Here is a 140,567-nt window from a genome sequence, read left to right as displayed (position 1 = left end):
TGTCCACTGGAGCCGTGTAGACACCCACGTCTACACCATCCGTTCTCGTTCACAGGAGAGGTGGAGACCCTGGGCTGGGTCCCGGAAGCCATCCCAGGCAGGATTTGATACTCAAACAAAAGTTGCCTTTGTGTGATTCAACATAAATAAAGCGAATTCACCAAGGGCAACCTCTGCTCAAGGATCAAACGTCGGCAGGGACAAGAACACCACCAGGACGCCTCTTCACCACCGGTGGCACCGCCTCCAGTGTCTGGCTGCGCATCTCCCCAGGCCGGCGCTGACACCAATTCCTGTCTCTCTCTCTGAGGCTGCCACGACATCCGAGGAGCCCCACGTGTGATGGGAACACGGTGTGTCGTCAGGGAGGGTATCAGGCACCGGGGATCGTCCCCTGAGCTGGCTTCGGCTGGGTGTGGGTGGCGGCTGGGGCCTTGAGAACACACATCATAAGTCAGGCCCATGCTTGGGGCAGCATCTGGTCACTTACCCTAGAGAGGCACAGACACTGAAGTCCTGTCCCAAAGCTGGCGTCTCCCCCGGGAAGTCCCCAAGCTGCGATTTAACACAGAGAGGGAGCAGCTGTCTAATGCTCTCCCTGTGTTGTGAGCATGGCAGGGTCCATGCAGCTCCCAGCCTGGGGTCCCTGACCTGCAGACCGGCCACTCCTCTGCGAGGGGGCGTGGATGGTACCCTCAGGCCAGCACGGGCTTGCGGCTGCCCTTCATTCACTCTTCCTTCCAGGAGGCCTCAAAGGGAGCATCTAATAAAGAAAATAGCCAACCAGCCATTACTCACACAGTCAGCATCACGTCTACTGTGCACTGTTCGGGACACAGCGGTGGGCAGGACAGACAAGCCTCTGCCCTGGGAGGTTGCACTCTGTGGGTAAGGACAGTAAATGAAGATCGATGATACAATAACGAGATAATAATAACAACCATCACCAGGGCCAATGCTTACTCAATGTCACTATGTGCCAGACACTGCCATCATTTAGCTCATATATAGCACTTTTTTTTTTTTTTCTGCTTTATCTCCCCAACGCCCCCCGCACATAGTTGTATATCTTAGTTGTGAGTCCTTCTAGTTGTGGCATGTGGGAAGCCGCCTCAACATGACCTGACGAGCAGTGCCATGTCCGTGCCCAGGATCCGAACCCTGGGCCGCCGCAGCGGAGCGTGTGAACTTAACCACTCGGCCATGGGGCCAGCCCCCATATATAGCACTTTTATACCTACCCTATGAATAGGCATTAACCCCATTTTACAGACAAATAAACTGAGGCACAGAGACGTGGCAGATTAAGTACCTTGCCCAAGGTCACACAGCTAGCAAACATAAAGTAATAACAAATGCTATTAATGATTCTTATCTTGCACCAGGAATAAACAGACCATGCCATGGAAACCTGTCTGCAAATATCATCGATTCTCACTGCCGAGGGAACCCCCAACCACCACCACCTCCCTGGAGGTCACCCCGAGGATCAGGACACCGAAGGGGTAGTAACACGTTGCATAAATAAAGTGTGTGCCTTCCACTCGGCCGGGCTGTTGGGGTGACGCAAAAGTCTCTTTCCTTAAAACATGCCTCATATCCAAGGTGATTTTATCCCCAAAAGACATGTACCAAATACACTCATTCACTAATGAGCCCTCAAGGAAGGGAGGGTATGACTAGAACACCACGGTCTCACCTAAAATGAGTGTCACCCCTGGGCATCCTGGGCCAGGTGACACGTGTCACACAGAAAGCACTTATGCGTAGATGACCCGTTTCCTTACCTGGGCCAGGCGCCGGCTGAAACTTCCCCTTGTGACGTTTTCCCAAGAAGAATTTAGTACTGAAAGGAGATTGGCCATGTAATACTCATCATAAATAAAATGAACACACCATGGACAACCTCCATTCGAGTACCTGGCTAGGGTGCTGGCTTCCGGCACATTCCAGACAGCAGGCCTAAGGACGGACGGGATACTGAGAGTGAGGATGCTGGCAACACACACTGTCAACAAAACACATGCTCTGTGGTCCAGGCGAGAGGTGCGGACCCCACTGTCCCTTCCTTGAAATCAGCACCCCTTCCAGGAAGCCGTTCAGGGAGGGACACGCTGCCACACGGAGGTGTGCAGAGCATCATGTGTTACGCGCAAAGAGTAAGCAACGTGGATGGCCTCTTGTCAATCACACAGTGACTCTACAATGAAACTACCGCCTCGCGGGGAAACTGGCGCTGAGGAGAAGAGCACCCCTAGAGGTGGACGACGACACACTGAGGTGAGTGAACACGGGTGACACACACATGGGAAATCGTGCACACGCGCAGCTTGACCATCCATTCAGGCGTGCGCACGCCAACTCTAGTTCCCAAAGTTGGCCTCGTCCCAGGGTGCTTTAAGGCCAGATTTGATACTTAAAAAAAGGTCAACCATGTATGATTCGTCGAAAAATAAAGCGAATGCATCATGGAAGACCTCTCTTCAAGCACCGCCGAGTAGCTCTGGTAGGAAAACCTGCACTGCCTCCCCTGAGTTGGCACCACCTCCAGGAAGGTTCCCGTGGATGGGGCACACAGAGGGCTGGGGCCGGGCACACAGCACCAGGAAAGCACCTGCTCTGTGCTCAGCCGGGGTCAACGGTCCCTCCGCTTACCCTGGAGAGGAGCTGACACCAAGTCCCCGCCCTGAAGTGGGATTTGGTACTGAAAAATAGGTGAACCGTGTATGATTCGTCACAGATAAAGCGAAGGCAACACGGATAACCTATCTCCAAGTACCGCGGATTGGCACCGACCAGGTGCCAGTGCCTCTTCTCCAAAGCTGGCCTCCTCCAGGAAGTCCCCTAAGGACAGAGTGAACACTGAGGGTTAGCAGACTGACTGAGAGAGGGTCATAAGTGAAACACACCCCCGTGTTCAACTGTCCCATCCTAGACCCTGAAGGGGCCCGGCATCGACACATTTGCCATGCTTGGTGGGGTATCTACGAAGCACTTTCGGGGTGGGGGTGAGGGGGTGGGGTTGAAGGTGGAGAGGTTAAGCGCATAAAAATTCACTATTTTGATCACATTAAGGAACATTTCCTCATGTCACATTAGCATCAAAGCTGACAGCAGAGATCCCCTCCTCACAGCGGCCTTGTGTCCAGGAAGCCCTCGAAAGTGGGAATTCATGGCGAAGTTGACGTTGCAACGTTGATCATAAAGAAAATTGGCAGCATGGAATGCAAACGTCGTTAGACCACAGCACGGCACTGACCTCAGAATTGTGGCCTCATCTGCAAAGGTGGGCACGACTTCCAAGAAGTCTCCCTAAGGGTAAAATGCACACTTAAGGTTAATAGAACAGCAGATACAGGATCAAAAATAAATCCTCCCTTGTTAAAAGTAAATTCACATACCTAGCAAACGGTGTTGACTCCACGTCCGTCCCAGAAGCTGGCACTGCAATGGCATCCTGCCAAGGTGGAAGGTGATACTAAGAGGGGGCATCTGGGTATGATTCATTCTAAAGAGCAAATGCAGAGTGCAAATGACAGTCGAGAGAGTTCTAGATAAAGATGGCAGATGGAGTCAGATCACAGATTTTTCCTCCTCTAGCCGATAAGGAAATAAACAAGTGACCATGTAACCCATGAAAAACTAACACAGAGTAGAAAAGCACTCATAGAAATCATAGAAGAAGACAGCCTTGAAATGAAGGAACAGCTAACCTTACTAATCAAGAAGGCTTAATATGATTCAGAAAAACTGAAAAAGAACCATAGCGACTGAGTCAGATCCTGGCGAAGAGCTAAGGGAGAGCCCTTCTCCTCCACAAACTCAGAGAAATGTTGGATAAAATGCAACCCCAGCCAAAAACAACTGGTAAATAAATGCACAGCTGGAAGGAATGGGAGGAAGGGACACCCTCAGCTGCCAGGGAAGAGAGACTTAATGCGTAACAACAAGATTGCAACCTGCCACCAAGAGACCGAAGTGGTGCTGTGCTGGCTGGAGGCTCGGAGAGCCTGGGGTCGTCACGTCCGAGCTGGAGATGTGATCTTGGACCCCAGAGAGGTGGGGACCTGGGACAGAAAAGGGAGCCAGAAGACTCTATACTGCCCCAGAGAAGTGACAGCAGAGTGGGCAGGAGGAGCTCTCCTCTGAGAAGCCAAAGCTCCAGGACAAAGCTGTGATGAGGATTTACACCAGCCGATGGGACGGGAATCCTGAAGCCAACGAACGCGTGGGAAAATCGGTCCCAGTCGGGGAGACCCCTGGGGGGCCAGGCAGACGCCCGTGCAGAAGCGTGCTGCTGCAGCTCTGGCACAGGGAACAAAACGCAACAGAAACCCTCCAATGCCCACTAACGGGAATCTCACAATGAAAAGTTACCAGACCCGTGAAGACAGGCACCGTCGTGAGTCGACAGACTCAACAAAGAGAAGGACTTGTACCCCAGGGCTGAGAGAAATGGTACAAGAAGCATCTTCAAAGTGACCAAAAAGATGAAAAAGAGCTAGAAATCATGGGGCTGACTAGAACAGTATCAAACAAAATAGGCCGATGAGTAAAGGTGGAAGAGCTGTGGTCAGACATTCTCAGAGAAGAAAGACCTCCTGGAGGAGAGGGCCGCCAAGTCTTCCAACAAGGTGCGTGAAAATCCCGTAGGTGATGCAGCCCAGCTAAGGAAGAGCTGTGAGGAAAGGCCCCATCAAAAAAGCCAGGGAAACGCTAACAGCAGACGACCGTGGAGCATTACCTACAAGGGTCTAAGGGAAAAAAAGAGGCTGAGGATTTTATACCTAGTTAAGCTGTCCCTTGGGTATAGAAGTGAGAGAGACATATTCTCAAACGTGCCAGGACTGAGGGCTAGCATCTATGAGCCCTTCTTAAAGAAATAATGAGAAATCCATTCTATTGAGAGATGCACTGAAATTAAAAACTCAGGAATCGAAAGGCTTTGTTGAAGGGAAAAAAACCAACTAGTGGTCAGTAATGAATCGATTTAAATATAGAACTATGATTAAACACCTGCAAAAACTGTGGTTATAGAACAAAATGCACATATTTATAATGGAAAAATTAAATTATATACCAAAAAAGAAAATCAGGAAGTAGGGAAAAAAGTAAGAAAGATTTTCTTATATTTCAGAACTAGGAGTGAAACTGAAACAGTTAAAATATATAATGATCCCAACCACTTAATGTTTTACACAATAATTTTTCTTGATTTTTATGGGGATCTTTTAGGAACTGATACTTCTTGTGGTAGAAGGAGAAACATTTATCAATTCTTCCAATTTTCATCAGCTCATTCTTTAGGTTAAATTCCAGTAAAATTTTAGTTAACACTTTTAATAAGGATCACGTACAGTGTGATCTCAGATTTGTAAAATATCTTTCTCTCTGCCTATCTACCTTCCTATTTGCATATATGCTCAGATAGGTATTTGAAATTTCTAAAACCCTGAGGGTTATTTCTGGGTGGACAGAGAATTGGGTAATTGTCTCTCTTTTTATTTACATTTTTCCATCTTGCTTGAATTTTTTATTATAAGTATATTGTTTTTATAAATACGGTGATAAAGGAAAATAATTATTCTTTTTGAAAAGAAAAACTAAATTAAAAATAGAGCTGCCCTCTGTCCTTGAATTTGGGGTGACCTCCAGGTCAACAGATATGGTGACTCACCCACTCGCTTGGCCCAGAAAAAACTGCTGAGTGTGATGCCCCTTCCCTGACTTTGCCGACATATCTAAGGGGTCCTCCCTCCAAGACAAATTTTAATACTGAAAGAGAAGGGAACTACCTACTGTTTTCCTTTAAAAAACAAAAAAACCTCAGAAGCATCACGGACACCGTTTCCCCAGTCACTTAAGCTCTTAAACCTAGTGCACATGCTTCTTCCCCAAAACCGGCAGCATCTTCCATGAACAGACCGAATGAGGGCAGGGACCACTAGCAGCACCTACCCGCTCGTTCCAGGGCCACCCACATGTTCCAGTACACTGTCCTGGGGCCAACGTGACTGTGGCTTCCTAGAAATCAGCATCAGCTCCCTCCAAGAAGATGCCTGGCGAGATGTGATACCGAAAAGAGATCGACCGTGTATTGGGCATCATTAAATAATGCGAACTCACCACGGACAACCTCCCTCCGAGTACCATGAGGAGGCGCTGCTCGCAGCATCCCTGCGTCCATGCAGCCTGGGCGGCTTGGGACTGGCCTCTGAGGGTGGACGGGACACCGAGCATGAGTGGACCAACTGGCTCAATCCCCATGCCAAACGTATGCTCTCTGGCCAACCCCTTGTACACCAACCCGGGATTAGTGGGGACAGGAAGGCCACTTCCTGTACTTGGCTGGCCATGCAAGCAACAGTCAACAATGCAAAGAAGTCAGCTGCGTGAGAGTCATTACAAAGGAAGCAAAGAGCTCTTGAAAGAACACAGTTTGCAAGAACAGGTTGCCACTGCCCCTTGGTAAAGCTGGGATCACCCTACAGGAGCTCCCTGGAGGATGTGGAGCTGCTGCGGGTCGGTAAACCAGGGTTCCCACAGGTCCTGCCTCCTGTTCTCTCCCATATCTGAGAGCTGACTAATAAAACATGCTTCCGGGTGCCCCTCCAAGGTTGGATTTGATGGTAAAAAAAGTCATCCATGTGCATTTCAATGTTAATTTTTTAAAAGTTAGGGCATTACAACAGCCTCTCTAGGTCGTCGTAAAGTTGGCGCTGCCCCAGAAAGTCGCCTTAGGGCCAGCTCAGACGCTGGGGTTAGTGTGTCAGTAACACGCATCCTCAGGAAAGCGCTTGCTAGGGGCTCAGCCATCCCGGCACCTACCTTGGAAACAGCACTGGCCCAGGAAGCCCCCCGAGGCAGAATTTGACACTAAAAGAGAGGAGAGCCGTGTATGACTCGCTTTGATGAATCGAATTCATCACGGCCAGCCTCTCTTCAAGTACCAAAAGCGAACACTGGCGAGAAATCCATTGCCTCTACTGCAAAGGCGGCTGCCCCTCGCAGGAGCCCTGTAAGGAAAGGGTGGGACAAGATTGGGTAGTGGGCCGAGTGACATACTACTACATCAATTGCATGCTCACCCGAGACGCACTTACCCTCAGAGGGTGGGTCCTGTTAGTCCTCCTGGGCAAGAGGGGGTGGCATTCTATAGCCGTCATGAAGTAGCCTTGGTGGTAGCCCTTCGGTTCCTATGATGGAGCAGCACTGACTGGAGAACCACGGCCACTTCCCAAAGCAGGCACCACCTCCACGGATCCTCCTGTGGAAAGACAGGATGCTGGGGTTTAGAGGACCAAGTGCCACACCTAGTACCTAAAGCACATGTTCTGTGAACAGTCACACACCCTGGAGAGGAGCTGGCCCGCTCGCTTCAGGTCCCTCATCGGAAGGCAACAGGCAACGTCAGGTCCCAGGAACGCTTCAAGGATGCTGTGACAGTGATAGTGATGAAGGGGGTACCAAGGATGACTCATCAATTTTTAAGTGAACACACCCTCCCAACCACGGCTGTCCAGTTCCACTGAGCAGTCGCCACCACAAGTCCATTGCCGCGGGCCCAAAGTTGGCAGGACCTCCTTGAAGTCTTCGGGGTGGGCGGGGTGGGTGCTGAGGGTTGGTGACTAGGTGGCCCACAGGGTGAACAGAGTGCTTGCCCCTCTGGTCAACCAGTCACACACCCTGGACAGTGCTGACACCAGCATCTCTTCTGGAAGTCGGCCTTGGGCTCAGGAAGCCTCTCTTCAAAGTCTTGTGAGGTGACGCTGGTGACAGAACCACGGCTGTTTTCCTCGAGTTGGCGTGGCCTAGGGAAGGCCTCCTACAGACGGATCGGATGCTCACGTTAGTGGACCCGCTGACTTACAGCTAGTCAAACACGGTGTCCCTGGCCAACCATCCATTCCTGTCTTCTCCACATGGTTGACGACACGGAGACATCTTCCCTCAAGCCGCCATCGTGTCCAGGAGGTCCTTAGAGGTAGCATTTGGTACTGAAAAAAGTGTTGTCCGTGAATGATTCGTCATAAGTAAAGCGAATCCACCACGAACAACTTCTCTTCAAGTACCACAGAAAAGCAGAGACAAGACAGACAAGGGTTCCCCGTCCACTTCTCCAAGGGGCGTGGCCTCCAGCCGCCGTCCTGCCGGCAGATGGAACACCGAGCGTTAGTGAGATGGTTGACGTGTGTCCTGAGAACACACCGGAGTCTGGGGGGTCGTCCACTCACCTGCCCTGGAGTGGGGCTGCCACAGTCCCCCTTCCCCGGATTTGACACTGCGTTCCTGAGTCCTCAGGGGCGGGGTTTAGAAATGAGAGAGGCCACTTGCGCTTCACAATGTGAACTCGGCACAGGTCAGGAGGTCTCCACGGGTGTGTGGACCCAAGGGTTTCTGAACGGGGACAGTGGACTTCTCAACAGAGCACACTCAGTTATCCATCAAGCGTGCTGAGGCACTAGCCAAGCTCCTTTCTGACTTGGGGGTGGTTCCAGTGAGAGCCCCAAGGCCACTGCTGGCTGCTCTGGCCCGGGGCCCGAGGCACCCTCAGGACCATCTGACGGAGGCTCACCAAGCTCTCCATGATGCAGGGAGACCCCCAACCCCCTCCTACCCGCTCCGCTCCACCACCCATCTCACCCTGATAACTGCCCAAGAAAGCAATTCCACAAAGGATGCCACCAAGTCAGTCGCCCACCTTCACCAAACAACCTCAGACCAGTCGGACCAGGTTCCACTTCCTGAATTCACCACTCCTGGTGAAGCCAATCCTCATACTCAGAGGCTCAACGTAAGAGCCCATCTCCCGCCTTCCCTCCACGTGCCCCCGCGCTTCCACGGCGCATGTGGAATGATGGCCCATCACAGCAGGCCATCACATTCTCCTCCACATGCTGCGCCTTCCACCTCCGGAGGGCTATTTGTCCTCCCATTTCCCACACCACAGGCTTGCAGTGGGTAGATGGCATCCCTGCTCCACATCTCTACTTCCAGACCATTTTTCCCCCCTTTTCCTTTCATTCACAGTGCATAAATGAGACCCATTGCCCACCAGCTGGATAATGGTCACCCAGGTCCTCCTTGATAGCTTCTGGGTCACCATCTTCTTCCCTTGACACCTCCCGATTTCCTTCTTGTATCGTTAACCACCACACGTTGATGCTATACCCAGCTCCCCAGCAGCGGCCTGGGGATTCCTCACTTCCAGTGACCTTTGCTTCCATCTCACCTGGTCCTCCAGCCCCAGGGTCACTGCCTCAGCTTGGATCCTGACAGTACTAGTCATGACACTTTCTCCCAAAGCTCCGGGCTACCACTGACTTACTCTAGAACCCTGACTCAGCCATGATCACCTTCAGAACCTCTGGCCCATCCCCTCCCCACCTTCTCACTCCTGACCCTTGCTGGGCTCACCCAATCCACCCAATCCGAAAGGCTCTACCCTTTAGGACATCCCATGTTCCCCATGTCCCCCACCTTGGTGGGGGCTCCTGTCCTAGCACCACCTTCCATTGACTCACCCCCATATCTACACAACAGCCTAGATGGGCTCTCTGTGGCCACCTCTGTTATCAGTGATCATTTCAACAGAGACCGAACACCCCTCCCTGCTCAGAACCCTCCCAGAGCTTCCATCTCACTCAGAATAAAAGCTGAACAGGCCCCAGCCTCTGAGCCTGCCTCTTTCACCTCAGATCCACTCCTCCATGGCTCAGTCCAGTCCCACTGGCCTTCTTGCTTTTTCTCAAAGACGCCAGAGGGCTTTTCATGTGCCATCTCCTAGTTCCAAAACACTCCCACCCCAGACCTCCATCTGACCCATCCCCTTACTCTGTTCCCACTTCCCCTCCCCAGAGAGACCTTTCCATACCCCTGTATTTAACATAACATCCACTTTTGCCTCTTGCTGCCACATTACCCTGCTGTCCTTTTCTCCATAAAACTCCACAGTGGGTAAAATTATGTTTCATAGTTTGTATTTTACTGTCCGTCTCCCCACGAGATCATAAAGTCCATGTGAACAAGGACTTCATCTTGTTCACTGCTCTACCCCCAGTTTAGAAGAAACAGCTAAGGTCTAGAATCAACTAGAATACAGTATACAGTCAATCCTTATTTGTGGAATGGCTGAATCATTCCTCGTTGATCGATCAATTCATGGACCACGTGGTTGTGCTAATAAGAGAATCTGATAAAGGAAAAAGAGAGCCCTCTTGAAAAAGCATTCACAGTCAAAGCAGATATCCCTTCCCCAAAGCATTTATAAAGATGGGCTGGGTCTTGTGGGAGAGTGGACCGAGAGAGACCCGTCAGAAACAAAGAGTAGACTCTGCTCAACGTGCTCAACGAACTCTCCGTGTGCCCTGGAATGACGCGATGCCAACACGTCTCCCCTGACGTTGGCACTGTTTCCAGAAAGCCTTCCTGGGCAAGATTTGACACTCAAAAAGAGTGATCCCTGGAGCAAATGCAATAAGAATGACCAGTTAGGTACCACACACTATCACTGCCGCGTCCTCACGTTGGCACGGCCTCCAGGGAGTCACCCTACAAAAGGATGGGGTTTCGTACGATGGAAACAGAAACAGGTGGCAGATGTTCTGTGTGAGTGGGATCCTCACTGGTCAACTTTCCATGATGGTTTGGTGCCGATACCAGCACCCCTTCTGGAATACCACAGCCCTCCTCGGCGGCCACCTTCCGCAGAGATTAGATTCTGCTCATGGTGCAACGAGTGACATGCATCTTAAAGGAAGCATGTGCACTGTGATCCACCATCCACATACGTACCTTGTGCAGGTACAAAAGCCAAGAGCTCTTCCCCAGAGGCGGAACGCTGTCCAGGCAGCCCTCCAAAGCAGTATTTGATACTGAAAAACTGGATGTCCCTGTATGATTCGTCATAAATACAGCGAACACAGCAGGGATAACCACTCTTCAAGTACCGAAGGCTAACGCTGATGAACGTGTCTTCACCAGAGTCGGCCTTGCCTCCAGCTAGTCCTCCTAAGGATGAATTGGGGACTGACGGTTAGGAGAGTTGGGTGGTGCACGGTGTAGACAAAGCCCATGCTCTCTGGCCAACCATGCATTCTTGTCTCCTGGGAAGGGGCTGAGGCCAACAGCTCTTCCCAGGAAGCTTTCCAGGCAAGATCAATACTTAAAAAAAACAAACCTTCCCTCATATGACTCAGCATAAATAGAGCCAACTCGGCTAGGAGAAGGTCTTTGCAAGGGCCAAGTACTACAGGGCTAAGGAAGCCACCTCCTCTTCTCCCGGAGTCTGTCCTGAGAAGTCTCTGGATAGGTAGGGACTGTGGATCAGTTGACATACATCATTGATAAAATGTATGTTCTCTGATCAACCATCCATTCCCCTATCATGGACAACACTCGGCTCTCGGGTTGGAGTCCTGTAGGAGCACATCTCCAGGTGCCGGTTTGTCCTGAAAAACAGCAGCTCTGATATGATTAACCACAAACACGGTGACACCCCCACAGTCAACCCCGACGCTGCTCATCCCCGGAGGTGGAGCATCCAAGGCCTCGATGCTACAGCTTGGGGGTCTAGTGGCTGAATGCTAACTAGGCACAGGCTCTGGGATAGACCATCCTTTCAAGTACTGGGGAGGTAAAGGCTGGAATTCCATCCCTGACGGATGTCATCCTGCAGTACTCCTCTCTTGTGGGACGTCCCCGGGGGCCAGGTAGGATAACGAGAGCTGAAAGACCATTTAATATACGCCATAAATACAGATGGAAACTCTCTTCAAGGGAGATGAGGTGGAGCTGAGCACTGAAATGGCCTGGCCCCCGGAAGTCCCCAAAAGAAGGATTGTGTTCTGAGGGCCTGTGGACCTCACATGCTGACCCTCCGCCCATGTAACTGTGTGACGGGGCTGACACAGAGCCCTCCCTGAAGGTAGGACACCTCCACACCATCTTCCATGGTACCAGAATGAGGTCAACTGTGGTATCTGTCACAGACGACGGAAGAGCGCCCTGATGGTCCCTTGTCAAACCTCATGTGCGGACACTGACAAGAACAACGCCATCCCGTCTCCAAAGCTTCTGCTGTTCCTGGGGCCTCTCCTGAGAGTGGTATAAATCTCTGGGTTAGTGGACGGGGTAAGACATTCATCAACAGAGTGCACACCCGGGGTCAACTCTGTACTCACATACCTCACGGGGAAGCAGAGAGTTTTCTTACTGTGAAGCTGGTGCCCCCACCAGGCGTCCATCCCGCATTGATTCCTTGAAAGGCCTCAACCATGCTGGTCATCACGAATCAATAAAGTCATCAAGATGGGGAAGAGCAGGGCATTGCAGCAGCTCCAGGATGTCGCCCTCAATGCAGACGACATCCTGAAGGTAGTGGGGCGCAGGTGACATCTCCACCAAATTTGGGATCTGGGCCAGCCTCCCTTCCCCAAAAGCATGGGTTCTATTCCTGCACTGAGCGCCACGTGCAGGAAGCCCCGTGAGACAGAGCTGAAGAGAGGAAGAGGCATCGGCTGCATGGTCTCCATCAAGAATGAGCGAAGGGAGTGCAGCTCAGGGCCAGTGTCTCCAAGTACCAGGCAGCGGGACGGTAAACCCCTCTGGCTACGCCGGCAGTGCCTCATGGAAATCTACCTGCAGAGGAGATGGACACTGGGATGGGTGACCTCGGAGAGAAACGGGGAGGTCGAGCAGAGGTCGGCTGGCCTTTCACACACCTGGGGAGCTGGTGGCCCTGCATCCAGCCAGTCAACCGGTTGGACTTGACCTTCCAAAGCAGACTGCCCTCAGAGGAGTCTTCGTGAAGGAAGTGACCTTCCCTCGAGTGTCCGGATGGAGCGGAAACCACATCTTTTCCCCCGCCCAGCCTCCAGGAAGCCGCCCTGCAAAGGACTGAGTTTAGAGGATCAGTGCCAGGGAGAGCTCGAGCCTTGGGGGTGGGCTCGGCGATCAGGCGCCCACCGACTTGCCCGGCAGTGCTGCGGACACAGAGGCCCCATCTCTGGAGCTGAGCTTGCATCACACCCTCACTCCAAGGCAAGTCAGCATTGAAAGCGGGGGCAACTTCATACAAACCACAAAAACACCGCAAAAGTTCACTGCAAAAACACTGCAAAGCGACCCGGGCTCTCCCCAGCGGCGCCGCCCTTCCAGGAAGCATGCCTCACGGAGCTCAGGACGCCCCGGGCTCACATCCCACACAAGGCACACGCTCTCACGTCTCTTGTGCGGGCGGCCCTCCGAGGCAGAGTCTGATATTCAAAAAGAGGTTAACCATGTATTATTCATGATGAATGAAGCGAACATAACACGGATAACCTCTCCTCAAATATCCTTGAACAGTTCTGAAACGAAAACCACGGCCTCTTCCCCACCGTGGGCTTTGCCTCTAGAAGATTCTTCTTAGGATGAGCTGAATCCCAAGGGTCAGGGAATCGGGTGTGCACATCCTGTAAAGAAAGAACACGTGCCGGCATCAGTCATCCATTCCCAGGCCTTGGTCCCAGGGACTAGACGTGGCCCTGACACCAAAGTCCGAACCCCGAACCACACTCAGAGCCAGGCTCAGAAAGACTTCCAAAGCAGGCTCAACCCTAAAAAAAAGACCTCCCTCCAAGGATGCCTGAGAGGTAGGATTTGACGACAAGAAGAAACCAGCAGATGGAAGTGCATCACAGAGAAGCAAAGCCATCACGGATAATACCTCTGCTGACAAAATGGAGCGTCGTGAATCCCCGAGACAGGGTCTCCACCGCAGGATGGCCTCGGTTCCAGGAACTCCTCCTTCAGACCGACTGGAAATGGAGGATTACAGAATTAGATGGCCCGAGGCATCAGTAATGCTGTTGAGCCAGCACCTGACGTATCTTGCACTGGGCGGACACTCGGGGCCTCTCCCTTAAGCGGGTCTTGTATCTGTGAAGCCCTTTGAAGCATGATTTGATTCTGAGGAAGAGCAACCTCATGACATTCATGCATCAAGTGAGCCATCACAGATAACCCTTGTTCACAAACCAAACAGCAGTGTATTGATTCTGGGAAGTGGTCTCATGATGGATGGCATACGGAAGGTGGGGATCTGGGGACACACATCACAGATAAAGCACATAATCTCCAGCCCTGAACTGTTCCGAGTGTTGTCCACTGACCAGTAGCGTTAGCATCACTTGGGAACTTGCTAAAAATGCAGAATCTTGGTCCCTGAATCAGAATCTGCCTTTTAACAAGATCCCTAGGTGATGAAAATCTTAGAAGCATTTTAAAGTTTGAGAAACACTGCTCTAGCCAACAACTCACACACACACACATACACACACACACACGCACGCACACCCCCAGAGGTGCCGTTGACCACAATGTCTGATTCCTAAAGTTTGTATTCCATGAGAATCTCTAAAATGATGTGGATCCAAGAGAAGGCATGTGGTCACGCCATGTCCATCAAAAATAAACTGAATATTCAATGCACTGCGCTCAGAAGCACCAAACAGGAGTAGCGGCAAGAAATGTACTATTTTCCTCAACGTTTGCATATCCTCCAGGAAGTCTTCCATGCTCAGAATGCATGCCAAAGCTCAGGGGACGCGGATCCAGATGCCCCGGTCCACCATCTAGCTGCCTAGACAGATGCTTGACATCAGCATCTCTTTAAGGAATTCCTCAAGGCTAAGAGTTAATCACAAGAAGAGAAAGACAGATGAAAATTACCAACATCTTCCAAATGGCCCCGAGCACCCAATTTCTATCTCCACCCCAAGGCTGGTATTAGTTCAAGGAAATCACCCCAATGGCTTGCATTCTGGGGTCACTGAATTAGTTATTAGAGATCTTCAATAAAGTCACGCTCTGCAGGGCGGGGAGGCACCAGTGTTCTCTTGCTGAAGTCGGCACGGCGCTGGAGAAAACTTGTGAAGCAAATTTGATACTAAAACAATGGTTGTCCGATATTAATCACCATGAATATGGAGACCATACTACAGACAGCCATTCTTTAAGCACCAAAGACCTGCGCCATCCAGAAGAGCTCAGCGTCTTCTCCAAAGTCACCGTCCCTTCCAGAAAGTTCTCAGGTGGTCCAGACAATGCAGGTTAGAGGGTCAGCTTCACATACTGAGAGTCAGGCACATGCTCAGGGGTCAGTCACATCCTCAGGCAGGACGAGGGGCACTGACACCAGCGACCCGTTGCCAAAATTGGCTTCACGTCCAGGAAGCGCCTCCAAGAAGCAGGACTTGATGAGCCATGAGTGCCGTGTCACCCGTAAAACACACCCATGACCAATGTGGGTGAGAGGCAATACCAAGGAGCCCACCAGCCCCTTGCCGAGCGAGGCCCTGTCTCCAGGGTCCTGAGGCTTGGAGCACAGGGCTCTCAGCACAAGCTGGACGCATGCTCTCTCATTCCTTTCCCGGCTGGAGCCCCGGGGAGAGGCTGACGCACACAACGCTTTTCCGAATTTGTCAGGGAGTCCAGGAGGTCCGCTGAAGCAGGATTTGATACTCAAAAAGAAATTGTCCTTGTATGATTCATCACAAATAAAGCGAACACAGCAAGGATAATTTCTCCTCAAGTATGAAACAGCGGCACGGACGGGAACACTGGCACCTCCAGGTCTTCCGCTCTAGGCTGGACGATGACTGAAACTCAGCAAACCCAGGCCCACACGCACGTGTGCACACACCACACACACACACGCATGAGGCATGCCCCAAGGATGACCTCTCTTCAAGCTCTAGGGAGGAGAGCTGCCCCAGAACCCGCTCCTGACTCTGCTCGGCGCCCACGCCCGAGAATCCTTCCGGGGTGGATGCGGGATGAGGTCAAGGATCCAAGGAGTGCCCCTCTTACATGGAGAAAACATTCTGGGTGGCCCTGCCGTCTCGGGCCTGCTGATCCCACTCCATTTGGCCTCGTTTTCCAAATGCCATCATGGAAGGGCTTAGCTGCTCCACATCCAGACCCCTCGGTCACCCCCATCCTAAATATGGTGTAAACTCTGGGCTCCATAATCCAGTCACATACCTGACGGAGGGTTTGACGTCCACATCTCGACATTGCTCCAAAACTTCAAGGAGAGATTTTAATAATAACACCAACACCAACAGTTTCATAGAACATAAGCGTCAAGGCTACGGCTGAGGAGGTGCCGAGCACCAGGCTCGCGTCTGAGCCCGGACAAGTCTTAACTCTTCCAGCCCCCAGCCGCCCTCCGCCTCCCACTGGACCCGTGAGACAGCAGGCACAGCACGACGAAATCCTTGCCCAAGGTCGCACGGTTAGTAAGCGTCAGAGGTGGGATCCAAACACAGGAAATCGAGCTCTACAGTCTGCGCTCTTGATACTGAAAAAGTGGATGACCCTGTACGATTCGACGTAATTAAAACGAACAGGACAGGGATAACCACTCTCCAAGTACCAAAGGTTAGCACGGAAAAGAAAGCCACCGCCTTGGGAGGACTTGGTATGTCTTCAAGGCGCAGACCTGGAGATGAATTAGATGCTGAGCGTTAGTGGACCAGGTCACAGGCCCCGGGCATCAACGTGCACATTCAAGTACAAAACACCACATGACGATAAAACCGCCCCACACCGATGTTGACCGGCCGGCTCGGGACCAGAGCACACACAGCGCATGCCTTCTGACCCCCCGACGCCAAACAGGCCCCAGCCTGCCCTAACGTCGTCTCTGCAAAATGGTGACCCAGAGCGATTTGCCACACACCAAATGGACACGCACCATCATGCACACACATACCGCATCCCTTGCTGAGTGTGGACGGGGTCCAAGGAGACTCCCAGACAAGGTTTGATACTCACAGAGAGCTTGCCCTTGTATATTCTATGTCAATAAACCGAATATACAAAGGGCAACCTCGCTTTAAGTACCAAACAAGAGCATTGGGCAGGTCCATGGCTATCACTCAGGGGGCTGGCCTCGTCTCCCGGGATTCATCCTGGGGAGTAGGATGGAGAGGCAGGATCAGCAGACCAGGGGACACACACCGCCTGCCAGGTGTGTGCTCACTGGTCAGCTCTCCATCCCTCAGAGGCCAAGGAGGGGCAGACCCCAGTGCCCCTTCACTGAAATTGGCATCATTTCCCAGAATCTCTCCAAATCAGGACTTGTTCCTGAAAAGGGGATCAACCCCATGACCTTTCAGTGTACGAGCTCGGCTCCTTGCTTTCTGTAGAACGATGCTGGGACAGAACCAGCACGGGCACCTTCTCCAGGAAGTTTTCCTGATAACGCACTGGGCACTGAGGGCAAGGGGACCTGGTGAATTTACACCACAGACAAAGCAAAGGCCCTGTGGTCACCAACCCATCATACCTCCCACAGAGGCAGGGAGATCAATGTTGTTCCCCAGCACCAGCCTCCTCCCCACCACGCTCCTGGAGGTTGACTTCATGCCCAGGAGGCCATACTAGGAAAAAGTTGATATGGAAAAGGAGTCAAACCCCACGTACCAGAGAGTAATGGAGAAAGCAGAGCCATGACCCATTCCCCATGGCGGCCTCCCCTGCTGAAGGGGTCCCCACGGAAGGAGCAGAAAGCCACGGGTGAGTGGGCGACCTGACTCATCCCCAAGTGAGAGGCTCACCTGTCTCAGACGGCATTCGTTCTCCTCCAGGGGCGCTGCTGTGATGCCCCCCATGGCAGCCAGGGGGTGAAAGCGGACAGTCACATGGCCCGAGAAATGTCTCCGTAAACAGATCAGAGCCCTCTTCCTCCGGCCGTCGTCCTAAGCGTGAACAGAATGCAGGAGGTCAGAGGACCAGAGGACAAACGTCAAGACAGAAGCACTTCCCCCGACCTTCTAACATCCACGTACCTGGCTGGTGGGGTGTGGCTCCCACAGCTCTTCCCCAGGGCCACGCAGCTCCTGCGGACAGTCTCCAGGCGGGCCTTGAACCACAAGTCACAAATAGAACTAGCGCTTACAGATTCATCTGAGGGACCACGAGCGGCAGAACATCCGCCTGAACGCTGAAGAGGAGGATTAACGAGCACATCTCAGCTTCTTCCCAAAGGCTGACGCCACCTCCAGGAAGTCCTCTGAGATGGACTCACCCGGTTGGTTGATCAGGCTTGAAACCATCATAAACAAAGTCGGTGCTTTGTGGTCCACCGTCACTCATGAGTTACCCTTGAAAGGGTCTGACAACACGTCGCTCTCCTAAGCCTGACGTTGTACTGGCAAGTCTTCTGGGTATGACTTGATGCTGACCGAGGGCAGGTCCACGCATGATTCATCTTTAAAAAACCAAATCACCGTTAAACTCAGGGCAGACAATAGAGAGCACAGACAAGGCCCGCCCCTGCCCACCCCCCCGCCCCCAGCACGGCATGGCCTCTAGGAGTCTCCCGAGGAGGACCCGGGGACCAGCATCAGAGCTGAAGCCCACATCTGGGCCTGGAAAGCCAGGACATACCTGAGAGGGGTTGACAACAGCACCTCTGTCCTGAAGCTGGAGCTGGGTGCGAGCCTTCCTGGTCAGAGTTTGATACGCAAATAAGAGTCTCCCCCTGTATATTCGTCATTAATGAAGTGAACATACAAAGGGTATCCTCTCTTCAAGTACCAAAGAGCAGGTCCGGGGAGGGCCACACCGTGTCCTCCCCAGAGGGGGCTCACCTGCTGCGGGGCCGAGACCAAGGAGGAGGGACCGGTGACAACCCTGCCCTGAAATGGGCTGTACTTCCTAGCACCTCTCCGAGACAGGATTGTCTCCCCAAGACAGGGCAATCCCGGATGACTTGACATAAGGCGGATGTCACATGGCTGACATTCCTTCAAGGCCTGCAAAATCGCTCCAGGGAGAGAACCACCGTCTCTGCCCAAGGCCACTGCCTCCAGGAAGTCCACCTGAGGACACATTAGCTGCTGGGGGTTGGAACGCACAATAGCATGCACCATTACAGACAAAAAGCAAAAAAGGAAAACCCAGCACCTCCATGATTGACCACCCATTCACAAACCGTGTAGCAGAGCTAAGACAAGCATCCTTCTCCTGAACTTATGTCCAGAAAGCCACTCAGGTTGTTCCTCAAAGGCACTGGTCTAGTGCAAGATTCACAAAGGAAAATGAAATCCCACGGGCCAACTCTCACTAATCAGACAGATAAGGATACCAGTCATCGCAGTCTTTCCATCACAATTGGCAGCGACGCCAGGAGAATGCCTATGGGCAAGGAGGGCACTGGGGCTTAATGGTCCCAGTGGCAAGTCCCATCAAAACATGGTACTCTGGGGCCACCCCGTTCCCTTACTCTGGACTGGCACCAACACCCACCATCCACCCCCTTCCCTTAAGGGGCCATTAAGCCTCAGAAGTAAGTGCAAAGATGGGCTGGGGATGGAGGGTGGGTAGACCAAATGACCCCCAATTTTTTTTTTTTTTTGAGGCAGATTAGCCCTGAGCTAACTACTGCCAATCCTCCTCTTTTTGCTGAGGAAGACTGGCCCTGAGCTAACATCCATCCCCATCTTCCTCTACTTTATACATGGGACGCCTGCCACAGCATGGCTTTTGCCAAGTGGTGCCATGTCCACACCCGGGATCCGAACCGGCGAACCCCGGGCCGCCGAGAAGCGGAACGTGTGAACTTAACGGCTACGCCACCGGGCAGGCCCCGAAATGACCCAAATTTAAATTAGACACCGACTTTGCTGTTGACCATCCTTTCAGACATCTAGGAGATGAACTGACCGTAAGGTCTCGTCTCAGAGCTTGCCATCATGTCTGGGAAGACTTGCCAGGGTAGCAGCTCATGGATGCTTCCTCGTTATATTAAGTAGGCCCCCCGAGGAAGGCACCCCTTTCTAAACAGGACAGCAGCTCTAGAAAGAAAACCACTGCATCATCTCCAAAGTCCTCATCTCTTCCAGAAAGTTCTCTGAAGGATGCATGGGATGAGGAGGGTGAGCGGATCAGGTCACAAACAGCAAGAAAGAGGCCCACATCCTGTGATCAACCAGGCATCTGCAAACTCTGGAGCAGTCCGAGCCCTCTGATGGGTCCCCGAAGTCAGCCTTGTTTCCAAGAAGCCTTTCCCAGGCAGGATTAGCTCCTCGGAGGGAGCCTGCCCTTGTAGATTCATTACAAATAACGCAAACACATGAAAGATAATCTCTTTTCAAGTAGCAAACGATATCAGTGGCGGGAAAGCCATTCTCATTGTGACAAAGTTGGCACCAGCTCCAGGAGCGAGCCTAAGATAAACAGATCGGATATGCAGGGTTAGCGGGGCAGGCAACGCACGCTGTGTGTGGAGTACACGCTGTGGGTGGAACACGCATCCATTCCTCCCGTATCCCCCGGAGGGGTAGCCCCACCAGTGCCCCTTCCTCCAATTGACAGCCTACTCAGGTATCCCCCTGAGGTTACTGCGGAAGAGGTGGATTCTGGAAAACGCATCATAAACATGGCAAACACACAGAGAACAAAATTCATTCAAGGTCAATGAAACAACATTGAGAGCATAGCCTCGTAACAGCACACTGCAGGCTGAGAGCTCTCACACAAAGCACAGAGCTCCGTCATGGTCCATTCCTGGGCCCGGGAGGGGCCGGTGCCATCTCTTCTTTGATGGTGACTTCACATCCCTGGAGGTTTCCAAGCAGCATTTGATACTGAAAACGTGGATTTTCCTCTATGATTAATCATAAATATTGTACTCATAGAAGGAGAATCTACCTTTTAAATACCAAAGAAGGGTTCTGTCCAGGAGAAGGAGATCCTGTGCTCGAGTCCTCAAAAACGAAAGTCACACTGGGCAGACAAGCTTCCATGGACAACTGGGACGACAGACCCACAGTATAATCTTCACCAAGTCGGCTCCTCAGCGAGCAATGGCTCCCAAACGGGCAGGATCCTCAGGCACACGTCCTTAATGAAGGCGTGACGTGCACTCCATGTCTTCTCACCTGCCCAGGCCGAGGGGGCCGGGAGCGGGCCAGCCCTGCAGTCTCTTCCAGAAATATCTCCAAAGCAGCATTTGATACTGAAAACATGGATTTTCCTCTATGATTATCTATGAATCACGTAAACATAGAAGGAATATCCACCTTTTAAATACCAAAGAAGGACTGAGTTCTGGAAAGGACAAATCTGTGCGTGGTTCATCAAAGACGGAAGTGACACAGCCACGCAAGCTGTGTTCAGTCCCACGGCGGAGCGGTGATGACAAACCACGGCCTCCGTGCCCCTCTGGCTCCCTAGAGAGAGGGGGCTTCGAAAGGTGATGGTCGGCAGGCACACGGCTCAAAAGCAGCACGAGTCCCGCCCTCCAGCATCTTCTCCCTTATCCTGGCGGGGCCCGGCCCTACCTCGCTCCCCTCACCACGGTTCCAGTCCCGAAAATATTCCCAAAGCAGTATTTGATACTGAAAATGTGGATTTTCCTCTATGATTAACCATCCAACACGTAATCATAGAAGGAAAATCTACCTTTTAAATACCAAAGAAGATTAATCCCGGAAAGCATGAACTTAGGCACTAATCCATCAAAAATGAGAGAACATCACACAGAAAAGACGGTTGAGCTGCCATGGAGAAACGGTGACAAGACACCCAGCCGCTTTCCCGAGCTGGCGGCTCGGCGAGAGCGTCTCCTGGAGCCGGGCGGGTGGTCCACAGATACGTGGCTCGGCTGTGGCTTGTGAGCCGGCCCGCCATCTTTCCACTTACCCTGGAGGGGCTTGGCCCTCCGGCTTCCCTGACGGTGCTTTCAGTCCGGGAATGACTCCAAGCAGCATTTGATACTGAAAACGTGGAATTTCCTCTATGTTTAACCATAAACAACATAAACATAGAAGGAATATCCACCTTTTAAATACCAAAGAAGGGTTTAGTCCTGGAAAGCATGAACCAAGCACAATCCATCAAAAATAAAGGTCATGCAGGACAGGCCCGTGGGGCAGGGCCCCCGGGGTTGGCAGCAGTGATGGTGAGCTCTGAGGAGGGCACCTGTCCCATTACCAGTGAGGACACAGGCTTGGGAGTCGCCTTCCTTTCATTCACTGCCCCTGGGGGGCCGGTGACTTTCCCCCCTCTTTCCTGAGGGGGATTTTTGTTTAGAAATGTTTTAAAAGCAACTTTAGATACTGAAAATGTGGATTTTCCTCTATGATTAACCATAAATACCATAAACATAGCAGGAACATCCACCTTTTGAATACCAAAAACTGAACATCCCTGGAAAGCACAGACCTGAACACAATTCATCAAGAATAAAAGCAACGTGGGGCGGTCAGGCACTTTCTAAGTTCCACGAAGGCGCTGTGACGTCAGACCCGGCCTCGTCACGTCTAGATGACGGACCTGACTAAAAGGCACACAATTTGGGTCTGCCCTGCCTTGGGTCACTCACCCAGCTGTGGGCGACCCTGAGGTCTCTTCCCCAGTGGGAATTTCATGGCCAGGAGGAGGTTCAAAGCAGGGTTTGATTCTGAAAAAGTGGACGTAGTTCAAAAATTCACCCTAAATAAAGCAAGCACAGTAGGGATGACCATCCTCAAGTTCCAAAAATATCACAGACAGAAAGAGAAAACCCTACAGAGTTCCTAAAGTCAGCATCAACTCCAGGAAGCCTTCTAAGGCACCCAACAACAAAGGTCAGAACAGTGTGTGCTGCATAGTCAAGCATCCTTTCACATACCTTAGAAGGAGGAGGACATCAAAGAACCTTCCGGAAAGTGAGACCTGTGTCCAGAAGATCCCAATAGGCAGGATTCGATGAGTCGATGCGATAGGCTGGTAGGGGTATATTAGAGATAAAGATTATAAACAATATCTCTTCAAATACAGCAGAGTGGCTGATTACTAGCCACCACCCTTCTCCCCCTAAAACTGCACAGCTTCCAGAAAACTCATTTTTCAGGTGGATCAGATGCAGAGACTTACTGAAATAGGTGCTGTGACTCCTTGGTAAAGCATGCCTCCAACAGCAAAAAATCATCCCAGACTCAGTCCCACTGTGCAAGGTTGCCGTCACCTCCAGGAAGTCCTCCTAAACACAGATTCAACACTGAAGACAAATGGGCCACGTGGCATTCCTTCTAAACCAAGCATACGTTCCTATTCCACAAAGGAGCACCAACACCAACACTGCTTTCCTAAAGTCGGAATTGGTTCAAAAAAGTTTTCTATTTGAAAGCCACTGCCTGTCACAAGGGTGGAGTCAGGCATTTCTCCGCAGGACAAGCGGAGATGGAGGGTATGTGCACAGGTAACATCCATCACCTACAAAGGGCCAGAGTCCCTCCTCTGCACTCGCAGCTGCTGAGGAAGCAATCCTGACGCCCTCCAAAGCCCCAAGCACAATTTGTCACAAATAAAGCAAACCCACATGGCCAAGCGTTCTCCACATCCTGGCGGGAGCAGGGCCACGCCCCCAGGCTGGCGTTCCCTCCGTGAAGCTCTGTCAAGAAGAAATGAGACACGGCCGGTTAGGGGGTCCGATGGTCTAAGTCACAAGTAAAGCCAACATCCTCTGTGGGCAACCTCCTTCTTGTACCCGGAGTGGGTTTTGCAAGCACGGCAACGCACAAGGGCATGGTCTCGAGGAATCACGCCTGGTCGGGTTATTTTTTTTTTTACTTGAAATGCAGGCAGCCAGGCAAGATCTGGGATAGACGTTGTGACCAGCGAAGGAATCCTGCTCAGGTCTCCTGGAAGAGCTGTGTCAACCCACCTGTTGTCTCTTCCAAGAAGTCAGCATCCTTCCCTGAGCGTCCTGCCAAGGCTAAGACGCTGGCTGGGGGCCGAGGGCAGGGAGCTGGCAAGTGTCTGCTCGCCGTGTGGCTTCATCCCCTTTCCTCTCTTGCTGCCTGCATTGCCTCCTGGAATGGCCTTCCCTGAGAGCACGTCTTGTATAAACCACTTGCCCACAAATCTTGAGGAGCCCCCTCCAAGTTTAAGAAAAAGGTACATGTTAACAGTTGAGGTACGGCCTCCAGAAAGAGACGTCGGAGACTGCCCTGGGCAGCTGGGGTGCTCCCGACAATCGTGGGGGCATTTGAAGACTGCATAAAGACCTCATAGCCTGATAGACACCTGGAAATGTTAACTTTCCCAAGCAAATTGATATTTTGTCTTTTTTTTAAAAAAAAGTTATTGGGCTGGCCCTGTGGCCGAGTGGTTAAATTCGCAAGCTCTGCTTCGGCGGCCCAGGGTTCAGATCCTCGGCGCAGACATGGCACCGCTCATCAGGCCACGTTGAGGCGGCATCCCACATGCCACAACTAGAAGGACCCACAACTAAAAAATATACAACTATGTACTGGGGGGATTTGGGGAGAAAAAAGCAGGAAAAAAAAAGTTATTAAAATAAGTCACATACTAAAACATCGGGACACCTGTGACATATTCATAAAAATTCCCATTATTATCTCATATTTGTTATTTCAATTTTTTTCAGCATATGTCTGTGCCTTATCCATTCTTTTAGAAGTAAGTTTTAGAAACCAAGGGACCAGACAGCATATATTTTGAGATTCTTTTAAAAATCTGAAAACTGTGTTGCACACGTTTTTGTTCACATTTCTTTGTCAATTTTTTAAAGAGAAAATGGGTGTTGTAGAACCTAATTTTTCACCTTTATAGATTTACCTTAGGAAACAGGATTATATGGTGATTCATTCAATAAATTCTCGGTCCTCAAAATGGAAAATAAAGAAAGAAAAACACTTGCCATCTGGTCGACCATCTGCTCCCACACCCTCAGAGGGGCCAACACTCACACCGACTCCCGAATCCAACACCGCGCAGCAAGTCCTTCGAGAAGGCATTTGATGATGAAAAGAGATCAACCGTGCAATATCTGCCACAAACAAAGCAAATACATCACGGACAACCTCCTTTCGAACATCTCAGACCAGCTTCTGTGACCCTGTTTCTCCGCCGGCTGCCAGCGTATCCTCCTGCAAAGGAAACGGATGGTGGGAGTTGAGGCAAGGAGAACGGACGCCAGCAGAGACGGAATGCTCCCTCGGGGCCTTCCTTGGACGTACCTGGGGCAGTGCAGCTAGCAGTGCCCTCCCTGACATGAGTGGCAGGAGTCGGAAGCCCTCCGAGATGGGGAAGGAGGCTCCATTCGCAAAGAGAACTGTACCTTTCATGTTCCTCGGGCATAAAACAAAGGCATCATGGGACAAATGTTCTTCACCTTCCACAGGGAATGCAGAACCGGAACTCCTCCAGGAGGCCCTCTGGGCTGAAGAGATTCTGAAGGTCCATGGGCCTGGAGGCATGTGACAGACACAGGATGCCCTCCACCTGCAGTTCAGAAACCCTGGGGAGGTGCTCCCACAGCTGTGCCTTCCCCGAGGTCGGCACCCCTCATCTGGAAGGGCGGTACTCGAACAAGTAGACCAGGTTAGCTGTGTCTGCCCCTCTTGGACGACCTTTGCTGACAGACCGCAGAGGAGCCTGACCTGAAGACAGCTGCTGCTTCTCCAAAGGTGTTTCTGCCTCCAGGAAGATCTCTGAGGGGAGGACAGGCCCTGGGGGATGGGTGGAGCAGGAGAGCCAACCATTACACAGGCATGTGCAGAGGCCAGCATGGCCCGAGAGCCACGAGTGGGACTGCCACCAGCATCTCGTCCCAGAAGTCGGTGCTGGACTGTTGTGACGGGATTTGATCTCAAATAGAAGTGCGCCTGTATTTTTCATCATAAATAAAGCGAAGAAACACAGATAACCTCTTTTTGAGTTCCAAAACGGAGCACCAAGAGTAAGCCCGGCTGGCCAAGCTCCAGGAACTCCTGCTAGGGAAGACAGACGCTGAGGGTTAGTGGGCCAGATGACCAGGACTGCCGCTTACACACTCTCTGGACCACAGCCTGCCACTTACCCCAGGGAGCTGCAGACGCCACCAAGAATCTCGGCTCAAACAGCCTTTTCTCCAGGTTGGATCTGATACTGAAAGAGGTTGACCAAGAATGATTCATCTTAAATCAAGCGCATTCACCTCTCCTCTGATGAGAACCATCCACAGAGCCGCACGGCCCCTTCTCTAGGGAGGTGGCCTGAGGATGGACTGAAGGCGGAGGCTAAGGGACCGGGACGGCAGCGTCTTTCATGAGCACACATTCTGCAGGCACGCCCATTCGCTGGTCCTCATTGGCAGCTGACGCCAGTGGCCCCTCTCTGTTGACGGCGTCGAGAAGCACATCCTTCATCCTTCTGAGGCAGAACCTGGAAAGAGGCGGGCTGGAAGGGGTCAGTCCCAGCGGAATGAGCGCTCTGGGAAAACCCGTCCCCCACGACCACGGGGACCGCTGCCTTCCACTGCAGTTGGTGGCCCCAATCAGGTCTACTATGGACGTGTGGATGACAGTCCTCCTGGGTGACAGGGCACCTTTAAAATACACGCACTGGCAACCCCCCGCGCCATCTCTGGAGAGCTCTGGCGGATGACCGACATTGGCTACTTGTTTGCTGTTATGGCTGCCGTTTAGTTGTATGGTTCTCTGGCTGCTCGCATCTGAACTCCTCTCAAATGTTGGGACAGAACCCAGAAACGTGCTTCCCGGGCCTCCCTTGCGGTGGGGAGCTGGCACGTGACCGAGGCCTCGCCAGCTGTGCCCGTTCTTAGAGGTGGACGCTGCCTGTGGTTGGACAGAGCATGGCCAGCCACCGAGCACCCCCAGACCCACCAACACACAGTCGAAGGGGGCAAATCCCCCACGTACATACCATGAGCGTAAGGACACCAAGGCCCTTCCCCAAAGTTCCAGTGGGGCCAGGGATCTCTTCAGGATGAGATTTGATACCGAAAAAGAAGTGCACCATGTTTGTTTCGTCACATATCAAGCGAAAATAACATGGGCAACTTCTTTTCAGGGACCAGAGACTAGCGCCGGCGGGCACGCGTCTGCATTCGCTCACCTCCCGCAGGCCACCTGGGTGTGACAGGACGCTGGGGGCCGGGGCGTGGTGGCGCGGCAGGGCAAACACCGTCCACGAAACGTGTGTTGAAAGCGACAGAGCCTCTGCTCCCCCTGCGGGAGGCACACGGCCGCTCCCTGCCCGCAGTGTGGCCCGGCTGGGAGGCCCCCGCGGGCGAGGCTGACGCTGGGCGTGGGGAGTGGTGGCGCCATCACAGAAAAAGAAAACCCGCCCCAGACGGCCGGCTGCTGCTGCAGAACCCCAGGAAGTCTTCACGGGCAGAATGCAACTCAGGGCACACAGGTTCCAGAATGTTCACTGTCAATGCCACAAATGTTCACAGAGAGCACCATTTCAGAGAAAACAGGATGGTCCTGGGCTCTCAAATAAAATCTTCTCTGAGAGTCAGCGGCTCCTGTAAGGCATCTCGAGAGATGGGGACCGAGGATGCAGAGTCAGTTCAGACCAGCCCCCAGGGCAGCATCAGCTCTCAGTGGACCCGTCCATCCGTGTGCTTTGCACGGTTCTGAGGCCAGTTCTCCCCGCCTTAAGGACACTCCTGGTTCCTTCGAGATGTGGTTTGGTTCTAACCGCCGGCACTTCAGCATGACTTGTGACAAATACAGCAAACCCGTCACAGAGAGCCTAAGAGCAGGGACAAGCAGATGCCTTCCTCAAAGTCAGCACCACTTCCGGAAACTCCTCCCAGGGAGAGAGGGACGCTGAGGCCGAACGGGTCAAGGGAGATGCTCAGGAGTCCACCATCCACCCTTCAGGTCTCCTGGAGAGGGGCCCATGCCGATGGCCCTTGCCTGGACACAAAACACGTGAATCACGTATTATTTGTCATTCATAAACACCAGGACAACACTTTTGAAGTACAAACACAGGAAGTCCACAAGAAAAAATCACTTTTCACCAAGAACTCATCTTAGACAGGATAGTAAGTGAACCATCATTGAAGAAAAACGCAGGTTTTCCATTCACTACAGTGGTGTGGTAGCATCTGTTTATATCCCAAGTACGATAAAACCCAACTCAAACTGGCTTAAACGATAAAGGGATTTACAGGCTTTATATAACTAACACGCTTAATGCAACTAAGAAGTGCAGATGCAGTGCAAGCTTCAGGCAGGGTTTGATCCAGGGGCTCAAACAATGTCACCCAGGTCCTGCTTCCTCTCTGACTCCCCAATATGCCCTTTATGGTACAGGCTTCTCTCTTTAGGTCTGCACAGCTCCCCCACGGCCAGTCCCAGGCACTTTTCTCTGGGTCTTTAAATGGTGGTGGGAGCTTCAAGGTTGATGTTATCATGTCACATGGCTGAAGGGGACATAGAGAGCTTACCCTGGCAGCTCTCACAGGAGAGGGAGAAACAGTTCATCTCCCAGAAGCCTCAAGCAAACAGCTACTTGCATGTCATGGGCTCAGTGGAGTTAGGGGCCCATCTTTGAACCAATCACAGCAGCAAAGGGGGAGGGATGAAACAACTCACTTAACCCTGGGCTGGGTGGGGGGGCTGTCTGTGTGTGTGAGAGAGAGGGGAGGTTTCAATACAACTCAAGCCACACGGTAGGAAGAGGGGAACTTTCATGAGAGAAGTCAAGGGGACCTGAGGAAGGGAGAAGACAGGATTGCGAAAATCTTAACGGAAGGCCACCATGAGCCCTCGTGCCTTCCCTGAAGTCGGCATCCGAACCAGGATGTCCTCGAGGCAGAAGTAGATACTGAAAAAGAAGTGCACCGCGAATGTTTCGTCACAAATAAAGCGAAAAAAACACGGGCAACTTCTCCTTAAGTACCGCATGTCAGACCCGGCGAGCACGGCTGCTTCTCCGCCCTGCGCGTCACTTCGGCAGACGTCCTGAGAACAAACGGGTCCCGTGGGAGGGCTGGGCAACACGCCTCCACGAAATGGGCCCCAGAAGGGATGTTTAACCTTCGTCAACAACACAGAAAGTGGCTCATGGACAGCACGGCCTCAGATGCAATGGAATGACCTGGGGCCTTGACAGTGTCACCACTGCTGGCTAGCCTTAGCTCGAGGAAGCGTCCGCACGGCGGACAGGAAATGGGGAGTTCCTGAGTTATGGCTGAATAATGAATGAAACCCGGTTCTCAGTGGCCCATGTGGACGCCTGACCTGCTGGCTCCATGACCCCCCTTCACCCACTGCCCACCATAACCCCTCATGCTCACGGGGGAAGTGTTACCTCCCACCCTTTGTCTTAGGGGCTGGCCATGCGACTTGCTTTGGCCCTGAGATACGGGCAGAAATGTGCCAGTTCCCGGTCTCAGGCCTTCAGAGCCGAGGGGTTTTCACTTACTGTCTTGTGGCCCTGCCGTTGCTGCGAGAACAGTGGGCCAGCCAGCCGAGGACGACGCCGAGGGACGGGGCGGCACATCTGCACCCCTGAGGCCTCTCTCCAGAAGCGGTCCTGGGTAAGGGCACGACACCTAGCATTAGAGGACGAGGAGATGCAGGCCAAACAGAACGTGTGGTCTCCCGCGAAACATTCACACCCGCACCTTCACTGATGACGACGCCAACCTCCCTTCTCTGAAGCTGCTGTCACATCCAGAATGCGTCTTAGGTAGGATGTGACGCCGAAAAACAACCCATCTCTGGATCCTCACAAGTCAGCCGAAGGGGGAAAACAGACACAGAATGAGTGATGGCAACAAAGCCTCTTCCCCCAAGTGATGATGGTGGACCTGAAACCCATCCAGGGAGAGGCTAGCCTCTAAGCGGTCATGGCCCACAAGGGGCATGAGAGCCACACTGCCAGCTCCTCCGGCCTCATCCATTCACTCACCAGTAGTGGTGCAGACACCGACGGCCCTGCCCGAATCTGGCCTCCCATCCAGGACATCCTCCAGGGTGGTATTTACCACTGGAAAGAGATGGGCCATGTGACACTCATCATATACGTGGCAAGCTCCTCAGACAGGCTTCAGGGACCACAGAACATAGTTGACATCACAACCACAGACGCTCCCAACATTGGCACTACTGCACACACATCCCAAGCCCCCCCGAAAACAGACTGGACCCCTGAACCAGGCAACACCCTGCATTCCACACACGCTATGGGGTGGGCCTGCCCCTGGCAAGGGTCCTGATACCAGGCCCTCTTCCTTGACATTTTCTGTGATCAGGCTAATAGTCCCCCTGGGCAGGATTTGACACAGAGATTATTCACTGATGATTGCTTGTATTTACTTTTAAAAGGTGGGAAGGGGAGCCCCCAAAAGGGTGACCCCTCCTGAAACACTGCGGATTCACACTGGCCCCAAATCCTCCTGCATCTTCTCCAGAGTTGCCATGTGCACCAAGATGCCATCCCACAGATGGACTGGGTGCTGATGGATAGTCAAACGGGTGACCTACATCATAAATGAAGTGCACGTCACCGGTCTACCATCCCCTCAGCTACCCTGCAGAGTGGATGGCACTACAGTCCCTTCAGTGATGCTGCCAGTGTGTCCAGAATGCCATCGGAGCAAGACCCCACAGCTGAAGAGCCACCACCCACCCTGAGTCATCGAATGGATGAAAACCACAGTGAATAACCTCCCTCCACCACAGAAACATGGGCCCTTCTCCAAACTTGGCTTCCCTTCCAAGGAGATGTCCACAGGCGGCTGGATCCTCAGGGCCGCACACCCCTCACCCCTCACTTCCCACATCACGTCACACAGTCCACCTTCCTTGGGCCTACTCAGAGTGCAGCGGCAAGGTCCCCTCCCTGAAGGCCGCATCAGGAACAGGAAGTGCCTCCAGGGTGGGATTTGATACTAAAAAAGAGGTTTCCCGTGTATGTTTCATCATAAATAAAGAGAAGACAACACGGACAACCTCTCCTTCGAGTATCGAAGATTAGCACTGATCAAAAAAACAAAAAAAACCAAAAACAAAACAAAACAAAAAACTTCTGAATCTTCACTGACGTTGGTGTCACCTCCAGGAAGTTTTCCCAAGTCTACATTGTACCAGATCAACTGGATGTCACGTGTCCTATATAAGCGGAGAGCCTAGAGTGGCCTACGCAGGTCAGCCAAGAAACCCTTTAAGACTTGATACTGAAAGACGGTCCTGTGAAATCATTTCCACCAAGACAGAGGACATTTAGGGTACAACCTCTCTCCAGGTACTGGGGTTCCTGAAGGTGGAGCCACAGCATCCTTCTGGAAGTCAGCCCTCAGGAAGCGCCTCCAGCACTGGTTTGCATCCTGATGTCAGTGCAGGAGGAGAGAGTTCACACGTAAATGCTGCATTCTGCGGTCAAGAGGCAGGTGACGTGGCCTGCTTGTGGCTGACACCCAGGCAGCTGCTTGGAAGTGGCCAGGGGTCCAAGCAGTCTCCCAGACAAGGTGCGATTCTAAAACAGATGGACGTTATCCGGTTAATCACATGTAAAGCGAGTGCTCACTACAACCTCCTGCCGCGGGAGGGCAGGGAGGGCTGGGAGTGAGGCCAGGCCCCCATCCTCCAGATGAAACACCACTTCACACCTCCCGCTGCCTTCCATTTAATTCAGGAGAATTAAGGAATGAAAACAAACTTCATTTCCCGAAGTTATTTTGCCAAATGTTTGCGCCAACTCTGAGTTGGCTTTTCTGTTTTGCTATAAAAGTCCTTTTATCATAATTTTTTCATTGTAGGGGAAATATTGCTATCTCCGGACTCTCTTTCATTTCAGTAGGGAGGCCGGCCAACCCGGATAGGACTGGAGAGACGGGAGTCAAAAATCAAGGGAAAGCAAGTTCCAGGTTTCCTCTTAATCCAGTTGTGTGACTGCCCTGCCCTCTCCCCTAAGCTGACCTCTAAAGCAGAGGATAAGAGAGTCACTGAGCTGTGCTGCCTCCTGACATCCTCGCAATCTGTCTTTTGACTCCTGCTTAACCAGCAGAGTGCCCAGTCTGCGTGCACTCGGTGGCCACCGGCCCTGGAGAGCTCAGAGGCAACGGTGTGCTCACTGCTCTCACATTTCCTCCTCTTTCACAGCCCCCGGGCTCTTTACAGGTGGAAACAATGACGATTGGGCATCAGCTAATAGGAGATGCCATCGCACCTCTTCTGGCTTTCATCAAAGTAAGGTTGACGTGGAAAGACCTGGCCCTTCTTGAGAACCCAATGCCCCTTCCCCAAATGCCACAAAAGAGCCCAGAACCCAGAGTCACAGCCTACTGCCATCAAAACAAACGTACAGCCGACAACCCACCTCTGTGCCTTGGCCTTAGAGCTGGACGAGAACCACCTTCTTTCCCGGGCGGTGGCGTTGCCTCCATGACGTCCTCCTGGGAAGGAGCGTTAGCATCAGACACGATGTGCAGAGAGAGGGAAGCAGCGGCCTCGGCTCACTCAGCCCGGGCTGGGGCTTACAGCTTCTGTCTCGTCCAGGAAGGCTTTCAAGGGGTGTTGGATACTGAAGAGTGGTCAGCGGGAATGACTTGTCGTAAAAGAAATGAATACACCCAAGGAAACCTCTCCTGAGTGCCACAGAGAAGAAGCGTCTACAGAAGCACAGCCTCCTCCCTCACAGCAGCATCGCCTGCTAGCGCTGGATTGGATACGGTGGTCCGTGGACCAGGCGTGTCCCTGGTAAAGCACTTGGCCTGTAGGCGGCTTTCTGCTCACTTTTCCTGGATTAGAATTGATGACAAAGCCCTTTCCCCCTAAATTGGCATAGCATCAAGCATTCCTCCAGATTTAAAAATAAATCAGCTCCAGAATTCATGTTAGAAATAAACAGGTCCCACCCCAGACCAATTCCAGGGACCCCCAGGTCTCATCTTGATCTCGAAACCAGCTTTTCTTCCCAAAGATGTCATTATATCCAGAATATCCTTTCAGAATAAACTGCAGGCTGAGGGGCAGTGGTCCAAGCCACCGACATTGTCTGCCCAGGGCATGCTCTCCATGCAACAGGCATTCACCTAACACGGGCTGCGCTGACTCCAAGCCCATCACTGAAAGTGGCAAACACCAGCCATCCCTCCAAAGTGGGCTGGATACTGACCTGGGCTGGCTTTGTGTGATCTGTCAGAAGCCAGACAAATGCAGCCACAGATGACTTACCTGCGTGTTCCCGGGCATGGAGCTGCCATGGGGACCACCGCCTTCCTCCAGGTGGGCATCGCCTTGGGAAGTCCTCCTAAGAACGGACAAGACATTGAAGGTTAGTGGAATAGGGGATAAATGGAATAGGTCACCATTTATTCGTGTCCACAGCGCCCCTTCCCTGAAGCTGAGATCTGGACCAGAAGGCCTCCAAGGTGGGATCTGATACTGGAAAAGAGGTTAACCAGGTTCGTTTCACCCTCACTAAAGAAACAGAGACCTAGAAAACCTCTCTTCAGGTACCAATTAACACCGACATGAATACCACTGATTCTTCCCCCAAACCTGACATTCAGTCCTGGAGGTCCTGTTAACAGGGATTGGACACTGACGGTTAGTAGAACAGGTGACATCAGTCATAAATATAAGGCACAGGGTTTGTGCTCAACCACTGATTTCTGCCCACTGTCTGGAAGCTGACAGTAACGCCCCTCCCCGAAGCCGAGGTCTGGACCAGAAGGCCTCCAAGATGGGATCTGATACTGGAAAAGAGGTTAACTAGGTGTGTTTCATCTTCATTAAAGAAACAGAAACCCAGAAAACCTCTCTTCAGGTACCACTGATTAACACTGACAAGAACACTGATTCTTCCCAGACTTGACATTCAGTCCTGGAAGTCCTGTTAATATGGAGCTGGACACTGCACATTAGTCGATTTGCTGGTGTAAGCCATTAGTTGAATGCATGCTGTCCGTCTACCATCCATCCAAGTAGCCCAATGGAGCTGACCCCAAAGGCAGCCGGAACCTCCTGAAGTTGGCATCATGGCCAGAGGGTGGTAGTACTATAGAGAGGCCGGGCACCAGAGCTGTCACATTTGTAGTTAACCCCCAGGGTAAAGTTTTCTGAGGAACCATAGAAAGACACAGATGCCCCAAGCCAAGGCTGGCTCCCGCAAAGGTCCTCCCAGGGACTCCCCAGATACTGAGGTGTGTTGGGCCAAATGATCTGTGTCATAAATAAAGTGCACCCAGTCTGGTCAGCTGAGCACTTTAGCACTTTGGAGAGGCACAGACAGCATGTCCGTTCCCCTGGGTTTGGAGGGCCTCACATCTAGGAAGCCCTCCAAGGAAAGAGATCCTACTGTAAATAAGTCCACGTGGGCCATATCTGGCACATGTACAGAGAACGCCTTGCAGATGCTCTCTCCTCCAAGTCTAGTAGAGGCCAGCTGGCCCTGGTTTATCGTCTCTTTCCCCAAAGTCGGCATTTCTTCTGGAAGTTCTCCAAGGGGGGTGTTAGATACTGAGGGTTAGTGGACCAGGTCACAAACGGCACAAATAAAGCGTGTGCTCTCTGGTCAACCATCTCATGTACCCAGGCACGTGTTGATGCCATTCTCCTCGTCCGCAAGTGACCTTTGCCCTTGAAGCCGCCAAACTAGAGTGGTTTGCTGAGAAGAAGGCTGCCACACATGAGTTATCGTCACACACAAGACAGACACATCACAAACCCCGGTGAGTGGCACTGAGCGCAGACCTAGTGTCCCCACCCGACAGTTGATGTTAGCTCCAGGAAAGCTTGCCAGGCGGGATTAGATACTGCAAAGAGGTCGACCGTGTAATGTGCGCCATAAATAAAGCGAACGCGCCACGGACCACCTCTCTCCAAGTACCAAGCAGCAGCAGTACTGACACCAGGACAGTGGCTCTTCCTCAAAGCTGATATCACCTCCTGGAAGTCTTCCAAGGCGAGATGTGATATTGAGGAGAAGTAGACCATGTGTCCTACGTCATAAATAAAGCGTACACAGCATGGTCAACCGCATCTTCAAATACCATGAAGTGACGCTGACCCAGCCTCTCTCCCCTTAATTTGGTATTGCCTCCAGGAAGCCCTTGCAATGTGCATCATGAATTATCAGCAATCGGCAAATGGGGCAATGACCACAAACCCATGTCCAATGATGCTACCACCTCCAGGATGCCCTGCAAGGCTGAGATTGGGTGCTGAGTACTGGTTGGGGAACTAAGTGGCCAATGTCATAAATAAAGCATGTGGTCTACAGCCAATCACCCAGTGACCTCTGCTGGAGAGCGCCTACCACACAGACCCTGCTCTCAAGTTGGCATGGCCTCCAGGAAGTCCCCTAAGTCTGCCTGGTGCTGAGAATTAGTGGACCATGTTGCATACGTCATAAACAACACGTACACTTTATGGTCTACCATCTCTCTGTATCTGTGGACTGGTACTAAAGCCAGACCAATGTGTCTCCCACGAAGTTGGTTTTGCCTCTGGGATGTCCTCTGCGACTGAATTTGATATTGAGAAGACGTGGACCATATTACATACGACCTAGAGACAGCGCATGCTCTATGGTCAACCGTCTTTTCAGGTACCGTGGAAAGGGCTGATGTCAGAACCGGCGTCTCTTTCCTCACGTTAGCACCACCGTCGGAAGCCCTCTGAGGCTAGATGCAGTATTGAGAAGAGCCCACCATGCAAGGCCTGCTAGAGATGCAGTGGACACAGCACAGAGAAACCCCTCAAGGACCCCGAGTGGAGATGACGCCGAACGAGCGCTATGCCTGATACTTAGTGTTGCCTCTTGGAAGCCCCCCAAGGTGCATTTGCTGTTATGAAAAGGTGGACCAAGTAACATGCGTTGTAAGTAAAACATATGAAGCATGGTCAACTTCTACTAAGTATCCCAGAGCAGTACTGGTGCCAGAAGTGGCACCTCATCTCCAGAAGTTGACATGACCTCCCTGGAGACCTCCAAGACTGAATTTGATACTGAAAAGAAGTAGACCATGTTACATACGCTGTTAATAAAATACATGCAGTGCGGTCGAACCCTTTCTAGGTACCGTGAGGTTGGTGCTGATGCCAGAACCAGTGCTCCGACTCGACTCTGAAGCTGGTAGCATCTTCAGTAAGCTCCCCAAGGCTGGATTGGAGATAGGGAAGAAGCGGGCCATGGAATGTGCCTCGTCTGTAAGCATACACGGCAGGGCTGATCAGAGCTTCGTGGAGGATCAATGTTGAGTCCAGAGCCAGGGCACCTTCCTCAAGATGACTAGACTCAATATGGAAAAAAGATAGACTGTACATGCATCGTCAATGAAAACAACGAGTCAGTGTGTCTTCAAGTACCTGGAGTGGCATCGTCTCATGTGTACCCAGATCTGCTCTACGTGGGTGCTCAGTCCTGAAGCCACCTGAGGACAGCTTGGAGGATGACGAGGCAGAACGTGGAACATCCCTCCTTCGTCAACATTCGCGGCACTGACCACCGTTCTTCAAGTACTACAGGGGATGTGCCAACGTGGAAGCAGGACACCTTCCTGGAGGTTATCATTGTCCTAGGGAAGCCCCTGAAGGCTGTGTTTGACACTGAGGAGAAGACTGCGTTGCAAGCATTAACAGGTTAAGTACACATCTAACAGTCTACCATTCCGCCAAGTACCACGGAGCAGGGAGGATGCTGAGGCCAGTGTCGTTTCTCTGACTTCAGGCTCTCTCCGGGATGGTTTGGATGGCTGGGCTGGATACCAAGAAGCGGTTTACCATCCCACATACATACTCAAAATGTATGTGGGACGGTAAACCATTTCTTCAAGTACCGCACGATGGGAGTGACGAGTGGAAGAAGGCTCACGTTCACAAAGTTGCCTCTGGGGACCTCTTCAAGGCTGCATTTGATGCTGAGAAGAAGCAGGTCATGGTGTATACTAAACAAGAGTTGCGTAGTCAACCACGTCATGGAATGCCAGAGAGCAGCACTGATCCCAGAAAGAATCAAGATCTCCTCCCCAGAGATGGCGAGCTTTCCCGAGGCAGAACTTGATATAAGAAGAGCGAGAGTATGTCATTTCGCACCATGCAGAAAAGAACATGCCATACAGAAAACCATCTCTTCGAGTGTCATGGAGAGGGCTGATGTTGGGTCCAGTGGCGCCTCCCCGAAGATGGCGTCGGTTCCAGGAGCCCCGAGGATGGATTTGATACTGAGGGTTAGTGGACCGTGTTACATACGTCACAGATAAAGCGTACGCTATACGGTCTACTATCTCTCCAAGTACCACACAGGGACGCCGAGGACAGAGGCTGAGGACACGTCCTGATAGCCTTCCAAAGCTGAGGGGAATCAGAGGGCAGGTTGAGCACAACACATGCATCATGCCACAAGCACACACAGGCTAGAAGTCTTGTTTCCACTGTCAGAAGTTGACGCTGATGCTGGAACTGGTGGCTTATCCCCAAAGCTGGTAACTCCTCCAGGAAGCCCTCCAAGGCTGCAAGTCCCACTGAGCAGAAGTGGACGATGTTATGGATTTCATCTTTCCAGAAACACTGATTAAGTGCCTACTACGTGCCAGGCACTGTGCTGGATCTGAGGGAACGGGGAGGTGGGCATAGAGGGAGGGTGGGCATGGCATGTGGCTAACAGAACTGTTGGGGGGAGTGGTGAGCAAAATGAGAACTATAAGATGGCCTATGTGCAACCACAAAGAGCACCTTCTAGTTATACTGAGCAGGCCAAGCAAATAGTCTCAGGGCACGTGAAGCCCGGGTCGTGAGCCCTAGTTTGGGGCATAAAAAATTATGCCACAAGGAAAGACTGACAGCCATTTCGGTCTCAAAGTCTGGGCATCTCCAGGAAGTCCTCTTAGGCTGGATTGGATGTGAGGGGTAACCACCATGCCATCTTCGTAAACAAAGCAGATGTTGTTTTGGTCAATCCACTGCCTAAAGTCAGGACCTTCATCTCATCCCTAATCTTGGCTCTGCCTCCAGAAACCCCTCTGAGACTGAGTTTATGATCGATCAGAGGTGGACATTAGTACCAACAGAGGCCCTTCAACCTACAGAAGTCTCTCTTCAAAACCACAGAGCGTGATGGAGGCTGGACTGGTGGGTCCCCCTGAAGGTGGCAGTGGTTCCATGAAGCCCTCCAAAGCTGGCTGGGCTACTGGGAAGTGGTGGACCACGTCACGCAAATCTTTCCTGGAGCATATGCCACATGGCAAACCATCTCTTCAAGAATCATGGCTGAGTCTGGAACTGGTGTCTTTGCCCCCACGTTGCATCACCTCCAGAAAACCCCTCAGAGGGTGCATTTAAGAAGCCTTGTTGCACGATTCAGACATCAAACATAGGCAACAGGAATTACCATGGAGCAGTGCCGGAGCTAAACCCAGCAGAACCGTTCTCTTCCCTCACGTTGGCAACACCTCCGGGGTGCCCTCCGAGGATGGATTGGATACTGAGAGTTAGTGGACCATGTTACATAGGTCAAAAATCATAAAGCCTACGTTCCATAGTCTACCATCTCTTCAGGAACCATGGAGTGGTGCTGACCCCAGAACCAGGGCTTGTCCCTGAAGTTGGTGTCACTTCCAGAAAGCTTTCTGAGGCCTGATTTGGCATTGGGAAGCAGGAACGTGGTGAACGTAACACCCTCGTCAAGTGTGAGGGAGCGGTGCTGATGGGGAAGAGGCGCCCCTCCCTGAAGTAGCGTCTCCCCTAGGAAGGCCATGCCAACTCGGAAAGACTGAGAAGAGGCAAACCAGGCAAGGCTGACCATGCTTTGGCCATTACACGGTCAACTACCTCTTAATCAAAGTGAAGGGCGGTGGTTTGCTCTGCATGGCAGAATGGGAAGCTCTAAGGGCAGAGCTTATATGTGCAAAGGGGTCCTTCAACTTCCGGGGAACAGCCTGCCCACCCAAGCTATGACAGTCCTTGTGAGACACCACGTCACCCTGTATACTCCAAACACAGAGGTGAGTGGGCAGTGGGCGCTTCCAATGCCTGCTCAACATCTCCACCTTCTTCAAGAGGCCTTCCTTGGGTCTCCCCATGCCCTCTCATGGCCCAACTCTCAATACCACCACCCCACAGGAATGGGATGCATAGCCATGCAGTAAGTCAGCCTCCAAGGAAAGGGCAAGGGCAGCTCCTGGGCTGTATGGTGAGAAGGCATGGCTATCTTCCAAAGTCCCGAGGCCCAGTGCTGAGCACGTCACCCCCTGCTTATAATCCTGTTGCTGAAGACCAAACTCCTTAGAATAGCATTCAAGGCTTCCGCCTTCATCCCCATCCTCTTCCCTGCTCCCTGAGCCCCGAGACTGCCTCAGCCAAGTCAGGCCTCGGCATCCCCTGACCCAACCCAGCACCCTGCCTTGCCTCTCCTCCGGCCCAATTACATTTTCCAAGTGGTCAGTCGTAGAAAGAAGCCCATGTTTATTAAACCACCACGAGGTGCTAGAAGCAGAGCTGTGAGTCAAACAGGCTCTTCTCTCCTGTAGCTTCCAGCTCAGCAGAGGAGACCATGTTGCAATAATTATCACAGAGAACGAGTTGATGACTTCAAAAGGCCAAACTGTTGTCAAGGAGCAGGGAGCATTCAATAAGAAGATGTGACCAACTGGGGGAACTTCTCAAAAGAAGTTTAGAGTAAAGGATGAAGGATGAGGAGCCTAAGCCAGGGAGAGAGGGAGAGGAGCAGACAAGGCAGAGAGGGAGCGGAGGACTGCGAGGGAGCATGGAGCAGAGGGATGGCTCAAGGGCCAGACAGGTGGAGCATGGACCAGATAGAAGGGGCAGGGAATGGATAGAGAGTGGCCTGGATGGAGCATGGACCAGATGGAACGCAGACCAGATAGAGGGCTCATGGACCAGACAGATGGAGCATAGTCTGGATGGGGCATGGTCTGGATGGAGCACATTCTGGATGGAGCATGGTCTGGATACAGCATGGTAACCAAAAGAGCATCTCTGTGAATGGAGCATGGAGCACCTGAAACATGCCAGAAATGAGGCTGAGGAGTTAAGTGGGGGCAAGATCACTCAGAGCCTTAGAACAAAGGTTAAAAAGCACAGATTTTATCCTCAAGCCGAGGGAAAGCCCTTAATAGCTGATAAAGGACACGAGCCTCACATTTTATGAGATATGATGTGAGAAGAGAGCGCTGCTGTAGGCAAAAGCAGAGGCAGGGAGGAGTACAGGAGTCCACAAAAGAGAGAACCGCCCCGTGGACAGGGGAGCAGTCATGGAAATGGGGGAAACTAGGCATCTTTGAGAATAGTTAGGAAGAAGAACAGGAGAAACCTGGTAATGCCCCAGCCACGGGTAAGGAATGGAGAGCAATAGGAAAGGGTCAAGAATGCTCGCAGGCGTCCGGCACGGCAGCTGGGAGAGAGTGGCTCCACTCTCTGAGCTGGGGAGCACCCAAGGAGGAGTGAGTGTTGATCGGGGAGCAGGGGCTTAGTGTTGAGTGGGCGAGGCTGCAGGGCCAGTGAGAAATCCTAGTGGAGGTGCCGAGCAGGCAATCGGATGGAGGTCATTGGTGGTCTCATGAAAGCTCTCTCAGTGGAGCAGCAGGGCGGGAAGGCAAATAAAAATGAGATACAGAAAAACCACCGAGAGGGTGGTAGCTAGAGGGAGGAGGTGGATTCCAGAGACTCTTCCGATAACAGGACCTATGGCATCGTAAGAGCCAACGGGAAGCCTCCAGGAGAGGGGCGAGGCTGACGGTGGTGGTGGAAGACCCCTGAGAAGCTGGAGAGGTGGTGCCCAAGCTCAGGCCGCATTTGCCATTGGGCCAGGAGTTAAGTCACTTCCTCCCTCGGTCATCAGGGAAAGAGAAGCTGTGGGGAAAGGCTAATGGTGGGAGCTGGGGAGGTCATTTTGATGGCTTTTATTTTCTCTGTACCCCTGATTGGAGAGGAAGTCACTCATGTCCGCCATTGGTACGGGAACTCCTCTGAGCGAGGAAAGGATCACACCGGCCTCAGCTTTATATCCTCGGTGCCTAGAATCAGGCATTCTACAGAATAGGGAGGAAGAATGGACAACTCCGAATAGCAGAGATGGATCCTAAATGTCCCCGTCGTCCTGGACAAAGTGACATGCATCTTCATTAGCCTCCTGGATCTCAAGAGAGGTGGGCAAGCCCATCTCCCCCACCCCATGCATCCCAACATGCAGACACCCAGCCTGGGCTGAACATCTCCTAACCTCAGACGGCTCGCAGCTGGTGGCTGGTGGTCATTCTCGGTTCTGCAGGCCCCAGTCATTGCTCCACTCCCTCACCTGTCCATCTACTCGGCCATTCTTTCAACAGCATGTCAATTCACCCGCTCCTCCATGCACTCGTCTCTCTCTCAGATCCACTCCTTCCTACACTCATTTACGCCTTGGCTAGTCGTCTTTGCACTGACTGGCTCACATAGCCTCTCAGACACTCAGCTGTGAATATGCCTTGGACAGCCATTTGCCCCATGCGGAGGCGGAGGCTGCCCTGACTCAGGGTTCCTGCCTCCTAGGAGCTCACAGTCTAGATGGGAAGAAGACGGACCCTCAACCCACACACTGAGAGGAGATCACGGAAGTGTACAAAGTGGCAGGATTTCAGGTTGACACAATCTGTAGTCCAGAAACAATAAGGAGTTTCTGCTGCTGCAGAGGAGGCCAGAGCAGAAAGCAGAGAGGTGATTCTCTCATCCCAAAGCACAGGGCTCACGGTGGGGAGAGGAAGTAGAAGGCACAGTGACAAAACCCACTCACACAGTATCATTTGGAAGGGTGTAAACAGGAGGAATGGGGAGATATAGGAACAGACGGAATTAATTGCACAGACGGAAGTCAGGTTGTTTTTTGCCATAGAAAAATTTGGATGTAAGCATGGCATAAAAAAACCCTGAAATGTTAGCACTGATAGACTTAGACACTGGCTGTGTGCTTTCCGAATCACCAGAGAAAATTTTAAAAGAGAAAAATGTACTCTATGTAATAAAAGACTGCAGGAAAGCAAGGAGAAAAAAAAAATAAAACAAGCATTAAGTGCAATTTTTTACGTCCCAACAAGAAAACCAAGAAATAAAAAGGAAAATGGTTTATACCCCCTTAAAAAGGGGATTTTCCCATTCAAGGCAAAAGCGTCAAATCCACACTACAAGTTGTCTATTTGAGATGCATTTCAAGTATATTATCTCGAAAAATTCAAATCCAAGGGATGAGCAGAGACAAACAGGAAAGCCTCCATTTTCGCACACTGACTTTCAGGTGGTCTACACGACCCTGAGTTGACATCTCACAACTACGGAATTCACACAGCCACTGACTGCCAGCAATCGGCTCCCTATCGACTGCACCCAAGTCCTGCATACATGGCAATTTGTTCAGTGTGTTTGTGCAACTGCTTTAATATCTCATCGCAGAGACTTTCAAAGGGTATTCTGAGAGGCATCTGGGGTCCCGCATGTCTCTATAGGAAAATGCCCACAGTTTGAGGTCACTGCCTGGCTCCAAACAGGGCAGCTTGGATTTGATCTATTTTACTTATCTGGCTTCTGGGTAACATTTGTTCTGAATAAAGGACTTGGCTGCATCTGAAAACCAGTATTTAATTACATTTTGCTTGTGTTGTTTCCTAAAGTAAGCAGAAAATGGAAAAGTAAAATTGCTGATACCTGTGGTAAGAGCATAGATCTCATACAGACTTAAGAAATTAAGACAAAGACGGAAATCATTAGGCAGACCCAATGTGGCCAATCTTTAGCCTCAATAATTGAATTTAAGGCAGTGAACCATGTGTTTGAAAAGACAAAGTTTAAAGAACATGCATGGAATGCTAGAAATTGCTTGAAAATGTGCAGAACATCGTGCTCTCGAGGAGCAGAATTCTTTGGAACGTGCAAGTCTCTGGTTCAACTTTCAAACAACACTTTGCCTTGAATACAGGCTTCCAAAAACAGTTATACAAGAAACTAGGGTTACCTAACTCAGAAACACAAATGAAAATAAAGCAGAGGTGCTTCTGTAATTATAAGTACCCAAGAGCAAAACCGTTAGACTGGTCGATGAAAACCACCCCTCCGAGATGGAAGGTACAGTCCACAACAAGGACACAACATTCACAAACATTGACATTAGGAATAAAATAGCAGCCAAAATGGGAGAAACAGAAATGCAGTTTCCAGAGCTCTCTCAGTCCTAAAGTCATCAAACAGGCAGAAAGTAAATGATGAACATGCCTCAAATCAAGAGGAAAGCAACAGCATCATTAACAGAAAATGAGAAATCAAGAAAAGATGCTTACTTCATCAATATTAGCTTACACTATTCAAAAAGCTCTAACAAATGTAATGAAACAGAAAATAGATCAATGTTATAAACTACGACAAACAGATTAAGATTATGGTCATTTATAGATTACTTCATTCTTCACTAAGAAAATCCAAAAGAATCAACTGAAAAGCTAGTTAAACTAAATGTCTTTACATCAAAATCTGTACCCTATCAACAAGATGCACACCTTACTTTTAAAGACCATGAAACATTTACAAAATTGATTATATAGGGCACAAAGAAGACATCCATAAATCCCCCAAAGGAGAGTTTGTATGTCCACAATCTCTAGCCACAATGAAGTATAACCACAATTGAATAAAAATGTATAAGCAACAACACACAACCCAAACAAATTAGAAATTAATTAAAAAATAAGCTCTACTTTTGCACATTTAAGTCAGATAATCATTTCTTCTAAGAACAAGAAGAAATGAAAAGCATAATTACAAATATTTAAAAATACTGAAACTTGTGACATGCAGTCAAAATTGCAACCAGAGGCAAATTCATAGCATGAAATGTTTTCATTATTAAAGAAGAACAACATAAGGGATATATGGACAGATCCATAAAACAAGCTTAAGGAAAGTAGAAAGAAGGGGTCAATAAAGGTAAAAGCAGGTATTGTTGAATTTGAACACATTAATACAAAAACAGTTGAATTGATAAATTAGTCCAAGAACTGATTCTTTGAAAAACCTCTAAAATAGACACTCTAGCTCATCTGATAAAAAAAAAAGAGATAAAGTACACACATACAAAATAAAGAATGACACAGGTGATATATCATAGAAATAGATAAAAAAATTTATTATAAAAATACTATTTATAATTCTGTGCTAAGAAACTTTTAAATCTCTGAAAAATAGATTATTTTCTAGGGTTAATTAATAGCTTTAAAAAAAATCACTGAGCACTCACTATGTGCCAGACATAGTGCAAAGTACTTTATCTCTTTAATCCTCACAATGGCCCTCTTAGCTACAGGCTCCCATTTTATCCATTTAACAAATGAGGAAACTAAGAATTAGAGAGAGGACATAGTTTTCCTGAGGTCACATGAGAAATGACAGAACAAGAATTTGAACCCAAGTTGCCTGATTCCAGTGCCTGCACATTTAAACAATGCGCTACATCAGAAAAAGAAGCCAAAATTCTAAGGATGTAGAAAATCTAAAGAATCCAATAAATACAAAAGAAATAGGAAACGTTGTCAAAGAATTACCCCAGGAGAGTTATATGGGTGAGTTCTTCCAAGCTTTCATGGAACAGATCATTTAAATGATGTATATATGGTACAGAATATAGAAAAAGATGGAATGTTCCCTAATTCATTTTACAAAGCCGGCATAACTTTGATACCAAAACCAACAAAAAATAAATTTGAGAAGTCCTAAATGAAACGCTAGTGAAGCAAGTCATGTAGTATATTAAAAGAACAATATACCATAACCAGGTAGAATTTGATCCAAAAATGTTTCAAAATTATGAAACATTATTATAATTCATTGCATCAACAGACCGTCAGAGAAAAACAACACAAATATCTCTATAGGTATCAAAAAAGCATTTCATAAAATTCTAAATTCATTTCTGATTTTAAAGATATATATGAACTAGAAATAAACACTTCATTGGCATTATAAAAAACACATAGCCTAAAAGATTATTTGTCATCATACTTAGCAGTAAACCAGAAACAAGAAAAAGATTTTCATCATCACCAATTTAATGTTTTGGAAGATCTAACCAATGCTATAAGACAAGAAATGGAAATAGAAGAAACAAAATATTGGAAAAAGTAGCAAAATTTGCATTTTATAGCTATGAAGGACTCTTTACCTAGAAATTCCAAAACATTCGACTAAAAACTTGCAGAACAAATGAGAGAATTCAACGAGGCAGCCCATAACAGTAAATATATAATCCCTCCCCCTACATACCAGTAATAACCAGTTGGAAAATATAAGAAAAGGGAATAAATTCACAATCAAAGCAATACTTAAATTTCTTGAAATAAGCTTAATGACAAACTGCGAATTTGTCAAATTTGACAAATTGTGAATATGTATATTAAACTGCAAAATATCAGGCAAAGTCCAAATATCAAAAAACATCAGTTCCCTTTAATTTACCATTTTAAAAAATTCCACAGAAAATTTATAAAGAATGTTTTAAAATTCACAATAGCGCTAAAATTCATCAGGAAGAATAAACAAGTGAGACTAATCAAGAAAATGTTGAAAAGTAAGAAGGGAGGAAGACAACTGCTACGAAACAATAATACACATTGTAACAATTCAATATGTTAAAACAAAGCAGCACAGGGGTAAGAATAGACAGATTAATGGAATATAGAAAGGCACAACAAGAAACAAAAGCATATAAGTATCTAGCATGTACTAAATGTGGAAATGGGACAGACAGTTATTTGTCACAATAATTAAGTTAATGGATTAAAGGTTCAAATATAAAAGATAAAATCAGGAAAGAACTGGGGAAAAAAAAAGTGACCATATGAGCTCAGAGTAGAAAAGGACGTTCTAACCAAGAAGAAACTCTATTAAAAATTAGCGATCGATTTTAGAACATAAAGCTTTTTTAAATAAAAAAATTAAAAGCTCCACAAACAAATGGAATGGCAAATGAAAAGTGGGGGGAAATTGGTAATATATGAGAGAAAAAGAGTTACTATTCTTATTTTAAAAGGTCTTACCAAATGAAAATAAAAGATGAACATATCAATAAAGAGAAATGGTTAAATGACTTCCAGTTTAAATGAATGTGGGAAATTGAGATCAGTTGTGCACCTGCTCGCCCTCTTGACACTGTGCTGAGAGTGAAGAGATTTTCATTTTGGGTCTAAGTACAGAGGAACAAAGACAAGAAGAGAGGCGTGATTCAGAGCTAGGAATCCTAAACCAGCAGCGAGGAAAGCTGAAATAAAGTCCGGTGTATTCCATGGAACCCACAGAAGTCTCAGGAAGTGACAGGTACTTTGATGTGGCAGGAAAATCTGGGTCTAAATAGGATGAATTGGCTGAAAGTGTCTTTAAGAAGGCAGCTCCCCAGATCCTCACCCATTGGCCAGAGCGTTCCCCAACTCTGAGAGAAGACTGAAGGTGCATTACATGGAGACAGTGGAGCAGAGGTGACTGCAGCAGAGATGCAGGCAGGGCTGAGGGCAAGAGTTTTAAATTAAAAGGATGAAGATGGCAAAGTTTTACAAGCTGGACATTGAGACCACCTGGTCTTCCTCCACAAACCTCCAGAGCACCAGCAGCAGAAAATACTCCACACCAGAAAGTGAAAAACCTTCTTTAAAGCGAGCATCTGAGCTATCCAAAAGAAAAAGATTTAAAAATGCTAAAACCTGGGGTTCCACAATAGTAAGTCCAGCCAGCTCACTCTACAGTAAAGCCAGAGCTCGCAAGGCCATACAAGAGCTTCCCAACAGCTCGTGAGTGTGCTTGTCTGTGTGTACTATATGCACCCAAATCCTCCATAGCCCTATCTCCATCATCTATCTCCATATCTACCTATATCACCAGAGAGTTAAGAAAAGCAACATAGAAGTTAGAGACATACACACACTTGGGAGAAAAAAAAAAACCTTGCAGACTCCATAAAAAAACAGAAAATTTCAGAAAACCTAATATTATCAGGGATATAAGAAGCAACTGCATCCATGAATAAAACACTATAAAATAACATTTAAAATATAATAAAAACCTTGAAAATTAGAGATTGCAGAAATGAAAATAGGTTAAAAGTCAATGAAGACAGATATCGCTCAGGAAGAGAAGAAATGAAGAGTTGAAAATCAGAGGAAAATTATGGGAATATTAAAGAACCAGAGAGATCCAACACACAAACAATCTAAGTTCCAGAAAGAGAAAATAGGTGAAAGGACGTTAGCCAAGCAACTGTGCAAAAAAAATGTCCAAAACTGAAGGACACAAGTTTTCAGATCAAAAGGGCCTGGTAAAATGGATGAACGGAGATCCATATCAAGAACCATGCACATGAAATTTAAAACACTAGAAGACAATGAGAAAATCCTACAAGTTCTGGAAGGGGAGGAAAAAGAGCACAGACAAGGGATGAGGAATCACAGAGACTTCAGACTGCTCATCAACAGCACTAGAAGTGAGAAGACAATTACTCACACTTTCGAAATCTGAGGGGAAAAACGATTACCAAACAGAATTCTATACCAGCCAAACTATCACCATCAGTGTGGACACGTTTTCCTCTTCAGATGTGAAAGATCTCCAAGAATTTACCTCCCACGAACCCCTTAGGAAACTACTAGAGGATGCACTCTAGCAAAACAGCGGAGTAAACCAAAAAAGCTTACACAGGTTTTACAGAATTCGAGATCCAACCAAGGAGAGGGTCAAGGGAATCCTCAGGAAAAGAATGAGGGAGGATCCCAAGATGAGGACAGGAAACCCAAAGATCAACCAATCCAGAAGAAAACAGGCAAGAAGGCTCCAGGAAGAGATTTTTTCAAAAAGATTAAACACATTAAAAAAAAAGAAAACACTAATGTGTTTGAATGTGTTGAGAGGTTTGGGAGAAATCTGTGAAAATTTCATTAGAAACTAACAAATCAATCAAAGAAAGAATGAAAAAAGAAACAAACAAAACACAAGGTAATTATTAACTCCAGAGCAAACAGAAAGTTGGGAAGGAGAGGTAAAGAATCATAGTGCTGTTGGTCAGGCGTCAAGCGTGTTTACACTGTTATAGTAACGTGAACACTGAATACTGATCAAACTAAAGCTACGAGCTAAATATATTGAGAGGATGCGGCACAGAGGTCTGCTTGTGTGTGGGGAGGCCAAGGGCATATGTGACAGAGTTAAATCCTCATCTTCTATGGATGAGAAGTCAAGACAATGCCTTACGCTAGAACAAAACTGAGACGTAGAAAACTAAGATGTTACTTAGAAAAATGGATGTAAATGTCAAGAGAATCAGTTCCAAGAGTTCAAAGCTGTCGGTTCAGTGGAGCGGGTCACGGGACGGAGGAGCAGGGCTGAGGACCGAGGCTTCGGCACTAACCTCGTAGAACTATTTGACTCTTAAAATGATGTATCTGCATGACTTTGACAAAAATAAAACTAAATGGATAATGCAAAGAATCTGAACTGGCAATTCAGATGCAAAGAACCAATAAAGATATGAAGGAAATGCTCTTATCACGGGTAATAACAACTGAAATGAAAAGAATGAAATGCCATGCTTTGACAAATTGGCAAATGTTAAAAACCTTGATAATTCCCAGAGAAAAAGGCACTTCTTAAACTAATTCTGAGAAAGCAAGGTGGTGGAAAGGTTAAGGAGAACAACTTGGCCGTAAAAATGCTCACAGCCTTTGACATGGCCATTCCACTTTTAGAAAGAAACTGCAGGAGACACATCAGAGACACATGTGAAGATGAATAAACAAAGATGCTCACCCCAATTCACACAATCCAACTTTTAAAATTATCTAAACACCTGGTTAAGAGTGGACCAATTAAATCAATTATGATGTAGTCATTTGCTAGGATACTATATAACCATTAAAACATCACAAGATAGGAAATTACTTAATGACATGTGAAAACATTCAAGATATGTAATTAGGTGAAAAAATTAGGATGATAATGATGAGCCCATTAAAAAACATACATATGTGTATACACACACACACACACACACACACAGACATTTATGTGATTATAGAAGAAAACAAAAAACCAGAGGTTGGTCACCAAATGTTGGCAGTGGTCATCCTCGAGTGGTGGGACTAGGGTCAATCCTATTCTTCCTTTTGTTCTTTTCAGCATTTTACAAACTTTTACAATAAACATGTATTTCCTTTTTAATGAAGAAAAATATTCCTTTTTAGAACTATTACGTGCAATAAATTTTAGTTATTAGTTTAGGGTCTTTTACAGGAAAAACTCAGATGGCTTCCACTTATCACATTGTCCATTACGGTAATGAGTTAACAGACTGTAATTATCTGCATAAATTAACGGACTCACTTGGAGCAGAGGTGAGAAGGTAACCCTGAGCCCCAACCCAAGCTGCCAAAAAGGACGCTAGTGATGGGTCAGCTGCGAGCCGCTTGGGTGGGACCAGAGACAAGGGTCAACTATCCGGGGTCGAGCCCGTGCTGAGCTTGCCCTTTCACTAGTGACACCTTGGGCAACTTTCAAGTGACTTCTCTGGCTAGCCCTGCACTCCACTCAGAGAAGCAGCTGCCAGAAATGGCCTGGCCTCTGCCTGCCAATGCTCCAGGTGGGCAGTGCCCGCACTCAGGCCCCTGTGAGGCCTTCACCCACGCTCCAGCCCATCTTTGATTGTCTGTAGTCTTTACGTCATCTAGACTTAGTCACAGGCACACACGCCATTGAGAGTGTGACCAGGAGAAGCATAACTCACCCAGCGAAGCCAGGGCTCCACCCATCAGAGGTGTCTTCAGGAAGCCTTGTCCTGGAGCAACCACGCCTCACGGCTCCAGGCTCCATGCAGAAGGACCTTCCAAGACAAGAGGGCCGAGTCACAAAACCAAATGCAACTGTTTGAGTGCGTGTCTGACCAAAAGGGTATAGGGAATGGGTCAACACTCCCTGAGGGGTACTTTGGGAATGGTGAGGCCCAGCAGCGGGGACATGGAGCTGACCAGAGCCGGCCCTCAGGATCCTAGTAATTCAATGTGAGACACAGCTCTGGAACGAAACACAGCAGGTCTGTTGGGGCAATCTTGAGCAGCACCAGGGGGTCTCTGGGGGACAGGGAGATCCTCCCAGAGTGAGAGAGCTCACAGGAGGTGTGAACTGGGAAATCACAGCAAACAGGCTGGAGCAGGTGGAGGAAAGGAAGGAGAGGCAAGGGACCTCCGTTTCAGGACTAACCGGGACATGGGTGGAGATAAGGAACACAGGGGTCCCCGGGACGGGCCTAGCAGATCAGCACGCTCAGATGGCAGCCCGTTGAGTTCTCGCTATTGTTAATATAACTATTATCACCTGTGACTCCAGGTACACACAGAATTGGACTGACGACAGCCTTTATTCCATGAACCAGTCATCACTGGTCCATGAAGGCTCTTCTACTATCTTTACTCAACTTTTCAAAGATTTAATGCCCATCCATACACCCACCATGGCTCCACCTCCGACCTAGAACGCTAGCAGGGACTTGCACCCCCCTGTGCCGGGGGATATTCCTACAGGCCCGTGGTCCTGTGGCTCCCTGCCACCTTGATGTGGAGGAAGAGCCCCAGCCTGGCTCCGCCCCCAACACTGGATTCAGGAGCCATGCTTCACCATCTACTCTGCTCCTGTTAATACAACTATAGCCCCGCCTCCCCGGCCCAGCAGGCCAGCTCAGGCGGACTCTTCTTAACGTGGAAGAAATGACTGGTCTGAAGGCGGAGGAACAGCCTCCCAGTTGAGGCTCTCCCCAAGGTCACGGAAGAGGGGATTTGGGGGCTGGTGACCACCAAGTGGGCTCTGGGGTAGGCGGCAAGCTCAGGCAGGCCTAGGGTGGCCCTGGACCCACCCTCCCTTGATGGGCCAGGCCAGCAGCAGGGCTCTGAGCTCTGCAGCGGCCTGAGTTCTGTGTATTTTGAAACATGCTGTTTGGGGTTCCTGTGGGGCTTTTATGAAGGGTCACCGAATTGGTAGATGTGGCCAGGAAACTGTGTAAAGTTCTTTCATCCCGATGAGCAAGCCATGAACATGAGCCGCAGTGCTCTCAGGCGGGAAAGAAGATGCCGCCTCCAGCCCCACTGACGGAAACAGCAGACCCCAGGCCCCGGGTACTGAGCCCCCTTCTGCCTCACATTCTTCGGCCTGTGCATCCCGGAGAGAGACCAAACTTTGGGGCTGCTGTGGGGACATGGGACACGCCCCGGACCTGGGCGCTGGGCTGGGCTCACCGTGCACATCTGAGCCTCAGTTTCCTTCTCTGTAAGAGGGGCTTCTGCGAGGTGGTAAATGTAGCAGCACCAACGGACTCCGCGGCTCTCTGGGGGGCCATGCAGGGGTGGGCTGGGGGTCCAGGAGGGGTCGCTCCCTCCCTGGTTTCTCCAACATCTGCCCAGCACTTTCTAGCTCACCCTTTTCTTTGGTGCCCGCTGCACCCCAGAGAATAACCCCCGTGTGGTGGGGCCTCGTCTTCCAGCCAACCCCACCCTCTCCCATCCCCAACTCTGCCCCTACTTCCTCCCAGTGCAAATCCAGCTCTGGTAGCCGCAGTCCCCAAGAAGGGAGGGTGAGGAGAAGGGGCCTGGGAGGACAAGCCAGGAGCCCCGCAGAGTGAAGCACTCACACCCAACAGTCCCAGGCGGCCCTGTCACTCTCTCTGTCTTCTGTGACACCTTTGGTGACCTCCCCCACACTTCAAGTATGGCCTCAGATCCGAGGGAAAAGAAAATATAATAACTGGCCCCAAAATTACGAGTGAGGATCAAGGCTCTGGAAGGACAGAGAGGAGGAGGGTCGGGACCAGAGTCAAATGGAGAGAAGTCTCCTCTCTCCCCAGACGGCAAACGGTGATGGCAGAGATTCATGTCATCATCCTTTTTCCATTTTTACGGGTGGGGAAACTGAGGCTAAGCTGGGTAGTCATTGGCTCCAGCTCAAGGCTCAGATGGAGGGAAGAAGGAACCATCACCCTTTGCAAAGCTCGCTGGAGGACAATGAGATCCCCTGTGAGCCTGGGGAGCCTGATGGAGGGAAGATGTGGGGACAAGAAGGCAAGTGGAGATAGCCTTTATGTGAGCGAGAACTGGTGGCACCTTTGAGAGAGAGAGAGAGTGTGAGGTGTGTGTGTGTGTGCTTGTGTACATGTATGTATGCATATATATATTTTGTGTGTGTGTGTGAGGAAGACTGGCCCTGAGCTAACATCTGTTGCCAATCTTCCTCTTTGTGCTTGAGGAAGATTGTCCCTGAGCTAACATTTGTGCCAATCTTCCTCTACTTTGTGTATGGGACGCCACTACAGCATGGCTTGATGAGCGGTGTGTAGGTCTGTGCCCGGGATCCAAACCTGCAAAGCTGGGACCACCAAAACGGAGGGCATGAACCTAACCACTACGCCACGAGGCTGGCTCCTGTATACATATTTTTAATTGGACTCATCATCATTTTAATTGGACTCATCCTAATTTTTTCACCTAACTATATATCCTGAATGTTTTCCCACGCCATCCAAGAGCTTCCTATCTTGTGATGCTTTAACAGTTACACAGTATCCTAGCAAATGACTATAACACAGTAATTGAAGATTTAGCAAGGGAAGGGACCAGAGACTAACACGTGTGTTAAGAGTCTGACCCTCATCTCAGACGTGGTGTGAACTCCCGACGTGTCCCCGCATGCTGTCTGCCTAGCAGACCACGTACACACTCCCGGGCCAGCACCACATTCAGGGGCCGAGGCTCGCTATTAGTACATGGCACATCAGGATTTCTGACAAATAAATGAATGAAACTCCTTCCCTTTTACCGACGAAGGGCGTGAAGGAGAGCTGGAGGACACCGGTGACTTCTCCAAAGGGACAAACTGCTGTCTTTCCTAGCAGAGAAAAGAAAAAAGAAGTCAAAAGAAAACAAGGGACAATGGAATCTCCCTGTCATGGGGGCCAGTCCAGGGCCAGGGTCCACTTGCTGAGGACAGCAAAGGACAGTGGGACAGCCAGTCATGAGAGCTCGAACACTGAGAACTGGTCTCCGGGACCATTGAACCCCGTGTCCCGCCCCTCTAACCAGCCGCATCCGTGATCCCGGAGCGCCAGCCTCAGCCCTGGCTCTGCGTGGTGGGTACCCACTGAGGAGAAGACTAAGAAGAGCACTGGACCTGGAGTCAGGGCTGCCTGGGCCACACTGTGGCCCTGATGGGAGCTGCAGTTCAGTGGTCAGCTTGCTCATCTCCACAACAAGGAACTGATGGCACCCACTTTGGGATGAAAGAGAAAACTTGTGGCCGTGCCTGGTGACAACAGGCATAATGTCACGTTATTATTCTTTCTCCTCAGTCCCACTTTGTGCCTCCTCGCGGCGGGGGGGGGGGGGGGGGGTGAGCTGCCAGCCCCTATGGTCCCCCGAGCTGGGCTAGACGGTCCCCTGGGCCTGCCTCAGAGCATCCTTCCCCCTGGGCCTGGGCCAGGGCCGCAGTCTCCTCTAGCACTCACACACTCGTCCCACTGATGTCAGCACCAGCTCAAACTCCCCCTGGGCTTCAGGAGGGCTTCAGGCCTCAGCCGAAAGCTTGAAAGAAGAGCTAATGAGGGTGACCGAGCTCGCTCAAGTTTCCTCAGAGAAGCAAAACCAAACCGCGGAATTCTGTCTTGTGAGCCATCAGCCTACTCAGTGACAGCTGAAGGTTTGTTTTCAATCATCCCTTCCCTTCTTTGAGAGGAGGCCCCAGCGACCCCCACAAGCCACACTCAGCTCTGGCCAGTGGCCACGGGGTTTCAAATTTTGAAACAGGCCTTTTGCAAAATGTCCACTTTCAACCCCTAGTCCGATCGCCCACATCCTGTCCAAACTTCCTGGGGGAGTGAGATTTATTTAAGAAAGGAATAAAATCCCCATGTTCATGCCATTGAATGAAAACATGCTTCATCCCCGGCAATTTCAAGGATTAAGGTTACATATCTCTTAATGAGTCACAGGCGGAAGGCAAAGTGAAGTTGGCTGGAGAAGGAGCACAGGCCTCAGTAATGAGGAGGTGCTACTCTCCAGGGCCAAGGACCCCAGTTCTCTGCCAGGGATACAGTTTGTCCCCCAGTATGGCCTGACAAGCATTCTCTTGTACATTCATTCATTCCTTCATTCAACCAGCATTCTCAGTGATCGATCAGCTACCCTGCACAGGTTCTCTGCCGGATAGTGGGGGGGGGGGGGGGCGGTGCGGGAGTGGTCTGAGGCACCCAAGACCGAGCACCCACAGCTGGGGAGCTACAGGTCTTGGAAAGGCAGGCCCCTAAACAGATCGCGACCAAGCAACAGGACAGGTTTCTCAGTGGGGGTCAAGTTCAGGCAGTGTGACAGTTCCAAGTGTGGGGTGCTCATCCCACCTTGGAGGGGACAAGCCCTCCAGCTACCAAGCCTTATGAGGAGAGGGCTAGAGGATGAGATTGTGCAAAGGCACAGAGACACAGACACATGCAGACTCGGGGCGGGTCTGCCAGGTGGCACACGAGGCCAGGGAGCATGCAGTGGGAGGTGTGGCCACACGCCAAGTCATGAAGATCCTTGAGTGTGAAACCAAGAAGTCTGGACCTCACCCTGGGGTTTCCGGGACTCGTGAGAGCTCTAAGGAGCAGGGGACTCTTCCTCATGCATTCTAGAAAGATCGCACTGACTGCAGTGAAGAGAACAGCCTGGAGGAGGGGGCAGAGAGACCAGGTCAGAGGCCGATGCCAGTCTGAGACGAGGGAAGCCTGGACTGACGTGGTGGCGGTAGAGAGGAGAAAGGTAGACTCAACGGGCTCCCTGGAGAGATGCTGACGGGGTAGGATGGAACACTGGGGGCCGGGGGAAGGAGGGAGGCACCAGGGATGGTGACCGCAACAATGTGAGCCCAACTGCTGGGTTTCCATCATGAATGTTACAGTCCCATTAGCGACAGGATGCTTTCCAGGCAGCCGTTAGGAGAAACCCAGAATGAGATGTGGCAGAGAAGGAGAAAAGGTCGATACGTATTCCATTCTACCCTTAGCTTGTCACTTGGCAACACATCCAAGAGGAACACCTCAAAGTTGGCAGGGCACTGACGCTCAGCAGAGCCTGCCTTCTCAAGCACGGGGCTTGAGTGAAACGCAAAGTGTGCAGGGTCCCAGCCGCCCAGGTGGCAGCCAGGCAGCAGCCACAGAAAGTCCAAATCCACTGGTCTCTCGCCTCTGAGGATGTCTGAAGACCCCGCTGACCTGACCCCAGGGAGCCAAAGCCATGAGCCAGCTCCGACCACGGCTACAGCCTTGTCCTGCTTTCAGTGTCTCCCCAAAACACGAGAGAGAAGCAGAGGGAGCTCATCCTGAGGGTCAAGCCCAGCTCGGCTGGCAGGTTAACGACCCCCGGCCCCCTGGTTCCCCAGCGCTCATCACAAGTGTCATTAAGTAATTTTGCCATGAACACGTGTTTAAAATCTCTCTCCCATCTAAGACTTGGAGCGCCACAGCGGCAGAGAGGGGTATGTCTTATTTCTTGCTATTTATCACCCAGCCTCTGGGACCACAGAAAGGGCCCGATATTTTTTTGAATAAATGAAAGGATGAATGATTAATTCACCAAACATTTCCTAATGTTTAGACCTTGTGATGGGCTCTAAAGACACAAAAGGAAGACCCTGTTCTCCAGAGGTTCCTAGCCCTTTGGGAGAAACTGGCAGCTCATAACTAACAATGAACGTGGGTTCTGTCAGGGGTATGGATGAGGATAAATGAGTGAGAAAGGACAAATTTGGACAAAGAGACGTGGGAGGCCAAAGGACAGGGCCCGGGACTGTGAGAGTGAGAGGCAGGTGACATTTGTATTAGGCTCAGCATAAAGCCGAGCAACCAGTGGCAAGTACCAGACTAAAATTAACTGGCAACTCTTGAACGCATTTACCCAGGAGTTCTGGGGAACGTGAGAGCCTAACTCCTGTCCCCGGATCTGCACATGTTGGCCGGTCCAATCTCAGACACCGGACCAAAGCCATGGACACTGATCCTGCTGCCCACCCTCAGCATTCAGAGGGCCCACCTGCCACCAACATGGCCCAACTCCTCGTAGGAAGGGCGGGAGATTTCCCAGATGGGAGATAGTCAACCTAGAAGATTCAAAATTAGGGTCCCAGGTGTCCACAGCTAAGAAGGAGGAGTCTACCTGATTCAGTCTGAAGTAGAAAGGCCAATGGTTTGAGCTGAAATCAAATCCTCATGAAGGAGGGGCTATATTCCGGGCCAGATGACGGAGTACCATCACCAAGTCCAAAGGAAGGATGCAAAACCAGGATGGAGCCAGGGTCCAGAGCCAGCCAAGAAAAGAGAATAAGAGCAGGGGTCGGTGTCAGGCATACAGTGGGCGCTGAAGAAACAACTGTCGAGGGAAGGAGGGAGGGAGGGAGGGAGGGAGGGAGAGAGGGTTGGAGAAAGGGGGGAAGGGTGAGAGGGAGGGTAGGTGGGTGGGTCTTGGGCAAATGCCCCACAAGGAGTAAAGGTGTCCCCTACTCACTTTTCTCGTTGTCTGTCCCTGGTAGAAGGGGAGGTTATGCTGCCTTAAAGGTGCGTGGTCTAGGCTGGCCTGTCCCATCAAAACTGGCATTCTTCCAGAACTTAGTTGAACTCTCCATTCTTCTGGAACAGAGGAATTTGGGTATCACATCCATTCGGGAGCTTTTAAATAAATGCAATTGAAACCATCAATTACAGCTACTTTGGGTAATTTTTGAGGCATCTATTCCTTCCCAGGTACCATACTATGTACATGATATGTATTGTGTCACGTAAGGGCCTTACAATAAGCTCTTGTTAGGCAAGTTTAATTCTCACCACAATCCAGCCAGATAGGCATCATTATCCTCATCTCACTGACGAAGCTGGAGCTGTACAGCCAGAGGTGCTTCACATCCACCCCAGAGTCCCACAGCTAGACACAGGAGGGACTCAGTTTGCTTGGCAAGGCAAGAAGCAGGCCCACTCGCTGGAGGCACAAAAACAAGATGGGGTTATTTTCGATCTCCTGTCTTGGCAGAGGCAAGGGCAGCTTTCGGGAAGCCCCAGGGCTTCCATTCCACCATGCCAAGCCAACGTTGCCCAAGGATGGGCCAACGTCCAGGGCAGTCAGAACTGCCAGTATCCTGTCTCACCGTCTGGCAGTGGACACAGGAAGCTGGACTCAAGGGAGACGCTGGGCTTGCGTAGGAGGATGCCACAGAGCATCTGACACACACGTGCTTCCCCACAGAACAGCTCCCAGACCATTCTGAGAAGGGCCAGCCTGGTTCCACAAAAGCACATGTATTTTTAGTTATTCGTTCATTCATTCAGCGATAATTCACTGGGCGCCTCCTAGACTCAGGGCTGGGCAGGAGCTCGGGATACAAACAAGAATCTGACCCCGTTCCTGGCTCTCAGGATAGTTAGTTCAGTGATGACATGTAAACAAACGACCATGATGGAGCAGGATGGGTTGAAGTGTCTATTATGTGCTGTGAGGTTGCGGGATGGCTAACTCTCTTTGGAGTGGTCAGGGAAGGAATCCCAGTGTGAGTTCATTCACTCATTGCCTCACACATGGATCACTAACTCACTCATTCATTTATGGATTCATTCATTCATTCACTCATTCACTCACAAAGCAGTTCATTTATTCCTAGATTACATACTCATTTATTGACTCATTTACTCACTCACTAATTCATTCTTTTATTCATTTTTTCTAATATATTCATTCCTCCAGCCATTTGCCTATTCATTCCCTCATTAGTCTCACTCATCGACTTATTTATTTACTCATTACTTAAATTATTCAACTTTTTCCTTTTTCATTCATTTATTAATTTATTCATTCACTCATTTTTTAAATTATTAATCAATTAATTTGGTTACTCATTGACGCATCTACTTATTAGTTGATTCATACATTGACTCACTCATTCCTTCATTCTCTCATTACTAATTAACTTTCATGTACTCATTAATTCATAACCTCATTCAGGGACTCAGTTATTCATTCACTCATCCGCTTGTGCACTGACCTTCCACCTATTGACTCATTGACCTACCACCAGTCTTTCCTTCATCCACTCACTGACCGGTTCATTTATCACTCACTCATTCACCTGCTGACATTTTTACTTACCCATTGGCTCATCCACTCATTAATTCATCATGCATTTGTGCACTTATTGACTTATTCAACTCATTGCAGATTTGTTCACTCATTTGTGCACTCCTTCACATTTTCATTCATTTTTTTCATTCCTGTTTACACAGATTCATTCATTCACTAAATCATTGCTTCACTCATTCATGCTTTATTTCATTCATCATTCATTCCACGACTCCGACAAATGTTTATTACATGCGCTGTATGTGCTAGGCACAATGGGCAGAGTAGTGGGTAAGAGGAATATGATTCTTAGCTTCATGGCACTTACAGCCTAGTGAGTCTGTCATTGGCTCAAGCATCATCTCTTCTATAAAACATCTGATACTTAAGGTTGAGCCAAGGGCCCACCTTCTGTGCTTCTGGAAAGTTCATCTACTTCCCCATTATACTGAATTGTTACATTTGTAAGTAGGTTTCCACCTAATCCCAAAGAGCAGTGGGATTCAGATGTGGGTGTCACGCCCAACACAGAGCCTGATACAGATTCGGGTCAATACCTGTGCCGCTGAAATTAGTACCTTAGTATCAATTATTTTAGCACTCTCCCAGACACAAGGGCCAGAAGACTTTTAAATATGGGGCATAGGAGCCTCCTGCCAACCACCTCCAAACAAATCAGGTCACTAGTATTTGTGCCTGAGATAATGGAAGAAAATAATTGTGTAACTCGCATGCAAAAATATCCAAATTATTGCAAAACAACGTGTGGAGTAGTACTACACACACCATTGAAACAGATTAAAAAAAGGTAAACGTTTTACTTCAGAAATGCCAGTGGTGCAGAAGTGCAATAATCATAATCCTTGTTTCAAAACACATTTCCATCAGTGGCCCATGATTTGGCCACTTATAATTTAGTTTTTCATAGACTGATTTGCTAAATAATAACAACAGTAATAGTAACACCCATGAACCCATCAAAATACAAGAACAAAAACAATGAATATTTTAACATCTGTGTCTCCCCTCATTATATACAAAGGTAACAGACTAAATCTTTTGACATAAATGGATCTCACAGAAGCAAAACTGGCTCGATCATAATTCTTGTTGTGTAAAATTTTATCATTGGAATATTCCTGATTATTTTAATTTTCTTTCTATATGGATTTTCCCTTGTTTGTTAGTTTAGTTACTCATTTTCAAAAATAAAGTCAACAGCAAAGGATCTACTTGCAAACGAGAAGGAAAATTTTGAGCATTATGTGTCTCTAAGTACTCCTTCAACAGGGTGGTAATATAGCTGACAAGTTAAATAGACCCTTGTTTCATGAATCATCACGTTATTGGTCATGAGTGACCAATGTAATTTTACTAGCATATTTACTTTTAACTTGTTTAATGACTTATTATTTTTAATAAAATAATAAAACCCAAGGAAAACACAATCAACCCAAGAAGAGGATCTTTGACTAAGACTAGAATGTGTCTATGACCTTCTCAACCTAAGAGGCAGTGGTCTAAACCTACTGTTTCAATGGAAATCTATTTTTTTTCAGTTTTGCAAAATGAATTAACCACAACCCTTGCCAGGACAAATTCTTACCACTGGTCCATGCATGGTCTTCTTTGATTTGATTTTATGACTGCATGAAGCCATTTATTTTTTTTAAATAATATAGCCATCATCCATAAACAAAATAACCAAACCAAGAATAAAATCTTAATCTGTTACTTACCCTGATCTATATTCTCCTTGGCCACACAGATAACAGTCAAGATCTTCATCATTAAATAATGATTGAAACAGCCAAGGGGCAGCCATTCTGGGGTACAAAACAGACGTGAAAAAGAATAAAACATATTTATCATTGGTTCGTACTTTTCACTCACTCATTTAAACATTTGTTTTTTAACTTTTTTTCTTCATGAATCAAACATCCAGGAACCCACTGCAAGCTAAGACCAGAATATTGACATTTAAGTACCTCTATCCAGCTGCTGCCAACACAGTGGTAACAAATTGAACCTATGTATTTTTTTTCTTAAGGGACCAAGGTGTTTCAGAACTGAATTAATAATATTCTGTTTTATAACATATTCTTAAAATTGGTCCCTGTTTTGACCTCTTTTTCTTTACTTATGAATGTATTTGTTTATTGACCCATTCATTAATTTACTAACAATATAAGATCGGTATCCATGAACACTCTCAACAAGATTCTTGAACTTCCCTGAGATCATTCCCAAATGTCATACACTGGTTCTCTTTTTGCAATGGACCTCAGTAGTTCAAAAAACGATTGATCATAATTTTTATTCAGATGCATTCCACTCACATCATTGGTCCAGGCATGGCCCTTCTGCATTTAATTTGAGCAATTTTTAGATGTTACGGGGAACAACCATAAACCACTATCCTACTCAACAACCAAAATACTGGCTCCCTAAATGAGTAACAGCCCAGATCGTCATCAAGAGAGGGATGTTTAAACGATCAGTGGGACAAACACAAAATGGGATGTTTAAGTTTTGAGATGAATGGAAAAAGCTAAGTTTTATTCTTGTACAGTGACGTGCCACATAACGGCGTTTCAGTCAACGATGAACCACATACGCAATGCTGGTCCCATAACATTAGCACCACAGAGCGTAGGTGTGTAGTAGCCTATACCATCCAGCTTTGTGCACATTCTGCGATGTTTGCACAACAGCAAAATCACCTAACGACGTATTGCTCAGAACATACCCCCATCGTTAGGTGACACAGGACCGTACTTCGTTTGTGCTAAATTGGATTAATCATAAACTTTGTTTCGTAGCGCATTCTCATCATAGGTCTATGCATGGCATCTTACAATTTAATTACATTTATTCCTTTTAAATGATACAATGGAAACCCATGAACTAACCACCCACATCAAGAACTTTATTACTTACATAGCATGATATGCTCCCTGCCCAGAGGGATAAGGCAAAGATCTTCCTGATTGGACAATAATTTAATTAGGTATGGAGCATCCATCCTGCGGAATGTAAAGAGGATGCTGACAAATGAAAAGGCCTACATTGGGATTGTAATGTAGTGAACATGAGGTAACCATGACAGAAATTAATTGTAAACAATGATTTATGTCACATTCTTATCTCTGCTTAATGAATGGACCTCTGTTATCAATTAATGTCTTCAGTTATCCATTTTAATAATATAATGAGCACACTTAAATGAACAAGCCAACAGAATAAAAACTATGAGTGTTGCAGACAACTGACTCTGGGGCCCTTACCCACAAAGCTAAGAGGTCAGAACTTCTTTGCTAAAAGGGTATCTGTTGTGAATTAGACTGATCATGAAACTTGGTTTATGACACCACCTCATCATTGGTCCTTATGTGGGCTTCTTTGATTATATGTAATACTTTTTAATCACACACTGAACACCCTTAACAGACTACCCCAACAAAGACAAGAACTTGGACTATGACTCACATTGAACCATAAAGGTCTGATCACTAAAGAACGATCGTGCGTTCGAGGGTGTTCATTCTGTGGATAGAAAGCAGACGGAAAACTAAAAAGAAAAACCAATATGCACTCTTTTATAGCTTAAAAAAATTTAAATAAAATATGTGAGAGTACCTCTTGCAAAAAAAGAGAAAATACCCAAAATTCTCTCCATTAATCCATGTTTCCCACCTTGATTTACTTGCTACTTAGGTATTGATTAATTGATAAAATTATTTATTTCTTTTTCTCTTAATAAACAGACCAGACTCACCACGGACCCAGAGCAAGAACACTGACTAGTACTATTTTCCGTCTAAATGACCTTTACCGGAAGAGGTAACATGCCCGTTTTGTTCATTTACTAATGAACCTCAGTATTCCAGGATGATATAAAAAATAATGTAATTCAACAATTGTACTGACTAGACACATCCTAATCATTGGTGTTTAACTCATTCTCACCAGTGGTTTTTTAAAATTTTATGTATGTATGTAGCCATTTAACCATTTTTTATAACAGGATGAATACCCATGAGCCAACCACCCACCCAAGGACAAGAACTTGGTGTGCTACTTACATAGCTCTATAGGCTTCCTGCCCAGACACGCACCAGACAAGACCTTCGACCATGAGGACCCATTCTGGGAAGCAGAAAGCAAATGTTAAAAAGAATGAATTTTCCTAGATTTCAACTTTGCTCTAATAATCTAATGAATATAACGTGAGCAGATTTAGATTAACATTAAACCTCGGCCCATGTCACTTCCTACAACTGGCCAAAAAATAACCCCTCTTTTTATCAAATTAATTCAATGATTAATTTTACATTAAAAAACGGACACCTTTGAATGCACAACCTGAATTGGGAACAAGTGCTCTCTGTTGGACACATGAGTTTCTGCCTCCAGGCATCCACACAACCACCTAAGTCCTGGACCCTCACTTGTGCAGAACTAGATTCATCTAACTGCTTGTTTCAGAGCAATTTCATGCCAGTGAAGAAAGCTTGATTCTACTTCATTCATTCATAAATTAATTTGGATAACTATCTATTTTTTTTAAAGAAAGGGAACAGGGCCAGCCTGTTGGAGCAGTGGTTACATGCGCAGGTCCCGCTTTGGTGGCCCGGGGTTCGCCGGTTCGGATCCCGGGTGCAGACATGGCACCGCTTGGCACGCCATGCTGTGGTAGGCGTCCCACACAGAAAGTAGAGGAAGACGGGCATGGATGTTAGCTCAGGGCCAGTCTTCCTCAGCAAAAAGAGGAGGTTTGGAAGCAGATGTTAGCTCAGGGCTAATCTTCCCCCAAAAAAAGAATTTTTAGGGCCTGGCCCCATGACCGAGTGGTTAAGTTCGTGCACTCTGCTGTAGCAGCCCAGGGTTTCACCAGTTAGAATCCTGGGCGCAGAAATGGCACCGCTAGTCAAGCCATGTTGAGGCGGCGTCCCACATCCCGTAAGTAGAAGGACCCACAACTAAGAATATACAGCTATGTACCGGGGGGCTTTGGGGAGAAAAAGGAAAACATAAAATAAAATCTTAAAAAAAAAAGAAAGGGAACAATGTTTAAACTCTCAGATACTCTTGTTATACAACAAACTTTTTTTTTTTAAAAAGACTGGCACCTGGGCTAACATCTGTTGCCAATCTTCTTTTTTTTTTCCCTTCTTCTCCCCAAAGACCCCCCGTACATAGTTGTATATTCCACTTGTGAGTGCCTCTGGGTGTGCAATGTGGGACGTCACCTCAGCATGGCCTGACGAGTGGTGCCGTGTCTGCACCCGGGATCTGAACCAGCAAAACCCTGGGCCGCCGAAGCGGACTGCATGAACCCAACCACTTGGCCACGGGCCAGCCCCTATATAACAAACTTTTATCACTGGCTCTCCTTAATTTAAATAGTGCTTAATCTTTTATTTAATTTTATAAACATTTTTCCTATTTAGTAATAAAACAAACAACCAGTAGACCAAAGACATCCCAGAATGTGAACATTGACAGTCCCACATCTGTCTATACGTGCTGCATCCAGAGAGATAAAAAAGCATGAACCCTAATGCCTCAAAAATAGATTAGGACTGACATTTGTTTCATTACATATGCAGAGCTGGTCCAGGCATGGCCATGTTTTCATTCACATATTCCTATGTGTTAAACCCTACATGCATCAATTCACTTATAATAATATACATTATCCACGAACCACAAAAGTACAAGAATAGGGTAACTGGATACTCCTACCAACTGCCTACAGGATCTTTTCCAACACAATATACTAGATTTCTTTGTGTTGGACCTCAGAAGCCCAGACACATATTATCCATGAGCCTTGACTCATATACCACTAGTCGTTATCAATGGTCCAAGCTCGTGAATCTTTTTCTTCATTTATACTTTGTCTATTGATTTATTCATTAATTTACTACTTACTAGTAAAGAAATCCACATGAATCAAGAAAACCCCGAGAATAAGAGCCTCGCTGTCCCTAATGTCTATCTATGAAATCATTTCCCACGGACACTCGATGTGTTTCTTGAATTGACCTCAGTGTTTCACAGGCGGATGCCTCAACACAACGTCTCCTGTCATCCCGTGTTCATTATTAGGCCATGTTCAGCCTTCTTTGATGATACTTCCTACTTCTTTATAATACACTGACCACTCTTAAACTGCCCAAACCGCGACAAGAACTTCAACTATTACTCACACTGGTCTCCATGCTCCTAAGACAACCACCAAGTTGGAAGCCATGGCGAACGCTAAGATCAGTGCAGCGGTGCCCACTGGGAGGAGTACAAGAAAGAGCAGAAAAATACAGTTTGAGACCTTCTATCCATTGGTCCTTGCATTCCACCTTTCATTTACTCAATCATTTAATATTTATTAATTTATGGTAATATTTGCTAACTTTTCTCTTAATAAAACAAATGCTGAATTTACAATTGACCCAGAATAATGCACTGATTATTACTTATCATTGACTACGTGATCCTTAGCCAAAGGGGGTAACAGCCTTGGTCCATTCCAAATTATATTAATAGTATTTCTTTCCTTACCACATATTTTAATAATTTGGAATCATTTAAATATTTTTGCTGGTTCCTTTACATTAATATAATCATAATCCATGTGCCATAAAATTAGAAGCATAAGATTCTTAAATATTTCTAACATCTATCTATAGGATTTTTTCCAACAGAGGAACAGACTAGATTTCTACCGTATTGGACCTCAGAGTTCCAGACATGTGGTAGTCATCGTCCGTGACTCATACGCCACCAGTGGTCATCACTGATCCAGCCTTGGCCCTCACTTTCTTAATTCACACCTAGATGAATTTTATTAATTCATTAAATTACTAACAATAACAAAATAAATACCTAAAGCCACAAAACATGTGAGTAAGATCCTTAAATATCTCTAACAGCTGACTATAGAATTATTAGTCCTGGCAATATGTCTCTTTCATTACTTGGTCTCAATATTGCATATAGGGACTAATCAAAACAATGCTTCATATCAACCCCATATTTATGACTGGGCCATGATTGACCTTCAATAATTATATCTCACACTTTTTAAATAATACAGTGAATATCTTTTCTAACAAATAACACCGAAACCAAGACAAGAACTTTGACTATTACTTACATTGGTCTCCATGCTCATAACGCATAGATGTAAACAAAATGATCGTTATTATGGAAGACGCTTGAATCAGCTCAAGTGTGCCCATTCTAAGGAGTATAGAGCAGAGGGGATGATAAAGAAGTTTGAGACATTATCTGCATTGGTCTTTGCATTCCGCCTTTCATTTAATCAGTCATTAGTTCTCTGGGATTACATTTATTCTATCTTCTCAAGCAAACAAACAATATAGGTCTTACCACTTACACAGAACATGAACATTGACTATTACTTAACGATGTCTATATTTTCCTTAACCAAAGAGGAGAAACACTCTTATACCATTTATTTCCTAGTGAATATCAGAGTTTTTAATATCTATCAATAGTATTTCCTGCCAAAGCACATATTTTTTATAACTGGACAATGCTTAATGTTTTTCATCTTTATCTTTATACTTTTTTTTTTTTTTTTTTTTTTGCTGAGGAAGATTTGCCCTGAGCTAACATCCATTGCCAATCTTCCTTTCTTGCTTGAGGAAGATTAGCCCAAGCTAACATCTTTGCTAATCTTCCTCAACTTTTTTTTTTATATGTGGGACACCATCACAGCATGGCAGGTGAGCAGAGCAGGTCCACACCTGGGATCCGAACCCATGAACCTGGGCCACCAAAGAGGAATGTGTGGAACTTTTTAACCACTCAGCCACGAGGCCAGGCCCTCTTTATACATTTTTAATGTTACTTCATTGAGCCAATTATAATAATAGTTTGAAAATGCATGAACACAAAGACCAAAAATAAAATCCTTGTGTATTTCCAACACCTATCTATAGGACCACTTCAAACAGAGAGAATGGACTATATTTCTTTCGTGTTGGACCTCAGAGTTCCAGACACGTGGTATTCATCGTATAGGACTCATACACCATCAGTCGTCATCATTGATCCAAGATTAGTCCACTTTCTCTTCATTCATTTTGACAATATTTATTGACTAATTCATTAATTCACTGAAAACTTTTAAACACTATGACTCACAGAAAGAGACTTGATATCCCTAAGGGGTATATAGAATCATTCTCACCTCAATGTATCTCTTTAATTTACTTATCTTCAGTTTTTCACATATTCATCTATCAATATAATGCTTCACATCCATCCCATATTTATCAGGAGGCTACAGCTGGCCCTATTTGACTATACTCCAAACGTTTTGTTAACAGTGAATACTGTTAAACAAGGGACCCAACCAAGATGGGAACTTTGATGATTACTCACACGGGTCTCCAGGCTCCTAACAAATAGATGTGACCACAAGCTCAAGACCATAGAAGATGCTTCAGTCAGCTCCAGTGTATCCATTCTGAGGAGCGCAGAGCAGGACAGATGACAAAAAATTACACCTTCTCTCCAGTGACCCTTGCCTTTCATCTTTAATTTAGACAGTTATTTATGCAATCATTAATTTCAAATATATTTATTTCATTTTCTCTTTAAGAAAACAATTTCGAATTTGCCTCTGGCCCAGAACACAAACACTGGCTATAATTTACACCGTCTATATTATCCTTACCTAAGAGATAACAGTCATATACCATTTATTTCTCATTGGACTTCAGTGTTTTCAATATATACTAATAGCATTCCTTGCCTAATCACATTTTTATAATTGGATGATGCTTTACTCCATTTATATTTATTTATATATTTAGTATTTATAGATTCTTTCATTTATCCAATTATAATAAGGGAATGAAAATGCATGAACACAAAGATCAAAAAGAAGATCCTTGTACATTTCTGTATCGCTGACATCTGTCTGTTGGATCCCTTCAAACCAAGAGAATAGTCTTTTCTTTTCCGTTGGACCTTAGGGTTCCAGACACATGTTCATCATATATGACTCATATGCCACCAGTAGTCATCATTGATCCAACATTATCCCTCCTTTTCTTCATTTATTTCCATTTGTTTATTGATCATTAATTCACTAATAATAATTTTTAAGCACTATGATTCACAAAAGCCCAAGAGTCTTTATATCTTTAATTTGTCTATAGAATTCTCAGATCAATATCTCTCATTAATTAGCCTCGATTTTACATATATGCCATCATCAATATAATGTATCACATCAATCTCACATTCATCACTAGTTCACAGTTGGCCATCTTCATTTCTCACACTTTTTAATAATACTTTGAATACTTTTAAAGAAAACTACCTAAACCAAGAGAAGAACTTTGACTATAACTCACATTAGTCTCCATGCTCCTAACTCACAGACACAACCAGAGAGTTCCTGACTTGGAAGATGCTTACATCAGCTCCAGTGTGTCCATTCTGAGAGTACAAAGCAGAACAGATGATAAAAAAAAATATATATATATATATATATATATGTCAGACCTTATTTACATTGATCCTTTATTTCTGTATTTCAGTTACTTATTTAGATATTTATTAATTTTTCATAAATATATATTTTTTCTCTTAAAAGGAAGCATCTCAAACTTGGAACTGATCCAAACACTAAAACTGACTTTCACTACTCAGTGTCCCTATGATCCTAACCCAAAGAGGTCATAGTCTTGATGCATTTATTTCTTAATGAACATCAGTGTTTTCAATTTTTATTAGTAACACTTTTTGCCTCACCACGTATGTTCACAGTTGGAAAATGCTTAACTCTCTTCTTTACCTATTTATTTATACTTGTTTCATGCTTCTATCATTGATTCATTAGTAACTATATCTATGAATCTATGAATCAAAAATAAGAACATGATATTTGCATATTCCTGACATCTGTCTATAGGGTCATTTCAAGTACAGTCACGCATTGCTTAGCAATGGGGATATGTTCTGAGAAATGTGTCATTAGGCAATTTCTCGTTGTGTAAACATAGAGTGTACTTACACAAACCTGGATGGTATAGCCTACTACACACCTAGGCTCTGTGGTACTAATCTTATGGGACCACCATCATATATGTGGTGCGTTGTAGACCAAGAGGTCCTTATATGGCTCATGACTGTAGAGGGAACAGACTAGGTCTTGTGTTGAAGCTCAGAGTTCCACACACATATTATTCATCATCCATGACTCACATGCCACCAGCCATCATTATTGGTCCATGTTAGACTCTCATTCTCTTCATTTGTTTCTATATTGGTATCGATTAAATCATTAATTTATGAATATTAATAAAAAACACATTATTCAAGAAAACACAAGAACAAGATCCCTGAATATCCTTAATGTCTGTCTATAGAATCCTTTCCCATATACACTACATTTTTTTTCCATTAAGTGACTTCAATGTTGCACATTATTAATTAATCAACAGAATGTCTCCTGTCATATCTATTATTGGGCCATGGATAACTTTTTGATTATATTTAATACTTTTTAATAAGCTGGAAATACTCAAACAAATGACTGAAACCAAGATAAGATCTTTGACCACTACTCACCTTATTCTCGCTCCTGACAGAGGCGACAATCTTGATCAGGGCAGAAGCTAAAATCAGCTACCCGCCTCCATTATGAAGAGTGCCAAGCAGGCATAATGATCAAAAGATTGAGACATTAACTCCGTTACGTTCATAGTCATTTAAGTGTTTATTAATTTATGGTAATATTTATTTTCTGTCACTTCTTAATTTATGGTAATAAATGTTTATCTCAATGTAATAAACATCAAACTTGTAACTGACTCAGGGCGATAACTGACTACTCCCTATCACTGTCCATATCATCCTTAGTCCAATACTTAATACACTCGGTCCATTTATTATCCATTCCAGTGTATATTAATATTCATTTTCCTGACTACACATTTTACTAATGAACAATGCTTCACCCTCTTCATCTTTATTCATTTATACATTTCCTAATTTATTCTGCCATTCGTTATTTTATAATCATGTTTAAAATTCATAAACACAAAGACCAAGAAAAAGATCACTATGTAAAACTGAAATCTGTCTACAGTATCACTTAAAATAAAGTGAATGGACTAGAGTCCTCTTGTGTTGGACCTCAAGAGTTCCAGACACATAGTATTCATTGTATGTGACTCATGCACCACCAAATCATCATCATTGATCACGATTGGCCCTCTGTTTCCCCATTTGTTTCTTCATTGTTTATTGATTAATAATAATTTTAAATGCCATGATACACAAAAACCCAAGAGGAGGCTTAATATTCCGATTCTACACACAAAATTATTCTAACATCAATATATTTATTTCATTAATTATCCTCAGATTTTCAGAGATGCACATTATAAACGATGCTTCACACCAATCCCATTTTTATCACAATTGGCTATCTTTGATTATATTTTACAATGTTAACAGTATACTGAATAGCCTTAAACAAACCACCCAATCCAAGAAAAGAACTTTGACTATTACTCACGTGGTCTCTGTCCTTCTAACAAATAGATGTAAGCAGAGAGCTCGTGACCATGGAAGATGCTTAAATCATCGATTGCGTCCACTCTAAGCAGTACAACACAGAGCAAATGATTTTCAAAAATTGAGACCATATCCTCTACGATTCTCGCTTTCTGCATTTCATTTACTCAAGCCTTTAGGTATTTAATCATTTTTCATTATGTATATATTTTTTTCTCTTAACAAAAGGACAGCCTGAAACTTGCAACTGATCCAGTACAATAAAATTGACTTTTACTTATCAGAGTCTATATGATCCTAAACCAAAGAGGTACAATTCTTGATCCATTTATACCTTCACGGGCATCGGTGTTTTAAACTTTCATTAATGATATTTTTTGCCTCCTCTCATATGTTCATAGTTGGTCAACGCCTAATCCTCCTCTTTACCTGTTTATTTTTATTTGTTTAATTATTCTATCACTGATCCATTAGTATTAATAAATCTATATTTATGAATCCAAAGTAAAAATATGAACTTTGTACATTTCTGATTTCTGTCTATAGGATCATTTCCAACAGAAAAAACAGGCTACTTATGGTTTGTGTTGGACCTCAGACTTCCAGACACATATTATTCATGTCTATGACTTATATGCCACCAGTAGTCACCACTGGTCTATGTGAGGCCCTCTTCTTCTTCATTCATTTCTAAATTTGCATCAAGTAAATCACTAATTCACTAATAATACTAAAATATACGTGAGTCACAAAAATGCGAGAACAAGATCCTTGAAAATCCCTAACACCCCTGGATAGGAATCTTTCCTAATACACTGTATCTTTTTCATTAAGTGACTTCAATGTTGCACGTTATCAATTAATTAATATCATGCTTCTTACCGTATTAACCAATGGCCATAGATAACTTGTGTATTATACTTAATACTTTTTAATATTACCATGAATACCTTAAGCAAATGACTGAAACCAAGACAAGAACCTTGACTATTACTAACCTTGGTGTCTTTCTGAAACAGAGGCAACATAACGATTTTGATCATGGAACAAGGCTTAAATCAGCTGGGTGCGTTGTTTTTAGAGTATCACACAGAAAAGATGTTAAAAAGATTGAGACGCTCTCTCCATTGATCTATAATTTCCATACCCCATTTACACAGTCATTTAAGTATTTATAAATTTAAGATAAAATCGGTTTTTCTCTTTACGAAATAAACTTAAAACTTGTAACTGAGTCAGGGCAATAACTGACTACTCCCTCTCACTGTCCATATCATCCTTAGTCCAATACTTAACACACCCGGTCCCTTTAGTATCATTCCAGTGTCTATCAATATTCATTCTCCTGACTACGTATTTCAGTAATGAACAATGCTACACCCTCTTCATCTTTATTCATTTATACATTTGCTAATTTATTCTGCCGTTGGTTCTTTTATAATCATATATTTAAAATTCATGAACACAAAGACCAAGAACAAGATCACTATATAATCCTGAAATCTGTCTATAGTATCATTTAAAATCTGGGGAATGGACTAGAGTCTGTCTGTGTTGGCCCTCAGAGCTCCACGCTGACATTCTTCACCACCAGTCGTCATCACTGGCCCCTGATTGGCCTTCTTTCTGTCCATTCTCATCTACATTTCTTTATTGGTTAATTTATTCATGAAGAAATACACATAAAAAAAAAACAAGATCCTTCAATATCCCTAATATTCACCAATAGCATCATTTACAAAGAGTCTCTATCCTTTTCATTAACTGAACTCAGTGTCTGTTTCTTTATGGGTTAATCAATGCAATGCTTCATATCAATCTGATATTAAACATTGGTATGATTGGCCTTCTTTGAACCACTCAAACCAACATGAGAACTTCGACTATTACTCACATTGGTCTCCATGCTCCTAACACACAGGTGCAAACATAAAGATCATGACCATGGAACATGCTTAAAGAAGCTTGAGTGCATCCATTCTGAGGAATAAAGAGCAGAGCAGGGCAGACGATAAAAAAATTCAGACATCCTATTCACTGATCCATAGATTACCCCATTCATTTATATAGTCATTCAGGTATTTATTAAATTACATTAATTTTTTCCTTCAGAAATCAAATGTCAAAGTTGAAACTGACTCACAGTAAGAACTGACTGTTCCTTATAATGTTCCATTATTATCCTTTCGTCAAAGACACAGAACAAAATACATGGGATCCATTTATTGTCCATTCCAAATTATCATATTATTTTTCCTTGTACATTTCTGACATCAGTTTAAAGGGTCAATCAAAGAGAGGTAAGGACCTAGATTTCCTTCATGTTGGACCTCAGAGTTCCAGACACGTATTCATCGTATATGACACAAACACCATCAGTGGTAATCACTGATCCAATACTGTCCTTCTTTTTCTGCATTAATTTCTATGGCTTTGTTGATTAAACAATAATTTCACTAATAATAATTTCTAAATGCTATGATTCAAAAACCCAAAAAGAGTTTTTATGTCCCTAATCTATATATAGAATTATTCTCACAACAATATCTCTCACTAATTATCCTCATTATACATTATATTATACATATATACTAATCAATAGAACGTTAACTATATTCCATATTCATCACTGAGATAAATTGCATTCTTTAAATAGGTTTTGCACTTTTTAATGAATAACCTTAAAAAAAACAACACTGAAACCAAGAAAGTAATTTCAACTATTACTCACATTAATCTCCGTCCTCCTGTTACACAGACGCAAACGTGGAGCTCCTGCCATGGAAGACGCTAAATTAGCTTGAGTGCGTCCGTTCCGAGGGCTACGGAGCAGAGGAGATGATAAAACAATTGAGACCTAATCACCATTGATCCTTGCTTTCTGCATTTCATCAACTCAGTATTTAGGTATTTATTACTTTTTCTTAATATCTCTTTTTTATCCTAACAAAAAGAAAAACTCAGTCTTAAAATTGACCCAGGAAAAAAATGGACTCTTCCTTATCAGTGTCTATATGATCCTTAGCACAGAGATGACCTCTCGATCCATTAATTTCTTAATAGGCATCAATGTTTTCAATGTTATTAATAATTTCCTTTGCCTTATAACATACATTCATTAAGTGAACAATGCTTCACCCTATTCTTTTTTATATATTTAATACTTCTATTATTCCACTAATAATAACAAATATCCGCCCATGAAATTAATACAAGAATGTGATCTTTGTATATTCCTGACGTATCTCTATAGAAACAATTCCAACTGAAGGAATAGACTGCTTATGTTCCGTGCCGGATCTCAGAGTTTCAGACACATATTCTCATCGTCCCTGACTCCTACGCCACCAGTCATCATCACTAGTCCATAATTTTATCTATTTTTCTTTGTTTATTTCTATATTTGTATTGATTAAATCATGAATTCATTGACAATAATAAAAATAATACATGGTTTATAAAAACTCAAGAGCAAGATTCTTGAGTATCCCTAACAGTTTACAGAATCATTTCCCAGATAGACTATATCTCTTTCATTAATAGACCTCAATCCTAAACATTATCAACTAATCAACATAAGATTTCATATTTATCAGTGGGTCATGGCAAACTTTTTAATTAATTTAATACTTTTTAATAATACTATAAATACCCTTAAACAACTAACCCATCCCAGACAATAGCTTGGCCCATTACTCACCTTGGTCTCCTTCCATACACAGAGGCAGCATGACAATCTTGACGACAGCAAAAGCTGAAATCAGTTCCAGAGTCCATTCTGAAGAGTAACAAGCAGACAAAGCGATAACAATGTCAAGATTTCCTCTCCATTGATTCACAAGTACCACCTTCATCTGCATAGTCATTTAGGCCTTTATTAATTTACAGCAATATTTACTGATTTTTCTCTTAAGAAATCAAGTGTTAAAATTTTAACCATTACTTGTCACTATCATTCTCACTCAAAGATATATACGCTTGATGGTTTCATTTTCCATTCCAATGTATATTATCATGTTTATTATATATTTTAACAATGACCAGTGTTTCGCCCTCTTCATATTTACTTATTCATATATTTATTAATCCAGCTATTGATTCTTTATAATAATATTTTGAAATGACGAGTTACACAAACACCAAGACCACGATGCTTTTATATGCCTGACATCTGTCTATGGGATCACTTCAAACGGAGGAAAGGACTAGATTTCTTTTGTGTTTGATCTCGGCATTCCAGACCTGTAACGCTCATCATCCAAGACTCAGATGCTAAGAGTTGTCCTCATTAATCCAGATTTGGCCCTCATCTTCAATCATGTCTCCATATTTTAGTCAATTCACTAATAATAATAAAATAAATACCTAGAGGTCACAAAAACTCAAAACAAGATCCTTGAATATCTCCAACATTTGTCCACAGAAGTACTTCCCACAGACAATACGTATCTTTCATTAATGACCTCAGAATTTTCTACAAAGATTAATTAACATAATACTTCATATTAACATCATTTTTCTTTCGTAGCATGTTCAGTGATGATTGACTATTTCATACTTTTTAACAGAGCAGTGAAAACTGTTTTTAAAAATTACAAAACCAAGACAAGAACGTTGACTATTACTCACATTGTTCTCCACGCTCTTAACGCACAGGTGCAAACAGCTTGGGACCATGGAGGAGCGCCCACATCAGCTGTGTGCAACGTTCTAAGGAGCACAAGACAGAGCCAACGATCAAAAAGGTTGAGACATTATGTCACTGGTCATCGCATTCCACCTCTCATTTAGTCATTTAGTTAAGATAGTGAATTGGGATAATTTATATTTTATTTTCTCTTAACTAAAGGACCAATATTGATCTTGCAACTGACAGAGAACATGAATATCGATTATGACTTACTAATAACTATACCATCTTTAGTAAAAGAATAACATCCTTGTACATATATTCCTAATAGGTATTTGCTTCCAATATATATTAATAATAGCTCTTGCCTAACCACATATTTTTATAATTGGGCAAAGTTTCACCACCTTCAACTTTACCTATTTATATATTTCTTTATTATTTCATTGAACTAATTATAATAACAATAGAAAACGCATGAACATAAAGGCCAAAACAAGATCCTTGTATATTCCTAACCCGTGTCTATGAGAATCCCCTCAAACAGGACAATGGACCAGATTCCATTTCTGTTGGACCTCAGAGTTCCAGACACGTATTCATTGCATCCAACTCATACGCCACCAGCAGTCATCATTGATCCAATATTGTCCCTCTTTTTCTTTTCTACGTCATTTATTGAGTAATTCATTAATTCATTACTAAGAATTTTAAAGCTCAATTATTCACAAAAGCCAAGAACAGCCCTGAATCCCCTATTCTGTGTATAGAATTATTTTCACATTGATATATCTCTCTTTTAAAAATCTCCTATGTTTTTATGTTTCATATCAAGTCAATCTTTATGAACTGGGTTACAGTTGACCGTCTTTACTATAGATGATCATTTTTAGTAATACACTGAATATCCTGAAAAAAATCACTGACTCCATACAAGAACTGGTTACTCACACTCGTCTTTTTCTTCCTAACATGGAGATACAGTCACAGCGCTTGCCATCATGGAACACTCCTCAAATCAGCTCGACTGTGTCCGTTCCGAGAAGGATAAAGCACAGTCGATGAGAAAAAAATTTCAGTTCTTATCCACACTGATCCTTGATTTCTACATTTCATTTACTCACTCATTTAGGTATTTATAAATTGTTCATAGTGTTGATGTTTTTATCTTAACAAAATGAACAGCAGCAGCCTTGGCACAGATGCACAACAATAAAATTGATGAAATTATACGTATTTATATGATCCTTAGTCAGAGGCGAAATTCTTGATCCATTTATTCCTTAATGAGTTTCAGTTTTCAATTTTATTAATAATATTTCTTGCCTCACCACATATGTTCAGAGATGGACAATGCTTCACCCTTTTATCTTTATGCATTATTTATATTTCTTTAATGTTCTATAATTAATAATAATAAATCTAAATCTATGAACCCAATACCTACCCTGGGAATATCCTTAACATCTGTCTATGGAGTAAATGAATAGAGAGAACGCACTAGGTGTTACGCTGGACCTCAGCATCCTGACATGTATCATGCATCAGCCACAACTCACCTGCCATAGCCAACATCAGCGACCCATGATTAGCCCTCTTTCCTTTCTTTCGCATAGGCATTATTTATTGACTAATTCATTAGTAAAAACAAGTAAATTAAAAAATAAGATCCTTCAATATTCTTAATATCTGTCTCTACAATCTTTTCCAAAGAGACTAACTCTGTTTCAAAAACTGACCTTAAGGTTACATTTATGGATTAATCAATATAGTGTTTCATATCAATCTGATATTTAACACTGGCATATTGTGCCATATTTGATTATATTTACTATTTTGAATAATACAGTGAACACTCTTAGAGAAACCACACACTAAAACATTCATGTACTCACAATGGTCTCCATGCTCCTACAACAGAGACGCAAGCAGAGAGCTCGTGACCATGGAAGACGCTTAATTCACCTCAGGTGGTTCCATTCTGAGCAGTACAGAGCAGGGCAGGTGAGAATAAAATGAGACACTCTTTGCATGAAGAGAAAGACCACAATTCTTCTGTGTTGGACCTCATGGTTCCAGACACGCATCACTCATCATCCATGACTCATATGCCCGCAGCTATCGTCGTTGATCCAGAAGCACACTCTCTCTTTATTCATTACTACATTGTTTATTGATTAATTCATTAATTCACTAATTATAATTTTAAAATTCTATTATTCAAAAAACCCCAACAAGGCTATCATATCCCTAAGACGTAACTCGAATCATTCTCACAACAAAAGATCTGTCATTAACTATCCTCAGTTTTTCATATATATGTATATATATTAATCAAAATAATACTTCATGTTAATCTCATAATTGTTGCCAAGATACAAGTCACCTATTTTGATTAAATTTCACACTTTTATTAATACAATTAATGCCCTTAAATAAAACATCAGAACCAAGACAAGAACTTGGATTATTTCTCACATTGGTCTCCAGATTCCCGTAACAGAAATGCAATCCTAGGTCTCAGGATCAAGGATGAATTCTTAAATCAGGTCCAATGCGTCCGTTCTGAGGACTACAGGGCAGAGAGGATGATAAAAAAGTGAGATATTCTTTCCACTGATCCCTGCTTTTCACCTTTCATTTAGTAAGGCAATATCACTAATGTGGTATAAATATTTTTTTCTCTTAAGAAAACAAGTAACTTTGACCTCATCACTGACCCAGGTTATGAAAAGTGTGGATAGCTTAGACTGTCTATGTCAGCCTTAGCCATACAAGGAACAGTCATGTGCCATTTACCACTAATTAAACTTCAGGGTTTTCATAGTATATTAATATTATTTCTTGCATAATCACATATCTTTATAATTGGACAATGCTACACTCCATTCATATTTATTTATAGAGCCTCTCATTTATCCAATTATAATAACAGAATGAAAATGTATGAACACTAAGACCAAAAACAAGATCCTAGTATATTCCTGACATTTGCCTATAGGATCCCTACAAACAATGGGAATGGACCAGATTTCTTTTGTGCTGGACCTCAGAGTTCCAGACACGTATTCATCATATACGAGTCATACGCCACCAGAAGTCACCATCAATCCAATGTTCTCTCTCTTCTTCTTCATTTATTTCTACATTGCTTATTGGCTAATTCACTAATTCACTAATAAAAATTTCTGAACACTATGATTCACCAGAACTCAAGAAGAGCTTTTATGTTCCTGATCTGTACACAGATTATCCGCACATCAATTTATCTCTTTGATTAATTATCCTCAGTTTCCACAGATGGATTAATCGACACAATGTTTCATGTATCCCATATTTATCACTGAGATACATTGCCTTCTTTAATTATATTTTGCATTTTTTAATAATGCAGTGAATTATCTTAAAAAAACAACACAATCAAGAAAATAACATCGACTGTTACTCACATTAATCTCCGTTCTCCTGTAATATAGAGGCTCGTGACCATGAGAGATGCTAAGTCAGCACAAGTGCGTCTGTTCTGAGGAGTGCAGAGCAGATGATACAAAAATTGAGACCTAATCACCATTGATCCTCACTTTCCGCATTTCATCACCTCAGAAAGATATTTATTCTTTTATCTATATATACATTTAACCCTACATACTGAAAAACTTCGTCTTAAGACTGACCCAAAATAATACAATTGATTCTTACTAGTCAATGTCCAAATGATTCTTAAGCAAAGGGGTGATACTTTGATCCATTTATTTCTTAATAGGATCAATGTTTTCAATTTCATTAATAACATCTTTTGCTTTACCACATACATTCATAGTTAGGCAATACTTCACCCTGTTCCTCTTTTATTTGTATTTGCTTAGTATTTCTATCATTATTCCATTAATTATAACATATCTACATCTATGAAATCAATACAAAAATATGATCTGTGTATTGATTTGCATTGATCTTGACATCTCTCTACAGAATCAATTCATCTATAAAAATCAATAGAGTTTATTGCCTAATCCGATATTTTTATAACTAGACAATATTTCACCACCTTCATCTTTATTTATTTGGATATTTATTATTTCATTGATCCAATTATAAAAATAGAAAAAAATGCATGAACATAAAAACAAAACCAAGATCCTTGTATATTCTGACATTTGCCTACAGGATCTCTACAAACAATGGGAATGGACCCGATTTCTTGTTCTGTTGGACCTAAGAGTTCCAGACACGTAGTCATAGTATACGACTCATATGCCACCAGCAGTCATCATCGAGCCAATATTGTGCCTCTTCTTCATTTATTTCTACATTGTTTATTGGCTAATTCATTAATTCACTATGTATAATTTTAAAACTCTATGATTCACAAAACCCCAAAAAGGCATTGATATCCCTAATTTGTCTAGAATGATTCTCACATCAATATACCTCTTTCATTAATAATCCTAAATGTCACTTACGCATTAATCAGTATAATGTTTCATATTAATTCAATATTTATGAATGGGCTACAATCAGCCTTCTTCAATTCTATATGGCACTTTTTAGAAATACACTGAATATCCTGAAAAAAATCACTGAAACCCAGACTAGAACGGCTATTACTCAGATTGGTCTCTGCTTCTAACACACAGATGCCATCATAGAGCTTGCCACCAAGGATACTGCTTCATCAGCTCAACTGTGTCCATTCTGAGAAGTACAAAGCACAGCTGAAGATAACAAAATTGAGAACTTATACTCATTGGTCCTTCATTTCCACATTATTTACTGAGTAACTTAGGTATTTAAAATTCTTTTGGAATGTAGATATTATTTTCTCTTAACAAAAGGACAGCCTCAAACTTGAGAATGACCCAGAACGATAAAATTTACTCAATTATCCATATATATACAATCCTTAGCCAAACAGATAACACCCTTGGGATCAGTTTATTTCTTAATGAGCTTCAGTGTTTTCAATTTTTATTAATAATTTTTTTTGCCTCACCACATAGGATCACAGTTGCACAAGGCTTTAACTTTATTCTTGATCTAGCCTTCATATTTCTTTAGATTTCTATATATCCATTAATAATAATAAATATAAATCTATGAACCCGAAACAATAACATGATCTTTGTATATTCCTAACATTTGTCTATGGTGTCAAATATAACAGAGAGAATACACTAGGTATCTCTGTTGGACCTTAAGAGCTCCAGACACAAATCATTCATCATCCTAGACAACCAGTTGTCATCACTGGTCCATTAGAAGCCCATTTATTCTTCATTCATTTACATTTGTATTGATTAATTCACTAATTCAATGACAATGAAAAAATAAATACATGACTCACAAAAAGTGAAAAACAAGATACTTGAATATCCCTAAGTTCTATCTATAGAATCATTGCCAACATCAGCTGCATGTCTTTCGTTAATCAATCTCAAAGCTATATATTATCAATTAACATAATGTTTCATATCATATTTATCATTGGGCAATAGTTAACTTTTTCATTATATTTAATACTTTTTAATAATACCACGGATATCTTTAACCAAATGACCCAAAGCACGACAAGACCTTTGACTATTACTCACTTTGACTATTACTCACTGACATGATGCCAACGTAACAATCTTGACCACAGCAGTAGATGAAATCAATCTGATTATCTGTTCTGAAGAGTACCAAGCAGAGAAGTCAATACAAACATTAAGGCTTTCTCTCCACTGATTCAGTTTCCACCATTAATTTGTACACTCATTTAGGCATTTATTAACTTATGGTCATATTTATTTATTTTTACCTTAATAAAATAAACTCAAACCTGTAACTGACTCAGGCAATAACTGACCATTACATTTCATTGTCTTTATCAACCTCCATGAAAGAGGTAACACACTTGGTCCATTTATGACCCATTCTAATGTATATTAATTTTCTTTTACCTGACTACATATTAACCAAAGAATATGCTTCATCATCTTCATCCCTTTGTACATTTCTTATTTATTCCATCATAGATACTTTATAAATATTATTAAAATTCACGAACACAAAAACAAAGAAAAGAAATCTATGTATATTCCTGACACATGAGGAATGGACTAGATAACTTTGGGGTTGGGCCTCAGAGTTCCAGACACGTAGTACTCATTGCATGTGACTAATACATCACCAGTCATCATCATTGATCCATGACTGGCACTCTTTATTTTCACTCTCATAAACATTTATTGATTAATTAATAAAGAAATACATATAGATTTGAAAAATAAGAAAACAATCCTTCAACATTCCTAATATATCTACAAATCCCATAGAGACTAAATCTCTTGCATTAGCTGGCCTCAGTGTTACATTTATGGATCAGTCGACACAATGCCTCGTATCAAGCATGTTTCACCTTTTCTGATCACATTTAATACTTTTGAATAATACAGTGAATAGCTTTCAACAAATCATTCAAACTCATACAAGAACTCTGACCATTACTCACAGTGGTCTCCATGCTCCTACAACAGAGATGCATTCAGAGAGCTGGCGATCTTGGAAGAACGTTAGAATCAGCTCAAGTCATCCATTCTGAGGAGTACAGAGCAAGTGATAAAAAATGAGACATTCCTCCATTGATCCTTGCTTCACGTCTTCCATTTAGGCAATCCTGATTTGGAGTAGATTTCATTTTCTCTTAAGGAAATGTACTACTTTAAACTTCCCACTGACCCAGAACATAAACACTGTCTATAATTTATCTTGTCTGTATCATCCTTAGCCAAAGAGGTCACAGTCATGTACCATTTATTTCCCTTTGGACTTCAGTGCTTTCAAATTATGTAACAGTATTTCTGGCCTCCCCACATAATTTTAAAATTGGACAATGCTTCTACAATTCGACTCTATTTTTTAATATATTTCTTCATTGATATTTCATTGATCCAATTATAATAAAAATGGAAATACATGAAGAGAAAGACCACATGTCTTCTCTTTTGGACCTCAGAGTTCCAGACACATATTATTCATCATCTGTGACTCATGCGCTGGCAGTTATCATCATTGATCCAGAAAAGACCACTTTCTCCTCATTCAGTTCTATACTGTTCATTGATTAATTCATTAATTCAACTACAATTTTAAAACTCTATGATTCAAAAGAGCTCAACAAAACGTTGACAACTCTCATATCTACCAAGAATCATTCCCGCATCAATATATCATTGTCATTATCCTCAGTTTTCTTAAAAGCTTTAATCAACGTGATACTTCGTATTAATCCCACATTTGTCACAAGGGCACAGGTGGCTTTCTTAGATTCTATTTGATACTTTTTGCCAATACAGCAAATACTCTTAAACGAACCACCCAAACCAAGACAAGAAGTTTGATTATCACTCACCTTGCTCTCTAGGCTCCTAGAACTGGGATGCAGCCCTAGGGCTTGTGATCCGGAAAGAATCCTTAAATCAGGTCCAGGGCGTCCACTCTGAGGAGTACAGGACAGAGCAACAGACAAAAATGGTTGAGACTTTCTCTCCACTGGTCCTTGTGTTTCCCCTTTCACTTAGCAGTTTGGGAAATCACTAATTGGGCATATATATTTTTTCCCTTAAGAAAAAGAACATTAATCCTGCAACTGACCCAGAATCTGAATATTATTTATGAATTTACTATCTATATCATCCTAATCCATAAGGTAACAGTCATGTACTATTTATTTCTAATTGAAATTCAGGGTTTTCATAATATATCCATAGTGTTTTTCTAGCCTCACCACATATTTTTATAATTGGACCATGCTTTACTCCATTCATCTATATTTACATATTTATTTATAGATCCATTTATCCAATTATAAAGATAGAATGAAAATGAAAAACAAGATCCTTGTATATTCCTGACATCTCTCTAAAGGATGCCTTCAAACAATGGGAATGGACCAGATTCCACTTCTGTTGGACCTCAGAGTTCCAGACACGTATTCATCGGATCCGACTCATACGCCACCAGCAGTCATCATCGAGCCAATATCGTCCCTCTTTTTCTTTTCTACATTGTTTATTGACTAATTCATTAAATAACCAATAATAATTTTAAAACCCTATTTTTCACAAAAGTCCAGGAAGAGTCATGGTATCCTTCATCTGTATATAGAATCATTCTCACATCGATATATCTTTCCATTAATTACCTTAAATTTCATTTATATGGTGATCCACATAATGTTTCATATTAATTCAATAGTTATCACTGAGCTATAGTTGGCCACCAGACTCTATATAGCACTTAAAAAAATCCACTGAACACCCTAAAAGACACTTGCTGAAACCAGAACAAGAAACGTAACTATTACTCACATTGGTCTCTGTGCTCCTAACGCAAAGGTGCAATCATGAACTCGACACCATGGAATACTGCTTACTCAGCCTGAGTGTGTCCATTCTGAGAAGAAAAAGCACAGTCAATGATTAAAAAAAAGTTAGGACATTATACTCACTTATTTAGGTATTCATAAACTTTTCATAATGTAAATGTTTTTTCTCTTAATCAAAGGAACCACCCCAAACTTGAAACTGACTCAGAATAAATAAATTGACTCTTACTTATTTATGTCTATATGATAATTAGCCAAGGATGTAGACCTCTGATCCACTTATTTCTAAATGGGCATCAGTGTTTTCAATTTTATTAATATTTCTTGCCTTTCCTTATATGTTCATAGTTGAATAATGCTTCACCCTTTTTTCTTTACATACTGTTTATATTTCTTTAATGGTCTACCATTGCTCCATTAATAACAACAAATCTAAATCTATGAACTCAAAATAGGTACATGATCTTTGCATATTCCTTACATCAGTCTACAAGATCAAACACAGCAGAAGGAATAGCCAACGTACTGTGAGGACCTCAGATATCCAGACACGTATTATTCATCGTCCACGACTTATCCGCCATTAGTCGTCATCATTGGTCCAAAAGAGGCCTACTTTTTCTTCATTCATTTCTACACTTCTATCAATTAAATAATTAATTCATTGAAAATAATAAAATAAACACAAGGTTCACAAAACTGAAGAAGAAGATACTTGAATATTCCTAACTTCTACTATAGAATCACTGCCAACATAGATTACAGCTTTAATTAATCAATCTCAATGTTACATATATTAAATGAATCAAAATAATGTTTCATATCATATTTATCATTAGGCCATAGTTAACTTTTTTATTATATTCATCACTTTTTAATAACACCATGAATACACTTAAAAAATTGACACAAACCAAGATAAAATTTTTGATCATTACTCACCTTAGTATCTTTCCTAACACAAAGGGAACATGACAATCTTGATCACGATAGAAGATGAAATCAGCTCGAGCATCTGTTCTGAGGAGTACCAAGCAGAGAAAGTGATAAAAAGGTTAAGACTTTCTCTCTAGTGATCCATACTTTCCACCATTCATATACACGGTCATTTAAGTATTTATTAGCTTATGGGAATGTATTCATTTCTACCTTAAAAATAAAGTTCAAACTTGCAACTGAATCAGTCAATAACTGATTGCTAAATTTCATCGTCCGTATCAACCTTAGGAAAAGATGTAATACACTTGGTCCTTTTATATCCATTTTAACGATATTAACGTTGTTTTAGCTTACTACATATTTACCAAAGAACAATGCTTCAACCTCTCCACCTTTATTCATTTATACGTTTGTTAATTTATTCTACCATTCCCACTTTTACAAATTAATTATTAAAACTCATGAACACAAAGAGCGAGAACAAAGTCCTTATATCTTATTGACACCTATATATAGGGTCCCTACACAAGCAAGAAAAGGACTAAAGTATCTTTGTATCAGCCCTCAGAGTTTCAGACACATAGTATTCATAGTGTATGACTCAGAAACGCCACCGATCGTCATCATTGGTCCATTATTAGCCTTCTTGCTTTTTTTCATTCTCATAAATATTGATGAATTCATTAAGAAACACACATAAATTAAACAAATAAGAATACAATGCCTCAACATTCCTAATATCTCTGTCTGTAATATTACACAGAGACTAAATCGCTTTCATTAACTGACCTAAGGGTTACATTCATAGATTAGTTAACATTATGCCTCATATCAACCTGACATTTAACACTGGCATATTTTGCCTTCTTTGATTATATTTAATGTTTTTGAGTAATACAGTGAATAGCCTTAAACAAAGCACTCAAAGTAAGACAAGAACTTTGACCGTTACTCACGTTGGTCCACATGCTCCTAGCACAGAGACGCATTGAGAGAGTTCACGCCCTTGGAAGAGTATTACAATCAGCTTCAGTGTGTCCCTTCTGCAGAGTATAGAGCAGAGCAGATGACAAAAACTGAGACAGTCTTCCACTGAGTCTCACCTTACATCTTTCATTTAGGCAATCCTTATTTGGAGTATATTTCATTTTCCCTTAAGAAAATGAACTACTTCACACTTCCACTGACCCAGAACATAAACACTGCCTACAATTTATCCTGTCTATGTCATCCTGAGCCAAAGAGGTTGCAGTCACGTACCATTTATTTCTCTTTGGACTTCAGTGTTTTCAAATTATATTGATAGTATTTCTGGCCTCCCCAAATATTTTTAAAATTGGACAACACTTCTACAATTCAGCTGTTTTTAATATATATATTTCCTCATTGATATTTCGTTGATCCAATTATAATAAAGAATGAAAACGCATGAAGAGAAAGGCCTCATCTCTTTTATATTGGACCTCAGAGTTCCAGACACATATCATTCATCATCATGACTCAAGCGCTGGCAGTTGTCATCATCGATCCAGAAAAGATGACTTTCTCTTCATTCGTTTCTATATTATTTTGATTAATTCATTAATTCACGAATTACACTTTTAAAATTCTATGATTCAGAAAAACTCAAAAGGACCTTGATAGCTCTAATACGTATGTGGAACCATTCTCACATCTTTATATCTCTGTCATATTTATTATCAGTTTTTCATATAAGCATTAATCAATATAATGTTTCTTGTTAATCACCTATTTCTCACCAGGACACAGTTGGCTGTCTTTGAGTATCTTTTATACTTTTTATCAGTACAATGAGTACCCTTAGACAAACCACCCAAACCAAGGCAAGAAGTTTGATTATCACTCACACTGGTCTCCAGGCTCCTAAAACAGAGATGCAACCCTAGGGCTCACGACAAGGAGGAATCCTTAAACAGGCGCAGTGTGTCTCTTCTGAGGAGTGCAGAGCAGAGCAGATGATAAAAATAGTTGAGACATTCTCTCCATTGATCATTGCTTTTAACCTTTCATTTAGTCAGTAGTTTGGGCAATCATTAATTTGGTGTAAATATTTTTTTCTCTTAAGAAAATGAATAACTTTAATTTTGCCACTGACCCAGAATTTGAACATTGTCTATGATTTATACTATGCCATCTTTAGCCATACAGCCATGTACCAATTATTTCTAATTGAACTTTCGGATTTTCATAATATATTAATAGTATTTTGGCCTCACTGCATATTTTTATAATTAGACAATGCTTCACTCCATTCTTCTTCACTTACTTTATGTATTTATTTATAGAATCTCTAATTTATCCAATTATAAGAATTGAACTCAAATGCATGAACACTAAGACCAAAAAGAAGATCCTGATATATTTCTGCTATCTGTCAATAGGATCCCCAACAATGGGAATGGACTAGATTTCTTTTGTGTTGGACCTCAGAGGTCCAGATACGTAGTCATCGTATACAACTCGTACGCCACCAGTAGTCAGCATCGATCCAATATCATTCCTTTTTCTAGATTCATTTTAATTGCTTATTAATTAAATCATTAATTCACAAATAATTTTAAATGCTATAATTTACAAAACCTCCAGAGTTTTATGTCCCTAATCTTTACATAGATTATTCAAACATCAATGTACCTCTTTGATTAATTATCTCCACTTTTCCACCGAAAGATTAATCAGTATAATGGTTCCTATATCCCATATTTATCACTGAGATACACTGCCTCCTTGAGTCATATTTTATACTTTTTAATAATGCAGTGAATTACCTTAAAAAAGCAACACCTAAGCAAGAAAATAACTTCAATTGTTACTCACATTAATCTCCGTCCTCCTATTACACAGATGCAACCATAGCGCGCCTGGATCTGAGAGATGCTAAATCAGCTTCCGCGTCCATTCTGAGGAGTACAGGGCAGAGCAAGTGAAAAAACGATTGAGACATTCTGTTCATTGGTCCTTGCGTTCCACCTTTCATTTAGTCAGTCAATTATTAAGCAGTGAATTGGAATAATGTATATTTTATTTTCTCATAAGTAAATGAACACTATCAATCTAGTCACTGATAGAGAAGATGAACATTGACTAACATTTAATAACCACACTGTCCTTCGTCAAAGAATAACACCCTTGTACCGTATAGTCCCTTATAGATGTCAGTTTTTAAAATAGACATTAATACTATTCCTTGTCTAACCATATATTTGTATAATTGGACAGTATTTCACCACCATCTTTATTTGAATGTGTGTTTGGTCGATCATTTTATTGATCCAATTATAAAAACAGAACGAAAATGCATGAACATAAAGATCAAAAACAAGATCCTTGTATATTCCTGACCTCTGTCTATGGAATCACCTCAAACAGGACAATGGACCAGATTCCACTTCTGTTGGACCTGAGAGTTCCAGACACGTATTCATCGTATACGACTCATATGCCACCAGCAGTCATCACTGATCCAAAATATGGCCCCTCTTTTTCTCTGTTCATTTCCACAATGTTTACTGACTAATTTATTAAGTCACTAATAATAATTTTAAAACCTTATTTTTCACAAAAATCCAAGAAAAGTCACGATATCCTTAAGCTGTATATAGAATCATTCCCATATCAATATATCTCTTTTTTAAAGTTAGGCTGTTATTCATTTATGCATCAATCAATGTAATGTTCTATAAAATTCAGTATTTATCACTGAGCTACAGTCAGCCTTCTGTGATTCTATGTGGAACTTTGGAATAATACACTGAACTCGCTGAAAAAAGTCACTGATACCGAGACAAGAACTTTGTTACATTGATCTCTAAGCTTCTGGCACAGAGATGCAATCATACAGCTCGCCACCATGGAATAAATCTTCATCAACTCAGACGCGTCCATTTTGGGAAGTACAAGGTACAATCGATGATAAAAAAAATAATAAAACTTTTCATCCCCATTGACTATTCCTTTCCATATTTCATCTACCCAGTCATTTAGGAATTTATAAATTTTCATAATGTAGATATTTTTTCTCTTAAGAAAAAGAACAACCTCAAACTTGAGATTGACCCAGAACAATGAAATTGACTCAATTAATGTCTATATGATCCTTGGCCAAAGAGGTGACATCCTCGGATCCATTTATTTCTTAACGAGCATCAGTATTTGCAATTTTTATTAATATTTCTTGCCTTACCATGTGTTCACAGTTGGACAGTGATTTACACTTTTATATTTATCTGTTATTTACATATCTTTAAATGGTTCTATCATTAATCCATTTATAATAATTAAACTAAATCTATGAACTCAAAGTAAAAACATGATGTCTCCTAACACCTGTCCGTAGGATCAAACAAACAGATAACAGAGTATGTATAGACTTGGACCTCAGAGCTCCAGACATATATTATTCAGTGGCTGCAACTCATCTACCACCAGTAGGTATCATGGTCCATCAGAGGTCCACTTTTTCTTCATTCATTTCTACATTTGTATTGATAAATCATTAATTCACTGATAACTGAAATAAACACGATTAACAAAAACTGAAGAACCAACAACTTGAATATCCCCAACTTCTATCTATATAGTAATTGCCAACATAGATTGTCTCTCTCCCATTAATCAATCTCAATGTTAAATACTACGAACCAATCAACATAATGTTTCATATCATTTGTCATTGGGCCACAATTTACTTTTTGATTATATTTACTAATTTTTAATAAAACTGTGAATATCCTTAAACAAATGACCAAACTATGACAAAATCTCTAATTACTACTCACCTTGGTCTCTCTCCTAACGTGGAGGCAACAAACAATCTTGATCGGAGCAGAACCTGAAATCAACTAGAACCTCCATTCTGAAGAATATCAAGCAGAAACGGTGATGCAAAGGTTGAGATAGTCTCTCCATTCTCTCCAGCCTCCCTTTACATCGTTCATTTAGTCAGTCATTTAGCCGATCATTATTGGAGCATATTTATTTCACTCTCTTTTAAGAACTACTTTGAACTTCCCAGTGACCCAGAACATAAACACCATCTACAATTAATCCTGTCTATCTCATCCTAGCCAAAGAGGTTATAGTCATATTCCATTTATTTCTCTTTGGACTTCAGAGTTTTCAAATTATATTAATAGCATATCTGGCCTCCCCACATATTGTAAAAATTCGACGATGCTTCAACAATTCAACTTTATTTTTTATAGATTTCCTCACTGCTGTTTCAGTGATCCAACTAAAGAATGAAAATGCATAAAGAGAAGGACCACATTTCTTTACTGTGGGAACTCAGAGTTCCAGACACATATTATTTATCATCTATGACTCATATGCTGGCAGCCTCTCTTCATTCATTCTATATTGTTTATTGATTAATTCATTAATTCACTAATTACACTTTGAAAACTCTGTGATTCACAAAAACCCAAGAAGGCCTTAGTAGCTCTAATAGGTATTTGGGAGCATCCTCACGTCATTATATCTGTCATATTTACTACCAGTTTTTCATATAAGCATTAAGCAATACAATGCTTCTTGTTAATCCCATATTTCTCACTAGGACACAGTTAACTGTCTTTGAGTATATTTCACACTTTTTATCAATACAATGAATATCCTTTAAAAAAACCACCCAAACCAAGACAAGAGATTTGATTATCACTCACAGTGGTCTCCAGACTCCTAAAACAGAGATGCAACCCTAGGGCTCATGATCAAGGAAGAATCCTTAAGTCAGGTCCAATGTGTCCATTCTAAGGAGTAGAGGGCAGAGCAGATGATACAAAAGGTTGAGAGATTCCCTCCATTGATCCTTGCCTTTCACCTCTCATGTAGTCAGTCATTTAGGCAATCATTAATTTGGTGTATATGCTTTTTTCCCTTAAGAAAATGAAGTTCGATTTTACCAGTGACTGAGACTAGGAGCATTTTCTATAACTTATCCTGTCTACGTCATTCTCCACCATACAGGTAACAATCATATGCTATTTGTTTCTAATTGAACTTCATGGTTTTCATAATATATAAATACTATTTCTTGCCTCATCACATATTTTTATAATTGGACAATGCTTCGTATTTTTTATTTATATGTTGTAGATCCTCTCATTTATCCAATTATAATAATAGGTGAAAATGCAGGAACACTAACACCAAAAACAAGATCTTGGTATATTTCTCACCTGCAAACAAGGGGAATGGACTAGATTAACTTTATGTTGGACCTCAGAGTTCCAGACACGTATTCATCATCTACGACTCGTACGCCACCAGTAGTCATCATCGATCCAATATTACCTCTTTGTTCTCACTACATTCTATTTGTATACTGATTAGACCATTAATTCACCAACAATTTTAAAACCCGGTTGTTCACAAAAACCAAGAAGAGCCTTGATGCCCTTAAAATGAAGACAGATATTCTCAAGCAATGGATCTTTCATTAATTAACCTTCAGTTTTCCATATGTGCATTAACCAATAGAATGTTTCATATATCCCATATTTAACACTGAGATACAGTTGCCTTCTTAGCTTATATTCCATACTTTTTAGTAATACAGTGAATAATCTTAAAAGCAACCAAAACACTGAAACCAAGGCAAGAACTTCAACTATTACTCACATTGTTCTCCAGGCTCCTATTATAAAGTCACAACTATAGAGTTTGTGACCACGGAAGATGCTCACATCATCTTGAGCGTTTTCGCTCTGAAGAGAATACAGAAGAGCAGATGATAAAACGGATACCAAATCTCCACTGATGCTTGCTTTCCATGTTTCATTTACTCAGTATTTAGTTAGTTATTATTTTTTAATATATAATTTTTATCTTAAAAAGGAAAAAATTCCATCTTGAGACTGACACTGGATAATTAAAATAATCTGTATTCATCTGTGTTTAGCTGACTTTGGTCAAAGAGGTGATTTCTTGATCTACTTATTTCTTAATGGGCATCAGTGCTTTAAATTTGTATTAATAATATATTTTCCTCATCACATATGTTAATAGACAGATGAGGCTTCACCATCATCTTTTTTATATACGTATTTATATTTGGTTAATGATTCTGTCAACATAAGAATATGACCTCTTTACATTCCTAACATCTCTCTACAGAAACAATTCCAGCAGAAGGAATAGACTAGTTATATTCTGCACTGGACCCCGGAGTTTCAGACACATATTTTCATTGTCCCTGACTCCTACACCATCAGTCATCATTGCCGATCCACATTTGACACTCCTTTTCTTTGTTAATTTCTACATTTGTATTAATCAAATCATTAGTTCATTGATAATAATTTTAAAAATACATGGTTCACAAAAACTCAAGAACAGAAGACATACAGATGGCGAACAGGTACATGAAAAGGTGCTCAACATCACTAATAATCATGGAAATACAAATCAAAACCACAATGAGACATCACCTAAACCTGTCGGAATTGCTATTACCAAAAAGACAAAAAGCAAGAAGCATTGGCAAGGATGCGGAGAAAAGGGGAGCCTTGTGCACTGTTGGTTGGAATACAATTTGGTGCAGCCACTATGGAAAATAGTATGGAGGTTCCTCCAAAAATTAAAAATACAACTACCATATGATCCAGCAATTCCACCTCTGGGTATTTGTCTGAAAAAACGAAGACAGTAACTCAAAAAAATATGCACCCCCACGTTCACTGCAGCATTATTTACAATAGCCAAGATATGGAAATAACAAGTGTCCACTGATGGATGAATAAAGAAGTGGTATATTTGTACAATGGAATATTATTCAGCCATAAAAAAGAAGGAAATCTTGCCATTTGAGACAACACAGATGGACCTTGAGGGCATTATGCTAAGTGAAGTAAGTCACACAGACTTAAGTGAGACTGTATGCTCTCACTTATGTGTGGAATCTAAAAAAGAAAGAAAGAAAACACAGAGTTCATAGATACAGAGAACAGAGCTGGGGGTTGGGGGTGGGCAAAATGGTTGAAGGGATCAAAAGGTACAAACTTCCAGTTAGAAAATAAATAAGTCACAGGGAAATAATGCACAGCATGGGAAGTATAGTTAATAATACTGTATTGCATATTTGAAAGTTCAGAAAAGAGTAAATCTTAAAAGCTCTCATCACAAGAAAATAAATGTTTGTAATGATGTATGGTGACAGATTTTACAAGACTTATTGTGGTGATCATTAGGCTATATATACATATATCAAATCATTATGTTGTACACCTGAAACTAATATAATATGTCATTGCATATCAATAAAAATAAACTAAATTTTTTGAAAAAGAACAAGATCTTTGAATATTTTAATATCAGTCTACAGAATAATTTCCCAAATAGACTATATCTCTTCCATTAATAGTCCTCAATCTTGCACATTATCAGTGTTTTAAATATATATTAATACTATTCCTTGCCTAACCACATATTTTTATAATTGGACAATATATTTCACTGCTTTCATCTTTGTTTATTTGTGTTTATTGAGTATTTTATCAATCCAATTATATAAAAGTAGAACATGCATGAACATAAAGACCAAAAATAACAGGTGGTGAACATGATGTAATCTACACAGAATTCGAAATATATTATGATGTACATCCGAAAATAAATAAATGAAAAAAAAAATAACCAAAAATAAGATTTTGTATATTCCCGACCTCTGTCTATAGAGTCACTTCAAATAGGACAATGGAGCAGATCCCACTTCTGTGGACCACAGAGTGCCAGACACGCACTCATCATACACAACTCACTGCCGCCAGTAGTCGCCAGTGGCCCAATACGGTCCTTCCTTTTCTGCATTCGCGTCTACGTTGTTTATTGACTAATTCATTAACTCACGAACGATAATTTTAAAACTCTATTATTCACACAAAAACAAAAAGAGTCATGACATCTCTAAGCTGTATATAGAATCATTCTCACTTTAACATATCACTTTTTAAAATTTAGGCTGTTTTTCATTTATGCATTAATCAATATAATGTTTCATAAAATTCAGTATTTATCACTGAGCTACAGTTGGTCTTCTATGACTCTATATGGAACTTTTGAATAATACACTGAATACACTGAAAAAAGAAATCACTAAAACCAAGACAAGAATTTGGACTATTACTCACCTTGATCTCTGAGCTTCCGGCGGAGAGGTGCAATCATACAGCTTGCCACCATGGGCTAAGGCTCCATCAGCTCAAATGTGTCCATTTTGGGAAGTACGAAGCACAATCAATGACAGAAAAACCCCAAACTTTTATCCCCATTGATTCTTCCTTTCCAAATTTCATTTACTCAGTCATTCAGGAGTTCATAAATTTTTCATAACGTAAGTTTTTCCTCTTAACAAAAAGATCAACTTCAAACTTAAGACTGACCCAGAACAATAAAAGTGACTCTCAGTTATTCATGTCTGTATGATCCTTGGCCAAAGAGGTGACACCCTTGATCCACTTATTACTTAATGGGCACCAGTGTTTGCAGTTTTCATTAATATTTCTTGCCTCACCATGTATGTTCATAGTTAGACAGAACTCCCCTTTTCTTCTTAATCTATTATTTCTATTTATTCAATGTTTCTATCATTATTCTAATAATAATAAAAAATACAAATCTATTAACCCAAAATAAGAACATGATCTTTATACATTCCTAACATATGTCAACAGACTCAAATAAACAGAGAAAATACAGTATGTATTGTGTTGGACCTCAGGGTTCCAGACACATGTTCATCACCTATGACATCTGCCACCAGGCGTCATGGTGGGTTCATGAGAGGTCCACTTTTAGGTCATTCATTTATATATTTGTAGCAATTAAATTATTACTTCACTGATGATGATAAAATATACAATTAACAAAAAACAAAGATAACTGAGTATCCCTAACTTTCCTCTATAGAATCATTGCCAAAATAGATATCTCTTTCATTTATAAATATCGAAGCTACATATTATCAACTAATCAACATAATGTTTCATATCATATTTATCATTGGGCCATAGTTAACTTTTTGACAATGTTGATTACTTGTTAACAATACCACGAAAACCCTTAAACTAATGACCCAAACCAAGAGAAGAACTTTAACCATGACTCACCTTGGTCTCTTTCCTACAATAAAGGAACATGACAAGCTTGATCACAATAGATCACAATGAAATCTTTCAGCTTCTATTCTGAAAAGTACCAAACAGAAAAGGTGATAAAAAGATTGAGACTTTCTCTCCATTGATCCATATATTTATTGATTGATTCTTTCATTGGCTCAATCCTAATAACAGAACGAAAATGCATGAAGAGAAAGACCACATTTCTTTTGTGTTGGACCTCAGAGTTCCAGACATGTATTACTCATCATCCATGACTCATACGCCGGCAGTTATCATCATTGATCCAGAAAGATCACTTTCTCTTCATTCATTTCTATAGTTTACTGATTAGTTCATTAATTACTAATTATAATTTTAAAACTCTCTGATTCGCAAAACCCAACAAGGCCTTGATATCTCTGATCTGTCTCTAGAACCATTCTCACATCATTACATCTGTGTCATATTTATTATGAGTTTTCATGTATGCATTAATCAACATAATGGTTCATATTAATATATTTATCAACAGAATAAAGATGGCCTTGATTGTTTATATTACAAACATTTTATTAAAACAGTGAATACCCTTAGACAAACCACCCAAACTGAGACAAGAAATTTGATTATGCTTACACAGGTCTCCAGGCTCCTAAAAAACAGATGCACCTAGAGCTGGTGATCAAGAGTCCTTAAATCCGGTCCAGGGTGGCGGTTCTGAGGAGTGTAAAGCAAAGGAGATGATGAAAACGATTGAGCCATTCTCTCCAAAGATCCCCACTTCAACATTCATATAGTTAATCAAGCAATCATTAATTTGATATATATTTAGTCTTTTAAGAAAACAAACGACTTTGATCTTGCCATTGAGCCAGAATATGAACACTGTCTATGACTTACACCGCCTACGTCATCCTTACCCTAAGAGATAACAGTGTTGTACTATTCGTTTCTAATTGAACTTCAGGGTTTTCATAATCTATTAATAGTATCCCTTGCCTCACTACATATTTTTATAATTGGACCATGCTTTACTCCATTCATCTGTATTTATTTATAAAATATTTATTTATAGATTCTCACATTTATCCCATTATAATAATAGAAAGAAAATGCACAAACACAAAGATCAAAAATAAGCCCCTCATTTATTCCTGACATCTGTCTACAGGATGCCTTCAAACAGTAGGAAACAACTAGATTAATTTTATGTTGGACCTCAGAGTTCCAGACACATATTCATCACATATGACCCATACGCCACCAGTAGTCATCATCGATCCAATATTGTCCCTCTTTTTCTACATATATGTCTCTTTGATTATTGAATAAATCATTAATTCACTAATAATTTTTAAGGAGTACAATTCAAAAAAACCAAGAAGAGTCTTTATATTCCGAATCTGTATACAGAATTATTCTCACATCAATGTATCTCTCGTTAATTCTCTCAGTTTTTCATACAAGCATTAACCAATGTTTCATATATCCCATAACACTGAGATATAGCTGCCTTCCTTAATTATATTTCACACTTTTTGATGACACAGTGAATTACCATTGAAAAAAACCCACAAACTGAGAGAAGAACTTCAACTATTACTCACATTAATCTCCATCCTCCTATTATAGAGAGGCAACCACATAGCTCACGTCAACGGAAGATGCTAAAGCATCTCTCGTACGTTTACGCTGAAAAGTACAGAACAGAGTAGATGATAAAAATAAATTGAGATGTAATCTGCATCGATGCTTGCTTTCCACATTTCATTTACTCAGCATTAAGTATTTATTATTTTTTCTTTATATACATATATATTTTATCTTATTAAAAGGAAAAAATCTTTAGTCTGAAGCAGAACAATTAAATTGACTCTTACTTATGCATGTCTATATAACCTTGGTCAAACAGGTGACCCTTTGTTCCATTTATTTCTTAGTGGGCATCATTGTCTTCAATTTTCATTAACAATATCTTTTGCCTCACCACATATGTTCATATTCGGACAATGCTTCACCCTATTTTCCTTAAATATTTATTTATATTTGCTTAATGGTTCAATCATTCATCTATTAATAATAACAAATCTATGCCTATAAAATCAGTATAGGATCTTTTTATATTCCTGACATCTCTGTATAGACAACAATTTCAACAGAGGGATCAGACCAAATTATGTTCTGTGTTGGACCTCAAAGTTTCAGACATATTTTCATGGCCCATGATACCCACAGCACCAGTGTTCATCACCAGTCCATGATTGTGTTTCTTTTCTTTGTTCATTTCTACATTTGTATTGATTAAATCATTGATTCATTGGTAATAATAAAAATAATACATAGTTCACAAAAACCGAAGATCCTTCAATATCCCTGACATCAATTTACAGAATCATTTCCCAAAAAGGCTATATGTCTTCCATTAATCAACCTCAATCTTGCACATTATCGATTAACCAATATAATGTTTCTTATTATATTTATCATTGGGCCATGGTTAACTTTTTGATTATTTAATACTTTATCATAATATCATGAGTACCCTTAAACAAATTCCCATTCCAAGACAACTTTGACCATTGTTCACCTTAGTCTCTTTCCACACCCAGAGGGAGCATGACAATCTTGAGCACAGCAGAAGCTGAAATCAGCTCAACCGTCTGTTCTGAAGAGTAACAAGCAGATGGGGTGATAAAAATATTGAGATATTCTCCTTATTGATCTATATATGCCACTATGCATTGCATAGTAATTTTAGCATTTATTAATTTATGGTAATATTTATTTTTTCCCTTAATAAATCAAATGTCAGAGTTATTACTGACCCACTTGGTAACTATTACTTATCACTGTCTATATCATTCTTCCTCAAAAACATATACACTTGAATCTTTTATTTTCCATTCCAATTTATATTAATATTATTTTAATTTGTTATATATTTTAGCAACGAAAAACTGCTTCACCCTCTTCTGTTGTATTCAGTAATATATTTGTTTATTAACCTGGCCATAATAATATTTTTAAATGATCAGGTACACAAAGACCAAAAACACGATCCCCATAAATGCCTGACGCCTCTCTACGGGATCACTTCAAATGGGGGGAAAGGACTAGATTTCTGTTGCGTTGGACCTCAGCATTCCAGACCTGCAGTGTTCATCATCCAAGACTCAGGCCACCAGTCTTTATCTTTGACGCAGGTTTGGCCCTCATTATATTCATTCATGTCTACATGTTTTTATTGATTAATTCATCAATTCACTAATAATAAAATAAATACCCAAGGAAAACAAAAACTCAAAACAAGAGCCTTGAATATCTCTAACGTTTGTCTATAGAATTACTTTCCACTGACAATATATTTCATTAATTGACCTCAATGTTTTCCATATAGATTAATTAACATCATAATTCATATTAACCTCATTTTTAAGATTGGCACCTGAGCTAACAATATTGCCAATCTGTTTTTTTGTTTCTGCTTTTTCTCCCTAAATCCCCAAGTATACAGTTGTATATTTTATTTAGTTGTGGGTCCTTCTAGTTGTGGCATGTGGGATGCCACCTCAGCATGGCCTGATGAGCAGTGCCACGTCCACGCCCAGGATCCGAACCAGCGAAACCCTGGGCCACTGAAGCGGAGCATGCCAACTTACCCACTCGGCCATGGCGCCGGCCCCAACCTCATTTTAATTATTTGGCCATGATTTGCGATCACTGATTATATTTCACACTTTTTTTTATAATCCAGTGTAAACCTTTTAAAAAACCACAAGCCCAAGACAAGAACTTTGACCATTACTCACATTGCTCTCCATGATCTTAATGCATAGATGCAACCAGAAAGCTCCTGACCAGGGCGGAGTGCTCAAATCAGCTTGAATGCGACCATTCTAAGGAGCACAAGACAGGGCAGATGATAAAAAGGACTGAGACATTATGTTCATGGGGCTTTGCATTCCACCTTTCATTTAGTCAGTCATTTAGGTAAGTTGTGATTTGGGTAATGGATATTTTATTTTTTATTAAGTAAACAAACAATATCAATCTTGCACCTGACACAGAATATGAACACTGACCATTACTTAATGCTGTCTATATCATCATTAGCCAAAGAACTAACACCCTTAGGCCATTTCTTTCCTAATGCATATCAGTCTTTTCAATACACATTAACAGATTACTATATTATAGTAATTTTTGCCTAACCACATTATAATTTGACAGGGCTTCACATTCTTCATTTTTATTTATTTATACATTTGCATGTTGATTATTTCATTGATTCAATTATAAAAATAGGGAGAAAATGCATTGACATAAGGACCAAAACAAGAATCTCTGTATATTCCTGACCTCTGTCTACAGGATCACTTCAAACTGGGACAATGGACCAGATTCCATTTCTGTTGGACCTCAGAGTTCCAGACACGTATTCATCGGATCCGACTCCTACGCCACCAGCAGTCATCATCGAGCCAATGTTGTGCCTCTTTTCCTTCACTCATTTCTACATTAATTCTGATCAATTAATAATTCAGTAATTATAATTTTAAAAGTCATTATTCACAGAAACCTACGAAGAGCCTAGAAATTCCTAATATATTTAGAATCATTCTGATGTCAATATCTCTCTCATTAATTATTCTCAATTTTTACTTTATGCATTATACAACATAATGCTTCATATAAATCCCATATTTCTCAGTGGGTTATTTGGATTCATGGATTATATTTCACAGTTTTCAACAATCCCTTAAACAAAGTATTGAACAAATACCAAAATTTTGACTTTTACTCACACGGTCTCCTAACACACGAATGCAACGAGACCTTGTGACCACAGACGAATCTTTAAATCAGCTTGACGGCACCCAGTCTAAGGAGCACAGAGCAGACGATAAACAATTTCAGACCTTATCTCCACTGACCTTTATTTTCCACATTTCATTTATTCCTTTAGGCGTTCATTAATTTTTATAATGTAGTATTTTTTCTCTTGACAAAAGAAACTCTTAACTTTGAGACTGACCCAGAACAATAATATTGACCTTGACTTATCAGTGTCCATACGGCTCTTAGGCAAAAAAGCAAAATGCTTATTCCATTTATTGCTTAATGAGCATGAATGTTTTTCATTTTATTCATAACATTTCTTGCCTCACAACATGCGTTCCTAGTTGGTCAATGCTTCACCCTCTTTTCTTGATCCGTTTTTTTATTTTTTAACGGTTCGATTACTGATTCATTAATGAAAATAAATCTAAATCTATGAACCCAAAATAAGAATATGATCTTTGTATATTCCTAACACTGACCCCTGGGGTCATTTACAACAAAAGATAGACTAGATTTTGTTTCATGTGGATTTAAGAGTCACAGACACATAATATTCACCATATATGACTCCTACGCAGCAGTGGTCGTCACTGGTCCACTTCTGGGCCTCTTTTTCTTCATTTGTAACAATTAAATCATTAATAATCAAAATAAATACATGACATAAAATCACAAGAAAAAAATCCTTGAATAAACCTAACTTCTGTCTATAGAATCATGTACCACTTAGATTATATCTCTTTCATTAATCAACCTCAATGTTGCATATTATCAACTTATCAATATAATATTTCACATCATACTGCTCAGTGGACCGTAGTTAACTTTTTTATTATTTTTATCACTTTTTAATAATACCAGGAATGCTCTTAAATCACTCAAACCAATGTAAAGTCTTTGACTATTATTCACCTTGGTCTCTTTCCTAACATAAAGGTAACATAACAATCTTAATCTCAGCAGATACTGAAATCAGCTCAATGCATTCATTCTGAAAAATGCAAACAGACAATATGATAGAAGATTCAGACATTTTCTTCATTCTTCCACATTTTCCACCATTTATCTGCATAGTCATTGGGGCATTTATTCATCTAGGGTAAGATTTATTTCTTTTTCTCTTAATAAAATAAATTCAGAAAATACCTGAGTGAGAGCACAGACATGTCACTGTCTGTGTCACCCTCGGCCAAACACATGATGCACTTGGTCCTTTTTTTAAACATTCCAGTTTACATTGATATTCATTTTCCTTATGACATATTTTACTAATGAACAAAGCTTCACTCTCTTCATCTTTATTCATTTATAAATTTATTTGTTCTGCCATTGATTCTCTTATAATAATATTTTTAAACTGCATGAACTCAAAGACCAAGAACAAGATCCTTGTGTATTCCTGACATCTGTCCATAGGTTCCCTTCTTAAAAGGACAATGGACTAGATTCCATTTGTGTTGGACCTCAGAGTTCTAGACACATATTCATCATATAGGACTCACACACCGCCAGTCATCATTCTTGGTCCAGGATTGCCCTTCTTTTCTATTGCCACCTACATTTGTTTATTGATTAATTCATTAATAAATACATATAAATCACCAAGAAAAACAAGAATAAGATTTTTGACTGTCTCTAACATCCATCTATACAATCATTTCCACTGAGACCAAATTCCTTCCATTAACTGAGCTTAGCTTTTCAATATATGGACCAGTCAACATAACGCTTGATATTAATCTTATAACACTGGCATGTCTCACTTTCTTTGATCATATTTAATACTGTTTAACAACACAGTGAAAACATTTTTTAAAAAACAGTCAAACCAAGAACAACATTGACTATTACTCACGTTGGTCTCCTTGCTGCTCAAACAGAGATGCAACGACAGAGCTCCTGACCAGGGAGGACGCTTAAATCAGCTGGAATATATCCATTCTGTGACGCACAAAGCAGAGCACAACAAAAAAACGTTGAGACGTTACCGCCACAGGTCCTTAATTCCACCTTTATTTACTAAGTGATGTAGGTAATTAGCAAGTCGTGATCATGTCTATTTTATTTTCTCTTAAGTGACCGAATACTTTTGATATAGCCACTGATAGACTATATCAATTACTCATTACTGTCTCTATCATACTTAGCAAAAGGGACAACATACTTGTGCCATTTATTTTCATTCATCTTCAGTTTTTGCAATGTATATTAATAGTATTTGCTACCTCAACACATATTTTTATAATTGGACAATGCTTTACCCCATTGTATTTATTTGTAACACATTTATTGATATATTCACTGATCCAATGATATTCATGGAATAAAAATGAATGAAAACAAAGACCAAAAACAAGACCCTTGTATATCCTGACATCTGTAAAGGACTATTTCAACTCCATGGGATGGATTTGTTTTGTGTTGGACCTCAGAGTTCCAGACACGTGGTATTCATCGCATAGGACTCATACGCCACCAGTGGTCATCATTGGTCCAGGATTGGCTCCTTTTCTCTATTGTCATCTACATTTGGTTATTGAGTAATTCACTAATATAGAAATAAACATAAATCACAAATATGATCCTTGAATATCGGTGACATCCACCTACACAATCAATTCCACTGAGACAAAACACTTTCATTAACCGAACTCAGTGTTTCATATATGGATTAATCATGATACTGTTTCAGATCAGACATTTAACATTGGCACGTTTGGGCTTCTTTGATTATATTTAACACTTTTTAATAATAGAGTAATTATTTTTTGAAAAAAACCACTCAATCCAAAACAAGAACGTTGATATCACTCACATTGTTTTCCATGCTCCTAACACACAGGTGCAACCACAGAACTCCTGACCATGGAAGATGCTTAAATCAGCTCAAGGGCATCCATTCTGAGGAGTACAGAGGAGAGCAGATGATACAAAATTGAGAACTAATCTCCACTGATCCTTGCTTCTGCATTTCATTTTTCAGTGATTTAGGCAATCATTAATTTAGAGTATATTTATTTCCTTTTCTCTTAAGGAAATGAACAATTAGAACTTGTCCTTGACCCAGAAAGTAAACATTGATTATTACTTATTATTGTCTATATCATCGTTAGCCAAAGATTTAACAGTCATGTACCATTTACTTCTCTTTAGACTCCACTGTTTTCAAATGTATTAATAGTATTCCTTGCCTCACCACATATTTTTATAGTTGGACAATACTTCACCTCACTCATCTTTATTTATTTATATATTTGTTTATAGACCATGTATTTCACTGCTCCAATTATAATAATAGATTGAAAATACATAAATGAACACAAAGACCAAAACAAGATCCTGGAATATACCTGACTTCTGTCTATAGGATCCTTTCAAACAGAGAAAATGCACTAGATTTCTTTTTGTTGGACCTCAGAGTTTCAGACACATTTTATTTATCATCCATGACTCAAACGCCACCAGTTATCATCATTGGTCCAAAATCAGCACACTTTCTCTCTTCATTCATTTATAAATTGTTTATAATTCACACTAATCGTACAGTGAATGCTCTTAAGCAAACCACCCAAATCAACACAAGACCTTTGACTATTACTCACATCGGTTCCACATTCCTAATGCATAGATGCGACCACAGAGCTCAAGATCGTGGAAGATGCTTAAGTCACCTCAAGTGTGTCCATTCTGAGGAGTACAGAGCACAGCAGTTGATAAAATAAATTAAGACCTGATCTACATTGATCCTTCCTTTCCATGCTTCATTTACTCAGTTTTTAAGGTATTTATTAATTTTTCATTATATATGTGTATGTTTTCTATTAAAGGAAATAACCTCAAACTTGAAACTAATCCAAAATAATAAAACTGACTCTTAATTATCCATGTCTACGTGATCCTCAGCCAAACACGTAACACCCTTGATCCATTTATTTCTTAATAGACATCAATTTTTCAATTTTTATTAATAATGTATTTTGTCTCATCACGTATGTGCATAACTGGACAATGCTTCACTTTCTCTTCCTTTATTTATCTTTCTTTAATTGTTCTATCATTGATCCATTAATAATAATAAATATAAATCTATGACTCCAAAATAAAAACGTAACCTTTGTATATTTTTGACGTCTATAGGATCATTTTCAAAAGAGGGTCAGGACTAATTGAGTTTTGTCTGGGAATTCACTTGTTTTCATCAACCAAGACACATACACCACCAGTCAGCATCACTGGTCCATGTTTGGGCCTCTTTTTCTTCATTTATGTCTATATTTGTATTGATTAAATCATTAATTCTTTGATAATAATAAAATAAATCCATGATTCACAAAAAAACCAAGAGCAAGATCCTTGAATATCCCCACCATCTTTCTATACAATCAGTTCCCACATAGACAATACCACTTCTGTTAATCTCAATGTTATACATTATTGATTAGTCAACATATTTCATATCATATTTCTTTTTGGACACTAGATAACTTTTTTATTAATTTAATAGTTTTTAGTAATGCAAGCATATCCTTAAGCAAATGACCTGAACCAAGACAAGATCTTTGATCATTACTCACCTTAATCTTTTTCCTAACACACAGGCAACATGACAATCTTGATCATGGCAGAAGCTAAAATCAGCTCCAACACCTGTCCTGAAAGGTAGCAAGCAGAGAAGGTAATAAAAAGGTTGAGAAATGCTCTCCATTGATCCATACTTTCCACCATTCATATACATAGTCAGGGATTTATTTATATCTAGTAATATTTATTTATTTTTCTCTTAATAAATCAAACATCAAACTTACAACCATTACTTATTACTGTCTATATCAAGATTTAGTCAAAGATGTCATACACTTGGTCCTTTTGTTTTTCATTCCAATTTGTTAATATTATTTTTACCTATTACATATTTTGACAATAAACAATGCTTCACCTCCTTCTTTATTCATTTATATATTTGTTCATTTATTCTGCCATTGATTCTTTTATAACAGTATTTTTAAAAATCCATGGCCAGAAATCCAACAAAAATATCCTTGTATATTCCTGACGTATGTCTACAGGAACACTTCAAACAGGGTGAACGTACTAGATTCCTTTCGTGTTGGACTTGCGAGTTTCAGACATGCACTACTCATTGTGTATGACTCACATGCACCGGCCATCACCACTGGTCCAGGTTTTCCCTTTTATTCTTCATCTTCTCTATTAATTCAACAATTCACAAATAATAATAAATTCACAGGGATCACAAAAACCCATGAAGAAGTTTCCTGAAAATCCCTAACATCTGTCTATAGAATTATTTCTCACAGAGACTAGATCTCTTTCTCTATTTGACCTCAATATTTAGTAAATCAATTAACCAACAGCATGCCTCACATCAACACCGGCTTCATTATTACACTATTACTGGCCTTCTGTGATTATATTTCATAGGTCTTTACACAGTGAATACCCTTAGGCAAACCATCCAAACCTTGACAAGAAATCTATTACTCACACGGGTCCCCACACATAGTGGCAACCAGAAGCTTCTGATCCTGAGATCACGGTAGAAGCTGGATTAGCAGTGAGCACGCCCCCTGAGGAGTACAAAGCAGAGCAGATGACAAACAGATTGAGACTTTCTCACCATTGCTTTCCACCTGTCATTTTCTTAGTCATTTAAAAATTTATTAATTGATGTTAATAATTATCTGTCTCTTCCCCTAAAAATAGAACATGGAACTCGCCACTGATTCAGAGCACTAATATTGACTATTACTTCTCCCTGTCTGTACATTAGTCAGCCCAAGAGGTAATACCCTCGATCCATTTATTTCTCAATAGACACTAGTATTTCCAAATTATATTAATAGTATTTCTTGTCTCATCTCATGTTTCTATAATTGAATGATGCTTCACATTCTTCATCTTTATTCATTTAAATAACTGTACAGATTTTGTTATTGAATTTTTCATAATAATACAATCAAAATTCATGAACCACATGGCCAAGGGGAAAACCTTCAGTCAGCTCAGTGCATTCATTCTAAGTATAAGCAATGGAGATAAATATTGAGACTTTCTTCCAAACAACACATGCTTTTCTGACTTCATTTTCTTAGCCATTTATGTATTTATTTTATAGTGTGATTTCTTTTTCTAAATGAATCTATTTCCTTTTTTAAATGAACCAAACTCACAAGTGACTGAAAGCAAGAACAGAGAATACCACACACCACCATCTACCTCATCCTTACTCAAAACTCTAACCCCCTTGATCCATTCATTACTTAATGACCTCCAGTGGTTCCCAGCTAGATTAATAATAATTATTGCTTCACCATATATTTCATAGTTGGATGAGTTTCATCCTTTTCATCTTTATCCAGTGACATACGTGTTTATTCTTTCATTTATTCACTTACGATAGTACAATCAAAACCCATGAAGCACCTAAGGCTGAGAACATGATCCTTGAACATGGCTGAAATTTATGCACAGGCTCATTCCCACATATGGAAACACTTAAATCCTTTTTGGTAATGGACCTCAGTAGGCCATAGATATTTTGATCATAACATGTAGTTCATAATGCATTCCATTCACATCATTGGTCCATGATTGGCTTTATTTTCATATAATTTGTATATTCTTTCTATACATAACAAGAACCACCCATCAGAACTAAAACATTGACTAGTACTTACATCTCCTATGTGCTTTTTCCTCATCATGAAAATAGCTTATATCTTTATCAATTAAGGAATGTTCAGGGAAAACCTAAAACAGAAATTTAAAGAGCTATAAAAACGAGTGCCATGGACTCGATCTATTTTTAAAATCATCCTAAGTAACACTAAACCAAATTAATCAAAACTTTCTTTCCTCATCATTAGTGCAGGCCTGTCCTTGTTTGATTTTGTTTATGTATGTAGCCATTTACTCACTTTAAATATACATTCCTAAACACAGCGGCGGCCTAGAGCTCTTGGTCTTTTCAGAATGCTTCAATCAGTTCAGGTACATCCATTCTGTGGAGTATAAAGATGATAAAAGAATGAGACATTTTCTCCATTGAACCATGCTTTTCCCCTTTCATTTGCTCAAACTTTTAGACACTTATCAATTAACGTATTTGTGATTTCTTAATAAAATAAACCACCTGGAACTCACCACTGATGCAGAGCAAAGACATTAACTAACGTCACATAGATCTGCCTATTATCAGCGATTCTCAAAACGTTGTTTCCCAACAGGCAGCATCGGCAGAACCTGGGAACACATGAGAAACGCAGAATCTCAGGTTCCAGCCAATCCTCCCCAGTGAGCAAAGCTGAAGGCGGGGCCAGCAGTCTGCAGTTCAACCAGCCTCCAGGTGCTTCTGATGAGCTCGCTCAAGTTTGAGAACCACCGCTCTATATGACCCTAACCCAGAGAGGAAACACCCTTGATCTATTGGTTTCCTAATGCACTGCAGCATTTCAGAATTAGAGGAACAAAAGTTTATTTCTTGCAACATTTTTTCTTCATTAATACAGCTTTACTCTCTTTATCTATTTATCTATCTATCATCTATCTATTTATCTGTCTATTGATTCTGTCCTTTATTCCCTTAGAATAATGCGATAAATCCCCAGGATCCAATTCAACCCCATAATTAGATTCTTAAAAATTCCTGAAATCTAGCTATAGATTTATTCCCGCAGATGTAATATGCCAAATCTGCTTTTGAAATGGACTTCAATGATGCAGAATGAAATTAATCACAGGACACGTTCAGGGTACATTTCATTCCTTGGCTCTTTTTCATTCTTGAAAGATATAAGAAAGAACAACCATGAACCCACTACACATTCCACATGCAAACACTGTAAATATCGTCTACCTTCCCTTGGTTGCTTCATTGAATTAACAGCTTAGCTCTTTTCCACAGAGGAATGTTTACAAACTATGGTGCAAACAGAATATGAAACAATAAGTAGCTATGAAAGGGAACATAAAATCCTCAAACTTTTGAAAAATTGTGCTGAAATTGATTACTTCATAAACCTTGCTACATAGCATATCTTCATCCTAAAGCCATATTTAGTCTTCTTTGATTTTACTTGTGTATAGCTATTTATTAATAGCTTTAATTTTCATCCGTTCATTCTTTAATTCATGAAATAATCTGACAAACTATTCATGTTTTAAACAAAACAAAAAATGTTTAACTTCCCAGAAACCCAGAAAAGAAATGCTATTGTGTATATCTGCCTAATTCTCCTTTCTGAGATGGTTAAGAGCTAAGCTTGTTTTTTCTTGAGATGGACACAACATGCGTAGAGTTGATGTACCAGGTCTCGTCACTGGCCAGATGCTGTGTCCTCTTTTATCTTATTAAGTTATTAACTTGTTTACTAATTTATAATGATAAAATCGGTATCTTTGTATACAATCTCAAGATAGTAACACTGATTAATAGTAACTATGTCCAGTTGCTCACTATTGTAAGTGTCAAGGGACTGTATTCTTTTTCCCAACTTTATGGAGGAATATTTGACAAATATGTTTGCGTATATTTAAAGCGTACGATGTGATGGTTTGATTTACATATACATTGTGGAATAATTACCAATGGAACACCGTGCAGCCAACTGGATTGATCATAACTCGTCATATGACATATTGTTGTCACTGGTTCATGCTCAGATTTCTTTAGTGTAGTTAGTTGATTAAATTATATGAACTTTTTTTCTTATTTCTTAACTCAAAATATAATAATAAAATAAAATAAAAACACCTACAACCCAAATAGAGCACAGAACATGAACACTGACAATTATATACATCTCTCCCTATGACCCTTATGCTGAGATACAAAAGCCTTGATGTATTTCTAGTGAACTTCAGTTCCTTAGAAATGTATTGGCAGTGATGTTTGTTTCACTACGTACGCTACAGTTGTTCCACATTTGGCCCCATTTTTCCTTCATCTATTCATCTGTACAGTTATTATTGCATTGATTAACTTAGAATAAGCAATCAATAACTGTGAAACCCAAAAGTCCAAGAATAAGATCCTTGGATATCACTCACAACAATTTATAGGATTGCTTCTATCATAAGTAACAGACTAGATTTCTTTTTTGCATTGGACCTCAGAGTTCTAGATCAGCATTTTTGTTCCTCCTTGACTCATGTGCCACCAGTCCTCAATATTGATCCAAACTTCACCCTCTTTTTCCTTCATTCAATTATAATTTTTAGAGATTAATTCATTAAATCACTAACAATAATATGTATCCATGAATTTTTTAAAGTAGCTTTAATATGCCTAACATCTGCATATAGAATCATTTTCTACAAAGCAAATTGTCCAGATCTCTTTTCCTACTCAACCTCAGTGTTGAATGTATGGGTTAGTGAACATACGTGCTTCATTTTAACCTCTTACTTTACCACTAGTCCATGGCTGACATGGGCTAATCTCTAGCATCTGTCAATAGAATTATTTTCCTCATCAATCCATCTCTTTCACTAATTGACCTCAGTGTTTCATGGATGGATTCATAAACATAATACTTCATATGAATTGCATTTTGGGGCATTCACTGATTATATTTCACACTTTTTGATAATACAGTGAATACCTTTAAACAAAACCACCCAAACTGAGACAAGAACACTGACTATTACTCACATTGTTCCCCACACTCTAACACACAGATGCATCCATAGAGCGTGTGAGCATGGAAGAATCCTTAAATCAGCTGGAGCATGTCCATTCTGAGGAGCACAGAGCAGAGCAGATGATTAAAAAAGATGGAGACCTCATCTCCACTGGTCTTCACATTCCACCTTCCATTTAGTCAGTCATTTAGGGAATTAGCAATTTCAAAAATGCTTATTTCATTTTTCCCAAGTAAGCAAACAACGACGATCCTGCCACTGAAACAGAATGCGACCATTGCCTATTACTAGTTAACACTGCCTATAAAATCCTTAGCCAAAGGGGTAACACCCTTGTACCATTTCTAACATGTATTTCCTAATGGATAAGGGTGTTTTCAATATACATTAGCAGTATCTCTTGTCTCACTACATATTTTTATAATTGGACAATGCTCTATGACCTTCACCTTATTTATATATTTATTCATTATTTCATTGATCCAATTATAAAAATAGGGAATGCATGAACAGAAACCTAAAACAAGATCCTTCTATATTCCTGACATCTGTCTATATGATGTCTTCAAACAATGGGAATGGAACAGGCTTCCTTTCTATTGGACCTCAGAGTTCCAGACACGTATTCATCGTATACGACTCATACGCCACCAGCAGTCATCACTGATCCAATATTGTCCCTCCTTTTCTTCAATTATTTCCACATTGTCTATTGATTAATTCATTAATTCACTAATAATAATTTTAAGATACTATTATTCACAAAAATCCAAGAGCCTCGATATCCCTAATCTGGATACACGATCATTCTCATCACATCAAGATATCTCTCCCATTAATTATCCTGTCTTTCATATGTGCATTAATCAATATAATCAACCCCATATTTGTCCCTGGGCTACATTTGACCTTATTTGCTTATATTTCACACTTTTTAATGATTCAGTGAAGACCTTTAAAAAAAAACAACATTAGAATAAGACAAGAACTTTGTTACTCACATTGGTCTCTATGCTCCTAACACACGGATGCAACCACTGAGCTGGGGACCACAAAAGATGCTTAAATCAGCTCGTTCTGAGGACACAGAGCAGGGCAGATGATAAAGAAAATTGAGACTTTATCCCCATTGATTCTTGCTTTCCACGTTATATTTACTGTTATTTAGGTATTTATAAATTTATGGTCCCTTTTCTTGTCCTAATGCCTGTCTATAGGATTGCTTCAAACACAGGCAATAGGCTATATTTCCTTTTTTATTGGACCTCAGAGTTTCAGAAACATATTCATCATCCGTGACTCATACTCCACCAACAGTCATCATTGGTCCAGATCTGCGCCTCTTTCCCTCCATTCTCACGTACCTTACTTCATTAATTAATTTCTTAATGCCACAAAGTTAATTTTTAAAATGCTACGATTCATTTGTCTATGGGATCATTTACCACATTATTATAATTCTTTCATTATCATAATATTTGATATATGCATTAGTAAATATAATACTTCATAATATCCCATATTTATCATTTTCCATGGTTGGTGTTTGGGACTATATTTCACCCTTTTAACAATACAGTGAACACTCTTTAAAAAACCTTCTTAAACAAATACAAGAAGTTTAACCTGTACTCACATTAGTCTCTACGCTCTTAACACACAGAGGAAACCACAGATCTCGGGACCATAAAAATAGTTAAATCATCTTGAGTGTGTCCATTCTGAGGAGTATAAGACAGAGCAAGTAATTAAAAATCAAAATCTTTTCTCCATGAGTCCTTGTTTTCCTCATTTCATTTTTCCATTTATTTGGGTATTTGTTAATTTTTCAGAACATATATACATAAGAAAATATAAACATACATATTACAAAATTAACATCCCCAACTCGAGACCGGCCCAGGCTTATAAAACTAAATATTACTTATCAGTATGGGTCTTTAAATGATCTTTAGAGAAACAGGTAACACCACCGGTCCATTTACTTCTTAACATCCATCAATTTCTTCAGCTCATATTAATAGTGTATCTTGCCTCACCACATATCTTCATTGATGGACATGACTTCATTTTTATTTTTCTTTATCTCTATATTTGTTTATTGGTTCTATCATTGATTCATTTATATTGATAATATAGAAATCCATGAATCCGAAATTACAAAAACAACATCCTTGTGTGTTCCTAACATCGATCCATAGGATCATTTGCAAGAGAGGAAACAGACCAGATTTTGCTTTCTCTTGGACCTCAGACTTCCAGACACGTAGCATTCATCGTACATGACTCGTCCGCCACCAGTCATCATCATTGGTCCCAGTTTGGGCCTCTTTTTCTTCATTCACCTCTACATTTGTTTATATATTAATTCATCAATCTAACAATAATAATTAAATAAATCTATGAATCACAAAAACGCAAGGACAAGAGCCTTCGGTATTCCTATCAGCTTTCTCTAGAACCAATGTCTAACTGAATACCTGTCTTTCATTAATCATGCTTACTGCTGTAAAGATAGATCGATCAACATAATGTTTCATGCATTTCCAATTTAATCACTGAACCATGGTGGGCCTTTTTTCTTATATTTATTACTTTTTAAATTATTACAGTGATACCCTAAACAAACCACCCAAACCAACACAAGAACTTTGATGGTTACTCACACTGGACTAAATGTTCCTACAGAGAGAGGCTACTTTGGGGCTCCTGAACAGGGCAGATGCTTAAACCATTTCAGGTGTTTTCTTTCTAAGACGTAAAAGGCAAAGCAGAGGATAAGAGGATTGAGGCATCATCTCCACTGTTCAGTATTTTCAGCACATTTTAATTGTCTCATTGCCTCACCACATATATGAAGAGTGCATATGCTGCATGCTCTTCACCTGTACTTTTTTATATTTGTACACTGATTCTTAAATCGATCATTTATGACAAGAGAATCAAAATCCATGAAGACCAGCTAAGAAAACGATCCTTTTACATTCCCAAAATCAGTCTATAGGATCACTTCAAACAGAGGCAATAAACTACACTTCCTTTTGTGTTGGACCTCAGAGTTCAAAACATATAGTATTCATCATCCGTGACTCCTACGCCACCAGTCGTCAGCATTGGTCCATATTTTCGCCTCTTTTTCTCCATTCTCTTATATATTATTTCACTGATTAATTCCTTAATTTACTAATATTAATTTTAAAACCCTATAATTCACACAAAAAAATGAAGAATAAGAACCTTGAATATTCTACATCTGCCTAGAGAATCATTTATCACATTGATATATCTCTTTCATTAATTATCCTTAATCTATCTTAGATGGATTAATAAATATAACACTTGGTAATAATCCCATAAGTATCATTGGCCATGGTTGGCCTTTTGAATAATATTCACACTTTTAATAATACAGCAAGTGCCCTTATTAAAAAACCTGTCAAATGAAGACACGATCTTTATTACTCACGTTGTGCTCCATGCACCTAACACACAGAGCCAACAAAGAGGGTGCAGCCGTGAAAGAATTCTTCCATCAGCTCCAGTATGTCCCTTCAGAGGACATAAAGCAGAACAGATGATGAAAAAAACACTGAGGCCTCATCTGAACGGATCCTTCTTTTCTATATTTCATTTATTCAGTTATTTAGATATTTATTTTTCATAACATAGATTCTTTTCTCTTAATGAAAAGAACAACCTCAAATTTGAGACTCATCTAGAAAATAAAATTTACTCTTATTTATCACAGTCTATGTGATCCTTAGTCAAAGAGGTGGTACTCTTAATCCATTTCTTTCTTTCTTTCTTTCTTTTCTTTTGCTGAGTAAGATTTGCCCTGCAGTAACATCCATTGCCAATCCTCCTCTTTTTGCTTGAGGAAGATTGTCCCTGAGCTAACATCTGTGCCAACCTTCCTCTATTTTGTATGTGGGTCACCACCACAACATCACTGACAAGTGGTGTAGGTCTGTGACCAGGGTCCGAACCCACAAACCTGGGCCGCCGAGTGGAGAGCACAAACTTAACCACTAGGCCACATGTCCAGCCCCAATCCCTTTAGTTCTTAAGGAGTATCACTGTTTCAATTTTTAGCAATAATAATTCTTGCCTCACCACATGTATTCACACTTGGACAATACTTCACTGTGTTCTTATCTATTTATTTATATTTCTTTAATGGTTTTCATTGATCCATTAATAATAACAAATCTAAATCAATGAATACAGGTTAAGAACATGATTTTTGTATATTTCTAATATCTCTCTACAGGATGATTTCCAAAAGAGGGATGTGGTTAATTATGTTTTGTGTTGGACCTCAGAGTTCCAGGCACATCTTATTCACCATCCATGACCCATATGCCACTTGTCATCATCATTGGTTCAGGTTTGGGTCTCTTCTTCTTCATTCATTTCTTTATTTGTATCAAATAAATCATTAATTAATTAATAATAATGAAATGAACATATAATTCACAAAATTCAAGAACAAGATCTTTGAATATCCCTAACATTTCTCTATAGAATCATTTCCCATACGGACTGATTCTCTTTCATTAATTGACCTCAACGTTGCACAGTATTTATTCATCAACGTGTTTCATATCATATTTATCATTGGACCATAGTTAACTTTTTTATTATGTTTAATATGTTTCAATAATTCAATGAATACCTTTAAACAAATAACCCAATCTAAGACAACAACTTTGACTACAGTCAGGTGTCACTTAACAATGGGGATACATTCTGAGAAATGCATCATTAAGCAGTTTTGTCCTGGTGTAAACATCATAGGTGAACTTACACAAACCTAGATGGAATAGCCTACTACACACCTAGGCTACGTGGTATTAATCTTACAGGACCACTCTCAAATATGTGGTCAGTTGTTGACTGAAAAATGGTTATGTGACACATGACTGTATTACTCACCTTGGTCTCTTTCCAACAGAGGCAACATGAAGATCTTGATCGTGACAGAAGCTCTCGCCTCCATTCTGAATAGTACCAAGCAGAGAAAGTGATAAAAAGATTGAGATATTGTCTCCATTGATCCACACTTTCCACCATTCATATACATAGTCATTTAGGTATTAATTAATTATCGTTACATTTATTTCTTTTTCCCTTACTAAAACAAACATCAAACTTGCAACTTCCTGAGATCAATAATTGACCATTACTTATCACTTTCTATATCATCCTTAGTCAAAAATGCAAAATACACTTGACCCATTTATTATCCATTCTAACTTATATTATTTCTCCTTACTACATATTTAAGTAATGAATAATATTTAACCCTCTTTATCTTTATTCATTTGTATATTTGTTTATTCTGACATTGATACTACTTTAGTAACATTTTTAAAAATTCATGAACACAAGGAATAAGGACAAAGTCCTTACATACGCCTGACATCTGTCTATAGGAACACTTCCAACAGAGGGAATGGACCTGATTTCTTTGCATTGGACCTCAGAGCTCCAGACGCGTAGAATTCATTGTATATGACACATATGCCATCGGTCGTCATCATTGGTCCAGGCTTGGGTCTCTTTTTCTTCATTAAATCTATATTTGTTTACTGATCAATTTACTAAGTTATTAACACTAATAAAATAAATATCTGTGAATCAAAAAAACTCAAGGACAAGATGCTTAAGTATTTCTAGCATCTGTCTATAGAATCTTTGCCACACTGAATAAACTTACTTCATTAATCATCTTCATTGTGGCAAATACTGATTAATCAACATAATGTCTCATGTCAATGCCATATTTGTCATGGAGCCATGTTTGGCCTTCTTTGAATATATTTAATAATTTTTATTATTAGACTGAATATCCTGTATAAACCACCTCAACCAAGAGAAGAATCTGACCATTACTCACACTGGTCTCCACGCTCGTGCACGGGGGCATACATGGAGCTCCTGATCATGGCCAAATGCTTAAATAAGTTCAGGTGTCCATTCTGAGGAGTACAAAGCAGAACAGATAAAGACAAGATTGAGATATTCTCTACTGATGCATACATTCCACCTTCATTTAGTAAGTTATTTATGAATATAGCAAATTGGGGACATATTCATTACTTTTATCTTAAAAAATTGAACAATAGTGAACCTAACACTAACTCAGAACAAGAACTTAAACCATTATTCATTGCCTATATCATACTTAGCCGAAGAGGTAAGACACGTGAACCATTTACATTTCTTAGCGAACTTCAGCATTCTCAGTAAATGTTCATTGTTTCATCACCTCAGCACATACATGAAGAGTGGACACGCTCCACCCTCTTCATCACCTTTTACGCTATTTATACTTTTACACTTAACTTTCAACTATTTATGCTTTTACAGTGATGGTTTCTTTGGGCCATTTTTTTACAGTAAAATCAAACTTCAGAAACACAAACCAAGAAAATTGGTTTTTATTTTCTATATTTTTTATTTTCCTAATATATGTCTATAATATCATGTCAAACAGAGGCAATAAGTTATATTTCTTTTTTGTTGGACCTCAGAGTTTCAGACACGTAATATTCATCATCCATGACTCATACGCACCAGTCGTCATCATTGGTCCATATGTGGGCCTCTTTTTCTTCACTCTCATCTGCATAAGTTTACTCATTAATTCACTAATTCACTAACATTAATTTTTAAAACTCACTGATTCACAAAACCCCAAGAATAAAAGCAATATTCTGCATCTGCCTATAGTATCATTTGCACATTGCTATGTCTTTCATTACCATCAATGTTTCATGTATGGATTAATAAATATAACACTGAAGACCAAACTCATATTTAGCATTCATGATAGTTTGTGTCTTGGATTATATTTCACACTTTTAACAATACAGTGAATACCGGGGGAAAGAAACCTCTGAAACAAAGGCATGAACTTTATTACTTACACTGGTCTCTATACTCATTACACAGAGGCAACTGTCGAGCATGTGATCATAGAAGATGCTTAAACCCACTCGAGAGCATCCATCTGAGGAGTACAGAGCAGAGCAGATGATATAGAAACTTGAGACCGTCTTCTAAATTGGTCCTTGTTTTGCTCATTTTGTTTACTCAGTCATAAAGGTATTTATTATTTTTCATAATTTAGATACATATATAAGCATAAATATAAGTATGATATGATCCTTAGAAAAAGAGGTAACACCGTTGGTACATTTATTTCTTAACATGCATCAGCTTATATTAATAATATATCTTGCCTCACCACACATATTCATAGGCAGACAAGGCTTCATCTTTGTTTTTTTAATTTATATATTTATTGGTTCTACCATTGATCCATTTATATTAATAATATAGAAATCTATGAATCCAAGATTACAAGAACAATATCCTTGAATATTCCTAGCATGGATCCATGGGGTCACTTGTGAGAGAAGAAACACTAGATTTTGTTTTATCTTGGACCTCAGACTTCCAGACACGTAGCATTCATCGTTCATGACTCGTACGCCACCAGTCATCATCATTGGTCCAGATCTGGGCCTCTTCTTCTCCATTCCTATCTACATTTGTTCAATGATTAATTCATCAATTGACTAATAGCAATTAAATAAATATCTATGAATCACAAAACTCAAGGACAAGAGCCTTCAGTGTCTTTATCATTTTTCTTTAGAATCATTGCCTAAAAGAATACACCTCTTTCATTGATCATCCTCACTGTTGTAAAGATAGATTAATCAAAATAATGTTTCATATATTTCCATTTTAATCACTGGACCATGGTTGGTCTTTTATCTTATATTGAGTACTTTTTAAAAATATTACAGAGAATATCCTAAACAAACCACCCAAAGTAGGATGAGAACACTGACTATTACTCACGTTGGTTTCCATGCTCCTACAGACAAATATAGAGATTGTTGACCAAGGCATAATTCTTAAATCAGCTTCAATGTGTCCATTCTAAAAAGTATAAAGCAGAGTAGATGATAACATGATTGCGATATTTTATTGATCCTTCTTTCTACATTATTCAGTGTTTAAGTTATACATTAATTTTGGGTATTCTTCCTTAAGAAAAATAGACAACATTGAAATTTCCACTAACCCAAAACAAGGATATGGCCATTACTTATACTATCTATAACATCCTTAGCTAGTAATACCCTTGAGCCATTTATTTCTTAACTGACTTAGTGTTTCAATATTTATTAATATTATCTCTTGCCTTACTGCATTTGTTCATGACTGGACACTGCTTCGCCCTTTCCATCTTTATTTATTCATATTTATGCACTGATTCTTTAATCGATGCATTTACTATACAGTCAGGCATCACTTAACGACAAAGGTACATTCTGGAAAATGTGTTCTTAATCGATTTTGTCATTGTGTGAACATCACAAAACGTCCTTCTGTGGTGCATGACTGTAAGAGAAGCAAAGTCCATGAACACAAAGACCCCAGAAGAAAATCCGTGTGAAATCCTAAACCTGTCTATGGGATCATTTCCAAGAGAGGCAATAAACCAAATTTCTTTTGATACTGGACCTCAGAGTTCCAGACACGTATTCATCATCCATGACTCATACGCCACCAGTGGTCATCATTGGTCCAGGTTTGGCCTTTTTTTTCCTCTCTCATCTACCTTTGTTTATTAATTAATTTACCAATTTATCTAGTAGTAATAAAATAAATACCTATGCAGCACAAAAAAAAACAAAACACAGGCCTTGAGTAGTCCTACATCTGTCTACAGAATCATTTGCTACATAGATATGTCTCTGTCATTAATCATCCTCAAAGTTTCATGTAGGAATTAATCAACATAATGCTACCTATCACGCCCATATTTATCAATGGACCATGGTTGGCTTTCTTTGATTATATTTCATACTTTTCAAACACAGAGTGTATATCCGCAAAAACTCACATTTGTTTCTATGTGCCAAACACAGAGAGACAACCAGACATCTTGTCACCACGGAAGAATCCTTAAACCACCTCCAGTGCACCCATTCTGAGAAATACAAAACACAAAAGGAGATTAAAAAAAAAAAACTGAGAGACCTTATCTGCATGGACTTTGCTCTCTGCATTTCATTTACTCAGCCACTTAAGTATTTATTAATTTTCATAATTTACAATGCTTCACTTATTCATAAATTTATTTATATTTGTTTATGGATTCTTTCATTGATCTATTTATACTAATAGAATCAAAATCTATGAACACAAAAACCAAGAACATGGTCTTTGTATGTTACTAATATCTGTCAATATGGTCATTTCCAACAGAGGACATTCCGTATTGTGTTGGACCTCAGAGTTCCCGACACGTAGTATTCATCATTCATGACTCATACGCCACCAGTCATCATCATTGGTCCAGACTCAGCCCTCTTTTTCTTCACTCACTTCTACATTTCTTTCCTGATTAACTTACCAATAAAGCAATAACTATAAAATAAACATCCGTGAATCAAAACACTTGAAATCAGGACCCTTCAGTATCTCTAACATTCATCAATAGAATCATTTCCCTTGTCAAATATATATTTCATTTCTCATCTATATTATTGCAAATACCAATTAATCAATAAGATGTTGCATGTCAATTCCATATTTATCATGGGGCCATGGCTGGCCTTTTTTATTATTTTTAATTATTTTCTAATATTACAGTTAATATCCTAAACAAATCACCAAAAACAAGACAAGAACTTTGACCATTACTCACACTCATCTCCATTCTCCTACATATGGAGCTCCCGATCACGGAAGATGCTTCAATCAGCTCGACTGCCCACTCTGAGACGTAAAAGCAGAATAGATTTTTAAAAACTGACATTATCTCCATTAACCCTTGCATATCACCTTTCATTAAGTCAGTAACTTAGGTATTTATTAATTTGGGGTAATATCTATTAATATTTCTCTTAAGAAAATGAACATCAAACTTGGCACTAAGGCAGAACAAGAACAATGATTATAACTTTCTATGTAATCATTAGTCAAAGAAGTAACACCTTTGAACCACGTCTTCTTTTTTTCTCCCCAAAGCCCCAGTACACAGTTGTACGTCCTAGTTCCTACTTGTAAGTCCTTCTAGTTGCTCTGCGTGGGATGCTGCCAGAGTTTGGCCTGATGAGCAGCGTGCAGGTCCGCACCCAGGAACGGATCTGGTGAACCCCAGGCCGCCAAAGTGGGGCACGCGAACTTAACCACTATGCCACCAGGCCAGCCCCTGAACCCTGCCTCTCTTAATCGACTCAGTGTTTTTGACATATATTAATAGAATCTCTTACTTCATGACGTATTTTCATAATTGGACAATGCTTTATTTATATTTCTGTATTGATTTTTTCATAATTTTAATATATCCAGTGATAATAATAGAGTCAGAATCCATGAACACAAAGACAAGAACGTGATCCCTGTATATTCTTAATATTATCTATAGGATCACTTCCAACAGAGGCAGTAGACTAGGTTTTCTTTTGTGTTGGACCTCCAGACATGTAGTATTCATCATCCAAGACTCATACTCCACCAGTCATCATCCCTGGTTCAGAATTGGCCCTCATTATTGTCAATCACGTCTACATGTTTTTATTGATTAATTCACATCAATCCACTAATAATAATAAAATAAATGCTTAGAGGTCATGAAAATTTGAAACAATATTCTTAAATATCTCTAACATTTCTCTATGGAATTACTTCCCACTGACTATATATATATATATATATATATATATATATATACCTTTCATTAATTAGCCACAATGTTTCCTATATAGATTCATTAATATAATACTTCATATTAACCCCATTTTACTATTTGAATGTGACTAAACTATGTCTTTATAGAGATTTAAATCAATTGTGACTCAAAATTAAAATTGAATAATACATTTTATATTAATTAATGAATAATTAAATGTGAAAATGAATAAAATGGTCTTGCTTTTCCTCTTTAGTTGACCAGAGATGTGCTGAATCGGCCCATGCGTGACCTTCATTCATTTATTTGTATCTGTATTCATTGATTCCCTTTCAATAATAGAGTTAAGACCCACGACAAGCCAACAAACGAGGAGCAACTACTGTGACTGTTACTTACATAAGATTCTACACTCCTTAACTGAATCACGGTGCGCCCATTCTCTGGAGTATAAAGCAAATATAATAGTAGATGAGATTAGACTAGGTAAATAGATAGAACAGCCTTGATTTAGATTTTTTCAAATTGAGTTCAAGGCAACAATAATTGATTAGGAATAAACCTTAGTGCGTGCTGCATATTAAAACTCTGAAAGACATACTTATTGATTGAACAATTGATTTGACTATTAAATTTAACTGATATAATGAACACTTTTGAAACCAACACCAGACAAAGGAATAAGAACTATTGCACATGCCTGTTTCTATGTCCCCTCCCGAGCCCAGTAAGAGCCATATGTTCTTTCTAAATGAGCTTTGCTTGGAAAGAATTAGATTAATCTCAGTCCTAAATTCGAGCACATTCGCAGCAATGGTCCGCGTTTGCCCGCCTTTATACATGTATGTATGTATTTGGTTAGACATGGAGTCATTTATCTTGCATTTTTCAAAGAAACTCTTACCAAAAAGCCAGAAAGAGGAATCCTATGTAAACACACTCAACAAGAGCCTAGGTCTGTTTTCATTGTCTGGAGAGCAATTGTGTAGAACTACATTCATCGCTCGCCTTGTTTCCTAACACGCGCTCCTCACTGGTCCACGCTTTGTCTTCCTTCAAATAATTGATTAAAATATTAACTTATCTTTTATATATTTGTAATATTTGCAACTCCACGGAAACAAGACAATATTAATGCCTGTCCATATGCTCCTTAGGTGCAGGAAAAAGAACAGATGATTTTTCCTTATCTTTTTTAAACTAAAAAATAGTGAAGATGATTGGATTAATCATAACTGGTAACGTGACAGATTCTCAACATAGGCCAGGGTGTAAGCCCTCTCTTAATTATGTATTTAATCAATAATTAATTAAACGTTTTGCCCTTCTCTTAATAAAACAAAAAACCAACAACCCAACCCAGAAAAACAACATGGGCTCTTACATCCGTTTATCTCAGCGCTCCTTACCCCAAAGGCTCAGCTTTAATCAATTTCTTTTACTAGAACTCAGTGCTTCAGAAATGGATTGATAATGATTTTTATATTACCTATATTACATTACATACTCTCATATTTGGCTCAGGAATAATCCTTTTTGTCTTCATTCATTTATACATTTCTTAATTTATTCATGCATTGATTTACTGAAAATACAATACACAGAAGCCCAAGAACAAACTTTTGAATATTTTTAACTCCTAGAATAAGCTCACTTCCCATAGAGATAACAAGAGGAATCTTTCCGTAATGGACCTCAGAGTCACAGGGTTTAATCAAAATCCTTGATTTCAGACACCCCAGGGTACTCATCATTGATCCAGGCTAAGCAATCTTTTTCTTCATTTACACTTTGTTTATTGATCCATTCATTGATCCACTAACAGCAATAAAATCAATATCTATGAATAAAAATAAAAAGCCAAGAACAAGATCCTTGAATATGACCAAGATCTGTTTATAGGCTCTCTTCCCATAAACTAGATCTTTTCTCGATAGACTTGATCTCTTTACACAGTGGCCCTCAATGACATATGTATGGATCAATGAACATTCTTGCTTCCTACACACCCTATTTCAACTATCTTCCATCTTGCTATGCACTCCTCCATCGACGAGGAGTTTTCCGATAGAACTTTGCCTGATAATGTGAATGTGTTATAACTGTGCTGTACAATTCGGTCACCATTAGCCACCCGTAGCTCCTAAGTACTTGAAATGTGGCTAGTGCAACTGAGGAACCCAATTGAAAATTCATTTAATTTCAATTATTCTAAATTTAAATAGCCACATGTGGTTAGCGGCAACCACATTGGACAGTGCAGCCCTAGATTTTATTACTAGATAAACGTTTAAATCAAATGTAGTACACAAAGGTGGATTACTATCAGCTTTGAAAATGAACAAAATGTCTTCCATCTTATTCAAACCAAAATTCTATTAAAACGGATTAACCGTAATCTTTGTTTCGTAACACATTCATATCATCAGTCTATGTATGGCTTAATTTAAATAATTCAATAAACACTAATAAAAAATTTACCCCAACTGACAAGATCTTCTGACTATTATCTACATTAGTCATTAGATTCCATACCCACAAAGGTAACAGGCGAGATCTTCAGCAGCAGAGCCTGGCTGAATCAGCCATGGGCTTCCTTCTGTGGAGTCCAATGCCAACATTCAGAAGAAGGAAGAGTCCAGGTTTAGCTTGATTTAAAGGACATTAGTTGTGTGGTATTAGGTTAATCATGAAGTTGATTCAAGTCTCACTTTCATCACTGACCCAAGAATAGCCCCCTTTATTTCCTGATGTGACTGCTAATTTTAAGTAACAATAAGCACTGCCACGTTCATCATTCAAAAATAAGGACTATGATATTCTCCATATCTGTCCACACAGTCCTGCCCGTGTAGGCAAGAGCCTAAATACTCTTTTTGTTAATGGACTCAATTCGTATAGAAATGGGTGAATTTAAATTTGTCATTCATGGCACATCCTCACCAAGATCTACGCTTGACCCTATTTATATGTTAACTCAGTCGTTCATTGTTTTATTTATTCGTCTATGAAATGACTCATGGAATATTTGATCATATATTCAAATATACTAACACACAAACATACACAATGGTAAAGCCATGAACAACCTAGAATAGAAATGCCCCTTGTGTGTGTAAATGCCCAAACCTAAACTAGGAAGAGAGGATCAGTAGTACAGACAAAGATTAATCATTATTCTTGCTTCTTACGGGGCCATGTTTTGTCCCGTTTTTAACTACTGACTGTGATTCGGACATAATCTATTCACACGTAGTAATTTATCAATAACTGGGAATTAACTAACCTTAGGAAACTTGAATAATATTGCTCTGTCTCGATATGTCTATTACATTGCCCACAGAGATTCAAAAACCAAATGCTTTTCCTTGTTTTTAATAAAACGCAGTGAACAGAGGGAGATTAATAATAAGTCTTTTCATAAGGCATATTCTCAAGTTGAACTATGCTCATTCTTTTTCCAATTAAATAACTACTTAATAAATTATTTATTTACATAATTTTCCCTTCTCTAAAACAACCAACCAGCAAATAACCACCTACATCAAACAATAATATTGAGTCTTATATATATCTGTCTATACACTCCTTCCAAAAGAGATATATGAATATATTTCACTGGAATTCAGTGCCACAGAAATGTTTAATAATAACCCATGCCTCATCATTGGCCAATGTACAACTTTCCTTATATTTACCCATTTTGACATTTCTTCATTCACTCATGCATTGATTTACTTATAAAAATTAAATCCGTATTTATGAAATGTGTATGCCCAAGGTCAAGATGCCTGAAAGTTCTGAACTTCTGTGATAAGCTCATTTCCATAGAGGAAAAAGGAGGACACTTTTTAATAATGGACCTCAGAGTTCCAGATGGCTTTAATCAAAAGTTTTGATTCAGACACCCTCCAATCTCATCATTGGTCCAGGCCTGGCACTCCTCTTCTTCATGCATTTCTATCTTCACTTTCTCATGAATCACAAACTCCCGAGAACAAGGTCCTTGATTTAACTATGATCTGTCTCTAGACTGATTTCTCCCAGAGCTTTTACACTAGATCTCATTGTAAACCTGGTTTCATAACAGTGCCCTCCCTAAAAACAATCCATGATTGGGCCATGTTCATTTAATTTATCCAATTTTAAACATGGTATAATAAACAACCAAAAACCACAATGGTACCACGCTTCTAGAACACAGACAATATGTTCCACCTTCCAAGGGCTTCCTCTAAATAGCAAACAGCCTGGCTCTCTACCAATATGGAAATGCTTAAATCAACTGTGGCGCAGAAATAATATGAAATAGCAAACGGTTATGAAAATTAATTAAATGCCTTCCATCAATTTAAGAAATGAATCTCATTTGTGCTAACATGGGTTAATTCTACTCCTTGGCCCATAACACATTCCCACTATTGGTCCATACTTGGTGTTATTGGATGTTATTCTATTGAACTACCTCAGTGAGCTCATGTAAACAAACCATACAAACCAAGAAAAGAACCTTTGTTACTTACATTGTTCCTTACTCACAGAAGTAACAGTCAAGATCCCCATCAATGGACAATGACTGAATCCAATACAGAGTGTTCATTCAGGAGGAAAAGGTAGATTTTTAAAAGAACAAAAGTGTAAATTTAGATTTTTAAGTAGAAGTTATTTCTGCATTACTAGATCACTCATTAACATAGGTGGGTGTAACATTTTCATCATCAATTCAACAGTGGTATCCTTTCCATCTACTGACTTACTCCATTTGTAGCGTGAAAAAATAAAATGAAGACCTTTAATCTACCACTCAACACAAGAACTCTAACTATTATTAATATCTGTCTATATGCCCCTATCATAGAGCAAAAAGGCCACATGATTTTTTAATGGGGAAAATTTTTGCAAAATGGGATGAATTTAAATTCTTGTTTCAGGGAACAATCTGACCAATGGGCCATGCTTACTTCAATTCATGCATTTATCAATTAATGTGTTTATTCCCCTTTTTAATAATTCTAAGAGTAATTTAATTATCTACTCTTTTTTCTACAGAAAATACAAAATGGGAAAGCCATCCGCTACTCAAAACTAAATATTATTACATGCAACTTTCTATGTCAGAACTGTCTGCACTGACGGCCCCTTCTGCAGTGACGGAAATGTTCTCCTTTAGCACTGCCCAATATGGTGGCCACTGGCCACATAACGGCTTGAAATGTGGCTAGAGTTCCTGGGGAACTGAATTTTTATTTTCAATTAATTTGAATTTAAATGTTAATAACAAGATGTGTTTAGAGAGTGAGGTCTACCCGATGCTTCCCTAAAGAAGGGCGGGCCGGGGTCTTTTTACTTAGGTAGACTGCAAGAGAGCAGAACAGGAGTAACCGTGCTCCCTTATAGATTATCCATGCTCCTCACTGGCCCATGGCTTATGTTCTTTTAAATAATGGATTGAGATATGAAATTATTCTTTTACTCACTTATACTAGCACCAATACTGGTGAACCCTAAGGATGCGGGACAAGAACACTGAGTGACACTAAATCTACTCATTGGTTTATCACCCACAGAAATCACCAACAAAATGCACTTACAATTTTATTTTTAAATAAAAATCAATGAACACAAGGATTTGTAATTAGTATATTCACATTTTCAATGTTCATGCTTAGAAGTTTTCCATGTTTTAATAACTATTTAATCATTTGTATTTTATCTTTTATTATTGATTATATTAATTTAAATAATTATTAAAATAATTTTATACTAATGTATTTATCATGATTCATTATATTATTCTTGACTATATTATATTAAGTATTATTGATTATTACGCAATTATATAAATTTTTTGTCCCTTTTAAAAATAAGACATCCCGCCAACTCACCACTAACCCAGAATAACAACACTGATATGCCCAAAGGAGGAACAGCCTTAGTCTATTTCACTTGAACTCAGAAGCATATTAACAATGATCCGTGGTTAATTAGCTCCTTTCATAATTGGATAAGGGGTAGCCTTCCTCCTTATTTATACTTTATTTATGCATGCATTGATTTACTTATCATAATACAATCCATATTCATGAACAAAAGGTTAAGAATACAATCCTCGGATATTTCTAACTTTCTCTATAAGCACATTTCCCATAGATGCAACGGACCTCAGAGTTACAGACTGGGTTTAATCAAGTATTTTATTCAGATGCCCCACGCATACTCATCATTGATCCAGACTTGGTATTCTGTGCCTTCATTTAACATATTGTTCTTGAATTATTCATTGATTCATTAATAATAATGCAATCAATGTCCATGAATAAGGAAAATAAAACCAAGATCCTCAAAGATATGAATATGTCTGTGCAAGTTAACTTCTCGCAGAGCTGGAGGACTAGCCCCCTTTGTGCCGTGCACCCCAGCATTGCAAATATGAATAATCCATTTCTTTGCATCACATCAATTCCATATTAGTCATTGGTCCATGCTTGGACCTCTTTCATTTAACAGTCATATTTTAAAGATGGTACGCTGAACTGCCATTTTATAACACAACTAAGAAAAAGGCAAAATTTTCCATTTTCTTATGTTCTCCCCTTCAATGGATTCATAATCTCCAACAATATCAATGGAGAAGCATTCAAAGCCATCATGGTATAAAAATAAAATAGAGTATTAAAATGTTCTGAAAATGACTCAAACGCTTTCCATATTTTTTGACCTAAGGAATTCAGTCATGCTGAAATGGATTAATCATAATTCCGAATTCACATACATTCTAATCATTGGTCAATGCATGACCACGACCACATTTGAATTGTTCGTGTATGTAGCCATTCATTCCCTCAAAACATCTCAGTGAGAACCTTGACGAAGCCCCAAGCAAGAACATGAACTTTGATTATTGCTTACATTGACCTCTTTTTACCCAAAGAGGTAAAAGGCAAGATCTTCACCACGAGATGACAACCAAATCTGGTAGAGTGCATTCACTCTGAGGAGTAAAAAGCAAATTTTAAAAAGAATCAGTCTACATTTAGCTATTTCAAGCGAGCAATAATCAAGTAACCATAAAGCTTGGTTTGCATCCTATTCTCAACATTTGGAAAGAGAGAGCTCTACTTTGTATTTACTAACTTGTACAATTTTTATTTTAAATAATATCATGAACACCATTAAATCTAGCAGTAAACAGGAGAAAAATAACCCTAATTATTAGGACTATCTGTCTGTACTTGCTACTCACAGAGGTAAGAGCCGAGATCATCTTTTGTGTTGAATGTTACTTGTGCAGAATTGGATCCTGGGGCGAGTCAATTCATGGCACAATCTCACCAATGGTCCAAGCATGACCCTACTTAATGTATTTATTAATTCACTCACGAATTGCTTCATTTCATGGCATTATAAGACCATCCCTTCATTTTTCTATAAGAATTCCCAGAAGTTTAAACAAGCATCAACACAGAACTGAAACACTATTATTTACAAACGTCTATATGGACCACTGGAAAGGCCTAGAACTGTGTCTTCCTATGGATATCAGCTGTGCAAAATACGATGAATCATGATCTTTACATCTAATTACATGCTTTCCATTGGTGCACTGTTGGCCAATTTTAAAAGAAATTGATCGAAATATAAATGTATACATGTGTTCACTTATAATTAGACCAATATATGTGAGCTCATCCGCACTGGATAAGTACCTTGAATAATATTTACATTTGTCTTTATGTCATTATGCAAAAGAATAGTGCAAAAAAAAATAGCAAACTGGTTCCTTTAATGTTTGTTTGCCTAGAAAAAGTTGCATGAAACAAGTGCATTAATTATAAGTGTTGTTGTATAAAACAGTGTCATCACTGCTCCATGCTCTCCCTCTCAATTACATAGTTCATTCAATCAACTATTTAGGCAAATGTATTTCCCTTTCCTTAATAAAATGATCAATTGGCAATCGGCCCCAACACGGAATAAAAACATTGACTTTAATGTACAGATGACCACATGCTCCTTACCAAAGTGGTAAGAGGCTTGCCTATTAATTTATTGGGACTAAGAATCTGAAAATTGCTTTAATAATTATCTATGTTTCCTTGCATGCCTTAAAAAGCAGTGCACACGTCTCTCTCTTATTCTTCATTCATTGATATATTTCTTTATATGTGGGCTAATTTTATTTTAATAATGCAATTCATACCCCAAACCACAAAAGCCCAAGAATAAGGTACTGTAGGCTCATTTCCCACAAAGAGAATAATGAGGTGTCTCTTTGTAATGGACCTCAGAGATGCAGACGGGTTTAATCAAAATTCTTGTTTCAGAAACCCCATGACATTCATCACTGGTCCATGCTAGGAAATTATTTTCATCTATTAATTTTCTGATTCACAAATAAAACAATCACAAAATTCCAAAAACAAGACCCTTGAATTTTAGGCTTTTGTCCCGCAGAGCTAATGGCTACATGTCTTTTGTAACAGCTCTCGAAGCTGCACACGTGGATGGTCAACACGCCCGCTTTGTATTAAACCCACATTCAGCATTGCTTCCTGTGTGTCCCGTTTTTATTTAATTCAACCACATGTCAGAGATGATTCAATGAAAAATAATGAAACCACCATCTTCAATCACCTCTGGGCTGCACCCGGAGAGTCATCAGCCAGCTCCATCCATATGGGAATACGAAATAAACCAAGGCAGAAAATAAGGAATAATATTAAACTGCTCTGAGAATAAATTAAATAACTTCTATCAAAATTACCTCAGTTGTGTGGATTTAGATTAAACGTAGTTTTTGTTTTATAACACATTCCCATCATTGGTCCCTACCTGGAGTGTTTTATTTATTCATGTCTGGAGCAGACAATTATTACTTTGAAATGCTTCAGCCAGCACCAACAAACAACCTATCCAAACAAAGGACGTGAACTGAGGGACTTACTTATATTTGTCTTTATGCTCCTTGCTCACGATAACAATTCTTTATTAAATGATGAAATCGGCTGTCTTATGTTCACTCTAGGGAGGAAAAAGGAGATTTGGACCAGATTTAGATATTTTTTGATGGTTGTTGCACAGAACCAGACAACAATAAACCCTGGTTTAAAAATGCAATTTTTTATTAAACTATATTGAATTCTTAGTTATAAATAGTATAATAAACACAAGTAAGTGCACCACCTAGTCCAAGGTAAGATCTATAACGATTACAAATATCCATCTACATAAGCATCTATGAAATAGATGGTCATTTAATGGATTATTGACTGATGCAAACACTCTTGCTTTCCTAATTAAAAAAAGAAAACCAGCAAACTGCAAAAACTCAAAACATTGCCTCTTAACTGATATGCTCCATAGGAAAGAGAATTACAGATAAACCTTTCATTTTACTTCGGAATTATATTAATATTAACACTTGTTTTTTGTAGCCTACTAATTGTTCCATGAGTACATTTCTGTCTTTATTCATGCATTGATTCACTTCAAATAATACAATCTATATCCCTGAACCACAGAAGCCCAGGAGCGAGTTTATTGAATTTTCCTAGCTTCTCCTGTTAGCTAATTTCTACAGAGAGTATTGACTGGCTCTCTTTCCGTGAGGGACCTCAGAGTCACAGAGGGCTGCAGCAAAGGCGTTGATTCAGATCTCTCCACCAATACTCATCACTGATCCAGGCATGGCTTCCTATTTCTTCATTAGTTTATGCCTTCTTGAACCGATTCATTCATTCACGGATTCATGAATAATAACTACACAACCAATAACCTTTAATGACACAAAACTTAGAACAAAAGCCTTAAACACAACCAAGAGCTGTTCCCTGCCCCCATTCACACCGAGAAAAAAGACACAATCACTTTTCACAATGAACTTCTGTTTTCCACATAGGGATTAATCAGCACCCTTGCTACATATCAATCCCTTCCTTATGATTTGATGTCCACCTGCTCCTCTCTCACTTGATTTGTTCATATATTAAAGCTAGTGTAATCAACAACCGTAAACCTACCATCTTGGCCCACAACTGAGAAAACTGACATCTGCCACCTTCCAAGGTACTCCAGCATCAAAGAGTTAACAACTGCAATCTTTATCAAGGAAGGCATGTATTAGGCAAATGTGACAAGAACATTAAATTGGAAGTTAAACTGCTCTGACAATATGTGAACTGCCCTCCATCTCTTTAATAATGGTCCTTACTTGGCGGAGCCGAAGTAACCATAAATTTTAGTTGATGACTCACCCCAATCATGGGCTTCTGACTGGCATTCCTTAATTTCACATAGTATTTAACTATTTCTTTTATTGAAATAATTTCGTGCACTCCCGTGAATAACCCCTGTCCAGGCCTAGAACACCAACAGGGACGTCTGCTTACATCAGTGTTCATGCTCCTTGGTCCCAGAAGTAAGAGCCAGGGTCTACACAGTTACAGGATGATTAGATCAGCTCTGTCTTGTTCTTCTATAAAGAAAAACAAAAGGCCTATTTTTAAAAACAAGGAACATAGAGTTAGGTTTTTAAGTTGAAATTTGTCAGGAGGACTAGATTAATCATGAACCCTACTTCATAACACATTCCCATCATCTTCCCAAGAACGGCACTCTTTATTTACTTACTGAAGTTTTACTATTAAACAAATTCACTTGCTGTGCAGAAAGGAGGAGCCAAGATAATCTTTTTATTGGACTTATTTGTGCAGAATTGGACATTTTTCATTTGTTTCATGATACAATCTCACCAACGTTCTACAAATTGTTACAGATTTACAAATTCACTCACTAATTTATTTTATTATTCAGGGAATAATAATACCATATCCACATTTTTCTAATGAAAATTCATAATGGTTAAACACTAACTCAGAACCAAATTATTACAACTTGGAGATGTCCAGGTGCACCTTTCAAAATATAGAAGAGACTAGAATTTTTCTTAGAATATCCGTCATTGGAAAACAAGATGAATCATTATCCTCATATTAAAACATGGCTCCTAACTGGTCCATGGTTTGCTGACTTTTGAAAAATAGATTTAAATACAAAATTATACCTTCTTTCTCTTATGCAAAGGCACAGGTATCTGTAATCTTATCCACTGGACACAGTCATTGACAGCAAGAATAAGAGACTAGCTCGTTTCTTATTGTTTCAATAAAAATCGGTAAAAAAAAGACTGGATTAATTATGAGTGTTGTCATACAAATCACTGTTATCATTGGTCTCTGCCTAGCTCTCAATTATGTGGTTATTTAACCAACCGAGTAAATGTCTTTCCATTCCTTAATAAAACAATCGGTCAGCAACCCACCACCACCAAAGAACAAAAACTCTAGAGTGTTACCTACAAATGACCATATACTCCTTTTTAGAGTAGTCAGAGCCTTTACTAGTAACTTAATGGAAGTCAGAGTCTCAGCCACATTTTAATAGTAATCCATGTTTCATTACATTCCTTAATAATAGGTGCATGACTTGTCTTCTTTTTCTCATTCATTGATACATTTTATTTATTTGTGGGCCAATTTTATAATAAAAACACAATCCACCCCCAAGAACCACAAAAGCCCCAGCACAGGGTACCATGGGCTCATTTCCCGCAGAGGGAATAACTCCACGTCTCTCTGTAATGGACCTCAGAGTTGATATGGGTTTAATCAAAGCTCCTGTTTCAGATACCCCATGGTACTCATCATTGGTCCAGGCATGTTTTCCTTCCTTTATATCTTCATTTACTTATTTATTCATTGATCCATGAATAACAATACAATCATAAAATTCCAGAAACAAGATCTCCCCATTAGTGGCTCTTTCCCCATAGACTGAATAAACTAGTCTCCTTTGACAATGGACCTCAGAGAACATGCCTCACACCAAATCCACATTCACCATTGGTCCTTCTGTGGCTGTCGTCTATTTAATTTTTAAGCCCATGTTCTAAAGATAGGTCAATGAAAATTGAGGAAACCACCATTTTTAGTCACTTCTCAGACCCAACATCTTCCATTTTCTTATGGGCTGCCACACAAACGGTTATCAGCCAAGACTATACCAATGTGAAAACGTTTAAGTAGTTGGTGGAGGAAAGTAAAATGTAATATTAAATAGTTCTGAAAATGAAGGAAACGACTACTATCTTTTTTAATCACTTCAGTTGTGCCGAATTAGATTAAACACGATTTTTGATTCATAACATATTCCCATCACTGGTCCATACTTGGGGAATTTTACTTCGTATACAGACATTGGTTCTTTTGAAATAACGCTAAACACTAGTGAACAAAGCATCCCAACCAAGGATGGGAACTTGCAGTGGGACTTACGTTTGTCTCTGTGTTCTTTACCCACTTAGAAAATGAGTAAGTTCACTGTCCCGTGGTCATTCTGTGGAGGAAAAAGCAGAATTATCCTAATTTTTTAATGTATACTAATTATGTAAAACTAAATAGTTTAATTAGGATAGTATTTTACTTTTACTTTTAAACAATGTAATAGCCACTGCTGAATCATAAGAATAAGAAAAATGTCTATCAAAAATATCTTTATATTTTTTTTTTTTAAAGATTTTATGTTTTCCTTTTTCTCCCCAAAGCCCCCCAGTACATAGTTGTGTATTCTTCGTTGTGGGTTCTTCTAGTTGTGGCATGTGGGACGCTGCCTCAGCGTGGTCTGATGAGCAGTGCCATGTCCACGCCCAGGATTCGAACTAACGAAACACTGGGCCGCCTGCAGTGGAGCGCGCGAACTTAACCACTCAGCCACGGGGCCAGCCCCAAAAGTATCTTTATATTTTAAAACTTTTCACAGAATAAAAGAAAATTTTAATGAATGCTACTTTTACAGAATTGGGTACATTTGCATCCTAATTTCAAGCTCTCAGTGATGACTCATGGTTGATTGCATTTTATATGTTCATTTGTTCATTCGATTATTCATTTGTTTAATTACTCATGGAATGATTTGACCATATGCTCATTATACAAAGGTAAAAATGGCAAACCAGCCAGTAATTCACAACAGAAATACTGTCATATGCAATGATCTACACATACCTTATCAAAAACTGGGGTGGGCTAGGAATTTTTTCTTTCTATAAACATCAGTAGTGAAAACTCAAATTAATAATTATCAGTGTCACCTACGACATGGTCTTCATTGATGTAAGCTTTGTCTTATTTTATATAACTAAAACAGAATTTTATTCATTCATTGAATTATAACAACATGTCAATATCTAAGAATGCAAAGACACTAGAAATAAATCCTGAATGATACTAACATCTGTCTATCTACTTGTTAGTCACAGAAATAACTGACTAGATCACTTTTGGGTTGTTATTAAAGTTTAGTGAACACGATCTGATCAATCCCAATACTTCTTATATAACACTTTGCCAACATGTGTCTATACTTGCTTCTCATTCAATGAGATATATTCTCAATCAATTGTCTATTTATGTAAATGTTTCCTGTTCTCCGCCCCCCCCAAAAAAATGGATGCAACAAAAGCAGTACTTGTAGGGAAATTTATAGCATTAAATGCATATATAAGAAAAGAAGACCTAAGTGTCTGTTGACAGATGAATAAACAAAGCAATTGTGGTATATCTACAGTAGAATATTATTAAGCCTTAAAAAGGGTGATGCTTTCATTTGCAACAATGTAAGTAAACCTGGAGAATATTATGCTAAGTGAAAAAAGATAGACATAGAAAGAAAAATACTGCACAATTTCACTTATATGTGGAATCTAAAAAAGTCACTTTCACAGAAGCAGAGAGTAGAACGGTGGTTACCAGGAGTGGGGAAGTGGAGGAAATATGCAGATATTAGTCAAAGGTACAAAGTTGCAGTTATGTGGGATGAAAAAGTTCTAGAGATCAAATGTACAGCATGATAACAATAGTTAATAATATCATATTGTATACTGGAAATTTGCTTATAGAGTAGATTTCAGTTGCTCTTATGACAAAAACAAACAAACAATAACTGTGAGGAAATTAATATGTTAATTAGCTTCACTGTAGTAATCATTTCACTATGTATATGTATATGAAAACATCATGTTGTATACCTTCAATATACACAATTTTTATTTAAAGCAAAGAAGAAAGATCTAAAATCAGTAATCTAGGTGTCTACTTTAGGAAACTTGAAAAAGAAGAACAAATTAAACTCAAAATATGCAGAAGGAAAGAAATAATAAAAATTAAAGTAGAAATCAATGAAACTGAAAACAAATCAACAGAGAAAAATCAATGAAACTGAAAGCTGGTTCTTTGGAAAAATCAGTAAGCCTCTAGCCAGGCTAACTGAGGAAAAAAAGAGAGAGGGAACAAATTGTAATATCTGAAATGAAAGAGGGGACATCATTACAAATCGCTTAGACATTAAAAGGACGTTCAAGGAATACTAGGAAGTATTCTATGCCCAAAATTTGATAACAGACATGAAATGGACCAACTCCTTGAAAGACAAAGTTTGCCGAAATTCATACAAGAAGAAGTAGACAATATGAATAGGCAAATATCTATTAAAGAAATTAAATCAATAATTAATAACCTTCCAAAACAGAAAGCACCAGGCCTAGGTTGCTTCACTGATGAATTCTACCTACTATTTAAGGGAGAAATTATACCAATTCTCTAAAGTCTCTTTCAGAAGATAGACACAGAAGATATACTACCTAACTCATTCTAGGAGGCCAACACTACCCTAATATTGAACCCAGAAAAAGAAATAAGAAAAGTACAGAACACTATCTCTCATGAACATAGATGCACAAGTCTCAACAAAATATTAACAAATCGAATCCAATAATGTATAAAAAGAAATATACTATGATTGACTAGAACTTATCCCAAGTATGCAAGGCTGGTTCAACCCTCAAAAGTCAATTAAGTAATCCATCACATCAACAAGCTAAGGAAGAAAAATCACATGATCATGTCATCGGGTGCAGAAAATCTGACAAACTTCAACACCCATTCATGATAAAAATTCTCAGTAAACTAGGAATAGAGAGGAATTTCCTCAACTTGACAAAGAATATCTACAAAAGAACTAGAGCTGACATCATAATGACTAGAAACTAGAAGCCCTCTCACCACTCCTTTTCAATATTGTACTGGAAGTTATAGCTAATGCAATAAGGCAAGAAAAGGAAATAAAACTTATATTATCAGTGAAGGAAGAAATTAAACTGTCCTTGTTTGCAGATGGCATGGTCATCTATGTAGATTTGAAAGAATCAACCAAAAATCTCCTGGAACTAATAAGCGATTATAGCAAGATTGCAGGATACGAGGTTAATATATAAAAGTCAGTTGCTTTCCTATATACCAGCAATGAATAAGTAGAATTTGAAATTTAAAAAAATACTATTCCCATTAGCACCCCAAAAATGAAATACTTAGCTACAAATCAAACAAAATATACATAAGAACTATAACAGAAAAACTACAAAGCTCTGAGGAAAGCAATCAAAGAATAAATAGAGAGATATTCCATGTTCATGGATAGGACGACTCAATATTGTCAAGATGTCAGGTCTTTCCAAATTGACCTATAGATTCAATACAATACCAATAAAAAACCCAGCAATTTGTTTGGTGAATGTAGAGAAACTGATTCTAAAGTTTGAACGGATAGGCAAAAGACCCAGAATAGCTAACACAATATTGAAGAAAAACAAAGTTGAAGGACCGGCAATACCTGACTCCAAGATTTACTATAAAGCTACAGAAATTGAGACAGTGTGGTATTAGCAAAAGAAAAGACAAATGGATACATAGAATAGAATAGGGAGGCCAGAAATAGGCCCACATAAAGACAGTCAACTGATCTTTGATAAAGGATCAAAGGCAACACAATGGAGCAAAGACAGTCTTTTCAACAAATGATGCTGGAATAACTGGACATCCACATAATAAAAAAGGAATCTAGACACAGGCCTTATACACTTCACAAAAATTAACTCAAAATGGATCACAGACTGAAATGTAAAATGTAAAACTATAAAACTCCTAGAAGATAACAAAGGAGAAAATCTAGATGACGCCGGGTTTGGCAACGACTTTTTATATATATCACAAAAGACAATATGTAAGAGAAATAATTGGTGAGCTGGAATTCATTAAAATTAAGTTTCTGCTCTTTGAAGAAACTGTCAAGGGAACAAAAAACAAGGCACAGACTAGGAGAAAATATTTGCAAAAGACATATCTGATAAAGGACCGTTATTCAAAACATACAAAGAACTCTTAAAAATAAACAATAAGAAAACAAACAACCCAATTAAAAAATGAGCCAAAGACCTTAACAGACTCCTCACCAAAGAAGATATACAGATGGCAAATAAGCACATGAAAAGATGCTCCACATCCTCTGTCATTTGGGAAACACAAATTAAAACAACGAGACACCACTACATAGCTATCAGAATGTCCAAAATCCAGAACACTCATAACACCAAATGCTGGAGAGCATGTGGAGCGACAGGAACTCTCATTCATTGCTGGTGGGAATGGAAGACAATGTGCCAGTTTTCTGCAAAATTAAACATACTCTTACCATACAAGGCAGGAATTGCACTCCTTGGTATTTACTCAAAGGAGCTGAAAACTTACGTCCACACAAAAACCTGCACAAGGATAATTATAGCAGCTTCATTCATAATTGCCAAAACTTGGAAGCAACCAAGACGTCCTTCAGTAGGTGAACGGATAAATAAACTGTGGGCCACCCAGACAGTGGAAGATTATTTAGCACTAAAAGAAATGAGCTATGGAGCCATGAAAAGATATGAAGGAACCTAAACGCATATTACTAAGTAAAAGAGGACAATATGAAAAGGCTACAAACTCTAGGATTCCAGCTATATGAGATTCTGGAAAAGGCAAAACTATGATGACAGTAAAAGGAGTTGCCAGAGGTTAGAGAGGCATAAATAGGCAGAGCACAGAGGAATTTTAGGGCAGAGAAATATTCTGTATGAAATTATAATGGTGGACACATATCATTATACATTTATCCAAAACCACTGAATATACAACCAAGAGTGGACCCTAATGTAAATTATGGACTCTGAGTGATAATGATGTCAATGTCGGTTCATCAGTTTTAAGAAATGTATCACTCCTGTGGGGGATGTTGATAGTGGGGGAGGCTATGCATGAGTGGAGGCAGAGACTACAGGAAATCTCTACATTCCACTAAATTTTGCACCCAGAACTGCTCTAAAATAACGAAGTCTTTTGCAAAAGGAGGCAACATTTTAAAAAACCTGTTACCCATCAACAGTAACACTGACTCCTACGTACAGTTGTCCTCTAATGTTCCTTACCCAAAAGCATAAGAGCCTTAATCTATTTATTTTACTGGAATTCAGCACATCCAAATGGTATTAGTCCTGTTCCTTAGTTCATTATATACTCTCATAAGCTTGGCCCAATCAAGGCCCTCCTTGTCTTTATCCATTTACATATTTGATTCTTTTATTCACGCATTGATTTACTCACAAAAATATAACCTATACTCAAGAACCTCAACAGACCAAGAACAAGATCTGAATTTTCCTAACTTTTGCTATATGCTCATTTCCCACAGAGATAATAATTTTCTTTTTCTAATGGATCTCAGAGGTATAGGGCTTAATCAAAATTCTTGACTCAGCCATCCCAGGACACTCATTATTGGTCTGGGTTTGCCACTCTTTTACTTCAACCATTTGAACCTTGTTTTATTGATTCATTCACTGATTCATTAATAATCACAAAATCAACACACAAAAATCCCAAAATCTCAACAATAAGAACCTTGACATTGCTAAGATCAACAGATGAATCTCAATGTCCCATACATGGATTATTAACTTCCTTGCTTCTTAGAAATCTTGTACTCATTGCTGATCCATGCTTGCTCCTTTCTGTTTAATTTAGACGTATCTCAACTATGGTACAATAAATGAGCAGGAGCCCCCTCATCCTACCCCACAACAAAACACTGACAATATCAACCATCTCATGTGCTCCCCTTAAAGAGTCAACAGCCTAGGTCACTTGAGAAAATTTAAATTAGCTATGGTGCAAAAACAAAATGGAATAGTAATCCACTCTGAGTGAAGGCAATGTCCTCCATCTTATTTTTTTAAACAGTCTCACTTGTGTTGAATTGGAATAACCTAATTTTGTTTTTGTTTTTCATAATACATTCCTATCATTGGTCAATGCATGTTTTTTATTTTCTTTAAATATGTATTTTAAAAAAATATTTATTTCTCTGAAATAATAAAACCCATGAACAAACCCCCCAAATCAAGAACATGAACTTTGACTGTTACTTAGATCTGTTCCCATACTTTTTACCCACAGAAAGGACAGCCCAGATTTTCATCAACGGAGAATAACTAAGTTGGGTATGGTGTACCCGTTGTGTGGAATAAAAGCAGACTTTAAAAAGTATATAAGAGTCTACATTTAAATTTTCTAAGGGGTATTAGTAGGCATGTACTAGATTAATCATAAACCTTGATTCATGCCACATTTCAATCAATGGTCCAAGAATGGTCTGGCATGCTACTTACTAACCCAACACAAGAATAAGAGATGACTATCGTAAGTATCCCTCTACGTACTCTCTACCCACATGGTAAGAACCTAGAACATTTTTCCTAATAATGAATGTCACTTGTGCAGGACTGGATACATTTAAATACTACTTTCATGGCACATTTTCACCAATAGTCCATCCTAGACCCTACCTTCTGTAATGTATTTATTCATTCATTGCTTTATTTATTCATTTTTGTACATGAGCTAATTTGAATAATTTGAACATCAGTTTATTTTTCCAGAGAAAACACAATATGACCAAACCATCAACAGCTAAATTACAATACAATTAAATGCAACTATACATACGAACCTGACCCAAAGTGGGAGGGGCCTAGTTTATGTGTCTGTTTCTTTATCTGAGTATCAATAAGTACAACAGGACAAATAATTCACATTGTTTTTTCAACACATGCTCCTCATTGGTCCACGCTTTACCCCAGCGGTTCTCAATGGGTGCACTGTTGCTCCCAGGTGATATTTGTCAAAGTCTGGAGACATTTTTGATTGTCACAACTGGGAGAAGAAAGTCAACTTTGGTATCTAGTGAGTAGAGGCAGTGAAGTTACTACACATCCTACAACATACAGGACAGCCTGCCACAACCAGGAATTATCAAGCCTGGGATGTCAATAGTATGAGGTTGAGAAATCCTGCTCCACCCTTTCCAAAATAACTGGTTGAGAGATAAATGTACTTATGCATTCACTCATAATATCATCAATATCTGTGAACATACACACTGGATGAGAAATCTGAATGGTATTAACAGCGATTCATGTGCTCATTATTCCCAGATATAAGCAACTGGGTCATATCTTCTTGTTTTCAATAGGCAACCAGCACTTCCCCAACCGTGCAGAACAACAACAACATGGATTTCTAGGTACTTATCTCTCTACGCTCCTCACCCAAATAGCTATCAGATTTAATCAATTTACGTTGGAACTGAGTGCTTAGGAAATGTATTAACGATAATAAACACATTACACACTCTCATAATTGGGCCACATATGGCTCTCCTTGTCTTAATTTATCTATTTGTTTATTCATTCATTTATGAGTTCACTTATAGTAATACAATCCAGACCTATGAACTTTAATGGCCTAAGAGCAAAACCCTGAGTATTACTAACTTCTGCTGTAAACTCATTCACCATTTAGGCATTACCGAGGTCTCTGACCTCACAGTTGTAGAGTTTAATCGAAATCATTGTTTAGACACCCTAGGATATTCATTATTGGTCCAAACATGGCACCCTTTTCTTCATTCATTCATATCTTCATTTATTGATTCCCTCGTTAAGTCACTAATAATTATAAAGTCAATATACATGAATCAAAAAACCTAAAACTAGGGGCCAGCCTGGTGGCGTAGTGGCTAAGTTTGCATGCTCCACTTCAGCAGCCCGGGGTTCACAGGTTTGGATCCTGGGCACAGACCTACACATGGCTCATCAAGCCATACTGTGGTGGTGTCCCACATATAAAATAGAGGAAGACTGGCACAGATGTCAGCTCAAGGACAATCTTCCTCACTAAAAAGAGAAAAAAAGACCTAAAACAATATCCTACAACCTTACTAAGCTGTGTCTATAGGTTTGTTTTCCATAAAACTAAGAGACTACATCTTTTGTGCAATGGCTTTCAGCACTATACATACAGATTTTCAACCTCCTCACTTCTCATCAATCCTATATTTATACTTTGTCCGTGCTTGCCCTTCTTTTATTTAATTTTTCCATGTTTTAAAGACAGTATGTGTGGTAGCTAGCCTCCAAGAGGGCTCCCAACGAATCAAGACTCCTGGTATCCATGGTCCGTGTTAAACCATGCCTGGCCTCTATGACCAACAGAATACTGCAGCAGTGATGGTGCACGACTTCCGAGTCTAGGTTATAAACACTCTGAGACTTCCTCATTCCTCTCTCTTGGACTGATTGCTCTAGGGGAAGTCAGCGGTCATGCTGTGACGACACTTGAGCAGTCCTGAGGAGAGGTCCATGTAGGAAGAAACTGTGGCCCGCCACCAATAAGCGGCACAAACCCTCCACCCCTGTGAGGGAGCCATGGAAGCAGACCCTCCAGCCCCAGTCAAGCTTTCAGATGACTGCAATTCTACCTGACATCTTGAGTACAACCTCACAAGAGCCCCTAAGCCAAAATGGCCCACTAAGCCTCTCCTGGATTCCTGCCCCATAGAAACTGTGACAGATAAATGCTTCCTATTGTTTTAAGCCATCAAAATGTAGGGTAATTTGTTACAGAGCAGTAGACAACAGATGCAAAACAATGATCAACCAACCACTGTCCTATCTCACAATGAGGACACTGACACTATCTTCCCTGTTCCTATCTGCTCCCTTCTCGAGGATTTAACGGCCTAGATCTTTATCATTGAAGAAATGTTTAAGTTAACCATAGTACAAAATAAAATATATTAAAAACTCTGAAAATGAATAAAAGCCCTCCATCATTTTTAATTGACCTCCATTGCACTGAATTGAATTAACCGTCAACTTTGGTTAATTTCCATTATTGGTCCCTGCATGGCCAATATTTTGATGTTAAATACATGATTTTATCTATGTATTTAGCACTTATTCCTTTCGCATAATGTGGTGATGAACAAACTACCTAAACCAAGGACGTGAATTTTGACCAGTATCTACTACAGCCTCTAGGCTCCTCGACTACGGAGGTAAAAGCTAAAATCTTTATCACTATTGAATAACTAAATCCAGCTCTGATGTTTTCATTCTGTGAAATAAAATGCACATCTTATAAAGAATCAAACAGCCTAGATACCTTTTTTTTTTAATGGACTGGAGTCATGAAGTACTAGATTAATCATAAACTTTGCTTCCTATCATGTTCCCATTACTGACTCAAGAATGACTGCTTTCTATGTATTGACTATTTAGTGTTGAATTTTTTTTTTTTTTTTTTTTTGTCCTGCAGGGAAAAATTCACCCTGTGCTAACATCTGTTGCCAGTCTTCCTCTTTTTTTTTTCTCCCCAAAGCCCAAGTGCATGGCTGTATATCCTAGTGGTAAATCCTTCTAGTTCTTCCGTGTGAGCTGCTGCCACACCATGGAAACTGACAGACAGGTGGTGTGGTTCCGGGACCAGGAAAGGAACCCAGGCTGCCAAAGCAGTGAGCGCTGAACT

At 41.0% G+C, this 140,567-nt stretch overlaps 1 protein-coding gene, 49 non-coding genes and 8 pseudogenes across 50 annotated transcripts; all 58 read right to left on the bottom strand.

Annotated features, from left to right (window-relative positions):
• Positions 1-26,846: 26,846 nt before the first annotated feature.
• On the bottom strand, positions 26,847-68,671 carry LOC103560441 (uncharacterized). The gene is made up of 20 exons (XM_070594562.1): positions 68,546-68,671; positions 67,327-67,411; positions 66,347-66,431; positions 65,091-65,176; positions 64,660-64,767; positions 64,147-64,222; positions 62,017-62,080; positions 61,421-61,477; positions 60,872-60,957; positions 59,671-59,757; positions 56,650-56,800; positions 56,333-56,454; positions 55,985-56,049; positions 49,546-52,688; positions 32,982-33,057; positions 32,125-32,200; positions 29,716-31,281; positions 29,429-29,524; positions 29,227-29,337; positions 26,847-27,710 (listed from the first exon to the last, which is right to left on the bottom strand). Exons 14-17 carry the CDS (start codon positions 49,629-49,631, stop codon positions 31,139-31,141), a joined length of 381 nt encoding a protein of 126 aa, XP_070450663.1. The 5' UTR covers positions 49,632-52,688; positions 55,985-56,049; positions 56,333-56,454; positions 56,650-56,800; positions 59,671-59,757; positions 60,872-60,957; positions 61,421-61,477; positions 62,017-62,080; positions 64,147-64,222; positions 64,660-64,767; positions 65,091-65,176; positions 66,347-66,431; positions 67,327-67,411; positions 68,546-68,671; the 3' UTR covers positions 26,847-27,710; positions 29,227-29,337; positions 29,429-29,524; positions 29,716-31,138.
• On the bottom strand, positions 63,729-63,803 carry LOC139079528 (small nucleolar RNA SNORD113/SNORD114 family). Its single transcript, XR_011533220.1, has one exon. It is a non-coding gene; the product is annotated as a small nucleolar RNA SNORD113/SNORD114 family (small nucleolar RNA).
• On the bottom strand, positions 64,664-64,738 carry LOC139079493 (small nucleolar RNA SNORD113/SNORD114 family). Its single transcript, XR_011533186.1, has one exon. It is a non-coding gene; the product is annotated as a small nucleolar RNA SNORD113/SNORD114 family (small nucleolar RNA).
• LOC139079497 (small nucleolar RNA SNORD113/SNORD114 family) lies at positions 65,943-66,017 on the bottom strand. The gene has a single exon (XR_011533191.1). It is a non-coding gene; the product is annotated as a small nucleolar RNA SNORD113/SNORD114 family (small nucleolar RNA).
• LOC139079505 (small nucleolar RNA SNORD113/SNORD114 family) lies at positions 66,932-67,003 on the bottom strand. The gene has a single exon (XR_011533199.1). It is a non-coding gene; the product is annotated as a small nucleolar RNA SNORD113/SNORD114 family (small nucleolar RNA).
• LOC139079516 (small nucleolar RNA SNORD113/SNORD114 family) lies at positions 68,132-68,206 on the bottom strand. Its single transcript, XR_011533210.1, has one exon. It is a non-coding gene; the product is annotated as a small nucleolar RNA SNORD113/SNORD114 family (small nucleolar RNA).
• Positions 68,672-69,106: 435 nt separating the features above from the next.
• Positions 69,107-69,183, bottom strand: LOC139079535 (small nucleolar RNA SNORD113/SNORD114 family; annotated as a pseudogene).
• A 900-nt stretch (positions 69,184-70,083) lies between these two features.
• LOC139079519 (small nucleolar RNA SNORD113/SNORD114 family) lies at positions 70,084-70,157 on the bottom strand. The gene has a single exon (XR_011533213.1). It is a non-coding gene; the product is annotated as a small nucleolar RNA SNORD113/SNORD114 family (small nucleolar RNA).
• Positions 70,158-71,820: 1,663 nt separating this feature from the next.
• Positions 71,821-71,892, bottom strand: LOC139079514 (small nucleolar RNA SNORD113/SNORD114 family). Its single transcript, XR_011533208.1, has one exon. It is a non-coding gene; the product is annotated as a small nucleolar RNA SNORD113/SNORD114 family (small nucleolar RNA).
• Positions 71,893-72,790: 898 nt separating this feature from the next.
• Positions 72,791-72,864, bottom strand: LOC139079531 (small nucleolar RNA SNORD113/SNORD114 family). Its single transcript, XR_011533223.1, has one exon. It is a non-coding gene; the product is annotated as a small nucleolar RNA SNORD113/SNORD114 family (small nucleolar RNA).
• Positions 72,865-73,717: 853 nt separating this feature from the next.
• LOC139079466 (small nucleolar RNA SNORD113/SNORD114 family) lies at positions 73,718-73,792 on the bottom strand. The gene has a single exon (XR_011533164.1). It is a non-coding gene; the product is annotated as a small nucleolar RNA SNORD113/SNORD114 family (small nucleolar RNA).
• A 906-nt stretch (positions 73,793-74,698) lies between these two features.
• Positions 74,699-74,770, bottom strand: LOC139079513 (small nucleolar RNA SNORD113/SNORD114 family). Its single transcript, XR_011533207.1, has one exon. It is a non-coding gene; the product is annotated as a small nucleolar RNA SNORD113/SNORD114 family (small nucleolar RNA).
• Positions 74,771-76,186: 1,416 nt separating this feature from the next.
• LOC139079534 (small nucleolar RNA SNORD113/SNORD114 family) lies at positions 76,187-76,261 on the bottom strand. Its single transcript, XR_011533226.1, has one exon. It is a non-coding gene; the product is annotated as a small nucleolar RNA SNORD113/SNORD114 family (small nucleolar RNA).
• A 907-nt stretch (positions 76,262-77,168) lies between these two features.
• Positions 77,169-77,240, bottom strand: LOC139079511 (small nucleolar RNA SNORD113/SNORD114 family). Its single transcript, XR_011533205.1, has one exon. It is a non-coding gene; the product is annotated as a small nucleolar RNA SNORD113/SNORD114 family (small nucleolar RNA).
• Positions 77,241-78,335: 1,095 nt separating this feature from the next.
• LOC139079527 (small nucleolar RNA SNORD113/SNORD114 family) lies at positions 78,336-78,407 on the bottom strand. Its single transcript, XR_011533219.1, has one exon. It is a non-coding gene; the product is annotated as a small nucleolar RNA SNORD113/SNORD114 family (small nucleolar RNA).
• Positions 78,408-79,313: 906 nt separating this feature from the next.
• LOC139079479 (small nucleolar RNA SNORD113/SNORD114 family) lies at positions 79,314-79,381 on the bottom strand (annotated as a pseudogene).
• Positions 79,382-80,243: 862 nt separating this feature from the next.
• LOC139079530 (small nucleolar RNA SNORD113/SNORD114 family) lies at positions 80,244-80,318 on the bottom strand. Its single transcript, XR_011533222.1, has one exon. It is a non-coding gene; the product is annotated as a small nucleolar RNA SNORD113/SNORD114 family (small nucleolar RNA).
• Positions 80,319-81,112: 794 nt separating this feature from the next.
• Positions 81,113-81,187, bottom strand: LOC139079506 (small nucleolar RNA SNORD113/SNORD114 family). The gene has a single exon (XR_011533200.1). It is a non-coding gene; the product is annotated as a small nucleolar RNA SNORD113/SNORD114 family (small nucleolar RNA).
• Positions 81,188-82,075: 888 nt separating this feature from the next.
• On the bottom strand, positions 82,076-82,147 carry LOC139079522 (small nucleolar RNA SNORD113/SNORD114 family). Its single transcript, XR_011533216.1, has one exon. It is a non-coding gene; the product is annotated as a small nucleolar RNA SNORD113/SNORD114 family (small nucleolar RNA).
• An 876-nt stretch (positions 82,148-83,023) lies between these two features.
• Positions 83,024-83,098, bottom strand: LOC139079525 (small nucleolar RNA SNORD113/SNORD114 family). The gene has a single exon (XR_011533218.1). It is a non-coding gene; the product is annotated as a small nucleolar RNA SNORD113/SNORD114 family (small nucleolar RNA).
• An 892-nt stretch (positions 83,099-83,990) lies between these two features.
• Positions 83,991-84,067, bottom strand: LOC139079526 (small nucleolar RNA SNORD113/SNORD114 family; annotated as a pseudogene).
• Positions 84,068-84,890: 823 nt separating this feature from the next.
• Positions 84,891-84,964, bottom strand: LOC139079515 (small nucleolar RNA SNORD113/SNORD114 family). Its single transcript, XR_011533209.1, has one exon. It is a non-coding gene; the product is annotated as a small nucleolar RNA SNORD113/SNORD114 family (small nucleolar RNA).
• Positions 84,965-85,873: 909 nt separating this feature from the next.
• LOC139079518 (small nucleolar RNA SNORD113/SNORD114 family) lies at positions 85,874-85,945 on the bottom strand. Its single transcript, XR_011533212.1, has one exon. It is a non-coding gene; the product is annotated as a small nucleolar RNA SNORD113/SNORD114 family (small nucleolar RNA).
• Positions 85,946-86,848: 903 nt separating this feature from the next.
• LOC139079508 (small nucleolar RNA SNORD113/SNORD114 family) lies at positions 86,849-86,920 on the bottom strand. The gene has a single exon (XR_011533202.1). It is a non-coding gene; the product is annotated as a small nucleolar RNA SNORD113/SNORD114 family (small nucleolar RNA).
• A 904-nt stretch (positions 86,921-87,824) lies between these two features.
• LOC139079468 (small nucleolar RNA SNORD113/SNORD114 family) lies at positions 87,825-87,898 on the bottom strand. Its single transcript, XR_011533166.1, has one exon. It is a non-coding gene; the product is annotated as a small nucleolar RNA SNORD113/SNORD114 family (small nucleolar RNA).
• Positions 87,899-88,733: 835 nt separating this feature from the next.
• On the bottom strand, positions 88,734-88,810 carry LOC139079473 (small nucleolar RNA SNORD113/SNORD114 family; annotated as a pseudogene).
• Positions 88,811-89,669: 859 nt separating this feature from the next.
• Positions 89,670-89,741, bottom strand: LOC139079499 (small nucleolar RNA SNORD113/SNORD114 family). Its single transcript, XR_011533193.1, has one exon. It is a non-coding gene; the product is annotated as a small nucleolar RNA SNORD113/SNORD114 family (small nucleolar RNA).
• Positions 89,742-90,611: 870 nt separating this feature from the next.
• On the bottom strand, positions 90,612-90,685 carry LOC139079474 (small nucleolar RNA SNORD113/SNORD114 family). The gene has a single exon (XR_011533171.1). It is a non-coding gene; the product is annotated as a small nucleolar RNA SNORD113/SNORD114 family (small nucleolar RNA).
• A 1,483-nt stretch (positions 90,686-92,168) lies between these two features.
• Positions 92,169-92,239, bottom strand: LOC139079481 (small nucleolar RNA SNORD113/SNORD114 family). Its single transcript, XR_011533176.1, has one exon. It is a non-coding gene; the product is annotated as a small nucleolar RNA SNORD113/SNORD114 family (small nucleolar RNA).
• Positions 92,240-93,161: 922 nt separating this feature from the next.
• Positions 93,162-93,242, bottom strand: LOC139079475 (small nucleolar RNA SNORD113/SNORD114 family; annotated as a pseudogene).
• A 541-nt stretch (positions 93,243-93,783) lies between these two features.
• Positions 93,784-93,858, bottom strand: LOC139079502 (small nucleolar RNA SNORD113/SNORD114 family). Its single transcript, XR_011533196.1, has one exon. It is a non-coding gene; the product is annotated as a small nucleolar RNA SNORD113/SNORD114 family (small nucleolar RNA).
• Positions 93,859-94,763: 905 nt separating this feature from the next.
• Positions 94,764-94,835, bottom strand: LOC139079503 (small nucleolar RNA SNORD113/SNORD114 family). Its single transcript, XR_011533197.1, has one exon. It is a non-coding gene; the product is annotated as a small nucleolar RNA SNORD113/SNORD114 family (small nucleolar RNA).
• A 902-nt stretch (positions 94,836-95,737) lies between these two features.
• LOC139079467 (small nucleolar RNA SNORD113/SNORD114 family) lies at positions 95,738-95,809 on the bottom strand. Its single transcript, XR_011533165.1, has one exon. It is a non-coding gene; the product is annotated as a small nucleolar RNA SNORD113/SNORD114 family (small nucleolar RNA).
• An 871-nt stretch (positions 95,810-96,680) lies between these two features.
• Positions 96,681-96,753, bottom strand: LOC139079476 (small nucleolar RNA SNORD113/SNORD114 family). The gene has a single exon (XR_011533172.1). It is a non-coding gene; the product is annotated as a small nucleolar RNA SNORD113/SNORD114 family (small nucleolar RNA).
• Positions 96,754-97,963: 1,210 nt separating this feature from the next.
• Positions 97,964-98,035, bottom strand: LOC139079529 (small nucleolar RNA SNORD113/SNORD114 family). Its single transcript, XR_011533221.1, has one exon. It is a non-coding gene; the product is annotated as a small nucleolar RNA SNORD113/SNORD114 family (small nucleolar RNA).
• Positions 98,036-98,917: 882 nt separating this feature from the next.
• LOC139079472 (small nucleolar RNA SNORD113/SNORD114 family) lies at positions 98,918-98,991 on the bottom strand. The gene has a single exon (XR_011533170.1). It is a non-coding gene; the product is annotated as a small nucleolar RNA SNORD113/SNORD114 family (small nucleolar RNA).
• An 859-nt stretch (positions 98,992-99,850) lies between these two features.
• Positions 99,851-99,922, bottom strand: LOC139079524 (small nucleolar RNA SNORD113/SNORD114 family). The gene has a single exon (XR_011533217.1). It is a non-coding gene; the product is annotated as a small nucleolar RNA SNORD113/SNORD114 family (small nucleolar RNA).
• An 892-nt stretch (positions 99,923-100,814) lies between these two features.
• LOC139079494 (small nucleolar RNA SNORD113/SNORD114 family) lies at positions 100,815-100,889 on the bottom strand. The gene has a single exon (XR_011533187.1). It is a non-coding gene; the product is annotated as a small nucleolar RNA SNORD113/SNORD114 family (small nucleolar RNA).
• Positions 100,890-101,800: 911 nt separating this feature from the next.
• On the bottom strand, positions 101,801-101,875 carry LOC139079496 (small nucleolar RNA SNORD113/SNORD114 family). Its single transcript, XR_011533189.1, has one exon. It is a non-coding gene; the product is annotated as a small nucleolar RNA SNORD113/SNORD114 family (small nucleolar RNA).
• Positions 101,876-103,500: 1,625 nt separating this feature from the next.
• On the bottom strand, positions 103,501-103,574 carry LOC139079478 (small nucleolar RNA SNORD113/SNORD114 family). The gene has a single exon (XR_011533174.1). It is a non-coding gene; the product is annotated as a small nucleolar RNA SNORD113/SNORD114 family (small nucleolar RNA).
• Positions 103,575-107,517: 3,943 nt separating this feature from the next.
• Positions 107,518-107,592, bottom strand: LOC139079471 (small nucleolar RNA SNORD113/SNORD114 family). The gene has a single exon (XR_011533169.1). It is a non-coding gene; the product is annotated as a small nucleolar RNA SNORD113/SNORD114 family (small nucleolar RNA).
• Positions 107,593-108,655: 1,063 nt separating this feature from the next.
• LOC139079501 (small nucleolar RNA SNORD113/SNORD114 family) lies at positions 108,656-108,727 on the bottom strand. Its single transcript, XR_011533195.1, has one exon. It is a non-coding gene; the product is annotated as a small nucleolar RNA SNORD113/SNORD114 family (small nucleolar RNA).
• A 588-nt stretch (positions 108,728-109,315) lies between these two features.
• Positions 109,316-109,387, bottom strand: LOC139079507 (small nucleolar RNA SNORD113/SNORD114 family). The gene has a single exon (XR_011533201.1). It is a non-coding gene; the product is annotated as a small nucleolar RNA SNORD113/SNORD114 family (small nucleolar RNA).
• Positions 109,388-110,299: 912 nt separating this feature from the next.
• On the bottom strand, positions 110,300-110,374 carry LOC139079510 (small nucleolar RNA SNORD113/SNORD114 family). The gene has a single exon (XR_011533204.1). It is a non-coding gene; the product is annotated as a small nucleolar RNA SNORD113/SNORD114 family (small nucleolar RNA).
• A 728-nt stretch (positions 110,375-111,102) lies between these two features.
• LOC139079512 (small nucleolar RNA SNORD113/SNORD114 family) lies at positions 111,103-111,177 on the bottom strand. Its single transcript, XR_011533206.1, has one exon. It is a non-coding gene; the product is annotated as a small nucleolar RNA SNORD113/SNORD114 family (small nucleolar RNA).
• A 1,190-nt stretch (positions 111,178-112,367) lies between these two features.
• Positions 112,368-112,442, bottom strand: LOC139079517 (small nucleolar RNA SNORD113/SNORD114 family). The gene has a single exon (XR_011533211.1). It is a non-coding gene; the product is annotated as a small nucleolar RNA SNORD113/SNORD114 family (small nucleolar RNA).
• Positions 112,443-113,531: 1,089 nt separating this feature from the next.
• Positions 113,532-113,606, bottom strand: LOC139079521 (small nucleolar RNA SNORD113/SNORD114 family). The gene has a single exon (XR_011533215.1). It is a non-coding gene; the product is annotated as a small nucleolar RNA SNORD113/SNORD114 family (small nucleolar RNA).
• A 975-nt stretch (positions 113,607-114,581) lies between these two features.
• Positions 114,582-114,655, bottom strand: LOC139079504 (small nucleolar RNA SNORD113/SNORD114 family). Its single transcript, XR_011533198.1, has one exon. It is a non-coding gene; the product is annotated as a small nucleolar RNA SNORD113/SNORD114 family (small nucleolar RNA).
• An 850-nt stretch (positions 114,656-115,505) lies between these two features.
• Positions 115,506-115,580, bottom strand: LOC139079500 (small nucleolar RNA SNORD113/SNORD114 family). The gene has a single exon (XR_011533194.1). It is a non-coding gene; the product is annotated as a small nucleolar RNA SNORD113/SNORD114 family (small nucleolar RNA).
• A 1,014-nt stretch (positions 115,581-116,594) lies between these two features.
• On the bottom strand, positions 116,595-116,666 carry LOC139079491 (small nucleolar RNA SNORD113/SNORD114 family). The gene has a single exon (XR_011533185.1). It is a non-coding gene; the product is annotated as a small nucleolar RNA SNORD113/SNORD114 family (small nucleolar RNA).
• A 699-nt stretch (positions 116,667-117,365) lies between these two features.
• On the bottom strand, positions 117,366-117,440 carry LOC139079495 (small nucleolar RNA SNORD113/SNORD114 family). Its single transcript, XR_011533188.1, has one exon. It is a non-coding gene; the product is annotated as a small nucleolar RNA SNORD113/SNORD114 family (small nucleolar RNA).
• A 1,114-nt stretch (positions 117,441-118,554) lies between these two features.
• Positions 118,555-118,622, bottom strand: LOC139079537 (small nucleolar RNA SNORD113/SNORD114 family; annotated as a pseudogene).
• Positions 118,623-120,464: 1,842 nt separating this feature from the next.
• On the bottom strand, positions 120,465-120,537 carry LOC139079536 (small nucleolar RNA SNORD113/SNORD114 family). The gene has a single exon (XR_011533227.1). It is a non-coding gene; the product is annotated as a small nucleolar RNA SNORD113/SNORD114 family (small nucleolar RNA).
• A 2,096-nt stretch (positions 120,538-122,633) lies between these two features.
• LOC139079533 (small nucleolar RNA SNORD113/SNORD114 family) lies at positions 122,634-122,707 on the bottom strand. Its single transcript, XR_011533225.1, has one exon. It is a non-coding gene; the product is annotated as a small nucleolar RNA SNORD113/SNORD114 family (small nucleolar RNA).
• A 2,224-nt stretch (positions 122,708-124,931) lies between these two features.
• On the bottom strand, positions 124,932-125,007 carry LOC139079465 (small nucleolar RNA SNORD113/SNORD114 family; annotated as a pseudogene).
• Positions 125,008-127,053: 2,046 nt separating this feature from the next.
• Positions 127,054-127,128, bottom strand: LOC139079470 (small nucleolar RNA SNORD113/SNORD114 family). The gene has a single exon (XR_011533168.1). It is a non-coding gene; the product is annotated as a small nucleolar RNA SNORD113/SNORD114 family (small nucleolar RNA).
• Positions 127,129-128,383: 1,255 nt separating this feature from the next.
• On the bottom strand, positions 128,384-128,459 carry LOC139079482 (small nucleolar RNA SNORD113/SNORD114 family; annotated as a pseudogene).
• Positions 128,460-130,414: 1,955 nt separating this feature from the next.
• LOC139079477 (small nucleolar RNA SNORD113/SNORD114 family) lies at positions 130,415-130,488 on the bottom strand. The gene has a single exon (XR_011533173.1). It is a non-coding gene; the product is annotated as a small nucleolar RNA SNORD113/SNORD114 family (small nucleolar RNA).
• Positions 130,489-140,567: the final 10,079 nt, after the last annotated feature.

This window comes from Equus przewalskii, chromosome 25 (genome assembly GCF_037783145.1).
Source record: "Equus przewalskii isolate Varuska chromosome 25, EquPr2, whole genome shotgun sequence".
Lineage (NCBI taxonomy): Eukaryota > Metazoa > Chordata > Mammalia > Perissodactyla > Equidae > Equus > Equus przewalskii.
This window is presented reverse-complemented; position numbering and strand designations above follow the sequence as displayed.

Coding starts and splice junctions, on each gene's coding strand:
- LOC103560441 (XM_070594562.1), bottom strand. CDS start 49,631: ATGGAGCCTGGAGCCGTGAGGCGTGGTTGCTCCAGGACAAGGCTTCCT. Junction 33,058..49,545: donor TGGAGCCCTGGCTTCGCTGG/GTGAGTTATGCT, acceptor GTCCGTTCTTAG/GAGGACTTCCCAAGGCGATG. Junction 31,282..32,124: donor TCTAAGGCCAAGGCACAGAG/GTGGGTTGTCGG, acceptor CATCTGTTTTAG/AATCGCACCTTGTCTGGGAG.